The 144,179-nt window shown below is 39.2% G+C and overlaps 1 long non-coding RNA gene across 1 annotated transcript; it reads left to right on the top strand.

The window, feature by feature from the left end:
• The first annotated feature begins 29,775 nt into the window (after positions 1 to 29,775).
• Positions 29,776 to 32,808, top strand: LOC141633893 (uncharacterized). Its single transcript, XR_012538646.1, has 4 exons — positions 29,776 to 29,829; positions 30,909 to 30,994; positions 31,151 to 31,664; positions 32,545 to 32,808. It is a non-coding gene; the product is annotated as an uncharacterized LOC141633893 (long non-coding RNA).
• Positions 32,809 to 144,179: the final 111,371 nt, after the last annotated feature.

Below are 144,179 nucleotides of genomic sequence, written 5' to 3'. Positions count from 1 at the left end.
AGGTAGGGGAGGGGACGAGAAAAAAACTAGGAAGGGAAAGAGAGAGAGAGAGAGAGAGAGAGAGAGAGAAGAGGGAAGATTGCTTCTTAAACTTCTCTTTGTTAAAGGAGAAATAAATTGTCTTCGATAAGGGAGACGAGGATCCATATCATTTAGAGTAAATGATGCGTGTCTTTTATATAAGGTTTTTACCTCATTTTTACACGCATTTCTGTGCTTTTTATGTAGCATCTGGCTACAAATACCCCCGAATATTCTACTTTGGTCCGTTTATTGTATTTTGCAGGAATTGACCGAAGAGGAGCTAAAACGAGCCTTAATTGTCCCATTTGTATGCATTCATGGGAAATATGGAGCCGGAGCTTAGGAATTTCACACCTGGAGTGCGCATGAGCTGAGCAAGGGAGAAACACGAGTCCTGATGTGCCTATATAGCTCGATCGAGTGGTTGTACTGCTTGATCGAATGCTTTTTACATTGAAGTTGGTCGATCGACTGGTTAGTGGAGTCGATCGAGGAAGTTCATACAGCAGGGCTCGATCGAGTGGATGCACTAACTCGATCGAGTGACTTGGAGTTCGATCGAGTAATCATCTTACTCGATCGAGGGGTTCTCGCGTGTTTTTAGTTTAATTCCGCCTAATCTTTTATGGGCCTTTCATAATCAGTCCATGGATTAGGTTTAAGATGTTTTTACAGTATAAGACTGAGGAGAACATGACGTTACTCCCATCTCATTCACGACGAACATTTTCTACTGCCACTTTTATCACTATCCTTTGGATTCTTCACCCTACTTGTTATTCAATTCGGTATTATCAATTTATTTCTTAATCGTTTTTACTGTTCTTATTGTTCTTATTTCCTTTCCCCTCTTGATTTATATTTGTTCAATCATTTCTTTAGATTTTTCATCATGTTTAGTTCTAATTGTTCAGTTGTTATGATTGTTACCCCCATAATTATGAGTAGCTAATTTCCCATGCTAAGACTATAGGGGATCCATGATTTGAAGGGAGAGTAATCGAATTACTGGGTTAATGCTAGTATCGCCCATGTTGTTAAAATGCTACATATAATTGTAATTGCCTAATTGAGTCGACGCAATTAGACCCTTATTCTTAGTGGACCTTGACCTGGACCGAAAGGTTGGAAGGGGGAGACTAGTAGCAAACAATAGAGTATTGCAGCGAGGACGAAAGTTAAACTGTTTACACTTTAGGGTGAATTAAGGACCGAAAGGTGACGTTCGCTACCCCTTGGACTGTATTGCATTAACCTGGGACCTAGATTACTCGACCGGACGATTGTGGTGAACCGCTTGTCTTAGCTATTCCCCTTTATCCGTCAAATCCTCTTCCTTTATTTCTCTTTTCCTTACTCTCTTTAGTTTAGAAATCACAATTTATAAACCCCATTTTTGTTACTTTGACGAACTTGAGTTTAGCCGACAAATTCCTACCTCTCTGCGGATTCGACCCGACTTCCCTAGCTATATTAGTTAGTTGGCCAGTTGGTTATTTTTGACAGGTACGCGACAGCCGTGTCAAATTTTGGCGCCGTTGCCGGGGAGGTGGCGCATATTTGTTGCTTTAATTAAGTTTGTCTTTCGTCTCAAGGGATTCATTCCTTGAGACTGATCTCATTTTCGCGAAGCTTTGATTAGTTTTGCAGGATAGCAGTTTATTTGTCAAAGATGCCTACGATTACAGAACATACAGAGCCATGTGGTAGATGCGGCGAGGAAGGGCATGACCTTTATGAGTGCACGGCAGGTGTAGAGCGTGCCATTGCATACAAGAAGTTCAAGCAGGGAGTTCCTTTCTCCCAGTTATATGAGGAGATAAAGAGCGTTTCTACCCCTTCTACGCCAACATCACAGCCGGGCTCTCCTTCTTCAAGAGAAGCAATTGCCGAATGAAATCCATCATGTTGCAATCGGATTCGTTATATCGGAATTGAGAGAGCAAGTCGCGCAGCTAACACTCGCGGCAGACCAAGCCAAGACTCCTCCAATTCGCGATTCCGTCAGTGCAATGAACTTCCAAAGTGACTTTAATCATGAAGAAAATGAGGTGTCGACAGCTGATGAAGAAGACGATTTAGATGAGTTCCTGCAGGAAATGCTTGCTGCGTGTGCAGTAACCACTCGATCGAGCAACACATCCACTCGATCGAGTGGTTCTAATCACCCAGTCACTCGATCGAGTGACATTGACAGTCGATCGAGAATCACAGAGCCCCAGGTTGGTCGATCGAGTGAAGAGGCTGAAGAAGGCACTCGATCGAGTGACAGGATAGGTCGATCGAATGAATTTGAGGAAGAAACTGGTCGATCGACCAGTGAAGACGTTCGATCCAGTGCTGTAAATGGCGGGAATCCCAATTTGTTAATTAATACCGCCACCGTGTCATCTCCCCCTGCTGTGGAGACGTCACGAATTGATAAGGGTAAAGGAAAGGTCGCAGGACCACTCATCGCTACCAGGGTACCTTTTCCGAGTCGTCTGAAGGACGCAAGGATCGAGCAACAGTACGGTAAGTTCGTGGACATCGTGAAGAACCTTCGTGTAATCGTCCCTTTCTCGACCTTGTCACTCAGGTTCCTACTTACGCTAAGTTTATGAAGGATATTGTGACGCGTCAGAGGAACTTGAGCGAATTTGAGACGATTTCATTTATGGAAGAGTCTAGTAACCTGTTGTTGAATAAGGCCCCTCCAAAAATGAAAGACCCGGGCAGCTTTTCTATTACTTGTGTCATAGGCAATATGATTATTGATAAAGCCCTTTGCGACTTAGGTGCCAGTGTTAGTGTCATGCCCCTTCCTGTCTGCAAGAAATTGAAACTGAGTCACTTCAAAGTGACTAACATTACCCTACAGATGGCTGATAGATCTGTTAGGAGACCCTTAGGTGTCTTGGAGGATGTGCCTGTGAAAATAGGCAAGCTTTACATCCCAAAGAGATTTCATTGTTTTGGATATAGCCGAGGACACCCGGACCTGCATTATTTTAGGAAGACCGTTCCTTTGTACAGCTGGGGCCGTTATTGATGTTAGACAAGGGCGTCTGACTCTTGCAGTAGGGGATGACGCTATCACCTTTAGTTTGCCTAATACTTTAGCCCACCCAATGATAGAGGACACTTGTTATTCGGTCGATATCATTGATGAGTCTATTTATGACTTCTGGTCGGGTTCTTTTATGAAGGACCCACTGGAAGCTCTCATGCTTTTTGATGAGTGTGCAGATAGCCCAGAGGACGATGACGCTGCATTGGATTTGCTTGTTGACGATTTAGATGAGCGTGAGGGAGAGCAGGTGGAACAAATGATCAGCACTCTTTGCTCCATTGAGGTAAAGGTACCGGAACGTAAGCCTCTCCCATCTCATCTTAAATATGCTTTTCTTGACGATACAGAGCAGTATCCAGTTATTGTTAGTGCCAAGCTTAGTGATGATCAGCTGACTTCTTTGTTAGCTGTACTTAAGAAAAACAGGAAAGCAATGGGCTATTCACTGGATGATATCACGGGGATTAGTCCCGATATTTGTATGCACAGGATAGAGCTGGAGGAAGATCACAAACCTTGCAGTGGGGTGTCGGTGAACCGGAAGATGGAGGATGTTGTGACGGCCGAGGTAATGAAGTCTGCTGGATGCGGTATTATTTATTCTCGGTAATTCTAAATGGGTAAGTCCACATGTGGTCCCGAAAAAGGAGGGACAACTGTAGTTAAGAATGAGAAGAATGAATTAATACCTACTCGAATAGTAATCGGTTGGCGGATGTGCATAGACTACGAGGCATAACTGAATGCCGCCACCAAGAAAGATCACTTCCCCCTTCCTTTTATTGATCAAATGGTAGAAAGGTTAGCTTCTCATAAATTTTTCTGCTATTTAGACGGGTATTCAGGGTTCTTTCAGATCCCTATCCACCCAGATGATCAGGCCAAGACTACATTTACCTGTCCTAAGGGCGTTTTTGCGTACCGCAGAATGCCTTTTGGTTTGTGCAATGCCCCTGCCACCTTCCAAAGGTGTATGATGGGGATATTTTCAGAGTATATTGAGTCTATCATGGAAGTTTTTATGGATGACTTCAGTGTATACGGAAGTGATTTTTCTGATTGTCTGTCTAACCTTGAGAAAGTGTTGCAGCGCTGTATTGAGGTTAACCTTGTGCTGAACTGGGAGAAGTGCCACTTCATGGTCAACGAGGGAGTTGTCTTAGGGCACTTGGTTTCTGATAGGGGAATAGAAGTTGACAAAGCAAAGGTGGAAGTGATTCAGCAATTACCGCCTCCTGTTAATGTTAAGGGGGTGAGGAGCTTCCTTGGTCACGCCGGTTTTTATCGCCGGTTCATCAAGGATTTCTCCAAAATTGCTAAACCACTTACACATTTGTTGCTTAAAGATGCCCCTTTTGTGTTCACGATGCTTGTCTTTCTCGCTTTTAATGGTTAAAGAGGCCTTAGTCTCTCGCGCCGATCATACTGACCTCCCAACCGGGACTTGCCGTTTGAAATCATGTGTGACGCGAGTGACTACGCACTAGGAGCGGTGCTTGGCCAGAGGAAAGACAAGGCCTTGAGTGCTATTTACTATGCGAGCCGAACTCTGGATGAGGCTCAAGTGAAGTACACTACCACTGAGAAGGAGCTGTTAGCTGTAGTTTATGCCTTAGAAAAGTTTCGTACTTATTTAGTTGGGTCGAAGTTATCGTTTTTACCGACCATGCAGCTCGAGGCATCTCCTTGCTAAGAAGGAGGCAAAACCACGGCTCGAGGTGGATACTCCTCCTCCAGGAGTTTGATTTGCAGATCAAAGATAAGAAAGGAGCCGAGAACGTTGTAGGCGATCACTTGTCGCGGGCGATGCGACAAGAAGGGGAAGATTCTCTACCCATTGATGATTCTTTTCCGACGATAATCTTATTGCTTTTGTGTCGTCTATTGTTGACCAGGAACCTTGGTATGCAGATATAGCTAACTTCGTTGTCGTGGCAAGTGCCGCCCGATCTTTCTCATCAGCAAAAGAAGCGTTTTCTTTATAACGCTAAGCAGTACTTCTGGGACGACCCTTACTTGTTTAAGGAATGTGCAGACGGTCTCTACAGACGGTGTATTCCGCAGTGGGAGACCAAAATAGTCCTGGAAGGCTGTCACTCCTCTTCATATGGTGGTCACCACGGTCCATCGCGCACCGTGGCTAAGGTACTTCAGTCTGGTTTTTACTGGCCTTCCTTGTTTGCTGACGCCAAGTCTTTTGTTTCAGCTTGTGATGCTTGCCAACGATCTGGGAACATTTCGAAGAGACATGAGATGCCACAAAACGGCATCCTAGAGGTTGAGGTTTTCGATGTCTGGGGCATTGATTTCCAAGGACCGTTCCCATCCAGTAAAGGTAACAGGTACATCTTAGTAGCTGTAGACTATGTGTCGAAATGGGTTGAGGCAATTGCTTCACCCCATTGTGACGGTAAGACCGTGATAAAAATGTTCAAAAAGATCATATTCCCCCGTTTTGGTGTCCCTAGGGTCGTCATTAGTGATGGGGGAATGCATTTTAAAGAAAAGAAACTCACTTCCATACTGTCTAGAGTTGGTGTCCAACACCGGCGTGGTTTGGGGTATCATCCCCAAACTAGTGGTCAGGTAGAGGTCTCTAATCGCGAACTGAAAGAGATCTTGTCTAAAGTAGTTTCTAAATCACGGAAAGACTGGAGTCTTAAGCTAGATGACACGTTATGGGCTTATAGAACTGCCTTTAAGACACCAATTGGTGCATCACCTTATAGGTTAGTTTATGGGAAATCGTGTCACTTACCTGTTGAACTGGAATGTAAGGCCTGGTGGGCAATTCGTGAGCTTAATTATGATCCTAAACTGTGTGGTCAGAATCGTCTTTTGCAGCTAGATGAATTAGAAGAATTTAGGCTCAATGCCTATGACAGTTCGCGCATCTACAAGGAAAAGACGAAGAGATGGCACGACAAGAGAATCTTACCTCGGGAGTTCCATGTGGGGCAAAAGGTGTTGCTGTTCAATGCCCGGTTGAGACTATTTCCTGGCAAGCTGAAGTCCAGGTGGACTGGTCCATACACGGTGACGGGTGTTACCAAATTTGGATCCGTAGAGCTTGAAGACTCCGAGGGCCATAGATTCAAGGTGAATGGCCAATATGTGAAGCATTACTATGAGGCGAGTGAAGCAGACAAGCCCGTTGAAGTTTTGCACTTCGACGAGCTCGACACGCCGATTACTTGATACCGTAAAGGTCGTGCGGGACCTCTTAAACGGCCGCTCTCGGGAGGAGGCAAATGATTTTATTTTGAACTTTTGTTGAACTATTTGTTTTTCTTTAAGCTTTACGTTAAACTTTAGACGGAACAATTTTTGTGTTTTTCCTTGCTTTTATGCGTTTTTGGCAGATTAAAAGTACTCGATCGAAGGACTTTGTGCTCGATCGAGCACTTTCGACGCTTGCCGCTACTCGATCGAGGGATGATGTCCTCGATCGACAGATCCTTACTCGTGCCCGCTCGATCGAGTGGGTTGGTAGACGATCGAGCTCTTCTAATGCATAGGCTCACTCGATCGAGCTGTTCCAGGGGCTCGATCGAGCAATTGTGACCCCCAGCTGCTGTTTTACGTCCACACAACCGCTGTTTGACTTTCTTGGACCTCCCATTTTCATGGTCGGTTTGGGGAGGTCCCGCTAATGACGTTTTGTAAGTTCCCGACTCCACTTCTCGTTTTCCTTTCAGTTTGCATTTCTTTCCCTATTTTTGGTACAATGAGGGCATTGTACGGTTTGGTTTGGGGAGGTATGTATCCATCTCTGTGTCTGCATGTTTCTTGCATTTCTGCTTGCACGTTTATTTATTTCCGCATGCATTGTTTTTTTTATTAATTCCAAAAAAATCATAAAATTCAAAAAAAAAATTCCATATTTTCATGTTTTAAATTGAGTCGGAACGTTTGAACACTGACGCTACTTTGAATCCTTATTGGAGCCTGGCATATTCGTGACATTTAGCTGGCATGTTTGTATGCACAATCCACGAGTTTTTATTTCTCTCTTATCTGAACGAATAGACTTGATTCTTTATGTCGGCAAGCTACATTACATTCTGAGGTTAGAGCTTATTAAACTGGTGACATTCATGACCGGTTTCATTTAGAATGTGAGTAGTACTCTCTTTAAGACATGTAACATCAATTTGCATAAGCATGAGTCTAGTCTTCTTAATACATGTATGCATTCGGTCTGTGGATGGTGACACGTGTTAGGAGAGGCAGTCCCCCTTATTTCATTCTACCCATGAGCCTCACAAAGCCAAATTGCCTTTTTGTCCTATCAACTACTGTCTATAATACTTCCTACCCTAGCTGAGCTAGTAACGAGTAGTCTTTGGAATGTTTTTATTGCAATATGGTTATTTCAGCTGATTTCAAGAAAAGGTGGAAAGATTGAAGGGAAAGAAAAAGAAAAAGAAAAAAAAAAGGAAAAGGTGCGAGAAAAAGAGAAAAAAAAAGAGAGACAGAAAATTCAAAAGAAAAGAAGGAAAATCCAAATGAAAGAAAAAAATTGAGAATTGTGCATTGTTTCACACTCCCATGACTTATTTATATCCTATGGGGAGTTGACGAGTTTTGGTATTTTGTGAGGTTTAGTGCATAGTTTTGCACCGTTTAATCTTGTTGTAATGAGTACGAAGTTGGGATGCAGTCTATATTTGGATCCGTTGTTGCTAGCTTAGCTATTAACCCCACATATCCAAATTCATTTTAGCCCCTTCTTACCCATTACCTCACTAACCCAAATGTAAGTCCTCGGCACGTGTCTTGGTCATTAGTATGGTTGGAATGCTTATGTACGGTTGTAGAGACTTTATTCATGTTAATTGCATGCATGTTCTTATAGGTCGAGTTAGGTGAGTGTCTTGCTTCTTCCTATCTTTCACATATATACTCACCCTGTACCTGAATTTGAGTGACGAGCGACCCGTGAGAGTCCGACATCTTTGAATCTTGCAAGGTCGACGGTTCAGTAAGCTTGAAATATTAATTTAACTCGGTTGCACTTTTCGGCTGCCACTTTGTCATTTTGTTGCATTAAACTGGTTCTGATGGATGATTTGTAGCTGATGCGTTGGTCCCGTTCTATTGTTCACCCTTAGTTGCATTCATATTTGCTTGGGGACAAGCAAAGGTTTGGTTTGGGGAGATTTGATGCGTGTCTTTTATATAAGGTTTTTACCTCATTTTTACACGCATTTCGTGCTTTTATGTAGCATCCGGCTACAAATACCCCGAATATTCTACTTTGGTCCGTTTATTGTATTTTGCAGGAATTGACCGAAGAGGAGCTAAAACGAGCCTTAATTGTCCCATTTGTATGCATTCATGGGAAATATGGAGCCGGAGCTTAGGAATTTCACACCTGGAGTGCGCATGAGCTGAGCAAGGGAGAAACACGAGTCCTGATGTGCCTATATAGCTCGATCGAGTGGTTGTACTGCTTGATCGAATGCTTTTTACATTGAAGTTGGTCGATCGACTGGTTAGTGGAGTCGATCGAGGAAGTTCATACAGCAGGGCTCGATCGAGTGGATGCACTAACTCGATCGAGTGACTTGGAGTTCGATCGAGTAATCATCTTACTCGATCGAGGGGTTCTCGCGTGTTTTTAGTTTAATTCCGCCTAATCTTTTATGGGCCTTTCATAATCAGTCCATGGATTAGGTTTAAGATGTTTTTACAGTATAAGACTGAGGAGAACATGACGTTACTCCCATCTCATTCACGACGAACATTTTCTACTGCCACTTTTATCACCATCCTTTGGATTCTTCACCCTACTTGTTATTCAATTCGGTATTATCAATTTATTTCTTAATCGTTTTTACTGTTCTTATTGTTCTTATTTCCTTTCCCCTCTTGATTTATATTTGTTCAATCATTTCTTTAGATTTTTCATCATGTTTAGTTCTAATTGTTCAGTTGTTATGATTGTTACCCCCATAATTATGAGTAGCTAATTTCCCATGCTAAGACTATAGGGGATCCATGATTTGAAGGGAGAGTAATCGAATTACTGGGTTAATGCTAGTATCGCCCATGTTGTTAAAATGCTACATATAATTGTAATTGCCTAATTGAGTCGACGCAATTAGACCCTTATTCTTAGTGGACCTTGACCTGGACCGAAAGGTTGGAAGGGGGAGACTAGTAGCGAACAATAGAGTATTGCAGCGAGGACGAAAGTTAAACTGTTTACACTTTAGGGTGAATTAAGGACCGAAAGGTGACGTTCGCTACCCCTTGGACTGTATTGCATTAACCTGGGACCTAGATTACTCGACCGGACGATTGTGGTGAACCGCTTGTCTTAGCTATTCCCCTTTATCCGTCAAATCCTCTTCCTTTATTTCTCTTTTCCTTACTCTCTTTAGTTTAGAAATCACAATTTATAAACCCCATTTTGGTTACTTTGACGAACTTGAGTTTAGCCGACAAATTCCTACCTCTCTGCGGATTCGACCCGACTTCCCTAGCTATATTAGTTAGTTGGCCAGTTGGTTATTTTTGACAGGTACGCGACAGCCGTGTCAGTAAACATTGGTCTTTCATGGAGGTGAATGTGATTTATGACTTCTTAGATGAAAAACGTGGCATAAAGGTAGTGATAGTGGTAGTGGATTGGAGGTTGTTTCAAGTAGTAAGAACTAATCATAGTGGCTGATGTTTTCTTTTGCGGGTAAATTAGTGGGGTGGGGGGAGGGTGCATTTGTGGAGGGTGATGAGTTTAACGAGGATAGTGATAATAAATAAGGTTATTTATCAGCAAAATATCGCTTGCATTAAAACATATAGGTAACATGAATAATAACAAGAAACCTCAAAAGATCATACTGATAACCTTAATCTTGACCACATCAATCCAAATTAAAGTAAAATCTTAATTCTAACAATATTGTCGAGAGCAAGGGTTAGTTTCCATTGGATTGTGGATTTTTCTAGAAGTAAGGGTTTAGTTTTTCATTTGATTGGATAAATTTGAGAGAAGTTTCGAAGACAAGGATCGATTTTTCAAGGGATGAGATTATTTTAGATCATGTGTATGAATAGGGATGAAAAATAGGGGTCTGTGTGAAGGATTTTGTTTCAAATGAGAAGATGGGGGGCAAAACTATTGTTATAGGGGGGGTGTCATAAGCAGCCCCAACCATGTAGTATTGTGTTGGAATTTGGTTCACATTCAAAGGTACGTCTAAAGTTTGACCGGGATATATAACATTTAACTACTTGTAAATGTTTTTACGTAACTACCATTTGACCCAACAATGATTAAATTATGATTTTTATTCTAAAGAAGGAGATTTGTTGCATCATTGAGTTGATTATGCAAAGTAGATATTATTGTTTTCCTTGACCAATTGAAAAAAAACAGGTATTAATGAACAAAATCTAAAAACACTCAGTCTCAAGTATCATATATATAAAATGTAATACTACGATTTTATGAGTCTTTGGGTACTCTATCGAGTGGGCCTTACTCTATCGAGTAAGGGTGTTTTGGTTTTTAAAACAGTTTTCTGTCTGTAGGGTACTCGATCAAGTATCCTGGGTACTCGATCAAGTAAGTGGCACTCGATCGAGTACGTCAGTTACTCGATCGAGTAACTCGGTTTACGGGTAATGTTTTGTCGGGTTTTGTTAATAACACGGATTAATATATAAATATTTCCGTCATCTTTATAATACACTTTTACAAACCTAATCACATTGAAAAGAGATTCAAGTTACGTTCTTTGCATTCATCCGTGTTATTGACAAATCCCGGAGCTTGAGAGGTCGAATTTCTTCGTTCTTTGCATCCTTGTGATCCTTGCGTCGAGGGTAAGATCTACGTACCGATTTTATAGTATTTAGTCAAGTTTGTTTAAACCCTAATTTGGGGGATTGGGGATTTGTGTTAGTTTTTGTATGGTTAGTGATTATGTGATGATGTGTTAGGAGGAGGATTCGTAGAAGAGGCCTTTTGATACAACTGTTGAGATCGTCTGCGTGTGTTGCATTCTAGGTAGGGTTTCCCTACTCAGTATTAGTCACATAATGTGTTAGTTGTTGGTTGTGATTGTTGTATAGTATCATACTCGTATTGTGACGGTTGTTGGAATTGGTTACTGTTGATAGTTGTGAATGATTGTATCTGTTTGTGGTTTTCGGGGTGTGTCCCTGGCTGAGTGGGATCACTTGCGGGAGTGGCTTCACGCCCATTATTCGCCTTCTGTGGAACCCAATAGAGAAGGGATGTGCACATTAATGGATTTGGGTTATTCGCTCTACGGTATGAGCGTGGCTTAGGTTGGAACGGCTGCGGTCCCCCACTGGCGGAGTGGAGTTACCTGTTGCGATGGGTACTCTGGCAGGACTACACACTTTAGTGTGTAGTCAGTGATGAGGAGTTGATTGTGGAGTTTGGGTTATGTGACGATTGTGATGTGTTGGTTTCTGTTTTATAGTCTATATATGTCATTGTGTGATTAGTACTGACCCCGTTTAATGTTTTGAAAAATTGTGGTGATCCATTCGGGGATGGTGAGCAGTTGTTGAGTAGGTATGAGTCGAGACATATGGGCTAGCTGGGATGTGTCACCACGAGATGATAGAGTCTTCCGCTATAGTTTGAGTAGCTTATCAGACATTCTTGATTAGTTGTTAAACATTTGGTTTAAGAACATGTAACCGTATTTCATCAGTTGGTTTTGGATTGTATTCACTAAACTTTATACTATTTAAATGTTGTTTCTTTATTGTCTTTTGATTATCATTGCCTCGGGAAACCGAGATGGTGACATCTTTATACCTGAGTGGTTCTGGTAAGGCACTTGGAGTATGGGGGTGTCACAAAGTGGTATCAGAGCAACGATCCTGAAACCTGTAACTAATGAATCTAATGAACATAGGGAGTCAAATTAAAATTAATCCGGGGTAAAAGTTGTAGGAGCTAATGCAAAGGCTTGGGAGACGTCCTAAATTCGCGAACTCGCCCTGCAATTTTGAACCGGTCACATGGGGGGTATATGTCAAGGTCGTATGTGTTGCCTTTCGGTTCGTATGTGTATATATAACAGTATGTGTTGTGAAATGTTGGATGTTTGAAGTGGAGAATTGAAAGTATGGTTAAAGGTTGAAAAGATATGTTTTATATGTGAATTGAATGAAGAAGCATGTTAGGAGTTTATAATGTGGCATTTTGATAATATGAAATAGATTGCTTTAATGATCATATGAGAACTTGTGTAGATTTGCATGCGTACTAATAATTATAATGCCGAGTTTATAAAGATTGCGTATTATGTTGGGGTAAGTGAGATAACATACGGGTAGTGTATACGAGTCTGCATGACTCGATCGAGTGGGGAGCACTCGATCGAGTAGGTGAGATGCTCGATCGAGTGGGCTTAACTCGATCGAGTGGATAGTTTGACGTTTTTATGGCCAGAACCGTGTTTTTGGGTACTCGATCGAGTACGTATGGGCACTCGATCGAGTAGGGGGCACTCGATCGAGTGGCCTGTCAGCTCGGTCGAGTATGTTAGAGATCAGAAGGTCTGTTTGGGGTCTGGAGTCGGGGTACTCGATCGAGTATGTTGGGCACTCGATCGAGTGGGTTTTGGCACTCGATCGAGTGGGGTCTGTGTAGGCTGTTTTCGTGTTTTGGGTTATAGTATGTATGTTTATATCTACCTTTTCTTATACAGTTTCAAGATGCGGCCAATGAAAACTGCCTTGTATGCGAGAGCTGAGAGCATGAACGTTGATGATATAGGTAAGATGTTGGAGCATCAAGATGCTCTTACGGAAGCGCTAAAGAGAGTGGGAAAGGATAAGGAGGTGGATCATTCTAAGATCAGTCTCTACATAGCTAGGTTTAACCCGAAAGAGTAGAAGGGAACCGGGGAGCCAATTATTCTTGATAATTGGCATCGTGAGATGGAGAACATTCTGTATTTGGTACATTGTCCGGATGAGATGAGGGTAGAACAAGCTGCATTCTACTTGAGGGAGGCAATAGGAGAGTGGTGGGATAAGGTAAAGGTGAGCGCTAGAGATATGTATGAGAAGCAGGGGCTGCCTGCTATTCCTTGGGAAGAGTTTATATAACAACCCGAACCACCACGGTCGTAACACAACCCAATAAGATGGGATACGTACCTTTGGGCCCATTACTTGTCCTCAATTAAGCCCAAAAGCGCAAGGCCTTATTACTAAGTGGTGGGTGGAATCCCTTATAAACATATCACAACCTCCTCAATTTCCCGATGTGGGACAACCTTACTCTCAATAACTGGGGCACTACAGTTTAGGAAAGCCATGAAGAGGGAGTTCGTGCCGGAGCATGTGAGGAGTAAGCTGAGGGAGGAGTTTGATGGGTTCAAGATGACCTCTAAGATGTCTGTGGTTGAGTACTACAAACAGTTCAATAAGAAGTCTAGGTATGCTGAGGATATGGGATTGAGTGAGGAGAACCTAGCTCTGAGGTTTGAGAAGGGGTTGACCCCCAAGATAATGGATAAGTTACCCGTGGGAGTCCTTACTGATATTAAGGAAGCTTATGAGAGGGCTGGGAGAGCTGAGAGGTTGGTAGAGATGGCCCGGGAGAGAGGTGCTGAGAAAAGAAAGGCTGAGAGCGAGGGTGGTGGCCAATCTAGCTACAAGAAGGGCAACCACACTCAGGCTAGAGTATATTCATCTGGCTCGGGGTTTAGTACATGGGCTTCTTATGGGCGTGGTCGTGGGAACAGTAGCGGCAGCTGAGGGCTGACCTATTTTAACTGTGGCGGTGTAGGCCACAAGAGACATGAGTGCACCAGCGCGGTGAGAGGGCGTTACCAGAGGCCGGGACAGGGGAGCTTTTCTCAGGGGGCGGCACAGAGTTTTGCGAGTAACAGAACAGCTGGGTCATGGAACAACCGGGGAGGTCAGAGCAACAATGGGGGAGGTAACCGCAATGGCGGTAGTTCATATCAGAAGCCAGCTATGAACACCAACAACAACCAGGGTTCGGGTGCTAAGCCGACTACCTCTGCCAGTACTGTCCAGGGAGGTGAGCAGAAGACCAGTGGAAAGCTCTTTATGATGGAGAAACAAGCATTTGAGGACGACGCACATGTTATCACTGGTACTTTTCTTGTTAATGGTGTTTACACCTTTGTTTTGTTTGATTCGGGGGCGTCTCAGTCGTTTGTATCTTCGAGTCATGTTAAACAGTTGGGTTTGAGAGAGTATGAGTCTGTAAGTATGAAAGTTTTTATACCTTCGGGAGAGTCTGTAACATGTGGGAGGTTGTTTAGGGATGTATCTTTGATAGTTGCGCAAGTTGATCTACCTGTAGACCTGCTAGAGTTTCCTTTAGACGGTTTTGAGATGATATCCGGGATGGATTGGTCAGGGAAGTACAAAACTAAGATAGACTGTCATCAAAAGAAAGTGTCTCTGAGAGGTCCTAAGGGCATTTGTGTGTCTTATCGTGGGTTTGTTGTCAAACCCAAAGTTAAGTTGATTGCAGCCGTGACCTTGAAGTCCTATTTGAGGAAGGGGTGCCCGATGATCTTGTGCCATGTGAGAGATGACCGGATAGAGAGTCCGATAGTTGATCAGATACCAGTTGTGGGGGAGTTTCCAGATGTCTTCCCAGAGGAGATTCTGAGGTTGCCACCGAAGAGGGAGATAGATTTCAGTGTTGAGCTGAAACCGGGGACGGGGCCAATCTCTAAGGCACCGTACCAGATGGGTCCTAAGGAGTTGGAGGAGCTCAGGAAGCAGTTAGATGATCTGATAGAGAAGGGATATATTAGACCTAGTGTATCACCGTGGGGAGCACCAGTTCTTTTCGTGAAAAAGAAAGATGGGAGTTTGAGGTTGTGCATATATTACAGGGAGCTGAACCGAGTGACGGTGAAGAACAAGTATCCTTTGCAAAGGATAGATGACCTATTTGATCAGTTGAGTGGTGCAGCAGTCTTTTCCAAGATTGATCTGAGATCAGGGTACCATCAGGTGAAGATTAGAGATGAGGACATACCAAAGACCTCTTTTACGTCGAGGTATGGCCATTGTGAGTATGTGGTGATGCCGTTTGGGTTATCTAATGCATCGGCTGTGTTTATAGATTTGATGAACAGAGTCTTCAGTAAGTTTTTGGACAAGTTTGTGATGGTTTTCATCGATGACATCTTAGTCTACTCCAAGACTAAGGAGGAACATGAGGAACATCTAAGGATTGTGTTTCAGACCTTGAGGGAGCATGAGTTGTATGCTAAGTTGTCCAAGTGTGAATTCTGGTTAGAGAAAGTTGCTTTTCTGGGGTATGTGATCTCTAAGGATGGGGTAGCTATGGATCCTACAAAGATTGAGGCACTTACCAAGTGGGAAGCACCAAAGAACGTAGCTGAGATCAGGAGTTTCTTGGGTTTAGCTAGATACTACAGACGGTTCGTGAAGAATTTCTCCAAGATTGCTAGACCTATGACAACTTTGATGAGGAAAGAGAACAGGTTTCGTTGGGATGAGAGTTGTGAGATGGCGTTCCAAACATTAAAGGAGCGTTTGACCACAGCTCCAATCTTAGCATTGCCTGAAGGGAGTGAGAACTTTGAGGTTTATACAGATGCCTCAAAGAATGGGCTGGATGTGTGTTGATGCAGAACGGTAGAGTCATTGCCTATGCTTCTAGGCAATTGAAGCCTTATGAGGAGAATTATCCTACACATGATCTAGAGTTGGGTGCAGTGGTGTTTGCTCTCAATATTTGGAGGCATTACCTTTATGGGGCGACCTTTAAGGTATTTTCAGATCACAAGAGTTGATGCGGTCGTTTTCACACCAAAAATAAATTCCTAAGAACTACTAGCAGAAGCTAGCGGCAAGTAGGGTCGATCTCCTCAGGGAAGCAGAAAAGTGTATAGTCTAATCTAAGTCTGTTGGTTTAACGGGGGTTTGTTTGATGTTTTGTCACTAAACAACTAATAAGAGTAAGGAAAGAGAAATAATAGGAAAAGAATAAAGACGTAAACAATAGAGAAAGAGGTATGCTAGGACAGTCGGTCCACCATGGTACTTCTGCAATAAACTAAAGGTAAAGGTCGGTCAAATTACTGTGAGAAGGGTAGCAGTTATCTCCTTTCGGTCTCAAACTGCGAGTATCTCCTTTCGGTCTCAACTCACCCTAGATTACTTCTAGCTTGACTTTCGCCCTCACTAGGTTGATCCATTAATCATGACAGGTCCGCTCTTTCCAATCTTTTGATCTAGGTCGAAGCTTAACTAAATTAATTAACTCCTCGCATGCATTCAATTCGTTAATTATCGTCACAAATAGTCTGGGGTCAATTCTCACATTAATACTTTCTACCCTAATTATCGATTAATTGCAATATACCATGGCTTCCCTAAAATCCTAGCATAAGGGGAATTAGCTACTCATAATAACAATTGCGATAACAATAGAATACGAATAAACTGAATAAGAAAGCATAGCGATTGAATCAAATAGATCTAGAAGCATAAAGGGAATAATTAAAGCAATAACTAATAACAATAAATTGACAAGAGTGGAGAAAAGCAATTAATTAAAGAACAAGAGTTTAAGGGTAGAGATTACTAATTAATTGAAGAGAGGAAGAAGGAACGTTGTCACGCCGTTCCAAGCAATGTCAAGCGTAATGTAAAACTGAGAAATGTAAAATGATAGATGATCCTTTAGGTCTACTCGTGTCTCTTATTTATAATAAAAGATATTTATTATTTGCTAAAATATTTATAAAGATAAGACTAAACATAATAAATCTCGCGCAACATGATTCACGCAGCAGCTTATAGTCGATCGAGCAACAATGGCTCTCGATCGAGCACTATTCCAGCAACTCCCTCTTCGATCGAACAAGTATGGCCTTCGATCGAGTACTTTCTCAGCAGCACAGGTCGATCGAGAAAGGGTTCCATTCGATCGACCACATAGCATAACAAAATAATTCGATCAAGCATGACTAATCACTCGATCGAGCTGCAATCAGTTCGAAGCTCCACAATTGGCTTTGACGCTTATAAATACGACTTCGCGCTCTCCAATGTAGCGACATTTCCACTCCAAATCTACTCATCTCTTAAGTGCAAGCTTGTGGGACAGTTTTAGGCTCAAATATCGCTCCTTCGGTAATGCACGTACCGCAAATAACACAGAAATACCAAAGTACGCGCATCGGGACATTTTCATAGCAAATAACTACGAATAAAGTACGGAAATGCGTGCTAAAAGGGTCCTAAAACACTATATAAATAGCACGCATCAAACTTCCCCAAACCGAACCTTTGCTTGTCCTCAAGCAAACTAATGCAACTAATATGGACTAAAAAGAAAAGAGTAAAACATGGACAAGCCGTAAACCGTCAACTTAAACCATTTTAATGCAACAGAATCAACTACTAAAAGCTCAATGTCAAACAAACGAATTTATGCATATTTCAAAAAGATGTTGAACTTTCGACCTTGCAAGACTTTCAAAATCGGACTCTCACGGGTCGCTCAATCACACAATTAAGCACAAGGTGATATATAGTGTAAGGTAGAAGGAATAAAGAACACTCACCTAACTGTAACCTATAAGAACATGCATGCAATCTAACATGAATAAAGTCTCTACAACCGTACATATGCATTCTAACCAAACTGATGACCAAGACACATGCCGAGGACTTACATATGGGTAAGTGAGGTAATGGGTAAGAAGGGGCTAAAATGAATTTGGATATGTGGGGTTAATAGCCAGGCTAGCAACAACGAATCCAAATTATACAACTTCCCAACTTCGAACTCAACTAATCAAGACAAAACAGTGCAAATTGGATGCACACAACTCGCTAAACACCATAAAATTATCAACTCCCCATAAAGTATAGATAAAACATGGGAGTATAAATCATAACATAATTCTTTCATTTTCCGCATATGATTTTTCTTTCTTTCTCATATTTTTTCCTTTTTCTTTTTTCATTTTCCAATTCTTTTTTTTCATCTTTCTCCTTCATTCTTTCACCCATCCATCTTATAATAGGAATTAATAACCAAATGCAATCAACACATTCCCGGTATTGCTACCATTACTAGCTCGGCTAGGGTAGGAAAAATATGGATTGTAGCTAAATAAGGACAAAATAGGCAATTTGGCTATGTGGAGCTCATGGGTAAAACGAAATAAAGGGATTGCCTCTCCAAACATATGTCACCAACCACAGACCCGAATGCATACAGGTACTAAGTAGACAAAACTCATGCTTATGCAATTTGATGTTACACGCCTTATAAGGAGTAACTACTCACATCCTACATGAACTGGTCATGAATGACACCAGTTATAAACTCTAAACCTCAGAAAATGGTGTAGTTTGCCAAAATTACAAGTCAAGTCTACTAGTTCAACAAATTTTGAAACGAAATTCGAGAAATTGCACAAACTTTGGCTAAAAGAAGTGATAAAATGCAAGGCTTAAGCAAAAGACAATTTACAGCAATGAAAAACTCCAATCAGACTCAACCTAAAATGCATAAATAAACATGATTTTTTTTGAATTTTTGTGAAAATTTTGTAGTTTTTATGGATTTTAATTTTTTGAAATTAAATACAATGCATGCAGAAATGCAAGAAATATGAATGCAAAACAAATGCAAATGCAGACTCAAGGATGCATTACCCTCCCCAAACCAAATCGTACAATGTCCTCATTGTACACACAGCTAACAGCAGCAGAGAGGATGGTAAAAATGCAAACTCAAATGCAAACGAAATGAAACTAAACTAGAGGAGAGAAAAAGAGATGGAGTAGGAAACTCACAAGACATAACCTCCCCAAACCAGCTAGGAAGTCAGGGATAGAGTAGCAATCGTGATAACAAAGCGGGGATCACGAACATATATTGTCGCAACAATGCAGGGGCCACAACAAAAGAGGAGTAACAGCAGTGAGTCACGTCAATCAAGTTCTGCAAACAACTTGAGTTCTAATTAATAATTAAGCAGTGAACAAACCTCCCCAAACCAATTCCCAACAAAAGGGAATTGCAATAAAACAGAGATAAATAGGGGAGAAAGAACTCAGTGAAATTACCCAACAGAGAATAATTAAACCAAAATAAACAGCGTGATTTGGTTTAATTAAAACTTTGAAAAATATTTGGGTAATAAAATGGTAAATTTGTTTGCAAAAATTTGTGAAAAATAGGTAAGGGATGTAGCATAAATAAGTTAAAAAAAACAAAGGGAAAATAAGGAAGAAAAATAAACGAGAAAGAAAAGAAGAAAAACTCCCTCTAACTCGGATTATTCAGCAGCAAACACTCGATCGAAAGACATAGGTCTTCGATCGAGTGATTCTTCCCCAGTAGATAGGCTCGATCGAGAGAGTAGGTTTTGATGCGTGTTATTTATATGATGTTTTACATCCCATTTTACTCGCATTTCAGAGCTCATTCTTGTAGTTTGTGCTACATTTCTCCCTATTTCCGTCTACTTCCGTATTTTGTACATTATTGCAGAAATATGGAGAATTCAACGGGAAATCAAGCCAAATCCGTCCCCGAGTAATTTGCATTGCAAATGACGTAAAGGAATTACTTAAGGAACGAGCTTGGTGCGCAATTCAAGGCCCAAAAGACAAGTCCACATGTTTTGAGAAGTCAAGTAGCAGCTCTATTAGTCGATCGACCATCACCCTCAGTCGATCGACTAATGTTCGGGTTCCAGAAGCTACTGTTTGCTGAGGAGCAATCGATCGACCAGCCTTATCAGTCGATCGACCAGATTGCTATTCCAGACGAGAATTTGAAGACCGAGAAAGCGCAAGCCCATGATGCTAGGTTTAGGAAATAAGATGTTACGTTATTTGTTATATAACGTAACATAAAACATTCAGTTTATCATCGAAGTTTGGATCGAAGTTTTTATCTAAGTTTCATACAGTAACTTTCAGCTTTATTTATTCGGATAATTAGGGTTTGGAACATCGTTTTAGCATTGGAATTCTGTTCTTGTTCTTAATCTTTCCTCTGAAATCTCGGTATTCCTTCTGCCCTAATTCCAGTTTATTGTTTTACTTTCATCATTAGTATAGATTTGATAGTTAGTATCCCGAAAGCCAATTATCGTATTATCGCTGTTTGTTATTTACTTTAAGCATGAATTCAGTAATCGTTATTAGTTTTATTGTTGTTATCACTTTCATCATGAGTAGCTAATTCTATAGTGCTAGGATGTAGGCGATTTATGGCATAGGCGGCAATAGATTTTATACGGCTGTCTCGCGTGTTGGTCGATCGACTGACATTGTCGGTCGATCGACTGACCTCGTTGGGTTTTCCTTCGTTTTAATTGAATTTAATCTTGTGTTTAACGAATCGAATGCATGCGACCAGTTAGATACCTATTTTGTGACCGACCCATTAGATCGAAAGATAGGGAAAGTTATTTGACCATCAATTAAATCGACTAAACTGTGCTAAGATCGAAAGATAGGTATAGTTTAGACCGTTAGTCACTTTTCAGGACGAAAGTCAGTATTAGTGATATTAGGGACCTATAGCGAGATCGAAAGATGCTATTTGTTAAGAGTGGACCAAGAGGACCTCTTTATTTCCGCTTTACCGTGTTTGATTCAGACCGACTTAGTTTTGTCATTTCACCGAGGCTATAAAGAACCGACCATCCTAGTACCCTTCTTTTATCTGTTTAATTCGTTTATTTAGTTATTATCTTTGTTCACTCTTAGCTGTAGACCAATTCAATTCAACCCCGACAATAGTTACCTCAGACTGAACATAAATCAACTAAACTTTACAACTGCCTCCTTGTGGTTCGACCCTGTTACCACTAGCCTAGGTTAGTCTTAATAGAAGATTATAAATTTTATCTTTGGTACTCACAACGACGGGTATCAAATTTTGGCGCCGTTGCCGGGGAGGCAATAGTCCTAATTTTAGTTGTTTTTATTTTTAGTCTTTCTTAGTTTAAGGGACATCCGTTCCTTAAACTTTTCTTATATTCTTTTTGTAGTTTCTTCTTATGCGCAGGTCACAGGGTGGAGAATTAGTACCGTTGAACCTTGAGCTTGAAAGATCCTTGCGCGAGTTGAGACGAACACAAAGGATACTACCGACAGAGGAAGAGCTGAGTACTCTGTCAAGCTATCACGAAAACGAACGTTCAAGATAATCCACCATCTTCGCCCGTTTCCACTTCTTCACCGGAGACAGTTACTTCTCCGGAAATTCCAGTCATGGCCGAGGAAGCAAGTATAGCTAGTTATTCTGAGCCGACAGCCGATAACTTATATAAGGGGTTCGAGCTACCAGGTGATGCCAGGAAGTTCGAACCAAAGCCTGCCTACATCACTATGGTTGAGAGAAACCAGTTTGGGGGAGCTGCAAATGAAGATGCAGCTAAGCATATTGAGACCTTTATTGACTCTTCATTGTTCCATACCCCCACCACCGGTGGCGTGACCCAAGACCGGATCAAGGAGACTATGTTCATCTTCCGCCTTCGTGATCTTGCAAGGGAGTGGTATAGAGATCTGGACCGAGCCGTTCAAGGGATCACTGATTGGAATACATTGGCATTGGCATTCTACAAGAAGTACTTCTCTGCTTCAAGGACGATCGCTATTAGAGCTCAAATCACGGGCTTTAAACAAGGGCCAGATGAGAATTTCCACGAGGCATGGGTCCGATTCAAGAAGTTGGTGCGAACCATACCGCACCATGGGTTCAAAAAATGGAGTCTGTGCAATCATTTCTACAATGGGTTGTACGACGATCAGAGGGCCATTTTGGATCTTTGCAATGCCCAACGGGAGATTTCTTTGAAAATTTGGGAGCAACCAAGGGGTGGAAGATCATTGACGATCTAGCTACCCACAAGGCCGAGTATGGGAATTCTAGAGGGAACCAGAGGAGAGCTGCTGAATCCTCCTCTGTCGCTGCGCTTGAGGCTCTTACCGCGAGATTTGACAAGTATGAGCTAGGAGGAGCTTCCAAAGGTGGGATGTACCAAGTCAATCTTTGTGTCGACGGTCCCTTCTGCTCGTGAAAGGTGTGGAGGTGAGGGCCATGTCTCGAAAAACTGCCCTAGTCCCTTTGAATCTTGTGCTGCCTTTCAACACTATAGGCAGACCAACACCTACTATGAGCCGAACACCCATCCAAACTTGAGTTGGAGGAGCCAAAATGTCCTTAACCCAACTCAAGCTCCACCGCAGCAACAACCCTATATACCCCCTCATCAAAAGCAACAACAATATCAGAAACCTCCTTATGTGCCACAGCAGCAACAATCGCAGAATTCTGAATTTTCTGAGCTTAAGAACCTGTTGCTAAAGGAGTCCCAAGCAAGAGAGGCCGGGATGAAGTTACTAGAGAGCCAAATTGCTAAACTGGCTAGCAAAAGTAACACTCGAGCTCCCGGACACTTACCTACTCAACCGGAACAAAAGGAGACCCTAAATGCCATCACTTTGAAGAGCGGGTCCACCCTTGATGGTCCTGCCATGGTCAAGGACGCTGTTGAAAAAGATGAGCCGGAAACAAGTCAAGAGAAAGCTTCAACGAACAAATCAAAGGAAAAGACGTCTGCCAGGTATTTCAGTCGATCGACTGATATACCTAGTCGATCGACTGATATACCTAGTCGATCGACTGAAGCACGGGTTACATGAGCTTCTGGAACTGTACATCTCAGTCGATCGACTGAGGAGAGTGGTCGATCGACTGAGATCGCTGCTGATGCTGAAGAATTTCGTCCTTTAATGCCAAATAACCTACGAGACCACTTGTTTCGGGGTACCACGGTCCCGAAGATTTTAGGACAAGACCCGAGTCTTGATGGGTCGATCCCGGTCCCAAGTTCAACCCAATGACGGTTAATGGTTCTCATTTGAGACGGTCTGAGGAGGGGTCTAGCTTCAACAAAGAGAAGGTGACGGACTTTCAGCCTAAGTCCAAGGACGCCGGCGCGCGTGAATTGGAGGAGAGGGCTAAGGCACTCCTCACAGCCCCATATCCGGAGAGACTCGTGCCGACGAAGGAACAGGTATCTTTCAGTAAGTTTGAGAAAGTTATCCGTAGTCTGAATGTACAAGTCCCCTTCCTTGAGTTAGTTAACCAAGTGCCCGCTTATACTAAATTTATGAAACAACTGTTGTCCAAAAAGCGGTCACTTGAAACAGTGCACACTGTCGCACTCACCAAGGAGTCTTGCTCCTATCTGTCTCACACTGCGCCCCATAAGTTAGAGGATCCGGGTAGCTTTTCTGTTCCTTGCAAAATAGGTACCTTCTCAATTGAGAAGGCATTGTGTGACCTAGGGGCTAGTATAAGCGTCATTCCCTTGAGTTTAGCTAGGAGGCTTAAGTTGACCCGGTTTGCTATCACAGACATGACAGTTCAGATGGCTGACCGATCTGCGGTCGAGCCTATAGGAGTCCTAGAGGACATACCCGTCCAAATAGGGAAGTTTTTCTTCCCTGTTGACTTTGTTGTCCTTGACATGCCTGAGGATGCCCATATACCGATCATCCTAGGACGGCCGTTTTCGCACACCGCTGTGCGATTATTGACGTAGGCTCGGAACTTTGACCTTCAAAGTTGGGAAACATTCTATCATCTTTGCCCAACCTGCTAAAAAGAAGGATCCCATGTGGCCTGTTACTTGTAACACGGTTTCTGAAAAGAAATCGTACTTTGTGCTTCCTGAATTGCCTGTTCCTATCACTACTGCTGTGTTAACCCCTCCGCCCCAGATTGGGAGCAAGAAGGAGGAAGAATCTGTTGTTTTAAATAATGCAGGAGCTGGTTTGGGGAAGGAAGCGCTACAAGTTGTGCCAGCCGTAAAGAAGCCTATCATTCAAAGAGGAGGCCTTGGATGCCTAAGCTATGGGACTGATGAGGAAGTGGAAGATGAGCCAACCAAGGTGAGATGGTCTGACTTGGATTCCGTTGAACCCAAGGAAATCCTTGATGGGGAGCCGACAAAGTTGATCCGTTGAGCCCTCCAACCGTCGAAGCTAAGAAGGGTGCGGTGATGAGATGAGCACCATTGAGGCTACCTCCGAGCGAAGCCGACGAAGTGGGCCATACGTGGTCCTTCTTGATCGACTATTAGTTGATCGATCTCGTTATAAACTTCATTTTATTTGCTTTGTTAAGACATTTTTATTGTTTTTTTTGTGTGCGCGAAAACTTCGCTTTTATTTTGTTTGCTTAGGATTTTCAAGTACTTTAGACTTTTTTCTGGATTTTGCGCAATTTTGGGCGCGTATTATTGTGTACTTGCAGGTATTTAGAGCTTGTTAGCTCAAATCATTGAGCCAACACGAAGAAATAAGACGTTGCAAAGAAGCGGTGTTTTGATCGATCGATGGTCTTTATGGTCGATCGACGATCTGCAGTTTACAGGAGCTACTGTTCACGCTCACTTGGTCGATCGATCGATCTCGGTGGTCGTCGATCGACGCCGCTTCTTCAGTATTTGTTCATGATCTCTCTCCTGCTATGTTTGGACGATATGCGGACTTAAGGGAGTTTTTTACTCCTCTTTACTTTCCGTCATATTACTTATTTCTTCTGTTCTCTCATTTACGCACAATTTTACCGCTTCCAAATTGTTTTCTCAGCCTTATGCGTGGTATTTTTGCATCTTACTTGTGTACTTATTGGTAGCATCGCTAGCCTCTGAAACCTCCTAGCTCACGCCTGGTTTGGGGAGGTTTTCTCTCACGCGCTTAAAGTCTTGTGAGTTCCATATCTTTCCTTTGTGTCTTGCTTTTTTATTTTCTCGCAAATTCCCATTTCTCTTTTCTTCACTATATGATTTTGCACAATGGGGACATTGTGCGATTTGGTTTGGGGAAGGGTTTTGCGTCGCATATTTGCTTGCATTCACATTTACATTCTGTTTTGCATTGCTTTTTCATGTCATATACAAAAATTCAAAAAAAAAAAAATTGAAAAATTTCAAAAAAAAAAATTCCATAAAATGCACGTTTATTTTAGCATATAGGTCGAGTCGGAACGGTAGTATTTCTATGATGATTTTGCATTTGCACCTATTTTGCCCGAGCCTTGCTAGATTAACATGTTATTAGTAGAATCGTAAATGCATATCTACGAGTTTTCGTTAAAATTATTTTTGAACTTGAGACTTGACTTTAATAATTGGCAAACTACTTATACTTTCCGAGATTTAGAGCCCATAATGGTGTCATTCATGACCGGTTTATTTAGGAATGTGAGTAGTACTCCTTATGAGACATGTTTCCTTAATTTGCATGAATATGAATTTGATCTACTTAATACCTGTATGCATTCGGTTTGTGGTTTGTTGACACATGTGGTAGAGGTTGCCTTTTCTCATTTTACCCATAAGCTCCACACTGCCAAAAATAGCCTTTTTGTCCCATTACTACATCCTACATTTAGCCTGTCCCTCGTCAAGCTAGTAGTCTGTGTTCTTGGGATTGTTACTCGTTTTGGTGGCTTTTGCTCTGTTGAGATGATGATTGGAAAATGAAAAAAGGAAAGAAAGAAACAAAAGAAAAAGAAAGAAAAAATGAAAAAAAATGATTCGAAAAAGAAATGAAAAAAGAGGTTCTCAGATTGTTTATGCGATCGATCGCCAAATATGGTCGATCGACTGAGATTCGAGGAAGAAGTCAATTCGCATAATTTAATCCTTATCTTTTGGCGATTTTTGCTCCTATGTTTCATTGATATCCTATGGGGAGTTTATTGATTTGATAGTTTGGAGATTGTGAGTTTTGTGCTTGCTATAGCACCGTTTCGCTTGATTATGAGCAAGAAGCTGGATGTTGCCACTTGGTTCCGTTTTGGTACTAGCTTGATCACCTGTACCTCCACTTTACCATAAAATGTTTTGCCTCTTCTTACCCATACCTCACATATCCCATATATACCTTGGCATGTGTCATTGGTCATCTGTTTGGTTGGAATGCGTATGCACGGTCGTAGAGGTCATTTTCATATTTTATTGCTGGCATGTTTTCATAGGTCGTAGTTAGGTGAGAGTCTTTACAAAAATTAATTCTTTCTATCTTACATATATATCACCTGTGCTTATTGAGTGATTTGAGCGACCCGCGAGAGTCCAATTTGATAAGTCTCTACAGTTGACGGCTCAGCAGTCTTTAACGACCTCATAACTCGTTTGCATGATTCACATTACTAATTGATTGTTGGTTGTGCATTAAATTGGTTTAGGCTTAACAGTTTGCATTTCGCTCTGAGATTGAACTCGTTCCATTAGGTCATTAGATCGAGTCTAGTTCTTGCTTGGGGACAAGCAAGGGTTTGGTTTGGGGAAGTTTGATGCGTGTTATTTATATGATGTTTTACATCCCATTTTACACGCATTTCAGAGCTCATTCTTGTAGTTTGTGCTACATTTCTCCCTATTTCCGTCTACTTCCGTATTTTGTACATTATTGCAGAAATATGGAGAATTCAACGGGAAATCAAGCCAAATCCGTCCCCGAGTAATTTGCATTGCAAATGACGTAAAGGAATTACTTAAGGAACGAGCTTGGTGCGCAATTCAAGGCCCAAAAGACAAGTCCACATGTTTTGAGAAGTCAAGTAGCAGCTCCATTAGTCGATCGACCATCACCCTCTACCGATCGACCAATGTTCGGGTTCCGAAGCTATTGTTTTTCGAGGAGCGATCGATCGACCAGCCTTTATCGATCGATCGACGATTGCTATTCCGACGAGAATTTGAAGACCGAGAAAGCGCAAGCCCATGATGCTAGGTTTAGGAAATAAGATGTTACGTTATTTGCTATATAACGTAACATAAAACATTCAGTTTATCATCGAAGTTTGATCAAGTTTTTATCTAAGTTTCATACAAGAACTTTCAGCTTTATTCATTCGAGTAATTAGGGTTTGGAACATCGTTTTAGCATTGGAATTCTGTTCTTGTTCTTAATCTTTCCTCTGAAATCTCGGTATTCCTTCTGCCCTAATTCCAGTTTATTGTTTTACTTTCATCATTAGTATAGATTTGATAGTTAGTATCCCGAAAGCCAATTATCGTATTATCATTTTGTTTGTTATTTACTTTAAGCATGAATTCAGTGAATCGTTATTAGTTTTATTGTTGTTATCACTTTCATCATGAGTAGCTAATTCTATAGTGCTAGGATGTAGGCGATTTATGGCATAGGCGGCAATAGATTTTATACGGCTGTCTCGCGTGTTGGTCGATCGATCGACATTGTCGGTCGATCGATCGACCTCGTTGGGTTTTCCTTCGTTTTAATTGAATTTAATCTTGTGTTTAACGAATCGAATGCATGCGACCAGTTAGATACCTATTTTGTGACCGACCCATTAGATCGAAAGATAGGGAAAGTTATTTGACCATCAATTAAATCGACTAAACTGTGCTAAGATCGAAAGATAGGTATAGTTTAGACCGTTAGTCACTTTTCAGGACGAAAGTCAATATTAGTGATATTAGGGACCTATAGCGAGATCGAAAGATGCTATTTTTTAAGAGTGGACCGAGAGGACCTCTTTATTTCCCGCCTTACCTGTGTTTGATTCAGACCGACTTAGTTTGCTGCCGCCGAAGCTATAAAGAACCGACCATCCTAGTACCCTTCTTTTATCTGTTTAATTCGTTTATTTAGTTTATTATCTTTGTTCACTCTTAGCTGTAGACCAATTCAATTCAACCCCCACAATAGTTACCTCAGACTGAACATAAATCAACTAAACTTTACAACTGCCTCCTTGTGGTTCGACCCTGTTACCACTAGCCTAGGTTAGTCTTAATAGGAGATTATAAATTTTATCTTTGGTACTCACAACGACGGGTATCAGGTTTCTCGATCGAGTGGCTCCTTGCGCGTGCCCAGCTAGTTGCTCGATCGAGAATCAGCAGGGCTCGATCGAGTGGTTCTTCCATCTGGCGTACTCGATCGACTGATAAACAATTTGATCGAGTGCATGTTCTTTTGCACGCATTCCTATGCTCTATCAACTCCGCATTTACCTGAATTTTTTTTTTTCACAAATATGCAAAACAAAAATACCAATACCAAAAACTTGTCCATAGTCATATTAACTAAACTAAACTAAACGAAATCTAATCGTCCTAATAAAACAGTAAATAGTCTAACAAAATCCGAAATTACAAAAAAAATACAAGCCGAATAGCGCTACGGCTTCAAGTTCCAAAACAAGCAAGCAAACCCGCAAAGGGCTCCTGGCTCATGGAAATGCCCTCCACGTCCTTCGTCGTGGATGTCGGTCTCCAAATCGTCTTCATGGGAGACTTCTTCTTTTTCGGCTCAGCTCCAGTTTCCGTCTTCATCTCGGCCTTCTTCCTTTTCGGCTGCCCATGAACATCAGCTCTGTCATCCACCTCGGATTCCTCATCCGTATCACTACTCCCAATGACATCTCCCGTATCCGCTATACTCAAACCTGCAACAACAGAAACAGCAGAGTGGTCCTCCATTTTGCTCCCAAGCCGGGGCAGAGGTGTAAGAGCTATAACAGATACGTCATGTAAAGGAGGTATAGACTCAGTAACAGCAGGAATAGCATGGCATGGTAGAACTCGCATAGGCCCTTTATGAGTAGCAGCCTTAGCGAAAACTAGTTCCTCCCCCCTACCTGAAACGTGAGGGTCCTTAACCCGACATCAATAACCGCTTGCGCAGTATGCAAGAACGGTCTTCCCAAAATCATGGGAGTATGTGAGTCTTCTGGAATGTCCAACACTACGAAATCAACAGGGATAAAGAACTTCCCTATTTGCACAGGGATGTCCTCTAAGACTCCTAAAGGTCGAGACAAGGTCCTATCAGCCATCTGGACCGTCATGTTGGTACATTGGAACTTATTAAGTCCTAACCGTTTGGCCAATGACAGGGGTAAGACACTAACGCTGGCCCCTACACTAGTAGAAAAAACCCCTATTGCGTCAATTGAATTACGTCGGTTCTAAAAAACACGACGCAAAAAGTACTCAGATTTGGCGGGATTGCAATTTTGCCCTATAGTTAAGCTTAATGCGTCGGTTTGTGGAAAAAACTGAAGTATATAATGCGTCGGTTCTCATTAAAACTGATGTATTTGATCAAATACATCAGTTATATTACGAAACCGACTTAATTGATATAACCTTTTTGCATCAGTTACAACTGAAGCCGATGTAAATACACCGTTCACATATTAAGGCAACACATGGTCCCTTTCCCCCATTCATACCTTCGAAAAAAAAAATTACACTCCCTTCCTCCATTCCCTCATACAACCGACACCACACCACCGCCGACCCACCGACGGACTCGCCGCCGACTCATCGAGGACTCGCCGCCGACCCGAGTGCTGCCGTCTCACTCTCTTCTAATTACAAATTTAATATTGGTATGATTTTTACTTAAACTTTTTGTTGTAAGTTCTTTTAATAGGGTTTATTATTGTTGTTTACATACAATTTTGTGTAGTAATTGATTTGGTAGTATGAATTGAATGTAAATCTAGAATTGTTTTAGGGTTAGGGTTAGGTGAAATTGGGGGTTTTCTATTTGGATTAGTTGGTTTGGATGGGTTAATTTCTGCTACATTAATGTGTTGTGTTTTTCCTTTCTGTTTAATTGACGATCCACCAGACGGACTCAGCCGACGATCAAGACACCACTACTCACATTCGCTTTCACCGTAGTCGACTATGGTATTTTCGAATCAAATTACTTCGATCTTTTATAATTTTTGCTTGATTTGATTTAGGGTTATGTTTATTTGAAATTAGGGTTAAGATAATTTAACAATTGCAAACTTAGGTTCTCTAATTTGAAAATTGGGGCCATTTATGTACTCCTTTGTATATCCAATAAAGAGTAGTACAACACAAATATTGACTATATTGTCTTTGTGTTTTTCCTTTAATTTGTTTAGAACAATTGAATTTTATTTGAAGGGTATAAATGTGTACTTAAATGGTCAGCTATTGATTTTTACGGTCCTAATCTGTTGCTAAGCATCTCTTGTTGCGCTCTCTTTTCTCTGCCAGCTCGCGATCACGGTTCAAGTGGGGGAATGTATAAGCGCGGTGACTTTCGCCGTAGACTCAGACCACTCGTAGTAGTTAGTTAACTTAATTGTTTCTTTTTCTCTGTCTATTGATGCGTAACCTAAACTTGGATGATGAATACGTATTTCATGACTCATGATACCGATTTTTGTAGTTTCCTAGTTTTTACCATAGCTATGGATATTGAAGTCGGTATAGTTATTTTTTGTATTCTCCCTACCTTTGTTTAGCGACTAACCCTTGTATACCGTGATATATATTGGTCAACTTTACTCAGACGGTCCAACTTTCTGAAAATTTGATATTTCACATTGTAGAACATTTGAATTTTACGCTACTAATCCTAGTCCCAATTATCTGTATAAACTTTATGTTAATCATCCTGACAAGTTTACTAATTGTCTTATCGACTCTGTGGTCTTATGAATGTGTCTTTGGATTTCCCTAAAAACTATTGAATCAAATTTAACAAGTTTCTATAGCTGTACCTTTTGTTTGTCACCCCCGAAAAGAAAATGGCAACTCTTGTTCCTATTGTTAATTTGTTTAGAAGTCTCCAACTGAGCTGTGTTGTTGGAGTAAAAATGTTGTTGTCAGTTTGTTTAGAAGTCTCTAACAGAAAATGGTTACTGTCGATTCTATTGTTAGTTTGCTAATAGCCTTTATAAGTTCTGAAATGCAAACTTTGCTGACTTAAACTTTGCTGGCACTTTTCTCAGGATACCTAGACAGAGTAATTGCTTCAACAACCTTGCATATGCCAAATTCCCTACGAATGTATTATAAACATGAATTTCCCTGAAAGGTACCACAAATTTGCTGACTTAAACCCATAGAATCGCTTCTCTATATTAGCTCAATAAACATTTCGCTTGATATGGACATGTATAGATGATGGCCATTATTAACCCTCATCTGATCAGGACTGTAATTTAAAATGTTATATTCTTGTCTTTTTCAGGTGAGGAACCATGTTAACTTGGGGTATCAATGTCTTCCATTGTTGAGTAAGGGTTAGGTGTTGGTGATGTTATTTCGAACCGAGTTCTGGCACAATCTTCCTCATTATTGTACACGTTCATTGAGGTTAGCATTATATAGTATGTGATGATTACTTTCGTATTGTACATAGTGTGTGTGGAGTAACAAATATTTGAAAGCGCTTACCACGAAAGACGCTGAGTTGGTTTCTATCACCTATTAAAATGCAGCGCTATTTGAAAGCGCCGTCTAATAGTAGTTTGTTTTGGCCTTTAATCCGTCATCTTTACTTTTCCTTTCTTTAACTGACTTTAATCCGGAAAACTCCCGAAGCCGGGAGTGTCAAGTAATACTAGCAGCCTTTTGTTTTTTCCTTTGGTATATTTGATGATTCAGTATGAATTTTTCCTCTTTATGTCGTATGCAGGAAAGTTGCTTCACCAAACAACCACCACTCAGAAGAAATAGTTGTTCGTTGTTGGCCTTTAAACCAAGTAATCTCTCACTCAGCTTTGTATGATGATGTACTTTATTATAAATCTTTGGTTATAAAAAATTATGTTGTTCATTTTTATGTTGGATAGTATGATGATGGTGGAATTGGTGAGTTGTTACTCATATATTTCAGCTTAGTTCAGAAACTTGTATACTTGTATTACAATGGCAGCTAAGCATTGTTCAGTAACTCATTCATTAAGGAACATCTCTACAAGCTAGTGGTTGTAGCGAGTACTTTAGATGCTTTTAATTTATGTTATACTCCATGTTTGTTTGGTGACTGTAAGCCTTGAAATATATTTACTTTGGATACTCTGTGAAATGAATTATTAACCTTAGACTGCTAAGAAATCTTTGTTTTCGTGAATTTTTTGATAGTATTAGAAGCATCATAAGGATTACATCTTTCGTAAACCCATCCTTGAATAAAATTTAATGTATTGATTTTCGTTTTACTCAAAAACATGTTTGTGAGGGTCTTATTTGTACGGCAGAATTTTTTAAGGCATAAAATTGCTAGAAATGTGTGGTTCTATGCCTTGAATAATCGTCTACTCCATCTATGACCAAGCTAAGTAGCTCGTAATAACAATGGTTTTAGCTCAAGTGATCTTAACTCTAGCGATTATAGTTCCGACGAAGGTAGCTTTAATGAAGATTTTGATAATGCCAATAATGAGGTACTTATATTTAATCCTTCAGAGTTTTCCCTCTTCCCTCTTTAGGTAGCGTCTCTAATCATTATTTTGCAAGTTTTCTGTTGGAGGTTAACTTCATTCATCTATTTGATAATATTCTATAATTGTGGTTTGTAACTTTTTTGGTAATTTTGTAATTATTTGATTTATTTACAAGGGTTTTGGATTTTTTTGACAGGGAAGATGTTAAGGAGGCGGAATTTGAAGGTTCAGCAGCTATTGTTGTAAGCTTATTGTTGTAAACTGTGGGATTATTTACACATGGATTGTATTTGGAACGTCCTTGGGGGTGATTGAGATGTAATCTTGTTTTACATGTGATGTATTAGTGGTTGGTTAGATTTCTTGTTGCAGAGTTGTAATCGGATTGTCAATTTTATGGGGTGGTGATGCCGAAATTTCGGTAGCAAATTTTTGTATATAAAAAAGAAGCATTAATCAATTGCGGTGGTTCTTGAATGAAATGACGCAGATGAAGGAAATAAAAATGAAATGTCAAATGCATTAGTTCTAAATTCAAATGACGAATGAAATGACGCAGATAAGGGAAATAAAAATGAAATGTCAAATGCATTAGTTCTAAATTCAAATGATGCGAAAAGTAGAGCAAAAGTATCAGTTATGGAAAGAAACAATGCAAATAGTTAAATTAATTGGCGCTAAAAAAAATATCAATTGCATCAGTTTTTGACAAAACAGACGCAAAAAAATAAAGCAAATGCATCGGTTATGTGTAGAACTGATGCAAATAATAAGTATTTGCGTCAGTTGTAACAACTTTTTGCGTCCATTTTATTGTAGGAACTGACGCAAATACTATACTATTTGCGTCGGTTTTTAAAACAGAACTGACGCAAATGTTGAATTTTTGCGTCGGTTTCACAACTGACGCAAAGCAAATACGACCCCTCGATATACGTCAGTCCAAAACCGACGCAAAAGGCACTTTACAACTGACGCAATAGGGGTTTTTTCCATTAGTGCTAGGTCACACAATGCATTATCAATTAAGTGCGTGCCTATATGACAAGGTATCGAGAAACTACCTGGGTCGGATAATTTGGTCAGACTCCTATTCTGGAGGAATGCAGAGCACTCCTCTGTCACGGCTACAGTTTCAACAACATCGACCGACCTCTTACTCATTAATATTTCGCGCATAAATTTTAAATACGAAGGTACCTTTTTCAGCAGCTCGATAAATGGAACATTGACATTCAATCCTCGTACAATCTCACCGAAACGCGCGAACTCAGGTTCCGTCTTCTTGACCCTCTTCAAGCGTCCTGGATATGGAGCATATTCAATGGGAACTCCTTTATGCATGTCACGAATCAAAGCGTATTTAATCATCCGCTTGCTCAATGGCTTTTGAAGCATTGCACTGTCCACAGGGGTCGATCGAGGAGTATTAGAACTCGATCGAACGGTTTCAGCCTCCATTCCATTCGATCGAATGGTATTAGGGGGTCGATCGAATGAATTCTCAGCAACAGTACTCGATCGAAAGGTACTTGGTGTTCGATCGAGTACATCTTCAGCAAAAGTGCTCGATCGAATGGAACAAGGTGTTCGATCGAGCTCGCACAAAGATAAGACGTTGTTTTCAGATCGTTCAGCGTGAACGTATCAGGAGCTTCCAAGACGTCGTTTCGGCATTTTCTTCACCAAATCGGGTCCGCCATAAAACAAACCGCTCCGCAAATTAATCGCATTGACTGGGTCTTTATCGAAGAGTAGTGACCCACATCTATCTACCATTTGACGGAAGACTTCAATGCTAGATTGTTGCTCGAGTTGTTGCGCATGAATTGTAGCTTTAAGGTCATCATACTCGGCTTGGGTAATGCGTACTTGACCTTGCTCTATGGGATTACGAGGTTCCGCAGTCAAATCGGCATACAACTCGTAAACTGAACTTCCTTGCTTAAATTTCCTATAAGCTAGCACTCTCTTGGAATCCGCCATACAAGAAATTGGGTCATGCCCTTCCTCGCCGCATCTACCACAAATTTCTTCTTGAATATTCAAAGAAAAAACTTGCTGCACATTTTCTTTCACTTCCGTTCTAGCACTTGTTGGACTCCCATAGTCGGTTTGTATAGATGGCCATATTCTCAATCAATGACCAACCCTTATCACTTGCAACATTAGCTTGGAATCTCCCTTGTGCATGGCATCTAATACGGCTCTTTGCTCGTAAAGCAACCCATTGTAAAACTGGTTGCACAAGTACCATTGCTCAAGTCCGTGATGTGGAACCGAGCGAACCAGCCTTCTTGAATCTTGCCCATGCTTCACTCAAATCTTCACAAGCAGATTGAGTGAAATTGGTAATTTGACTCCTCAGCGCATTGGTTCGCTGAGGAGGAAAATACCGCCTATAAAATGCTAGAGCCAACAAACTCCAATCCTTTACCCCAGCAGCCTCCTTATCTAAATCCCTCCACCAGTCCTTAGCATCATCAATCAAAGTAAAGGAGAAAAGGAATTCCTTCACCTTATCTTACGTCACACCAGCAGCTAAAGGAATGGCTGAGCAATAATCAGTAAAAAGCTCAACATGTTTGACTGGATCCTCATCTACCACCCCTTTGAACAAATTCCGCTCCACCAAATCAAGGAAGGACGGATGGATACCAAAAGTACCCACATTAGTCGTGGGTAGTAAGAATCCCTTAGGCAAATCATCAGCACGAGGCTCGGAATGACTAGCAATGCTAGGCATTCTGAAAGTAGAACTGCAGCAACATCAGGTTCAAGTGGTCCTCTCCTAGGATATATACCTGCAAACTTCACAACACTAGAGCAAATATGAGAACTGTCTCAAGGAATGAATTCCTTGAGACTAAAAACAGACCTAAATAAAACAAATAAACACAGTTGCTTCCCCGGCAATGGCGCCAAAATTTGATGCGGTCGTTTTCACACCAAAAATAAATTCCTAAGAACTACTAGCAGAAGCTAGCGGCAAGTAGGGTCGATCTCCTCAGGGAAGCAGAAAAGTGTATAGTCTAATCTAAGTCTGTTGGTTTAACGGGGGTTTGTTTGATGTTTTGTCACTAAACAACTAATAAGAGTAAGGAAAGAGAAATAATAGAAAAAGAATAAAGACGTAAACAATAGAGAAAGAGGTATGCTAGGACAGTCGGTCCACCATGGTACTTCTGCAATAAACTAAAGGTAAAGGTCGGTCAAATTACTGTGAGAAGGGTAGCAGTTATCTCCTTTCGGTCTCAAACTGTGAGTATCTCCTTTCGGTCTCAACTCACCCTAGATTACTTGTAGCTTGACTTTCGCCCTCACTAGGTTGATCCATTAATCATGACAGGTCCGCTCTTTCCAATCTTTCGATCTAGGTCGAAGCTTAACTAAATTAATTAACTCCTCGCATGCATTCAATTCGTTAATTATCGTCACAAATTGTCTGGGGTCAATTCTCACATTAATCCTTTCTACCCTAATTATCGATTAATTGCAATATACCATGGCTTCCCTAAAATCCTAGCATAAAGGGAATTAGCTAATCATAATAACAATTGTGATAACAATAGAATACGAATAAACTGAATAAGAAAGCATAGCCATTGAATCAAATAGATCTAGAAGCATAAAGGGAATAATTAAAGCAATAACTAATAACAATAAATTGACAAGAGTGGAGAAAAGCAATTAATTAAAGAACAAGAGTTTAAGGGTAGAGATTACTAATTAATTGAAGAGAGGAAGAAGGAACGTTGTCACGCCGTTCCAAGCAATGTCAAGCGTAATGTAAAACTGAGAAATGTAAAATGGTAGATGATCCTTTAGGTCTACTCGTGTCTCTTATTTATAATAAGAGATATTTATTATTTCCTAAAATAATTATAAAGATAAGACTAAACATAATAAATCTCGCGCAACATGATTCACGCAGTAGCTCATAGTCGATCGAGCAACAATGGCTCTCGATCGAGCACTATTCCAGCAACTCCCTCTTCGATCGAACAAGTATGGCCTTCGATCGAGTACTTTCTCAGCCGCACAGGTCGATCGAGAAAGGGTTCCATTCGATCGACCACATAGCATAACAAAATAATTTGATCGAGCATGACTAATAACTCGATCGAGCTGCAATCAGTTCGAACCTCCACAATTGGCTTTGACGCTTATAAATACGACTTCACGCTCTCCAATGTAGCGACATTTCCACTCCAAATCTACTCATCTCTTAAGTGCAAGCTTGTGGGACGGTTTTAGGCTCAAATATCGCTCCTTCGGGTACGTACCTGCAAATAACACAAGAAATACCAAAGTACGCATACCGGGACATTTTCATAGCAAATAACTAAGAATAAAGTACGGAAATGCGTGCTAAAAAGGTCCTAAAACACTATATAAATAGCACGCATCAAGAGTCTCAAGTACATCTTCACTCAAAAGAAGTTGAACATGAGACAGAGGAGGTGGATGGAGTTAATTGGAGATTATGACATGGATATTATCTACCATGAAGGGAAAGCCAATGTAGTTGTAGATGCCTTGAGCAGGAAGAGTGTACATGCTTTGTGCACATCTATATCTTTAATGAGGTTGAGATATGAGGTTGGGAAGTTTGGGATACATATGATCCAGAAAGGGGATACCATGGGGGATTTGACAGTGCAGCCTGATCTTTATGATGATATTCGAGGTAAACAGATGTTGGATCCTAAGATAGTGGAGTGGAGAGCTGGAGTAGAGAAAGGGACAGTGTCTAGATTCTCTATTCATACCGATGGTAGTTTGAGGTTTGATGGGAGGTGGTGTGTCCCTAATGATGAGGAGCTAAAAAAGACAATTATGACAGAGGCACATTGTACACCATATTTGGTACATCCAGGTGGTGACAAGCTGTACAAGGATTTAAAGAAGACGTTCTGGTGGCCTGGGATGAAGAAAGAAACAGCTGAGTTTGTGGCCCGTTGTTTGACATGTTAGAGAGTTAAAGGGGAACAGCGACGACCACAAGGTAAGATTCAGTCTCTTGAGGTACCTGAGTGGAAGTGGGAATCCATTTCTATGGATTTTATCGTGGGTTTGCCAAAGAGTCAACAGGGTAACAACATGATATAGGTTATAGTGGATCGACTGACCAAGTCAGCTCATTTTGTGCCAATGAAAGATACATGGACTAAGGCACAATTAGCTACGGCCTATCGGAAGAATGTGCTAAGGTTACATGGGGTGCCTAAAGACATTTTATCTGACAGAGATGTGAGGTTTATCTCAAGGTTTTGGAAAGAGTTGCAGGAATCTTTGGGAACGACATTGAAGATGAGTACAACATTTCATCCTGCAACAGATGGTCAGATAGAGAGAACAATCAAAACTCTTGAGGATATGTTACGAGCTTGTTTGATGGATTTTGGTGGTAGCTGGGAGCAGAGGTTAGATTTGATTGAGTTTTATTACAACAACAGCTATCACACTAGTATTGGCATGGCGTTATTTAAGGCTTTATATGGGAGGAGATGTAGGAGCCTGATTTGTTGGGACGACAGTGCTGAGGCAGTGGTTTTAGGATCAGAGATGGTACATAAGATGGTTGAGCAGATTAAGATGATCAGAGAGAGGATGATAGTAGCTCAGGATAGGCAAAAGAGTTATGCAGATCTACATCGCCAGGATATAGAGTTTCAGGTTGGGGATAAGGTTCTTCTTAAAGTGTCTCTTATGCGTGGGGTTATGAAATTTGGGAAGAAACACAAGCTGAGTCAGAAGTTCATAGGACCATATGAGATCCTATACCGGGTGGGAGAGGTTGCTTATCGTTTGGCTTTACCGTCTTCTTTGGATAGGGTACATAACGTGTTTCATGTATCTCAGCTGCGCAAGTATGTGAGTGATCCGTCACATGTGTTAGAGGCAGAGAGCATAGAGCTAGTTGAGTCCTTGTCTTACCTTGAGGTGCCTAAGAAGATTCTTGACCGGAAGGTTAGGAAGACTAGACATGGTGAGACAGTTTTGCTTAAGATCCTTTGGTCTAATCATGAGGTTGAGGAAGCTACATGGGAGGCAGAGGAGGCCATGAGAGAGCGTTACCCTTTCCTTTTTGATCAGGTATGTATGGTTACGGGGACGTAACCTTGTTTCTTTTAGGGGGGTAGGAGATGATCGCGCAGAGTTTTTACACCTTTTTGTGTTATGTCGGTAGATTTAGTAGTGGTTTGAGTCGGGTTGAGTTGGTCGGTAGCATGTTTTTATGTTGAGTTTTGTTTTGGTTGTTGTGTCGGGAGTGTGGTAGTATGTTTTCTTTATTGTGGTTTGAACTTCGGGGATGAAGTTCTTTTTAAGGAGGGAAGACTGTAATACTACGGTTTTATGAGTCTCTGGGTACTCTATCGAGTGGGCCTTACTCTGTCGAGTAAGGGTGTTTTGGTTTTTAAAACAGTATTATGTTTGTAGGGTATTCGATCGAGTATCCTGGGTACTCGATCGAGTAAGTGGCACTCGATCGAGTACGTCAGTTACTCGATCGACTAGCTCGATTTACGGGTAATGTTTTGTCGGGTTTTGTTAATAACACGGATTAATATATAAATCTTTCCGTCATCTTTATAATACACTTTTACAAACCTAATCACATTGAAAAGAGATTCAAGTTACGTTCTTCGCATTCATCCGCGTTATTGAGAAATCCCGGAGCTTGAGAGGTTGGATTTCTTCGTTCTTTGCATCCTTGTGATCCTTGCGTCGAGGGTAAGATCTACGTACCGATTTTATAGTATTTAGTCAAGTTTGTTTAAACCCTAATTTGAGGGATTGGGGATTTGTGTTAGTTTTTGTATGGTTAGTGATTATTTGATAATGTGTTAGGAGGAAGATTCGTAGAAGAGGCCTTTTGATACAGCTATTGAGATCGTCTGCGTGTGTTGCATTCCAGGTAGGGTTTCCCTACTCAGTATTAGTCACATAATGTGTTGGTTATTAGTTGTGATTGTTGTATAGTATCATACTCGTATTGTGACGGTTGTTGGAATTGGTTACTGTTGATAGTTGTGATTGATTGTATCTGTCTGTGCTTTTCGAGGTGCATCCCTGGCTGAGTGGGGTCACTTGGGGGAGTGGCTTCACGCCCATTATTCGCCTTCTGTGGAACCCGCCACAGAAGGGATGTGCACATTAATGAATTTGGGTTATTCGCTCTACGGTATGAGCGGGGCTTAGGTGGGAACGACTGCGGTCCCCCACTGGCGGAGTGGAGTTACCTGTTGCGATGGGTACTCTGGCAGGACTACACACTTTAGTGTTTAGTCAGTGATGAGGAGTTGATTGTGGAGTTTGGGCTGTGTGACGATTGTGATGTGTTGGTTTCTGTTTTATAATAAATATATATGATTGTGTGATTAGTACTGACCCCGTTTAATGTTTTGAAAAACTGTGGTGATCCATTCGGGGATGGTGAGCAGTTGTTGAGCAGGTATGAGTCGAGACATATGTGCTAGCTGGGATGTTTCACCACGAGATGATAGAGTCTTCCGCTGTAGTTTGAGTAGCTTATCAGACATTCTTGATTAGTTGTTAAACATTTGGTTTAAGAACATGTAACCGTATTTCATCAGTTGGTTTTGGATTGTATTCACTAAACTTTATACTATTTAAATGTTGTTTCTTTATTGTCTTTTGATTATCATTGCCTCGGGAAACCGAGATGGTGACATCTTTATACCTGAGTGGTCCTCGTAAGGCAGTTGGAGTATGGGGGTGTCATATATAAACTTCATATTGGTTTTATTTTCCTAAAAAAACAACATTGTCGAGAGCAAGGGTTAGTTTCGATTGGATGGTGGATTTTTCTAGAAGTCGAGGTTTAGTTTTTCACTTGGTTGGATAAATTTGAGATAAGTTTCGGAGACAAGGATCGATCTTTCAAGGGATGAGATTGTTTTAGATCATGTGTCTGAATAGGGGAGAAAAATAGGGGTCTGCGCTGCGTGAAAGATTTTGTTTCAAATGAGAAGATGGGGGCCAAGACTATTGCTATAGACAGGGGGGGGGGGGGGGGTCATAAGCAGCTCTAGCTATGTAGTATTGTGTCGGAATTTGGTTAACATTCAAACGTACTTCTATAGTTTGACCGGGAGATATAACATTCTAACTACTTCTAAATGTTTGTACATAATTACAATTTGATCCAGCAATGATTAAATTATGGTTGTTATTCGAAAGAAGAAGATTTGTTTCATCATTGAATTGATTATGCATAGTTGATATTATTGTTTCCTTGACCAATTGAAAAACAAACAGATATTAATGAACAAATTCTAAAAATTATCAATCCAAGTATCATATATATAAACTTCATTTTGGTGTTATTTTCCAAAAAAATACTCTTTTATTCTTAAGTCAATATTATGTTAACGGGAATTATTTGTTGGTCATACGGCATACATAAAGTCTTAGACATGAACGATGTACTATATGTCTATATTCTATTTTATTGTGAAATTTATCACACATTATTTTAATATCCATGCAACGCACGGGAAAGAAAACTAGTATGTACTAGATAAAAAAATTTTGTCGGTTGCTTGAGTCCGGCCAAGATTAATTAGGACTCCTTAGACCAAACAAACACGTAATCTATATATAAATCAATCCATGCCAAACAAACTACTTCATCTTTAGCTATATAAACTTCATATCGCATGCATTGTATCCTACACCAAACATTCCCACGTTTGATTTTGCATTATTGATCATTAGAGAATTTTTTTTCTATATATAATTATGATTGATGAAGTTATTTAAGTTTTAATCCTTAGATGTTTATATTAATGGTTGTGTTTTTTTTTTTCAAGATTATATATACATGCCCGAGGTTACATCTTATGGAGCAAAATATCATGGTATATATCATCTTATGGAGCAATATATATTAGGTTTTCCTTTGTTTATTACTCTGTATATAAAATTATTTTGGGTTAGCAATTTTTTATCTGTTGTTTTCATTCCACGCATTATTTATTAAATTGTTCGGTAGATAAGTGAAATCGTGATCGTGATTCTTGATATAAATAGAAGTGAATAAGCCTATGATATAACTCATACTTACCAATCACCTTTATTTCTTTATTAAAAAATAGGGGGTGATAGAGTCTACCCATTAAACATAATAAATTTAGAAAAGGACAATTATTAATTGAATAAATTTCAAGAAAAATGGAACATAGCTGTTATAAGTTCATCACATATTCACATGTTGTACGACTTAGAGACTTAACGGACGATTCCATATCACAATTATAATTTGGACAATCGGACAATATAAACGAAGGTACAATGGTACATATGAATGCAGTTTTAAGTTAAATGTATGGTTAGCATCCTATGATTTCAATGTGAAACCGTTAATAACTCGAGCTGTAAATTTGATGGCGTAGAACAAATTCTACCTCATGGTTGAGCAAGATGAATTTTATACTAACCCAAATTGTGGATAAAATAAGTCGTTTTTAATTATTTATATTGAGTACAATATAAAATAAAGATCTTATTATTGTAAAGATAGATACAATATAAGATCTTATATTCATTCTCATTTTGAAAACGACAACCGTTTAAAGATGGATGAAAAATAATATTTGAGATTAATAGACGAAATTATTATTTCTATTTACACTTTTTTTTAGATCTTATCATGGCTAAATAAATAGAACCCTCAAAAAATTACAGAGGACAGCTATTGTTTATATGCGACTATTCAAATCTCAAATTATATATGTAATTGATAATACTCCCTCCATTCAACTCCACATTACAAGTTTGCTTTTTTACGTTTGCCAACGCATGTTTTACGCGCTAAATATCTTTAGTTATGTATTTGCAAAAATTATAAAAGTTTGATATTCTTAATGTGCTCCTAAAAACGAATTAAATAAGATCTCATATGAATATATTTTCACTTATATATCGAGAGAAAATCGATATTGAATGTTCACTAGTGAACAATGTACAAAAGAAAAACTTGTAATGTGAAGTTGAATGGAGGGAGTAGTATCTAATAGATCAGTCTTACAAAACACTAATTTAGAATTAAAGACTAATTGAACTTAAATTTTTCACAAGTTTGTCACATATTAGGTGGTATTTGGTCAGAGTTTTGAATAATTTGGAGTGAATCAATTCATTCTAATATTTGACTGGATCATTTTTGGAATAGGGTTTTAAAAGTGAATAGATTCTAATACATTAAAACTTCATGGAATTTCTTACCCTAAATTTCTATTATTATTATGTAATTTATGTTCCATCTCACGATCTAACCAAACAAATACAAACAATGGCGTTATTCTAACTCTACACAATACACATATATGGTATTAAACCCCATTTTAATCCATTTCGATTACTTGAACTAAGTAACCCTAAAGTCAATAGTTATTCTACGAAAAAATACATATTTTTAAGATGCAAAAAGTTCCATTATTTACCAACTCACTTAAAAATAAAACACTATTTAGTTACCCGTGCAACGCACGGGCATGAAATCTAGTTTACTACTATTTGAATCCCTCATTTCAATCTTTTCATTCTCACGTTCCATAAACTTACATCACTCCTTGCTCATATACACTTACCTTTACCTTACATACTCAAATTCGCAATTATATCACTCACCACGTCTCACAAAACTTACACCATGCCTCAATAATCCTTACCAATCTTCCTCTTCCTCTTCCACTATCTATCACAACCACCTATTACTCATGTCCTCCCCACCGAACTCATACCCACCATAAGGTGCCACTCCTTACATCATAAGATTGGGTAACTTACGCATCAGGACCAGTACATACGTAAAATAATGCATAAAGAAGCAAAAGAACACCTTTGAATCAAACATAATATGCGACGAAGTCAAAAGATAAGCATATGACCCAAAACATAGGTCACTAGATCGAGTACAACCTACTCGATCGAGTAGGTGAACGTCAGAAGCACGTATAATAAATTACCAGGGCTACTCGATCGAGTAAGGGTTACTCGATCAAGTAACAAGAGGTGCACTCGATCGAGCAAGGGCCACTCGATCGGGTACCCTACGCATTTCTCAACACTGTCCAATTTTCGTAAAACGGTCATATCTCACTCGTTTCTTGGTAATTACGAGCGTGTGACCTATCGTTAGAATCGTAAAAGGATAAGCTATCACCTCCAATTGTAATCACATCAAAATCATATATATATCTCAAGTTATAATATTTTAAAGACCACTTCGCTGTAATGGGACAACATAACTATTTGATTTTTACTTCCAAACAACTTAAATAACAACAAGTAAACAAAAACAACTTAATGCGCATAAAACCAGTATCCCTAACCACATGTAACTATCTTCAAAAGCCAAGCAACAACATCCATCATGCACATATATTATTCAACTTGTCAATCATGTATTACTCACATGCTTTTATTCGAACTTTTCGCAACAATATATATATATATATATATATATATATATATATATATATATATATATATATATATATATATATATATATATATATATATATATATATATGAATACATCAAACACCAATATTATATTCACATGTTACTTAACATGACAACACCCCATACACCAAGTGCCTTACCAGGACCACCTAATGCATGGGAATTCTACCATCTCGGTTACCCGAAGCAATACATATCAAATAGACAATAAAGAAACATACTTTATTAAATACGTTTAAAGTGATACAAGTCCAAAAACCAAAACTAATAAGTAAATACAACTGTTTCTCAAAACTGTCAAACCAACTAAAACAATATAAAAGAATGTTTATGACACGGCGGAAGACTTCTAAACAGCTCGTGGCGACTCAACCCAGCTATCTCATGCGCATCAACTCATACCTGCTCAATAACTGCTCACCATCCCCGAATGGATCACCACAGTTTTCAAAACATTTAAACGAGGTCAGTACTGACTACACAAACAATACAACAAAAGCAATACAACAATCCAATCCAACCAAACCAATCTCCATCATATCACCACACACCTGACTACACATTGAAGTGTGTAGTCCTGCCAGAAAACTCATCGCAACAAGTATTCGACACCGCCAGTGGGGGACCGCGGCCGTTCCCACCTAAACCCCGCTCATCTCATCCGAGCGATAACCCAAGTTCCTTAATGTGCACATCCCTTCTGAGCCGGGTTCCACAGAAGGCGAATCAAGGGCGTGAAGCCACTCCCGTAAGTGACTCCAGTCAGCCGAGGACGCACTTCGCAAACCACAGACAGTTATACAACAACCACATTATACTATCAACAATCACCAACTCCAAATCCAATACCGATATGATATACAACAACAACAACAACAAAAATTAATTATCAACAATGCCATGTAAAAAATACTGAGTAGGGAAACCCTGCCTGGAAAAGTAATCACCAAGATTGTCACAATCAGCTAATCATAATCGTTCTTCAACGAAATCGCCTTCTATAAACACACAATCATACAATCACAATCTAACATCAACAATACTCTCAAAAACTCCCAATTTACCCAATTAGGGTTTCAACTAAATCAATGAAATGATATAAAAATCATACTAGAAGCTTACCCACAATGCGACAGTCTCAACGGCGTAAAAAACTCAACGATCCGACGACTCTAGCCCTTAGGATTTGATAGCAATGCGAAAGAGGAGAGTAACGTAACTTGTTTTTATTTCTTATGAAACTTAGAATAGGGTAAAATGACAAGAAACTGACGAAAGATGCTTTTATATCCTTCTCGCGTTACTATCAAAACCCGGCAAAATAACCTGTAAGACTCACTTACTCAATCAAGTAAGTGACTTACAGGATCGAGTGCCCCCTACTCGATCGAGTGTCACACGTACTCGATCGAGTACCCAACAGGCAGACTACTGTTTTGCGTAAAAACATACTTACTCGACAGAGTAAGCCCCACTCGATACAGTATCCATAGACATAGAAAACCGTAGTATTACATAGATGTCCAAACCAAAACTGTCAAATAAAAATACAACTGTTCCAAAAAGCTAAACCAACTAAAGTAAATAAAGTTTTAAGACACAGCGGAAGACTTCTAGACATCTCGTGGTGACCCAACCCAGCTATGCCATGCGCGTCCATCTTATACCTGCTCAATAACTACTCACCATCCCCGAATGGATCACCATAATTTTCAAAACATTTAAACGGGGTCAGTTACTGATTACACAAAACATAATATATAAGATACAACATACGCATTACCCAAACTCCGTCACAACTCCATACACATGACTACACACTAAAGTGTGTAGTCCTGCCAGAATACCCATCGCAACAGATATTCCTCGCCGCCAGTGGGGGACCGCAGCCGTTCCCACCTAAGCCCCGCTCATATCTTTCGAGCGATAACCCATGTTCCTTAATGTGCACATCCCCTCTGTGGCGGGTTCCACAGAGGGTGAATCAAGGGCGTGAAGCTACTCCCGCAGGTGACTCCACTCAGCCAAGGACGAACCTCGAGAACCACAGACAGTTATACAATCAATTATGCAACAACTCCAACATCAAAGCAACATGTTATAGATCAATAATAAACACAATCACCATCACAAATATGTAACCAATAACCGAGTAGGGAAACCCTACCTGAAATAAGCAATCACGAGATCCTCACAAAGCAGCTAATCAGTATTGCTCCTCTACCAAACCTCCTCCTATAATCACATAACATACAATTACCATCTGATACAACATTATACTCCCAAAACCCCCAATCTACCCAATTAGGGTTTTAAACAAAATCAACGAAATAATATAAAAACTATACAAGGATCTTACCCTCGACACGACGAACTCAACGGCGTAAAGAACACGACGATCTGACAACCTTAGCCTTCGGGATTTGATAGCAACGCGACGAATGAAAGCAACGTAACTTGTTTTCTCTTTGAAAGGTTTTAGAAAAGGTGAAAATTGATAAAGAAAGTGACGGAAGGCTTTATATATTAATCACGCGTTACTAACAAAACCCAGTTAAAACAACCCGCATAACCAACTTAATCGATTGAGTAAGTAACTTACTCGATCGAGTAAGTAACTTACTCGATCGAGTGACCCTTACTCGATCGAGTCCCCAACTTACCCGATCGAGTACCCTTCAGCAGAACACTGTTTCGTAAACCAAACATACCTACTCGATAAAGTAAGCCCCACTCAATAGAGTACCCATAGACATATAAAACCGTAGTATTACACATCTGCTCCCCTCTAAACCCTAAAGATGGAGTTGTATTTATAGTAAAGTGGCTGGGAGGGCAAGACGGCATATTCTAGAATATTTTAAGATATTATCACATTATTTTCTGATAATTATCTCTAAAATACAAAAGATATTATAAAATAAATAGATACCAAAATATAAAATTTCGGTGTCTACACTTACTCTTTCCTATCTTAAATAAAATAGCGCGCAATATTCGTCATCGCAAAAACTGCCCCTGCAGTTTCGGTTTCACAGCATCCTGTTCGTGTGCGTAGTTCTCTTTACTCGGGTTGACCCATTTGAAACCGAGATATCCGGGTCACAGCCCTTGATGTGTAGAACCTTATTATGGTGGTCGTTTCTAAGATTATGGGTGTTTAATCGATTGAAATCAAGTACTTCGAACCTGTCGTGGGTTTGACCTTACTTCGGGTACTCAATTTCAAATCCCTATATCTCCCTCATTTCTTAACAGAATTAGGTGATTCTTGCGTCGTTTTCTTCGTCTCTCTGTACTCTTTGAAATAGGGTAAGTGGTTTCTTGCACTTAGTTCAGTAATTTCCCCCTAGCCTTGCAAATGTGACGGTTGTTCATATGGTTTGTCGTTTGTTTCGCAAGATATGAATTTGGACGTTTCGGGAGCCTTTTCTTTGGCGTAAAGGATCAAATGATGAGTATTATTTCTAAGGTAACGTCGATGGATGTTCTCGGTATTACGTCGTAGTAGTATAGCTTTGTATGTTTAGGTAGAGCGAATTGTACTTATGAATGGTGCTTCTTTGCTCTTTGTTTTGTTGCGTGGTTGGCGTACCCTGGTTGTGCTTTCTAGCTATCATGATTGTTGATATGTTAGTGGTTTTTGGGGTTGTAATGCCACCTCTGTTTCATGAGAACGGGGTTGGAAATAGGCTATGTGCGAGTTGTGTGGTGCCTAGGTTGGTGCGTGCTTGCTTGGCAATTTCGTGGCCATCATTGGGTTTGATCCATTATTTTTATCATAAGTTTTTGGTGTTGATTGTTGCATGACGGTCTTTAATAATATGGGTTTGTTCTCAAACTATTACTATAGTTTATTAATTAATACCGTATAGGTTTACTTTGTAAACTACTACTATTGTTTATTAACATGAATTTGTTTTATAAAGTTTGATATTTTGTTAATTGAGGTATGTTTTATAAACTACTATATTTTACTAATGTTAATGTTATGGGTCATGATGATTTGATTCATTATAGTATGACCATAGTGGAATATGTCATCTTCACAAGTAATTTACAGAGTTTTGTTATCGAGTAAGTTGTTTGATTTCTAATGTTTAATTTTTCTCTTAATATGGTTTTTTTAATATGTTGAGTTAACTACCGTAACTTTGAAATTTGGTTTGTGCTTATCAATTAGCTACATGTTTTGGTAAGTCTTGGAAACGTTATTTTGTTATATACTTCACTTGTATCCTAGTATCCGTGGTTATGGGCGGTCTAGGCATGTACTGTTGTATATCCACTTCGCTTGTATCCTAGTATCTGTGGCTATGGGCAGTCTAGGCAGGTTGGAGTCCTCCGATTAGCCCGTTGTAACACCCCGGCCCAAACTGGGTCGAGAGCGGTTACTTATGATTGCTCACCAGGCTGTGTACATGGCCCACAGATCAACACGGGTCCTTTATAGCGCATTTTGTCCTCACTCATGCGCATCTCGGGAACCTTCCCAGGAGGTCACCCATCCTAAGACTACTCCCAGCCAAAACCTGGTTCCAAAATAGCAGTGGGACCAGTCATAGCCCACCAACGATCAGCTTCCTTCTCGAGAAAATATGCAGCAATGTTAACTTATCGGCCTCTGCAACACGGTAGAGAATGAAATGCTTCTCCATGTCCCTGGTCCACTCTAACATCAGTACAAGATCAACTGTTCCATCATAAATCTTTGCGTTACTCCTGGCAATCCGGCTTGCAATATTAGTATACTAGTAGTAGTAGTAGTAGTAGTAGTAGTAGTAGTAGTAGTAGTAGTAGTAGTAGGTTGTTGTTGTTGTTATTCTGATTCTGGAGCAATTGAGTAAGAGCTTAGAGAATTGCATTGTTCACGTTACCAGGTCTTCCTGCCATCTTGACTAAAAATAACAGAAGGTAAGAAGCTAACAATGGTGCTAATCACCCAAACAAACACACACATTCAGACTACCACCTTAGGTCCTTAACTGTCTACCCATCTCTCACTTTACTCATTAAGGTTAAGCTTAACATTTAATATTTTATTTGGGTTTACTGAGTGTAAGCGTCGGGAGCAACCATGCTCTGATACCAACTGTAACAACCACGGTAAAACAAGAATATAAATTAAATTCAAGGTGACGGAAACACCCTGAAACTGCGGTAGCTACTGAATAAAAACTGAGTACTCAAATTGAAATACAAGGTCTACGGGGAATAAATACCCCTATAACCGAAATGAAATAAAATTTTAAACAAGAGTCGAATAAAACTAATAGAGTGCGCTAAAAAAAGGCGCTCGGTAGCTCCCTCGATGCAACCCCAGACAAAAATAAGCAACCATCATCCACCTGTCAGTCATAAGAATGACAGCCACCGTCAGTGGGGAGTAACTCGGATGTCCTCCCAGCCATATTACATCACGATAAAGCAACCAAGTAATTAAGACAGATCAATAATTTACAAATCACTTACCTATTAACTTGTCACACAATTAAAACATTAGCTCATTATAAAATTATTAACACTTTTGTTAGGGTACAAACCCTTGTCCTATATCAGTAAAATAAAGATGGAAGATCATCTTTATAAGTGTCCAGAAAATATAATAGTACGAGGCCTTTTGGAAAGGGCCCAAGAGTAAATCCGTGAGGGCTTGGCCCAAAGCGGACAATATCGTACTATTATGGGTTGTGGACATAGATGCAGCAGAGGCCCAACACGGGATATTCACGCTTCCGCACAACAACTTTAAACTAAATAAATCAAATGACTCATTTAATAAACGTAAACTTATTAAATCAAACATATTAAATCAGTAACCACTGAGTAAGGCGAAACGTCAAGGCAACCCATCACTGTTACCCTATCCCTATGGTAATACGACGATAAATATACGGTCCTAGTCTAAATATGGCCAAACTCTCGGGATAAACACCCCGATTCGACAATCACCAAGCCTATAAACATCCCGGCTGATGACCCCATAGACGCCCAACAATTAGCCTATAAAAAATCAGGCTAACGGAACGACCCCAACCTGTCTAGACCGGCTACACCCCGGCTAATAGAATATAACTAAAGCGGATATCGAAAGAACATTTCTTTTAACTCAAGTTGGTTAACTAATTAATATGAATACAATATGTGGGTTATGAGTGTTAAGCCACAATACCGATCACAAGCTATAATTAACAAATACAAAGCACAGTCATGACTCATGATCTACTAACCGATACGAAACTCATGTACCAAAGAATGATCAATGATGTAAAATTATGTACGTAAGCTTAAATAAAGCATATGCAAATTTTTCAACCAATTAGGAAGCATAACTCACAGGGCATTCTCTGTACACCACCATTAGTTACTACTACGAATATTAATATATGATGATAAAGATAAAAAGGAATATTTTGTATTAAGAATGGAAAGTTCTGTACCCAAACACATGCTCTCTGTCAAAGTGTGATATTTTGAGAGTATACGTTAACTAATACTTACACTTACCATTACCTATTCTCCACCAGGTCTATTACTCAAGCCACAGAGAAGCCATGTTCCACACACAAAATCAAGCACATATACAAGCAGCCTCAATAATCATACGACGAGCCATCACAAGTAATCAATTCACAACTTACAACAATTCCCAACGAGACAAATAATTCATTTGAGCAATTATCGATCAATCTAGCATACAAGACCGCAAAATCGCGACATAATATCGAGGACAGTCGTTTAAGTTACCTTTTAGCGCTTAATCTTCAATTGAATCGTTAACAACGTAAGAGTCGGCGTCCGGGTCGTCCGAGTTTGAACCTATAAAGGAATTACGGTACCGAAACGGTGTGAAACATACACGTTTTAAAGCTTAAGGGAAACGTACAGTATGAGGCGAAGTGAAACGAAAATGATACGTCTAGAAAGCTTACCGTGAGATGAAGAGAATGGCGCAAGAATTACTAAAATCCGTTAAGAAATGAGAGAGAACGGTGTTGCCGAAGATGAGGGTTTGAAGAAGAATGAATGCCTTGAATGGAGGCTAACGACTTGCTGCGCATTTAACATGCACGATGAGTTTGTTTAGCTGCTAGTATTAGATTTTTAGCCTAGGATTGAGGTTTATCCACTAAAAAAGTGGGAGTGGTTACTAGTCCACTAACAACCAAACTTACGGAGTGGACTCTATGGTTACCAATCATGTGTTAATTATTATTTCGACAATTCTCTAAATTAAATTCCGAGCAATTCCGATTTTATGTAAATATCAACTATAATTGTTTTATACTTACAATTTCCCCGTAATTGTATTATGCCAGAAATTTATATATTTAAGTTGTATTTATCGTAATTTGAATTGCTACTATTGTAATTGCATTACTAATTCAAGCTGATGTAAACTTGTATTATAATTGAACAATTTTGAGTGAGAAACATTGAAGTCATCTAATTAGATTGATAGCATGAACGTGCTTTCTGAAATTTAGGAAGTGTAAAAGACCTTTGAATAGTCAACATTCAACCACAGGCTGACAACTCAGCTTTGTGGTTGTTTGTTTAATAAAGAGGATTACGGGTCCGACAATAAAATTAAATAACGGTTAATATCCGTTAAGAGATTAGCACAATCAATATAATACTAGAAATACTTGGGTCAAAATAATAAGTGTGTGTTTGGGCTAGTTTGTAAAAGTGTTTTTGGACTCAAAAACACTTTTTGGCCAAATACATAGTTTTCTAAAAGTTAAACAAAATTTTTCAAAAGTTAAAATCCATATTTTTGCCCATAGAAAAAGAAGCAACTATTTCTTGTTTCTGCTTTTCAAAAACGCTTTTGGAAAATTAAGCTTGAAAAACAAAAACTCATTTTTGAGAATCGAGGCCAAACATGCTCTAATATAGTTTACCTTATAAAAATACAAATCATACTAAAAAAGTTATTTAAAATATTCACTACTAAACTTATCGACTTTAATAAAGTAACCACCTTGAATAAATATCATTACTATAAATATTATAAAAATAATAGGTCGGAATATTATTTACCCAAACTCGAGTTTTTAAATAAACAATTCACCTTGTAAAAAAATAAAATAAAGGGTGTTACAATCTTCCCTCCTTTTAAAAAGTTTCGTCTCGAAATTCGAAATTAGAAAACAGAAACCGTAAGAAAGAAACCTTACCAAATTGTCAAACAAAAGACAAATAAAAATTGGAGAAGTCTCCAATTTGGGGGAAAAAATCGGAGAGGTTTAAAAGAACTTTGAGACAGTAATAGTCTCATGCAATGGAGCGTAACAATTCTTGCTGCAGTTAAGAATACTAACAGTCCGCCTTAAAGACAAAACCAAAAAATTAAAACCTGCGTTAGTATGAGCAGAATTGGTAATTAGATGTCTCCAACTCTAAGTTTAAGCGTCATACCATACACAAATATAAAAGAGAGTAAATCTATTTTTCAAAGTTATAGTAAATTTTTAAATTATAAAAGCGTCAATAGATGAATTTTCGTAAGATATAACAATAAATACCAATGTACTTACAAACTCCCGAAATAAGAAATATCAAGCACCAAACACTCCAACGTTCGCCAAGAACACATGTATAAGCTTGATGGATAGAAGAGAGGAAAATCAACCTCCGAATAAATAATCAAATGAATTTGAAAAAAAAATTGAGAAAATCACGAAAGAGTGTCCTTGTAAAGATGGAAATATATTTTAAACGAAAAGTTTATCAAGAGAAGGTGAGGAATAACAAGGGTGAACAGATAAAAGAATCATAACTAAAAGATCGGAACTCATAATGAATAGAAATATTGCGCACTCTGTTTCCCTAAAGAGTATAAACCAACCGAAGTAAACTCGAATACTTCCATATATAACACTCCCCGAGAGAAATACTTTAGTGAACTTCCTCAAAATTTAACAAACCCAAAAATAGTATACTAATTTACCATCAAGATTGTAACACCCCCATATACCGAGGAGCCTTAACCAGACCTTCCTTAACATATAAAGGCATTACCATCTCGGTTGCCCGAGGTAAGTAATCATCAAAAGTCGATAAAAGAACCATTACAGTTATATTACAAGTGTTACAACCAACTAATAAAATAAAGGTACAACTCGTCAGCTACACACCATCTCAATCAGAACTCGTGACGATACACCCCTGCCAGGACTCCAACTATCAACCACATCAACACCTGCTAAGACTGACTGCTCACCATAAGGGATCACGACAGACACATAAACAAACAAGACAACCACACAAGGTCAGTAACTGAGACAAGACACAACATTAACCAACAACAACCGTCAACACAATACAAACACAACCAGTCTCACACAATCATACCCACTCCAATCAATCTCCGTCACCGACTGTCCACTAGACCAGCCCTGCCAGTGGGGGACCAAAGCCGTTCCCACCTAAGCCCCGCTCATCATACCGAGCGATAACCCTGTCCCATTAATGTGCACATCCCCTCCCGTGGCGGGTTCCACGGAGGGCGAAACTAGGGCGTGAAGCCACTCCCGCAGGTGACTCCACTCAGCCGAGGACGCACCTCGAGAACCAGAGACAAACAATCACAGACAACTGCAATACAACAACAATCGACATCCAGTATACACCAATCAACTACCACGTATACTCAACTATACGGTCACAACAACAATACAACATCACACAACAACCGACACTCTAGACATTCAATAGAAACTGAGTAGGCGAACCTACCTTTAAGCGACTGCGACGATTCCATGTCCATACACGCAAAACCGAGCAAACAAGCAACACCTATACACACAATATAATCATCTATCACTACCATTCTAACCCTAACTGAAAAGACAAAGATACGGATGATGATGACGACATACCAACATGAGGAAATCTGGCAAAGGACCGCTACCCGACTCAAGCCATGCACTCCTAGGGCACAAGGACCTTCAAAGGCTCCCTTGGAAGGCATATGGTGAAGGGAAGAGGAAGGGACGACATCTAGGTTTAGAAGAAAGAGGCGGAAATGATTTGCGGTTTTAGGAAGACACGATTATAAACCCTCGCTGAAAAGACGCTACTCGATCGAGTAACTAACATACTCGATCGAGTAACCCCTAGTCGATCGAGTATCCAAGCTACTCGACAATCTGTCTGTCTGGTTTTTTATTTTTCTTATAAGATTTTCTAAAGGCTTTTCTTTCAACCTTTTTATCCAGCTTGTCCTTAGAGTAATATTTCTTTTTTCTTTTTTTATAAGTATTATAAGAATTATTAAAATATTTGTTCTTCTTATGGGAAGAAGCTGGCACAACCATGCCAAATTGGTTACAAAATTCACCTAGTTGGTTTCTTTCAACCAAATTCTGGCGTTTTAATTGTTGATTTAATTTGATCTCATTACAGAGATTCAAGCCTTCTTGGGTACAAGTGCCTATAAGTTTACCATAAGTATAACTATCATAAGGAATAGAGGTCATATTACCTCAGAGGGATTTTTTAACTTTTTCAGCAAATAAATTGGGTAAATCATCCACAAATTTGGCTTTCCAATGAGTACTATTAGATTCAGGGAGTTCCATAACCCTGCTAAGGAAAGTATCTTTATACCACCTAAAGCCAGTAAGTGTTTTACACCTAAGATTCTGTAATAAAGTTCTGATATTCTTATGATTATCAGAATATCTTCCAGTAAAGTGTTCAACAATATTTATGGCTAATGTATAAACTGCGTTTTCTTTATCTTTACCATCAACATTGGTTGTAGTGCTAAGAATAGCATTCCTTCCTGTGGTTGATAAATAATTGTCCCACCAACCTTTAAGTTGGCCTGTGAATCCTGCAGCTATCATTTTAGCTATATTGACATCGATATTACCAGAACTTTTAAAAATAGTCGAATACATGAGCATTCTATGAATTTGATTATAAATTTGTTTCTCAGTATAACCATCGATATTCCATTCATAGATACATTTACCACTGTAACTATTATTTAACTGGTATTCTTGTTCTTCATGAAGAACATCTATGGGGGAAGGACGATTATAGTAATACAATCTCTGAGTAGGTTTATCGGCCCACGTTATATCAAGTTTATTAAACTCATCCTTTATGACCTCCTTGTGGTCAGGGTTGTTATAAAAACGACTATTAAAATCGTCACTTAGAGTTTTTAAAGATAGGCTTTCCATTTTTTCTTTAAGGAAATTTTGAACTTGTTCGCACAGTTTTACTTGTTCTGTTAATTTGGTCTCCCATTCTGGCTTTTGTTTTGACACGAAGTCCTTGATTTCAGGAGGACCTTGGATACTAACAGCTGAAGAAGATGAATAAAAAGTTGACGAAGAAGTATCTCCTTCAGACGTAGTTCAGTAATTGTAGAAACATCTCTTCATTATTAAGTGAGACTACTTCTTCTGTAGTTAATATCCCTACTAAGTGTAACACCCCCATACTCCAAGTGCCTTACCAGGACCACTCAGGTATGAAGACATTACCATCTCGGTTACCCGAGGCAATGATAATCAAACAACAATAAAGAACCAACGTTTATTATAATTAGTTTAGTGAATAAATACAATCCTCAAAACCAAACCAAAGTACGATACATCATTCCAACTGACTGTCTAACTGAAATGTAAATAAACTAAAGGCTATGATGACGACTCCTATCATCATGTCGTGGCATCCCAGCCTATCCCAAAGACTCATATCAATACCGCTCAATATCCGCTCACCATCCCCGAATGGATCACCGCAGTTTACAAAACAACACCGGGTCGTACTAATCACACAATCAATATAGATAACAACAATAAGATAAAAGACATTTGAATCATCACACACACACACACACACACCACCAACCAACTCCCATCATCTCAATATCGACCGTCCCTTTGGACCACCACGCTGATGGGGACCGCAGCCGTTCCCACCTAAGCCCCGCTCATCATACCGAGCGATAACCCTGTCCATTAATGTGCACATCCCCTTCCGTGGCGGGTTCCACGAAGGGCAAAACTAGGGCGTGAGGTCACTCCCGCAAGTGACCCCACTCAGCCGAGAACGCATCTCGAGAACCATCAACAGCAATCACAACCACAAACACAGTACAATCATTATATCAAACAACCAAGTACAACACATCACCAATATCCCATTATGGGACTAATACTGAGTAGGAAATCCTACCTGGAAAGCACAACAGTCAGACGGTATCAACAACTGAGTCAAAAAGCCTCTTCTACGAACCCTCCTCCTATCATATAACACATAGAGGCTACACATCACATACTACACACAAAACCCCCAATCTCTAAATTAGGGTTTAACCAAACTTAACAAAACATTATAAAAATTACATTAAAAGCTTACCCTCGATGCAAGGAACTCAATGACACGAATAACGACAAGAACCGACCGTCTGAATTCCGGGAATTGCTAAGAATGCGATTAGGAAGATGAACTGGTTGTTTTCTCTCTTAAACAGGATTTTAGGTTTTGTAAAAGTGATTTAAAACAATGACGACAATGTTTAAATACCTTAATCGCATAATTAACAAAACCCGAGAAAACTCCCCGTAAAACCGGACACTCGATCGAGTACCCCCTTACTCGATCGAGTACCCCAGCTACTCGATCGAGTACCCAACAGGTCAGAAACTATTTTATTTCGCAACTTACCCTTACTCGACAGAGTAAGGGCTACTCGATAGAGTACCCCAAGACTTATAAATACGGAGTATTACAGTCTTTCCTCCTTAAAAGGAACTTCGTCCCCGAAGTTCAAACCACTATTAAACAAAGGTACTCCCATAAGCTTCCCGACTCGAAGGTCAAACAAAATTCAACGTAAAACATGATACTAACCCAACTCATCCCGACAAACATACCGACACAACATATAAAAGGGGTATAAAACTCGTAAAAAACTGCTCGCGATCATCTCCTACCCCCCTAAAAGAAACAAGGTTACGTCCTCGTAACCATACCTACCTGATCAAAGAGGAAAGGGTAACGCTCTTTCATAGCTTCCTCTGGCTCCCATGTAGCTTCCTCGGTCTCGTGGTTAGACCAAAGGATCTTAAGCAAAACTGTCTCACCACTTCTAGTCTTTCTAACCTTTCGGTCTAGAATCTGCTTAGGCACCTCAAGGTATGATAAGGACTCATCTAGCTCTAAGCTCTCTGCCTCCAACACATGTGACGGGTCACTCACATATTTCAGTGCGATACATGAAACACATTATGCACTCTCTCTAACGCACTGGTAAAGCCGGACGATAAGCAACTTCCCCAACTCGCTCTAAGATCTCATAAGGCCCTATAAACTTCTGACTTAACTTGCCTTTCTTCCCAAATCTCATAACCCCACGCATAGGAGACACTTTCAGAAGAACCTTGTCCCCAACTTGAAACTCTATGTCCCGACGATGTAGATCGGCATAACTCTTTTGTCGATCCGGGTTTGCTCTCATCCGTTCCCCGATCATCTTAATCTGTTCCACCATCTCATGCACCATCTCTGGTCCTAAAACCACTTTGCCTCAAAGATTGTCGTCCCAACAGATTGGACTCCTACATCTCCTCCCCTACAAAGCCTCAAACGGTGCCATACCAATACGGTGTGATAACATTTGTTGTAAGAAAACTCTATCAAGTCCAACCTCTGCTCCCGGCTACCACCAAAATCCATCACACAAGCTCGCAACATATCCTCAAGAGTCTTGATTGTTCTCTCGATCCGCCGTCTGTCGCAGGATGAAATGTGTACTCATCTTCAAAGTTGTTCCCAAAGATTCCCGCAACTCTTTCCAAAACCTTGATATAAACCTCGCATCTCTGTCGGACACTATGTCCTTAGGGACTCCATGTAACTTAAGCACGTTCTTTCGATAGGCCATAGCCAATTGTGCCTTAGTCCATGTATCTTTCATTGGAACAAAGTGAGCGACTTGGTCGACGATCCACTATCACCCAAATCATGTTGTTACCTTGTTGACTCTTAGGCAAACCCATAATGAAATCCATGGAAATGGATTCCCACTTCCACTCAGGCACCTCTAAAGACTGAATCTTACCTTGTGGTCTTCTCTGTTCCCCTTTAACTCTATGGCATGTCAAACAACGGGACACAAACTCAGCTGTCTCTTTCTTCATCCCAGGCCACCAAAACGTTTTCTTCAAATCCTTGTATAGCTTGTCTCCACCTGGATGAACTGAATATGGTGTGCAATGCGCCTCTGTCATGATTGTCTTTTTCAACTCCCCGTCATTAGGAAACACACCACCGCCATCAAACCTCAAACTACCATCTCGTATGAATAGAAAAGCGGGTCTTGTCCCTTTCTCTACTCAGCTCTCCACTCCACTATCTTAGGATCCAAAGCGCTTATCCCGAATATCATCATAAAACTCCGGATGTCTTTGTCATATCACCCATGGCATCTCCTTTCTGCATCATATGTATCCCAAAGCTCGCTACCTCATCCCTCAGCCTCATCAAAGATAGAGCTGTACACAAGGAATGTACACTCTTCCTACTCAAAGCATCAGCAACAACATTGGCCTTCCCTTCATGGTAGATGATTTCCATGTCGTAATCGCCAATCAACTCCATCCACCTCCTCTGTCTCATGTTCAATTCCTTCTGCGTGAAGATGTACTTAAGACTCTTGTGATCAGAAAATACCATAAAGATTGCTCCTTAAAGGTAATGTCTCCAAATCTTGAGAGCAAACACCACTGCACCCAACTCCAGATCATGAGTAGGGTAGTTCTCCTCATAAGGCTTCAACTGCCTAGAAGCATAGGCAATCACTTTACCATTCTGCATTAACACACATCCCAGCCCATTCTTCGAGGCATCTGTATAAACCTCGAAATTCTCGCTCCCTTCAGGCAATGCGAGGACAGGAGCTGTGGTCAAACGCTCCTTTAATGTTTGGAACGCCGTCTCACAACTCTCATCCCAACGAAACCTGTTCTCTTTCCTCATCAACGCTGTCATCGGTCTAGTTATCTTGGAGAAATCTTTCACGAACCGTCTGTAGTATCCAGCTAAACCCAAGAAACTTCTAACCTCAGCAACATTCTTTGGTGCTTCCCACTTTGTCCTTTGCTTCAATCTTGCTGGATCCTGACTACCCCATCTTTAGAGATTACATGCCCAGAAAAAGCAACTTTCTCTAACCAGAACTCACACTTGGACAGCTTAGCATACAACTCATGATCCCTCAAAGTCTGCAACACGATCCTCAAATGCTCCTCATGCTCCTCCTTAGTCTTAGAGTAGACTAAGATATCATCGATAAACACCACTACAAACTGGTCCAAGAACGTCAAGATTCTATTCATCAAATCCATAAACACCGCCGGCGCATTAGACAACCCAAACGGCATCACCACATACTCATAATGGCCATACCTTGACGTGAAAGCTGTCTTTGGTATGTCCACCTCTCTAATCTTCACCTGATGGTACCCCGACCTCAAATCAATCTTAGAAAAGACTGTTGCACCGCTCAACTGATCAAACAGGTCATCTATCCTTGGCAAAGGATACTTGTTCTTTATCGTCACACGGTTCAGCTCCCTGTAATCTATGCATAGCCTCAAACTCCCATCTTTCTTCTTCACGAAAAGAACTGGTGCTCCCCAAGGCGATACACTTGGTCTAATGTATCCCTTCTCTATCAAATCATCCAACTGCTTCCTAAGTTCCTCCATCTCCTTAGGACCCATACGGTACGGTGCCTTAGAGATTGGCCCCGTCCCTGGCTTCAACTCTACGGTGAAATCTATCTCCCTCTTCGGTGGCAACCCCGGAATCTCTTCTGGAAAAACATCTGCAAACTCTCCCACCACTGGTATCTCATCAACTGTTGGGCTCTCTATCCGGTCATCTCTCACATGGCACAAGATCAGAAGACATCCCTTCCTCAGATAAGACTTCAAGGTAACAGCTGCAATCAACTTAACTTTGGGTTTGACGAGAAACCCACGATAAGACACACTAACACCCTTTGGACCTCTTAAGGACACTTTCTTTTGATGACAGTCTATCTTAGCTTTATACTTTCCAAACCAATCCATCCCAACTATCATCTCAAAACCGTTAAAAGGAAACTCTAGCAAGTCTACAGGGAAATCAACTTGCCCAACTATCAAAGATACATCTCTAAACAATCTCCCACACGATACAGACTCACCCGAAGGTATGAAAACTTGCTCACTAACAGACTCATATACTCTCAAACCCAACTGTTTAACATGACTCGAAGACACAAACGACTGAGAAGCCCCCGAATCGAACAAAACAAAGGTAGGAACACCATTAACAAGGAATGTACCGGTGATAACGTGCGCATCTTCTCTGTTTGCCTTCTTTTCCATCATGAATAACTTGCCATCGGTCTTCTTGTCCACCTCCCTGGACAAGATCTTGGTGATGCGGTCGGCTTAGCACCCGACCCTTGATTGTTGTTGTTGTTCGTCGGTGTTTTTTGATAAGAATTACCGCCGTTGCGGTTGCCTCCACTGGTAACTCGACTTCCCGGTTTGGCCATGATCCAGCCGGTCCGTTGCTCGCGAAGCTGTGCGGAGTCTCCGAAAAGATCCGGTGCACTCGTACACTCATGTCTCTTGTGGCCTACACCACCACAACCAAAGCAGGTCACTCCCCAACTATTACTCACACTTCCACGACCACGCCCAAAGGAAGTCCCAAAGACTAAACCAGGACCCGGAAGAAAATCCTTTAGGCGATTGTGGTTGCCTTTCTTGTGATTCGATTGGCCACCACCCTCGCTCTCAGACTTCCTCTTCTCACCACCTGACCTCTCCTGAGCCATCTCCACCAACCTCTCCGCTCTCCCAGCCCTCTCATAAGCTTCCTTAACATCAGTAGGATCCCCACGGGTAACTTATCCATAATCTTGGTGGTCAACCTCCTCTCGAACCTCAATGCCAAATTCTCCTCACTCAAACCCATGTCCTCAGCATACCTAGACTTCTCGTTGAATAGCCTGTAGTACTCAGCCACAAACATCTCAGCAGTCATCTTAAAACCATCAAACTCCTCTCTCATCTTACTCCTCACATGCTCCGGTACAAACTCCTTCCTCACAGCCTTACGAAACTCCTCCCAAGGTATAGCAGGTAAGCCTTGGCTTGCATATATCTCCCTATTACTCACTTTCACTGAATCCCACCACTTGCCTGCTGCCTCCCTCAGATAGAACGCGGCCTGTTCCACTCTCATCTCATCAGGACAATGAACCAAGCCTAATATGTTCTCCATCTCTCTCAGCCAACTATCAAGAAGGTTAGGTTCCCCAACCCCCTTGTATTCCTTCGGGTTAAACCTCGCAATGTAAAGGCTGATTTTTGATTGATCAACCTCCTTCTCCTTATCCTTATTCTTGTCCTCATTCACTTTCTTTAGGGTCTCAGTAAGAGCATCCTGGTGCTCTAACATCTTAACGATGTCATCCACGGTCATAAGCTCAGCTCTCGCGTACAAAGCAGTTCTCTTGGGCGGCATCTTGAAACTATACATATATAAGAAAAGGGGTAGATATGAACATACGTACTAAACTTCAAAACACGAAGACGCGACCCCCAGAACCTACTCGATCGAGTTCCCAAACCCACTCGATCGAGTAACGGGCTACTCGATCGAGTGCCCCACGTACTCGATCGAGTACCCAAACCCAGCACCCAAACAGACCTTCGATCTCTTACCTACTCGATCGAGTATCTAGGCTACTCGATCGAGTGACCCCCTAGTCGATCGAGTACCCCTAGTTACTCGATCGAGTGCCCCAAAACTCGATTCTGGACTCAAAATCGCCAAAAACCCACCCGATCGAGTCAGTCCCACTCGATCGAGTAACACTAATTCGTAAGAGCTACCCGCATGTTACGTCATATGCTAACATGTTAAACTTTATAAATCACATATTATATCATAACAATCATGCTACACATCTTTTCTATATCTACGAGATTATTTCATCATGCTATTAATTACCACGTTGTAAAACATTCAACATGTTATCATTTCATAAACAGTTTCTATATATCATCACTTTTCTTTCACCTTCTCAACTTCCAACTTCGAACATCCAACAATCAACACATTCCATCACATTTGTAAACAAGTTAACCAAACACACATACAACTCGACAAACACTTCCCCCATGTGACCGGTTCAAAGTTGTAGGGCGACCCCTGCGACTTTAGGACGTCTCCCAAGCCTTTGCACTAGCTCCTACAACTTTTACCCCGGGTTCATTTTAATTGACTCCCTATGTTCATTAAGTTCATTGGTTACAGGTTTCAGGATCGTCGCTCTGATACCATTTGTAACACCCCCATACTCCAAGTGCCTTACCAGGACCACTCAGGTATGAAGACATTACCATCTCGGTTACCCGAGGCAATGATAATCAAACAACAATAAAGAACCAACGTTTATTATAATTAGTTTAGTGAATAAATACAATCCTCAAAACCAAACCAAAGTACGATACATCATTCCAACTGACTGTCTAACTGAAATGTAAATAAACTAAAGGCTACAGCGGAAGACTCCTATCATCATGTCGTGGCATCCCAGCTATCCCAGTACTCATCTCAATACCTGCTCAATATCTGCTCACCATCCCCGAATGGATCACCGCAGGTTTACAAAACAACACCGGGTCGATACTAATCACACAATCAATATAGATAACAACAATAAGATAAACAGAGAATTGAATTGAATCACACACACACACACACACCACCAACCAACTCCCATCATCTCAATATCGATTGTCCATGGACCACCACGCGTGGGGGACCGCAGCCGTTCCCACCTAAGCCCCGCTCATCATACCGAGCGATAACCCTGTCCATTAATGTGCACATCCCCTTCCGTGGCGGGTTCCACGAAGGGCGAAACTAGGGCGTGAGGTCACTCCCGCAAGTGACTCCACTCAGCCGAGAACGCATCTCGAGAACCATCAACAGCAATCACAACCACAAACACAGTACAATCATTATATCAAACAACCAAGTACAACACATCACCAATATCCCATTATGGGACTAATACTGAGTAGGAAATCCTACTCGAAAGCACAACAAATGACGGTATCAACAAATTTGAGTCAAAAAGCCTCTTCTACGAACCCTCCTCCTATCATATAACACATAGAGGCTACACATCACATACTACACACAAAACCCCCAATCTCTAAATTAGGGTTTAACCAAACTTAACAAAACATTATAAAAATTACATTAAAAGCTTACCCTCGACGCAAGGAACTCAACGACACGAATAACGACAAGAACCACCGGCCGTCGAACTCCGGAATTGCTAAGAATGCGATTAGGAAGATGAACTGGTTGCTTTCTCTCTTAAACAGGGTTTTAGGTTTTGTAAAAGTGATTTAAAACAATGACGACTATGTTTAAATACCTTAATCGCATAATTAACAAAACCCGAGAAAACTCCCCGTAAAACCGGACACTCGATCGAGTACCCAAGGTACTCGATCGAGTACCCCCTTACTCGATCGAGTACCCCAGCTACTCGATCGAGTACCCAACAGGTCAGAAACTATTTTATTTCGCAACTTACCCTTACTCGACAGAGTAAGGGCTACTCGATAGAGTACCCAAAGACTAATAAATACGGAGTATTACACTAAGGCTAGACCATGTCAAATGAATTAAGAGTATTTAATTCTCTGTAAGAATTAGATAGCTTCTTTGTTAGAGAAAAAATTAATTGGGCCATCAAAATCTCCATGGCCATGTACTGCTTTTTATGTTAATAAACATTCTCAACGGGAACAAGGAGTTCCTAGACTTATGATCAATTACAAACCCTTGAATAAAGTTTTAAAATGGATTAGATATCCAATACCTAACAAAAAAGATCTTTTAGATAGATTATTTGATTCTATCATATTCTCTAAATTTGATTTAAAATATGGTTATTGGCAGATTCAGTTTGATTCTGCTGATCGTTATAAAACAGCTTTTAATGTCCCTTTTGGACAATATGAATGGCATGTTATGCCTTTTGGGCTTAAAAATGCTCCATCAGAATTTATGAAAATTATGAATGAGATATTCAACAGTTACAGTGACTTTATTATAGTCTATATTGATGATATCTTGGTTTTCTCAAAGACTATTGAAATGCATTTTAGACATTTCGATATCTTTAAAATAATTGTTATAAATAACGGGTTAGTAATATCCAAACCAAAAATGATTTTATTTCAAACAAAAACCAGGTTTCTTGGTCATAATATTAAAAAAGGAAATATAATCCCTGTCAATCGTAGTATAGAATTCGGGTCAAAATTTACTGACGAAATAATTGATAAAACTCAGTTACAAAGATTTTTAGGAAGTTTAAATTATATTTCCCCCTACTACAAGAACATTACCCAGGACACAACAATTCTATATGAAAGGCTAAAGAAGAATGCCTAGTGTTGGACTGAAGAGCATTCTAATGTGGGCATTTTTATAATGCTATAGTGTTATTACACTCTTGTATAATAATGTAGCTTGTAACGTAAGCGCTTACGTTTGCGTTTTTGTTTGTTTGTACCCTACTTTTCTATATAAGAGGGCTCTTGTTCACTTACAGAGACAGGTTCTTCTAACCCCCCTCTCTAGCTCTCTCTCTCTCTCTCTCTCTCTCTCTCTCTCTCTCTCTCTCTCTCTCTCTCTCTCTCTCTCTCTCTCTCTCTCTCTTTCTATCTCTTGTAAAAACCGTCCCTGTTAATCAATAAAATCTTATTCTGAGCACAACCTTTGAATTTGTAAGTACTTTTAATTCTGTACTTTTATTTTTTTTATTCATCTTTTACATCTTAAGGATGAGCCTTATAGTCTAAATCCTTTGTGTTGCAATATGTCTTACAACGATTAATTAAAGGCACCATGGTAATAATATTACAAGTGGTGTTGGTGCTTTGATACTCTGATATGGTCCAGCTGATAGTTTAAACTTTTGTTACTATCAGTTATTATATTCTCTTAGGTCCGTTCTGTTTTCTCGCTATGCCAAAAGATAGGCGATTGGGGTGTTGTGAAGTGGACATTGAGTTATAATAAATGATAGTATACTCTTTGTTTAGTAAAAACCTTCTTAATCTGGTTGTATATATATATATATATATATATATATATATATATATATATATATATATATATATATATATATATATATATATATAGGAATGGGATCATATGAGTATAACTCATATATTTAAGGATTGAGGATTAATTCAGACTGTTAGATCTAAGATATCCAACGACTTAAGACTCGCGTGCGTCATTAAGGGCCAGATAGTCATTTGTCTGATCATATAATCTCTAATACAGACTTCCCCTTTCATTTTTTAATTATTAATTTTCTCTCTCTTACTCCTCTCATTCCAAAACCTCTCTAATATTCCCTCAATCACTAGCGATGTACATGATCGACATTCGGTTCGTTGTTGTTTTCGTCATCTCATTCTATTTTCCATCAATAAACATTCTTCCTTGTTTTTAATTAACTTCCTTTTTCAAATCATTGTTTAATTCTTTTTTCATAATTGTTCTTGATAGATTCTGAATTTTGTTGCTACTCATCTTGATTTCCATGCTTTATTTGTCATTCTCCCTATATTAGGTGTAATTTGGATCTCATATGATTTATTTCTCTTCTTTCTCATACATCTATGTTTAATTCGGATCTGCTAAGAATTTGTTATATATCTATGTTTAATTTGGTTCTCATGTGATTTATTGGTCGTCTCGCTTATAAATCTAGGTTTAATTTGAATATGTTATGAATCTGTTATAACTTTACTATTTTTTGCCTGATTTATGTTCAATTGAACCTGTTTCTATGAATTTTTCGTTTTCGATTCATGTTTTCGATTAGAATGTTTCATATTGTCCTGTTGTTATTTGATTGTTGTTTATCTTCAATCAGTTCTTATCTTCAATTGAACCTGTGTTACTTGATTATTGTTTATCTTCAATCAGTGCTGATGAATTTTATAGTTGATCATCGTTATTTCGTGAATTTAGAGTCATTGATAAAGATTACATCGATGATGTGGTAGAAGTATCGAGAAAGTGTGATAGGATTATGAGCATTAAGCTTGTAGTCGGGAATGAGGTGGTGACTGTTATAGGTGCTTACAAACCTCAAGTAGGTTTGGATGCTTCTTTTCGACGAGCCTTATGGGAATATTTGGAAGAGGTTGTAGAACGAGTCCCTATTGGAGAGAAATTTATCATTGGTGGTGACCTCAATGGGCATGTGGGTACTAGTCGAGTTGGCTTCGAGAACATTCATAAGGGTTTTGGGTTTGGGGAGAGAAATGAAGCAGGAAGTGACATATTAGATTTTGCTTTGGCATATGACTTGGGTGTAATGAACACTTGGTTTGAGAAAATACATTCTCATTTGGTGACTTATAGAAGTGGGGGAAATGCTAGTCAAATTGACTTCCTTTTGGTAAGGAATGTGTGGAGGAAAGAGTACACCGATTGCAAGGTCATACTCGGAAAAAGTGCCGCAACACAACATAGACTAGTGGTGCTTGATTTTCGGGGTAAGAGAGACTTGAGGAAGAGAAAGATAATCGGTGAGGCACGGATCAAGTGGTGGAAGCTACAAGGGGGAAACCAACAAGCGTTTTTGGATAAGGTTGGAAGTAGCGATATTTGGTCGGATTGCGAGGAGAAGATATTGATGCAACGTGGGATAAATTGGAGCATGTTGTAAAGGATTTGGCGAGGTAGGTGTTAGGGAAATCTAAAGGGAATAGACCATCAAGTAAGGACACATCTTGGTGGAACGATGTGGTGAGACAAGCGATAAAGACTAAACGTGAATGCTATAATGTTTTGGGGAAATGCATGAGTGATGAGAACTTTGAAAAGTACAAGGAGGCTAGACGAGCCGCTAAAAAGGCCGTACGGGATGCGAGGGAAAAGGTTAACCAAGAAGTGTATGCCAGGTTGGAAACGAGAGAAGGAGAGAAGGATATCTATAAACTGGCTCGGATAAGAGACCGAAAGACGAGAGATATTGGGAGAGGTAGGTTTGTGAAAGATAAGGACGACAAGGTTCTGGTTCAGGATAACTAAATAAAGGCTAGATGGAGTTCTTACTTTGATACTTTATTCAATGGACATCAGGAACATGGTTTTGGGGATATAGAGGTAACACCAAGCATGGTTAATCGGGAATTTGTGCGTAGAATACAAAAGAGTGAAGTTAGAAAGCCGTTAAGGAAGATGGGGTCAAAGAAAGCAGAGGGACCGGATGGTATACCCATAGAAGTTTGGAGGTGCTTCGGGGAGAAAGGGATCGAATGGGTAACCATGCTCTTCAACAAGATTTGGAGGAGCAACAAGATGTCATCGGCTTGGAGGAGAAGCACTCTTGTCCCTTTGTACAAGAACAAAGGTGATGTTCAAGAGTGTTCCAATTATCGGGGAATTAAACTTATGAGTCATACGATGAAGTTATGGGAGCGGGTAATCGAGCAAAGGCTTAGGAGATGTGTAGACATCTCGGATAACCAATTTGGATTTATGCCCGGGAGATCGACTATGGATGCGATTTTTATCATGAGACAGTTGATGGAACACCATCGGGATAAGAAGAAGGACTTTCATATGGTTTTTATTGACTTGGAAAAGGCATATGATAGGGTACCAAGAGAAGTACTTTGGTGGGATTTGGCGTAAAAGGGTGTGTCGCGAAAATATATTGACTTCATAAAGGACATATATGAGGGGGCTAGTGCAAGTGTTCGCACTAATGTTGGGAAAACGGAAGAATTTCCCATTACCATCGGGGTGCATCAAGGTTCCGCACTTAGTCCTTTTCTCTGTGCTATAGTTATGGATGAGTTGACAAGGGATATTCAGGACGACATCCCTTGGTGTATGACGTTTGCTGATGATATTGTGTTGATTGATGAGACAAAAGAGGAGGTGGAGAGAAAGTTGGAATTGTGGAGGCAGATTTTAGAGACTCGTGGGTTTAGGCTGAGCAGGAGTAAGACTGAGTATTTGAGGTGTCATTTCACTAAGGTGGCGGGGTTGAGATCGACAGAGGCGGGAGTATTATTTTCGATGGGAATGTTGTTGAGGGGTCTGATTTCTTCAGATATCTAGGATCTATTATTTAAAGAGATGGGGAGTTAGACGGAGATGTGGCTCACAGAATTAAAGCGGGATGGTTGAAATGGAAGAGTGCTTCAGGGTTTCTATGCGATAAAGATATGCCTCAAAGATTAAAGGGAAAATTTTATCGCACGACTGTAACACCCTTGATTTTCGGCTAAATTAAAACTTACTTTTACATACAAAACTGGCCGAAATACAAGGATATTATAATTAATATACAAAGTCTCTTAATACAAATCTCTTTTAAATATAAAATAATACAAATGGAACCAAAATTTTACAAAGCTTTAATAAAAATCTTCCCTTAAAATAAAAATCTTTTTGAACTGCAGCGGAAGTAACCTGAAATAAAACCAGAAGACAGAACGGAACAACCCCATGACGAGTAGCCCCGAAGGGAGAAAACACGTCAGCCGGAAAGCTGATTAACAGATAATACCTCAATATAAGCAGAATAGTTTTTGGTCATGGCGTGGAAACACAGACAGGTAAAAATAAAAATAAACAGAGAGAATAATAAAACACTCCCCGTTAACTAACTAGTAACTCAAACCAACTCCGTTCTATTTCCATAAAATAACACGCTCTCTTATCTCAATAATTAGCTCAATCTCAACTCAATACTCATCTCACTTAATAATCCATCTTACTCATTACTCCGTCTCATAATATAGTATAATACCCCAAAGTAACCAAGTATCGTATTCTCATCGTCGAACCTAAGACAAGGACAAGGGGTTAGTGAACTGGCGGATAAGACCACTAAACAATATTTCCATCTCAATGTCAATTCCAATCTCATAATATAACTCAATAACCAGGGTCACTCTGGACCGTAAACACAATATGCCACAACGGCCTCATAACTCAATATCAGTAACCAATCTCAATCTCAATTTCAATATCGTCAAGGTTCAAAGAACCGTGCTCAACACTTAGAGTATAAACGCCAAGCTACTCACCCACGAGTCAAGGTCAAAGGAAAAGACGATTTAAACACAATACTAACCAAATTCCAGAGTAATAACATTGCCAACTCAAATAAAGATTTCATAATACAGAATGGTCAAATCTTCATTCATGTGCACACTTATCCCAAATTTGACGTAAGCATGTTACTAGGCTGCTCTAATTACCAAATTTGATGCAGCAACACAACTCTTACAAAGACATTACCAATCGCACCTTAATCCGAACTAATCCTATTTAGTACCATCATACAAATCTCGAACAATTAAATAACTTAAAGTTTACACACCTCATTATTCAACCCATCTCACAATAATAAAATTAAGAGTAGGAAACATAGAATTACTGGTACGCATAATATTACACCACATCAATTAATCACTATTATCATCTATTGACAAATAATTGCACGTATATATACAACCCTAAACAATATTAATAATAATAGGATCGGTAGAATCGTATTATCTTATATTTGTCAAGAGTCACTCTAAACAATTACCCATAAACTAATCTCAATAGATAAAGGAGCAGATAAAACGTTGGCCACGAAGGACTTGGGTGTTAGTCATGAAAAGGAGTTGATCATATGTGTTGTTAATGTTGGATGGAGATGGAGGCAGATTAGCTACGAAGAAACAAAGAAAGACTAACCTAAATAAACTAATAAGAGGCAGGATTTTATATCTAGTAATAGGAAATAAGTACAATTAGCCTACAAATAGGAAAGTAATACGGTCCAACTAAAACAAGGATGAACAAACTTGTTTCCAACCTTTTTTCTTTTTTTAATTATAATAATTTAAAAAGAATAAAACAATAATTAGTTTCTTAAAATATTTGAGGTATTACAATCTTCCCCCTTAAAAGGAACTTCGTCCCGAAGTTCGAGTTTAGAAAATATTGATACAATAAAATTTGAGTGGTATTACACTCCACCCACCTTAAAAATAAAGTTCGTCCTCGAACGTAAAATTTGCAAAATAAATAAGAACTTAATTTTGTTTTTTTTTTTTTTGAAAAGTTTAAAATGTTAAAACAGTCGGTGCTAAGATGTGACGATCTAAACACCTAACCAAGAAAGAACCCGCTCTGATACCAATTGTAACACCCCTGATTTTCGGCTAAATTAAAACTTACTTTTACATACAAAACTGGCCGAAATACAAGGATATTATAATTAATATACAAAGTCTCTTAATACAAATCTCTTTTAAATATAAAATAATACAAATGGAACCAAAATTTTACAAAGCTTTAATAAAAATCTTCTCTTGAAATAAAAATCCTTTTGAACTGCAGCGGAAGTAACCTGAAATAAAACCAAAAGACAGAAAGGAACTACCCCCATGACGAGTAGCCCCGAAGGGATAAAACACGTCAGCCGGAAAGCTGAGTAACAGATAATACCTCAATATAAGCAGAATAGTTTTTGGTCATGGCGTGGAAACACAGACAGGTAAAAATAAAAATAAACAGAGAGAATAATAAAACACTCCCCGTTAACTAACTAGTAACTCAAACCAACTCCGTTCTATTTCCATAAAATAACACGCTCTCTTTTCTCAATAATTAGCTCAATCTCAACTCAATACTCATCTCACTTAATAATCCATCTTACTCATTACTCCGTCTCATAATATAGTATAATACCCCAAAGTAAACAAGTATCGTATTCTCATCGTCGAACCTAAGACAAGGACAAGGGGTGAGTGAACTGGCGGATAAGACCGCTAAACAATATATCCATCTCAATGTCAATTCCAATCTCATAATATAACTCAATAACCAGGGTCACTCTGGACCGTAAACACAATATGCTACAACGGCCTCATAACTCAATATCAGTAACCAATCTCAATCTCAATTTCAATATCGTCAAGGTTCAAAGAACCGTGCTCAACACTTAGAGTATAAACTCCAAGCTACTCACCCACGAGTCAAGGTCAAAGGAAAAGACGATTTAAACACAATACTAACCAAATTCCAGAGTAATATTACTGCCAACTCAAATAAAGATTTCATAATACAGAATGGTCAAATCTTCATTCATGTGCACACTTATCCCAAATTTGACGTAAGCATGTTACTAGGCTGCTCTAATTACCAAATTTGATGCAGCAACACAACTCTTACAAAGACATTACCAATCGCACCTTAATCCGAACTAATCCTATTTAGTACCATCATACAAATCTCGAACAATTCAATAACTTAAAGTTTACACACCTCATTATTCAACCCATCTCACAATAATAAAATTAAGAGTAGAAAACATAGAATTACTGGTACGCATAATATTACACCACATCAATTAATCACTATTATCATCTATTGACAAATAATTGCACGTATATATACAACCCTAAACAATATTAATAATAATAGGATCGGTAGAATCGTATTACCTTATATTTGTCCCGAGTCACTCTAAACAATTACCCATAAACTAATCTCAATAGATAAAGGAGCAGATAAAACGTTGTCCACGAAGGACTTGGGTGTTAGTCACGAAAAGGAGTTGATCATATGTGTTGTTAATGTTGGATGGAGATGGAGGCAGATTAGCTACGAAGAAACAAAGAAAGACTAACCTAAATAAACTAATAAGAGGTAGGATTTTATATCTAGTAATAGGAAATAAGTACAATTAGCCTACAAATAGGAAAGTAATACGGTCCAACTAAAACAAGAATGAACAAACTTGTTTCCAACCTTTTTTCTTTTTTTAATAATAATCATATAAAAAGAATAAAACAATAATTAGTTTCTTAAAATATTTGAGGTATTACAATCTTCCCCCCTTAAAAGGAACTTCGTCCCGAAGTTCGAGTTTAGAAAATATTGATACAATAAAATTTGAGTGGTATACAACGACAATTAGGCCTGCCTTACTTTACGGTTCCGAGTGTTGGGCCGTGAAACATTGTCACATACAAAAGATGAGTGTGGCGGAGATGCGCATGTTGAGGTGGATGTGCGGACATACAAGGAAATATCGGTTAAAGAATGAGGTGATTAGGGAAAAGGTAAAAGTGGCGCCAATAGAGGATAAGATGATGGAAAATCGACTAAGATGGTTTGGCCATGTGAGAAGGAGACCTATGGACGCACCAGTTAGGAGGCTGGAGACTTGGAGAACAGAAAAGGTCCCTAGAGGTAAAGGAAGACCGAGATAGACATGGTTGAGAGTGATAGAGCACGATATGAGATTTCTAGGGCTTGAGAATAGTATGGTGACGGAAAGGGCACAATAGAGGGAAAAGATACATGTGGATTTTTAGTATTTGATGTTTTTTTTACATATTTAGTGTTTTTTTATTTAATTTTAAGAAATTAAATTATTTATTTTTTTCTCCTTTATTACACTTTTTTACCAGCCACTTTCTTATAGATTTTACTTGGTTCATTCCGGATCCTTAGTTCTATTTCGGTTTTTAAAAATCGTTTTAATCTTTTCTCTCGATTTAAATTTTAGGTTTTTATAAAAGAAATCCGGAATTCGATTTTAAAACCCCTAAGTTTACCTTGACTTTCCATTACATTTTCGTTTTTCCTTTTTGTTTTTCATTTTCCCTTTTTTTATTCGCATTTTGAGGCGTGCGTTCACTCATGGACGGTTCGAAAGGGTGATTCATGTCAGCCGACCCCAAATCATTTTGGGATTAAGGCTTTGATGTTGTGTTGTTGTTGTTGTTGTTGTTGTTGATCTGGTGAGTCTATCTATATATTTGAGTATGTGAGTCCAGTAAAAATATCACAAGTTGTACAAAACAGTATCACGAGGAATACTAAATAATATCATGAAAATTAAGCACAAAAATGGCTGAAAGTGTTTTATGTGACCCATTGGCGTCCACGCCGACCACCTACCCTGGTATTAGTATATTAACATTTTTAAGATAATTTAAATAAGGTAGAAAATGCACATAACCACTTAGAGGCCAAAAGTTGTCAATAACTGAAAAAAGGTTCAAAACAAATAGAGTACACGAGTATTATTGTTGTAGTAGCATTATACAAATAATAGTATAATTACACCTAAAATCTTCTGACTACCTAACTAAGTTTTGTATGTACAAAGGAAACATATGATTCAAGTAGAAAAGGTGTAGCATCTTTAAATGAAGATAAGGATTGTTCATCACTTCATACCCATTTTGAATCCGTCTTTGAATGCTTTTCTGAGCACTCAATCTGGAATTAGATTATGGTGATTGCCGGAGCTTCATCCGGTACTAGAATCGATTTGTGTGAATATAAGTATGAGATAAAGAAGTTAGTAATAGCGGGCAAAAATGGTCCAGTAGTGTGATATTGTTCAGTATAACCCGTGATATTGTTTAGTATAACCTGTGATATTGTATCACGGACTCACAGACTCAAAACGATAGGGCGGACTCACATAATTGCGCTACTTAAGTAAACTGTGTTATGTTGATGGTATAGTAATGCTATTTTGAAAACGAGAATGTGTTATTTTAATACTGTAACTTTTTTATTCTAGTTGTACATAATATTATACTAATGGTATAAGTTTGTTTCATACTCTAATTACATAGTTAGGGTTTAATTACAAAATTTAAGGCTATTAGCTCAATGGTAGAGCGACTTGCAAACTTGGATGAAGATGTGGGTTCAAATCCCATATAGCCTAATACTTGACTTTGTTGCTGCCTCTTTATTATATTTTGGTCATTTTTCTTGGAGTTTATGACTAGCAAAAAAAATTTGATGGGAAGGCAGACATATTTAGCAATTTGTTCGCCTATTCACTTCTTTATGTACTGCTCATTCTTTTCTAGTGGGGTTCATATTCTATCAACAAATTTTCATTTGTGACGAAAAACCCATCACAAGCTTGTGGCAACATAGATGCCCTTTCTCGAAGGACAATTCCATCTTTATCAAACTGTTAACCTGTCAGTGCAAGTCAGGCAACGTAGATGTAGCATACGATGTGTTGAAGGAAATGATTGAGTTTAACATTCCAACTGAAGCTAGACATTATGAGAAACAATATCACACTTTTTAATAAACAATATATCTTTATAACTTTCACAATTTGTTAGAAACAATGTCACACGTTCTGAGAAACAATATCACACGATTTACTTAACAATATCACACGTTGGGATTAACAATATCACCCTCTGATAGTGAAGTATCACAACTATTACCAAAGAATATCACACTTCACCCAAAATAATATCACAGTTATAGAGATTGTTTTCAAACCTCAACTTTTGTGATATTAAGAAACAATATCACACTTCACCCAAAACAATATCACTGATACAAAAATGTTTACATCCTTCCAATTTTTGTGATATTAAGAAACAATATCACCACCATTAACAGAGAATACCACCACCACCACCACCACACACCTCTGACTAATACCTCCCACCGACGGCAAGCATTCCGGCGCAACTCTGACGTCCCCAACTACTTCACGGCGCATAACCAGCTACCGGGCCAAATGTCAAAGTAACTTCGGCAAAAAAACATTCATAGTTGAACCAAGCACACAAAATCAACTTGCAATTGAATCGAGATACCAATGGCTCGTCGCCCCACCTCAATCCGACTAAATAGGTTAAATAAATTATGAGGAAGAAAATAAAGTCAAAATCATCACCAAGAATGACTTAGGCTATATATCATTTGAACCTACATCTATATACAATATTGCACATTGCTCTACCGTTGAGCTAATAGCCTTTAAAGAACCGTTTTAGCAAATATTGCAAATTACTCCAAAACCATGTTCATCTAGAGAAAAAAACAGAGATAAGGCTAAAAAAATCACTTTGTTACACTATGTGCGCTTACAAACGACTCGAACCCATACCTCTACGCTGACTATTGGCTTATTACACATCACTTGAACATTCATCTAGTAGTCTTTCTTTCATGTAAAAGCTTCTCACAAAGATAATTAATTCACAGAGGACATTGCCTTCAAGTAACAGAAATACTTGTATTTGACTTACTACTCATCATCCAACTAAATTCAGTAAAGTATTGATGATACACACCTAAAATTAATCATGCTACAAATGTTAAGAGATCATGCTCGACTTTGATAGAAGGAACCATATGCCAAACTCGAATCGGTTTCACTGAAATATGTACACAGTAGTGAGAGAATTAGATTAAATCCTCATAAATATTTCCATATTCATGAGAGTTTTCACTAACAATATTATGATAATCTATTTCACTAGCCATAATATGACACTCAAGTTAATTAAGACAACGAAACTGAGCTACTCAGTAATCAATCACAAGAATATGCTAGTCTAAATCGTTTAAAGTAACACATATCTCATAAAGAATCAACACTCAGTATATAACACTCCGTAGATCGAAATTAAGGAATTCGTTAAATCTAAGCTTAAATACAATGAAGAAGACGAAATATAGCAAAATAAAGAAATTCATCCAATCTAAACCTAAATAGAACGAACACCACAAAAATATCAAAACATAGAAACTCTTTCAATCCAAGCCTAAATACTAAAAATTCTTTCAATTTAACTCTAAATGTAAGGAACAATAACACATAATCAAAGTTATCCATCATTTAATTCCACAGTTTGGGGATTATTAACAAAAGATTATTAAAATCTAACTTGTGTTTAGCATTTGAAGTTTTACAGTAATTTGTTTTTGTAAAAGATGTGCTTTTACTAGTATACTGAACTATTATTAGATGGAATTCTAATTCTAATTCTAATCCTAATTCTAATCTATCACTGAGCATCAAAAAAATGCTAGTTTCATTTTTCATTAAATAATGCGTTTGAAAAGGAAGTTGATGTAGCAAAAGAAACTACAAAAGTAGCGCAAGCCAAGGATGATTTGCGTAGTTATTGCATAGCATCAGCTCCAGGTAAGTCGAGATAAGCGCAGGAGAACCTATACTTGTATTTTACTCTACATACAGTTATGAGTGGAACATAGCTAAAGAACGTAGGAGTGGTACTTAATGGTAGATAATCTTAGTTTTCTTGGCAAGCCATACCCGAAAATCGAATCGGTTCCACTGAAATGAGTACACGACATTTAGAGAACCATATTAAATCATCACAAATGTTTCAATAATCATGATTCTACACTAACCATAATATGTTAGTTTCACTAATTACAATATGACATTCAAGTTAACTAAAACAATGACACTAAAATACTCTGACAAGGTATCGATGATCACCAAAGACGGCAACAACCTCCCTAAATTTCACAATCGAACAATTATAAACACTAATTTTCAGGACTGAAAAAAAAACATCTAATTAACACCTACAACTGCAATTGATGATAATAATTGGTTCAATTATATGAAAAAAAAATGAAAATTAATGAATTTTAGCAATAATTTTTATACTTAATTTCTAATTATGATGCTTAGTGAGCAAAAACGAATCAAAATCTGAAAATAATTGCACAGTTTCACATAATTATACCTAGTTTCTGATTATATCGTAGATTCAAAACAATAATACAATATTTGTTTCATATTTACTCGATTTTAACAATTTAATATACCTAAATTCAAAAATTCGAAAGCATTAGGGTAAAAATTGTACCTGAATTCTGATCAAAACACAATTATATTGAAGAATGATCGGTATTGCTTCGTAATTTTGAGTGATTCGCGAATCTAATCTCTTGTTTCCTTCGTTTTTGATTCAGTTTTAGAGAAATAAAGTGTAGAGTAAAAATAAATGTTACGCATTATGTTTTTTTATCAAGGTTGAGTGTTTTTTTTTCACTTTATGTGCGAGTGATACTATTAAGAATAACAAGTGATATTTCATTCGTTACTCAATCCTCAATTATTTAGGAGTTCTCACCGGATCCCGACTCTCTCTCTCTCTCTCTAAAATATATATATATATATATATATATATATATATATATATATATATATATATATATATATATATATATATATATATATATACACACATATGCGATTGGGGTGTTGTGAAGTGGACATTGAGTTATAATAAATGATAGTATACACATTGTTTAGTAAAAACCTTGATCTATCTGGCTGGATATTGGTGTATGCTGAGCTCCCTTTGTGGTATCAGAGTCATGGTGGTGATAATTAATTGGAATAGTTATATATAGTTCAACACAATGTTTCTCGAACCTTTATGAGTATAGTTAAACATTTTCTTGGCAATAAAACCACTGTTAAAAACAGTATTAGTCACGAGGTTGATATACCTCAAGATCTAGATTTACTTAATAAATGGACTATTCCTAGAGTAAGTGCTAAAACAATTTATAAACTAGGCACCTTTGAAAAATTGGGTTTAAAACATGTAGACAAAACTACAGAAGAAGCAGTCTCACTTAATAATACAGAGATGTTTCTACAATTACTGAACAACCATGATTTAGAACCTTAATAAAAAATCAGACCACAAATTTATTCATAGTGGCTTGGTTCAAGTGGCTTTTAAACCACTAACCTTAGAAGATCTACCTGAGAGCTTTATAGCAGCCCTAAGAGATGGAAGAAATTTGGATTGGAAAAAATCAATCATGGGTGTCATAAAATCAAGTCTGGCTCATGGACGAGTTTATTTTGATGTCTATCCAAATTTAACACTGTATTTAAATGATGATAATATATTAGATGTGTTAGCATTAAACGTTAAAACATATGGTTATAACTATGCTCAAGGATCTGAAATTATTTGTATATGTTATAGAATATACTTTAAACCATTATATACTCTGAATCCTTGTTGTAAATTGGCTGATAAACCAATTAATGAAACCATTGTCATAGAGACTAATTTTCATAAGTCTAATATAATGACTAGAAGAAGGATTAAATGGGAAGAAATATAGTTCCCTGAAAATTGGAAAATTGGAAAATTGAAAGGGCTATGACACCTAAACCTGTTATTTACACAGATCTGTTAGATGTAACACAGACAGGTGATGGATCTGTTACTTTAAACTTTGGTAATAATCAAACTAATAGACTGCTAAGAAGAACTAGTAACAGCCCTTCTAGACTTACTAGATAAAATTCTGCGAGATCTTATATATCTCCATGTGACTATATACTAGATCACCCGAGTACATCTAGACACTCAACTTCTCATATAAGAGAAGAAATTAGAGATGATGATTCATCTCTTGATGAACCTAAGGAACCTAGAATGGATGAATTTAAACTCCATAGAGATAACATATTAAGGGGACATACTAATGAAGAGAATGTTGAGACTATGTCTCAAATGAGTTTTAGTTTTGGTAATGGATAGAAAAACTTCTATAATAGATTTTAGTTTCGGATCTGAAGCTAGATATGAGATTAAAGAAGAATTTAAACTACCCAGATAGGAGATTTTCAGGACATGTTCCTAAAATTTTTTGATGATAATAAAAAAGCAACAATACAAAAGGAATTTTATGACTTGTGTACTTTTCATAACCATATTACATATTTTGTACCTTGGTTTTGTGCTACGTATGTAGAACAATACATTTCTGTTTTAGAAAGAAATTATATTTTATCTAATGGAGACGAGTTAAATGATATTTACCATCCTTTACAATCTTTTAGGATGGAAAACTGTAATTTTATTGCCCTGGCAAAATTATTTGACAATAAAGATACTGTTATGACAGCATTTCATCTAAATGTTTTGATACAACAACAAAACTATTCAAATATATATTTAAAAATAGTAGGAGAACAAATTGGTTCTTTACACGAAAAAATAGATAATATCATTTCTCTTTTAAATAAAAGAACTACGTCTGAAGGAGATACTTCTTCGTCAACTTCTTATTCATGTTCTTCAGCTGTTAGTATCCAAGGTCCTCCTGAAACCAAGGACTTCGTGTTAAAACAAAAGCCAGAATGGGAGACCAAATTAACAGAACAAGTAAAAATGAGCGAACAAGTTGATACAAAGTGGGCCGCTAAACCTACTCAGAGATTGTATTACTATAATCGTCCTTCCCCCATAGATGTTCTTCATGAAGAACAAGAATACCAGTTAAATAATAGTTATAGTGGCAAATATATCTATGAATGGAATATCTATGGTTATACTGATAAACAAATTTATAATCAAATTCATAGAATGCTCATGTATTCGACTATTTGCAAAAGTTCTGGTAATACCAATGTCAATATAGCTAAAATGATAGCTGCAGGATTCACTGGCCAACTTAAAGGTTGGTGGGACAATTATTTATCTACAACAGGAAGGAATGCTATTCTTAGCACTACAACCAATGTTGATGGTAAACAAAAAGAAAACGCAGTTTATACACTAGCCATAAATATTGTTGAACACTTTACTGGAAGATATTCTGATAATCATGAGAATATCATAACTTTATTACAGAATCTTAGGTGTAAAACACTTACTGACTTTAGGTGGTATAAAGATACTTTCCTTAGCAGGGTTATGGAACTCCCCGAATCTAATAGTACTCATTGGAAAGCCAAATTTGTGAATGGTTTACCCAATTTATTTGCTGAAAAAGTGAAAAAATCCCTCAGAAGTAATATGACCTCTATTCCTTATGATAGTTATACTTATGGTAAACTCATAGGCACTTGTACCCAAGAAGGCTTGAATCTCTGTAATGAGATCAAATTAAATCAACAATTAAAACGCCAGAATTTGGTTGAAAGAAACCAACTAGGTGAATTTTGTAACCAATTTGGCATGGATGTGCCAGCTTCTTCCCATAAGAAGAACAAACATTTTAATAATTCTTATAATACTTATAAAAAAAGAAAAAAGAAATATTAATCTAAGGACAAGCTGGATAAAAAGGTTGAAAGAAAAGCCTATAGGAAATCTTATAAGAAAAATAAAAAACCAGACAAACAGATTGTCTGTTATAAATGCAAACAACAACAACAATAACAACTATAATAATTATAATCATAATAATAACAACAATAACAAAAACAATAGAAAGAACAGTAATAACAACAACAACAACAACAACAACAACAACAACAACAACAACAACAACAACAACAACAACAACAACAACAACAACTATAATAACTATAATAATTATAACAACAACAATAACAACAACAATAGAAAGAACAGTAATAACAACAGTAATAACAACAGTAATAACAGTAATAATAACAGTAATAATAATAATAATAATAATAATAATAATAATAATAATAATAATAATAATAATAATAATAATAATAATAATAATAATAAAAATAAAAATAATAATAATAATAAAAATAATAATATTAATAATATTAATATTAATAATAATAATAATAATAATAATAATAATAATAATAATAATAATAATAATAATAATAATAATAATAATAATACTAATAATAATAAAATTTCTAAAGACTGTTGGACCAAAAATAAAATTGCTAGTCTTGATATTGATAATGAAATAAAAGACAAGTTATACAAACTTTTTCTAGTTTCTGATGAGGAATTTGAAGAATCTAGTTCCAGCTCTGATAATGAGGTTAAGATTATGGATAATGATTCTTATCTCTCTGAATCCGAAAGCTCAGAATGTGAACCTTGTTTAAAGGGTAAATCTTGTGACAAAAATAACATTAATAATCATGATTATTATAATCTAGTATCTCAGTTTCAAGAAAATCAGATAAATTTTCTCGATAATAATCAATGGGTTGAATTACTTAGAACTATCAAAGACCCTGAAATGAGGTCTAAGATAATAGATCAAATAGGTAATGAACCTAGTACTTCTAATACTGAAATTAGTTTTCGTACGGAAACAGATTACAAAGAACCTTATACTATGTCTGAAGTTTATAATCTTCTAAAAACACGACAGATAAATTATCATCCTACTTCTTTAAAAGATATTTTATCTGAAATTGAAAATCTTAAACTAGAAATAAAAAATTTAAAGAATGAGACTAAAAGTCAAGATATCAGAATATCTAATCTTGAAATTCTTAGTCTTCTAGACCAAGCTCCCAAGAATAAAGAGACTCAAGAAAGTCAGATAAATTCTGAAAGCGCTAATAAGAATCCAGACATACCTGACAAAATTTTTGGAAGTAAAGAGACTGTGAACTCTCTAAATCTTAATAATGAATTTCTTCAAACCCTTGAGACTGTTGTTAGTCAAAAATGGTATATTAAAATTATCCTAAAAATTGATAATTATTTTTCAAAAGAATTTATTGCTCGTATAGATAGCGGTGCAGATTTAAATGTTATTCAACAAGGATTAATTCCTACAAGGTATTTTGAAAAAACCACTCATACTCTTTCTCATGCAGGAGGAGAAAAATTGAATATTAAATTTAAACTTCCTAGAGCTTCTATTTGTGTTTATGGGAAATGTATTCCATTAAGTTTTCTATAAGTCAAAAACAAATTATCTACCCAAGTTATTCTTGGAACACCATTTCTTAATAAGATTTATCCTTTTACTTGTGTGGACAAGGAAAAAATTGTTGCAACTTATGACGATGCTTCAATAACTTTTAAATTTATAACAAAACCTTGTCTAAAGATTTTGCATCAGATGTATGATCATTTGGTTTTAAAAGAAAGCCAATTGGGGTTTTTAAAACAAGAAGTTAATTTATTAACCATTGAAGAACGTCTTCAAAATCCTAAATTAAAGGAAAAGATTAAAATTTTGTCTGATTCTTTTTCCACGGATATTTGTGGAGAACACCCTAATGCTTTATGGATTAGAAAGAAACATGTAGTGAATCTACCTTATGAGGATGATTTTAAAGAAAATAATATCCCTACTAAGGCTAGACCATGTCAGATGAATTCACAGTATTTAATACTCTGTAAGAATGAGATAGCCTCTTTATTAGAGAAAAAATTAATTGGGCCATCAAAATCTCCATGGTCATGTACTGCTTTTTATGTAAATAAACATTCTGAACAGGAACGAGGAGTTCCTAGACTTGTGATCAATTACAAACCCTTGAACAAAGTTTTAAAATGGATTAGATATCCAATACCTAACAAAAAAGATCTTTTAGATAGATTATATGATTCTATCATATTCTCTAAATTTGATTTAAAAATCGGTTATTCGCGATTGATTGATCCCTGGCGATCGTTATAAAACAGCTTTTAATGCCCCTTTTGGACAATATGAATGGCATGTTATGCCTTTTGGGCTTAAAAATGCTCCGTCAGAATTTATGAAAATTATGAATGATATATTGAACATTTACAGTGACTTTATTATAGTCTATATTGATGATATCTTGGTTTTCTCAAAGACTATTGAGATGCATTTTAGGCATTTAGATATCTTTAAAAAAATTGTTATAAATAACGGGTTAGTAATATCCAAACCAAAAATGATTTTATTTCAAACAAAAATCAGGTTTCTTGGTCATAATATTGAAAAGGGAAATATAATCCCTATCAATCGTAGTATAGAATTCGGGTCAAAATTTCCTGACGAAATAGATGATATAACTCAGTTACAAAGATTTTTAGGAAGCCTAAATTATATTTCCCCCTACTACAAGAACATTGCCCAGGACACAGCAATTCTATATGAAAGGCTAAAGAAGAATGCCCAGCCTTGGACTGAAGAGCATTCTAATGCTGTCAGGTTAATTAAAAGAAAAGTTGTTTCTTTACCATGCTTATCTCTTGCAAATCCCCATTGGGATAAAATAATTGAAACAGATGCCTCTGATATAGGTTATGGTGGTATTTTAAAACAGGTTGATCCCATCAGCAAACAAGAATTTCTAGTCAGATTTTATTCTGGCAAATGGAATAATGCTAAAAAAAAAAAAATGCTACTATAGCAAAAGAAATTCTTGCTATAGTCAAATGTGTTTTAAAATTTCAAGATGACTTATATAATAAACATTTTATTATTAAAACTGACTGCAAAGCAGCCAAGTTTATGTTTCTAAAAGACTTTAAACATGATGTTTCTAAACAAATGTATGCTAGATGGCAGGCCCATTTAGCCCCTTTTGATTTTACAATTATTTACAAGAAAGGTGAAGATAATCACCTCCCTGAATTTTTGATAAGAGAATATTTATAATATTCTTTTCTTTTCGGTAGTGCTTATGTAACACCCCGTAAATTTGAAGACCTTTATTATATTTTAAAAGTAATATTTTGATCCATTTTAATTTAATATTAATTTATTTGAAATAATAATAATTTGATAAAATATAATTTTATTTTAGTTTGAAGTAATGTAATCACTTTTGATAGTTTAGAAATGTTTAAAAGTAATTTAAACTATATTTAAACCTTTTACTTTGATAAAATAGAATTCTGATAAAAGTCGTAATATTGGGATTTTCCCATTTCTTACGGTCGTTGGGTAAACGAGTTTGGATATTGGGCATATGAGTACTTAATCTTTTAGTAAAATTGTGTTTAAGAACTTTAATATTCTCGGAAATCGCGTTCGACGAATATTTCTAATTACGCAAACCCAAAACGTAAACAATTCACCACCCTCCCCATGCCATTTGGACCGAAAAATCACCCTCCATTTGTCTCCTCTTTCAATTTTCATTTCCTCCATTCTCAATCTATCTCCTCCTTCTCTCAAACACCAAAAATCTACCAAAAATCCTCCTTACAATCCCTAAAACCACCATAAATCCTTCATTTCTCCACCAATTTGCATAAAACTTATATATTTGGAATCCTCTCTTCAATCCTCATCTACTAGTAAGCTTTATTTTCATTTCCCCCAATTTTGTTTTAAGGCTCATCTTTTAGGGTTTCGAATTTAAGCTTAATAATTGTGTTTTTTGTTGTTTTTATAGGTGAAGAATTTGAAGATGAGTTAGGTGACTCATATGTGGTTGAAGATGAAGAGTAATTTTGGGTTTTAGAAGCTTTCTCAAGTTATTACTTGTCTCTTTGCTAGCTTAAGGTAACTATTCCGAGTTACTCGGCGATTTAATGTCACATAGATGTTGTGTTTGTTGTTTGTTAAGTGTTTAGGTGTTTGATAATGTGTTAGGTTCATTTTTCACATGACTTGTGTTGTTAAAATTTTACTAATTTGTGGTTATTTCATATACTTGAGTATTGAAACGAAATGGGTATTGTTGATTGTTGCTTGAGACAGTAGTAAATTGAGCTTGAAATGGATTTTGGTAGGAAAAAGGGCGGAAAAACCGCCCAAAACAGCCCGCAAAGGGGCGCGGGATGACCCGGCAAGCCCGGTGGGTCCGGCCCGGATTTTGACCCGTCACTTTGGGTCGGGTCTTGGGTCTTTTGTTTGCGTATTTATGTATTTTGGTATTTTTGGCATGTGGGTAATCATTATTATGCGAGAATTTAATTGAATTGGATATTTTGTAAGTTGGAATATATTTCCTTATGTTGATAGGTTTTTTCACATGATAGAAATTGGAAATGGCATGAGAATGATATTGTGATGAATTTTGTGATTTGGGCCAAAGTAGGCCAAGACTCTGAGCTGGACCAATTTGACCAAATGAGTTTGGTCAAGCTAGGTTTAAACCGGTCAGCCTCGATTTGATCGATGACCCGTCGCGGGACTAGGGTCGAGGATTTGTCTTTGAGTATGATTGTCTTTTCATATGTTGGTTGTTGGATGAATTGGTTGCCTTATACTTGAATCTTCTTGCCTTGTTGCCATTTTAGCTTGTTCTCATGAATTATGAGATTAACGGTTCGCTGAGTTTTGGATTACTAATGAAATTGTGGATATTGTTGGATTGTCAGCTGAATTTACATTTTTGTAGTCTTTCACAAGGAAGGATGTTATCCTAGAGTCCTTGATTTGAGTATAAGTATTTATGTTGCCAGTTTGGACTAGTTGCCCCTCTTATGGTTAAGTGGGTGTCCTACTTGTCTTGTGTGGTGTTGGTATCTTAGACCATCGTCATAGATAGGCCCATATAGTCTTTGACGAGTGTATGTTCACCGGTTAATAGCCTTTGTGTCTTAGCTTGGTGGGTTTATATCCAAGTTAGGGTATGACTTCCTGACGTACTCTTAGAAGTATGTAGTCAGCTTAAGTACTAGCCAACCCTTTGGTGGACTCCTTAGGGGTACTCATGTGTTGTTATCATGGGTCTTGGATGCGGTAGTATTTCGCATGTCGCTAGGTATGCGGAGGTTTAGGACTAGGGTGTTTACCTTACCTCGTGGTATAGACTCGAGTTACAGAGTGACTATTGACTGTACTAGGAACTTATGCCTGTCTCTAGATATATTATCCTTTCTTGTTTGATGATTCTATGAATCATAGAAGGTGAGATGCAAGCCGGCTATGGTTGATAGAGTTTGGATTCCTGGATGTTATGTGATTCACATGATAGTGTAGTATGAGTCGGTCTAGTATTCACATGCTAGGACTATGTGTTGTTATATTGTTGTTGACATGATAAGCACGATTGTCTAGCATCTATATGCTAAGGCTATGTGTTATTCATATTCATATTCTTATGTTTACATGTTATATTAATTATGACATTTCGTGGTTGGGAGAACTCGGAGTTACTCCCCACTGACTGTGGCTTTCGTATTTGTATAAAATGCGATCGACAGATATGGTGATGCTTATATGGGGTTCATGGATGAGCTAGCGAGCAAAGTAACCTTGGGACTTACTTAGATTTGGTTTTATTTGTAGAGACTCTTATACGAGTTTTTATGTCACATACATTTTAGGGACATATATCTCCCTCTTTACATTTGGTTGTATAACTTTGCTATTCGCGACTTTAGCGATGGTTATGTTATGAAACTTCTATTTAGACCTTGTATGTTTTGACACCTTTCAATTTGGATATCTTTATAATAGGTTCAGATTTTAAAAATTACAGGTTTTTACCCAAATGAACCTATTACAAACATATCCATGCAGTTTTATTCTAGAATTACGTGTTTATTTTTCCGCAATGAATGAGGGTGTCACAGTTGGTATAAGAGCATATTTGCTCCCGACGCACGTTTGTGCACCCCCAATATAAATAACTTGACCTTAAAATAATAAACTTGAGAGATGGGTAGGATGGGTAGACTTAGGACCTTATGTTGTAGTCTCTTTGTGATTGCTATTTGTTAGGTACTAACCAATGTTCTCTTTTACAAGATGGCTCCTCCAAGATCCGTAGATAATGCAATCTTGCAAGCTCTTACTCAGATTCTTCAGAATCAGCAAAACCAACCAGCTCCTCCTCCCCCTCCTCAGTTTCCAGAAGGTGATATACCCGGTTCTTACACTTGGGTGGCAAGTCAATTGACTCGAAACAAGACTCAAACTTATGATGGTGAAGTAGACCCGGTGGCACTCACCGAATGGTTTCGGGAGTTGGAGAAGAGCTTTGTCTTGTATGATGTTCGTGAAGAGGACAAGGTGAAACTAGCTTCTCACTTCCTTGTGAAAGAAGCTGATAGATGGTGGACCATGACTAGTCCTACTTCCACTCTTGAACCTGGTTTTGGTTGGGATCGCTTTAAGGATCTAGTTGAGACTAGGTTCTATCCAAAAGAGCTGAAACAACAAAGGCTTAAAGAGTTTATGAATTTGAAGCAAGGAAGTCTTTCTGTCCAAGCCTTTACCGACAAGTTCAATGAACTTGCTCACTATGCTTCTAGACTTGTCAAAAATGAAGAAGAAAAGGCTTTCTTGTACCTTGAAAAGCTTACTCCAAAGCTTAAGAGCTTGATCCGTAGGGATTCTACTTCCTTTGTCTCAATCTATGATGATGCATTATGGGCCGAGAGCTCTATTCGGGCTATTGATGAAGAGGCTCGTGCTTCTCGTACTTCCCTTGGCAAGAGGCCACTCTACTCCACTTCTAGGCCTTATGTTGCTCCTTTTAGACCCTTTGTGCCTACTTCTTCCCCCTCTTATCCTAACAAGAAGAGGGTTGTTCCGAGTGGACAAGCAAATCAAGGTGCTCGTGTTTTATCTCCTAGCAACGACAAAAATCTTAAGGGTCGTATGTGCTATCATTGTAAGAAGCCTTTGCATCCCGGAATTGGTTGCTTTGATAAGCAAATTGTGTGTTTCTCCTGCAACAAGCCTGGACACAACGCTAATAAGTATCCTGAGAAGAAGACTACTACTACTCCTGTTGTTCCTGAGAGGCCGAGAGGTCGCATCTTTGTGATGAGCCGTGCTAAGGCTGAGGCACACCCAGACATAGTCACTGGTACGTTCTTAATATTTGATGTCCCTTGTTTGGTTTTATTTGATACCGGTGCTTCTTTGTCATTTATATCGATGAAATTCTCCGACAAGCTACCTCTTGAACCTTCACTTGGAGATAGTACATCAATATCTTTACCCTCCGGCGACATCTTCTCTTGTTCTTATTTTTATTCGGATGTCCCTATATCGATAGCGGAATCTATTTTCCCGGCTAATCTCCTTCGATTTCCACTTGAGGAGTTTGATGTTATTTTGGGCATGGATTGGTTATCTACCTATCATGCTCGATTTGAATGTCGAGATCAAAAGATCGTTCTTAAAAGCCCTTTGGGTACTCGCGTATCTTATCAAGGGGTTAGAAAGCAAACAGGTGTGAAGTTGATCTCAGCTATGAAGATGGTGAATGCTTTGAAGAAGGGTCATCAAGCATTCCTATGTGTAGTGACTACTTCTAATTCTCCTTCTCTTCCTCCCTTGAAGAATGTTCTTATTGTTTGTGAATTTCCGGATGTATTTCCCGATGAATTACCCGGGATTCCTCTTGAAAGAGATGTTGAATTTTCTATTGACCTAGTTCCCGGAACCGGTCCTATTGCTAAAGCTCCTTATCGTATGACACCTTTTGAATTGAAGGAGTTGAGAGTTCAACTTGATGACTTGATTGAGAAAGGCTTTATTAGGCCTAGTGCTTCTCCTTGGGGTTCCCCCGTCCTCTTTGTGAAGAAGAAGGATGGATCTATGCGACTTTGCATTGATTATCGTGAACTCAATCGTGTGACAATCAAGAACAAGTATCCTCTTCCACGAATTGATGATCTCTGTGACCAATTACGTGGTGCTTCTACTTTTTCCAAGATTGACCTCCGATCGGGTTATCATCAAATTCCGGTGCGTGAGTCCGATATTCCTAAGACTTCTTTCAGCACGAGATATGGTCATTTCGAATTTAAAGTGATGCCTTTCGGATTGATTAATGCTCCGGCTATCTTCATAGATTAAATGAATCGTACCTTTAGTGAGTACCTCGATAAGTGTGTGGTGGTGTTCATTGATGATATCTTGATTTTCTCAAAGAATGATGAAGAACATGCCCTACACCTCCGTATCATCTTAGACATTCTAAATCGTCAAAAGTGGTATGCTAAGTTCTCGAAATGTGAATTTTAGTTGCATTAAGTAACTTTTCTTGGACATGTCATATCCAAAGATGGTGTTATGGTAGATCCTTCTAAGATTGAGGTCGTTGTTGATTGGAAGAGTCCGAAAAATGTGACTGAGATTCGAAGCTTTCTCGGTTTGGCGGGTTATTATCGTCGATTCGTGAAAGAGTTCTCTTAGTTAGCTAGACCTATGACTCAATTGTTGAAGAAGGAGTCTAAGTATGTGTGGACCGATGAGTGTGAGAATGCATTCTTAGAGTTGAAGACTAGGTTGACTACCGCTCCGGTGTTGACCTTACCTGAGGATGGTGTGTACTACGATGTTTATTGTGATGCTTCAAAGCATGGCTTAGGTTGTGTCTTGATGCAAAACCGAAGGGTTATTGCTTATGCTTCTCGACAACTGAGGGTTCACGAGGTGAACTATCCGACTCATGATCTTGAATTAGCCGCCGTGGTACATGCCTTGAAGACATGGAAGCATTACCTTATTGGAGTTCATTGCCGCATTTATACCGATCATAAGAGTTTGAGGTGTATCTTTACCCAGAAAGAATTGAATATGAGGAAAAGAAGATGGCTAGAGTTGGTGAATGATTATGATGTCGAGTTGATTTATCATGAAGGGAAAGCAAATGTGGTGGCCGATGCTTTGAGTAGGAAGACTAGTCACTCTGTGAGCACTATCCGTGTGTTACCTGATGAACTTACCACGGAATTTCAAAAGTTAGGGATAAGCCTTGTTGGGAAGGGCTTTGACTATCTTAGTGCCTTGAGTGCAGAACCCGACTTTTACCGTGAGATCCGTACTTGCCTACCTGAGGATGCTACTTTCAAGTCCATTCAAGAAAAAATCCAACTTGGGCAAGCTAAGGATTGTGTGGTGGATAGTGATGGATACCTTCGTTACCAAGGTAGGATGTATGTTCCGAGAGTAGCCGAGTTGAGGAAGAAGATCCTTGATGAAGCTCACCTTTCTCCTTACTCTATTCATCCTGGTGGTGACAAGATGTATAAAGACTTGAGATTACAGTTTTGGTGGCCTAGGATGAAGATTGATGTCCTAGAGTATGTTAGCAAGTGTCTTACATGTCAGAAAGTGAAGATTGAGCATCAGAAACCCGAGGGTTTGCTACAACCTTTGGATGTTCCCCTTTGGAAATGCGAGTCCATCTTCATGGACTTTGTGATGGCTTTACCTAAGACTGCTAGCGGAAAAGATGCGGTTTGGGTGGTTGTAGATCGATTGACCAAATGTGCTAGGTTTATACCTATCAAGGAGACATGGAGATTAGATATCCTAGCTGGTGCCTACGTGAAGGAGATAGTACGCTACCATGGAGTGCCTAAGGATATAGTTTCAGATCGTGACCCGAGATTCTGTTCCCATTTCTGGACTGCTTTGCAAGAAGCCATGGGTAGTAAGCTACTGATGAGTACCGCTTTTCATGCCGCCGCTGGATGGACAGACTGAGAGGACTATCCAGACTTTAGAGGACCTCCTCCGTGCTTGTGCTTTAGACTTCCACACTTCTTGGGATTAGTGCTTACCTCTTGTTGAATTCTCCAACAACAATAGCTATCATACTTCTATCAAGATGTCACCTTATGAAGCTTTGTATGGTAGGAAGTGCTGTAGTCCGGTCTGTTGGGATCAAGTCTAGGATGCTCATGTGTTGGGTCCCGATTTGGTGACTGAGACCATCAATTAGGTTCAGATCATTCGAGAGCGTATGAAACCCCCTCAAGACCGACATAAATTGTATGCTGATGCCCGTCGTCGACCACTTGCCTTTGAGGTTGATGATCGAGTATTCCTTAAGGTGTCACCTATGAAAGGGGTGAAACGTTTTGGTGTGAAAGGAAAGCTGAGTCCCAAATACATTGGACCTTTCCGTGTGCTTGAGAAGATTGGTCCCGTTGCTTACTGATGAGCTCCTATTTCTACTACATTTTGGTATCATTTTGAGCTCATTTGGTAGCATTTGGTAGCGGTTTGTGACGTTTTTGACGTTATTTAGCCAATTCCATATGTTTCACCATTTAGCGTAGTTTCAAGTGAAGATTAGGAAGCCGAAAGATCAAGAGAAATGTCCAAGTAAGAGCCAAGAACAAGCTTGAAGAAGTGCACCAAGAAAGCCTTCCAAAGGATCAAAGGAAGAACGAAAGGAAGACGGACTCCAGCAGAGAAACCGCACGGTGCGAGTTTCCAGACTCCATAACTCGCACCGTGCGAGTTTTCTGGGTTTGACGGTTTTTGTTAGCGTTTTGTATTACGGGCATGTCTTTTGTTAAGCCCATAAGTGTTAGGTTACGGGGTATTATAAATAGGAAGTTTGCAATTAGGTTAAACATCTTTTGTCACTTTAATTAATCAAGGTTGTAATTGGGGAATATTGTCATCTTTTGAATTGGGTATTAGATCTAATTATGGAGAACTAATCTCCTATCTTAATCCGGCTCAAGGCTTAAACTTTGGTTGTAAGATCCTTGAATCCTTCTTTAATTTTAATTATCATTGTTAATCCTTTTGTGTTTATTGTTGAATTTTGGAATCGTTGTTTATATTGAGTAATTAAGTGTGATTTCCTTGTTGCTTAATTAATCAAGCTCCTTAATTTATTATTGTTGAGATTATTAAGTGTGATTTCCTTGTAATCTCATCTTTGCAACACCTTGTTATTATGCTAATGAATGTGATTTCTTCTTGGCTTAATTAGCAAGTAAAGGATTAACTTGTAATTGGGCATTAATTGTGATTTCATTGTATCTAATTACCCCTATTGAATCTCTTGTGCTCATATCTTCTTATTAATTTGTCCAATGTATGTGATTTCTACTTGGTAGAATTGATAAGTTGGGTTATTTGATTAAGTGTGATTTCCTTGTCATTTGGCCATTATTAAGGAGATTTAGAAGATTTATCTTCACAATAGGGTGATAATATATAATTGAAGGATTGATTGAAGGGTTTGTCAACTAAAGTGTCATGCTTTGAGTCGAGTTAAGTCTTTCTTAATATTGATTAATTTCCATCTTAAACTCTTGATTGTTTACTTGCTTTGCACTCTTGTTTGATTTTGCCTTGCTTTTGTTACAATTAAAACTCAACCCAAAACCCCTCTTTTATTTACTTGTTGTTATTGTTATCACAACTGTTCTAATTACTCTTTTAATTTCACTATCGCAAAACCCATCTTCTCTTAGGTTCGACCCCTTGCTTGCTATTTTACTAGTTTATAATTAGTGCTAATTAGTGTATTTAGTGGTATATAAATTGTTAATTTGGCCGTCTTTTAGAGCGACATTTTAGGCGTGTCAAATTTTGGCGCCGTTGCCGGGGAAGGTAACGGTTTTGCTAGTGTTTGTTATTTGTGTTTTTAGGATAGTTGTGTTAGTTAGTCTTTGTTTCTTGTTGATAGTGTCTTGTTCTTTACTTGTGTGAACCTTTTGATTGTGTGCACTTGTGTAGAATTGTTTATGGTCAATACTAGGAATTCAAGAGAACCACTTTTTCCTTTCGATCAGGAGATTCAAAGATCACTTGCTTGGATAGGAGGAGGTATTAGAAGAAACAACCCGGTTATTGAAGAAATTGACCCCGATTTTCAACAAGACCAAAGAGAAGATAACAACATCCCTTTTGAACAACCCATACGCATTCAAATCATCATGGGTGATCGTGAGGACGGACAACCACTTGGGCATGGTGAAAGAGAGAACCCACCACGGCCTAGAACTATTAAGGAACTTACCGCCCCGGATCTCACACAAGTACCATTGTGTATCTCCTTTCCGGCCTTGGCGGAAAATGCCAACTTTGAGTTAAAGTCCGGGCTCATTCACCAATTGCCCCAATTTCATGGTCTTAGCACGGAAGATCCCAACAAGCATCTCAACAAATTTCATGTTGTTTGCTCAAGCATGAAGCCTAATGGGGTTACCGATGAGCAACTTCAACTAAGGGCCTTTCCTTTCTCACTCAAGGACGCGGCCAATGATTGGCTTTATTATCTCCCTACCGGGAGCATCACCACTTGGAATCAAATGAAGAGGGCTTTCTTAGAAAAGTATTTTCCCGCTAGTCTCTCATCTCAATTGAAGAAAGAAATAAGTAATGTTGAGCAATTGGATGGGAAGAACTTGTATGAGTATTGGGAGAGGTTTAAACAACTTCTTGCTAGTTGCCCATACCATGGGTATACCGACCACGACCTTCTCTTGAACTTTTGTGGTGGTTTACTTGAGGATGATGCTAGGATGATTAAAGCCGCCACCCAAGGTGGGATTGAATACATGTCGGTCCAAGAAGCAAATGAGTTGATTGAAAGGTTGGTAGGATGCTCTAGGAATTTTGGGAGGAGAATTAAGAAGTCAAGTGGAACATTCTCCTCAAGGCAAGGTTCCAACCATATGGAGGAGAAAGTTTACTTTCTCACTAATTTGGTGAAGGAACTTACAAAAGGTGGTGGGATTACTTCTCATGTGAAATTTTGTGGTCTTTGTAATGACCCAACTCATCCCACCGATGGGTGTCCATCTTTGCAAACGGAGGAGGCAATTGAAGCGGTGAAGGCTATTGGTTTTAGGAAGTTTGACCCCTATTCTAACACTTACAATGAAGGTTGGAAATCTCATCCAAATATGGGGTGGGGTGGAAACCAAAATCATAACCAAAATCATAACCAAAATCAAAATCAAAAAGGGGCTTCAAACTCTTCATTTCAAAAGCCAAATCAAAACCAAAACCAATCACAAAATTCCTTGGAAGAAATGATGAAGACTCTTACCATGAATCAAATGGCAATGCAACAACAAACCAAGGAATTACAAACCGCCGTGTACCAACAAAACCGACTCACCGACTCTAGGTTTGTCAACCTTGAGACCCAAGTTGGTCAAATCCTCACTACACTCAATTCTCAACCCAACCAAGGAGGGAGTCTCCCTTCTCACACCATTCCTCCACCGAACAAGGAACAAGCAAAAGCGGTCTCTTTGAGGCATGGTAGAGAGTTGGAAGAGGCACCCAAAGCTACTAAGAAGACAAGACCACTTCCTATTGTTCATGAAGTGGAGGATGTGGTTGAAGATGAAATTGAAGTGGTAGTGGAACAAGGGGAAGCATCTTCACCTCAACAAGTAAGGATACATGAACCTCTTCCGGAATATGAGCCACAAGCTCTATTTCCAAGTGCTTTGAATGATACAAGGATAGTTGACAAGAAGACTTCAAGCCTTTATGATATCTTTCGTAAAGTGGAGCTAAACATTCCTCTTCTTGATCTTCTTAGTAGTGTACCCAAGCATGCAAAATTTTTGAAAGAGTTGTGCACTACTAAGAGGACCAACAAGGCTAAGAGCATGAAAAAGGTAAGGGCTAGTGAACATGTGTCGGCAATGTTTCAAAAACGGTTGCCACAAAAATGTAGTGACCCGGGCATGTTCACCATCCCTTGTAAAATTGGTGATTTGGATTGTCAACATGCTATGCTTGATTTAGGTGCATCCATTAATGTCTTGCCCAACTACCTTTATGAGTCACTTAAGTTAGGACCTTTGAAACCGACCCGTACGGTCATTTCTTTGGCCGATAGGTCCAATATCTATCCTAAAGGGGTTGTGGAGGATGTCTTGGTGAAGGTGGGGGGAATGCTTTTCCCCGCCGACTTCTATGTGATTGAAATGGAACCCGAGAAAGGCTCCACTCCCATTTTGTTGGGAAGGCCTTTCATGAGAACTTCTAACACCAAGATTGATGTATCTAGTGGCCGCCTCACAATGGAATTTGAGGGGGAAAAGATTGAGTATAGCATACATGAGGCTATGAAATACCCATCCGAGACTTCATCTTTGTGTTTTCTTGAAATTTTTGAGCCAATTGTGCAAACCGTGTATGAATTGTGCAAAGTTGATTCATTAAATGTTGTTTTGACTAATGGATTGGTTGGAGAGGATACGGGGTATGCCTTGTCTTGTGATTTGCAGGAAACAATCAAGGACCTAGAGGAAAATCCCCCAATGGAAGAATGGGAAGAAAAGGAAGAAATCCGGAAAACAGCACAGAACTCGCACCGTGCGAGTTCTGGGGAGGGGAAACTCGCACCGTGCGAGTTTGGTCCTGTCCAGGAACTTTTCTTCCTTTCTTCCAAATTGTTAGAAGAGCTACCAAAGGAGAAACCCGTTCCCTCTATTGTCAAGCCTCCTACTGTTGAATTGAAGCCCTTACCAAGCCACTTGAAGTATGCATTTCTAGGAAATAAAGAAACTTTACCGGTGATTATTTCAAGCAAGCTTACTAAGGATCAAGAAGAGGCTCTCATCCAGGTTCTTAAGCAACACAAGGAAGCAATTGGGTGGACAATGGCCGACATCAAAGGCATTAGTCCCACCTTATGCATTCACCGAATTCTTCTTGAAGATGAAGCAAAGCCCGTCCGACAACCACAAAGGCGTTTGAATCCTCCAATGATGGATGTTGTGAAGAAAGAGGTACTCAAACTCCTTCATGTAGGTATGATCTATCCTATCTCCGATAGTCAATGGGTTAGTCCAACCCAAGTTGTCCCAAAGAAATCCGGGCTAACGGTAGTCGAGAATCATGAAGGTGTTTTGACCCCCACTCGAGTTCAAAATGGGTGGAGGGTATGTATCGACTACCGTAGGCTCAATGCCGTGACCCGAAACGATCATTTCCCGCTTCCCTTCATGGATCAAATGTTAGAGAGGTTAGCGGGAAAGGCTTTTTATTGCTTTTTGGATGGCTACTCGGGATATTTCCAAATCCCAATCGCACCCGAGGACCAAACAAAAACAACCTTCACATGCCCCTTTGGAACGTTTGCCTATAGAAAGATGCCCTTTGGTCTTTGCAATGCCTCGGGGACGTTCCAAAGGTGTATGATGAGTGTTAGAATAGGGGTCAAACTTCATTGTAAGTGTTAGAATAGGGGTCAAACTTCCTAAAACCTTCATTGTAAGTGTTAGAATAGGGGTTAAACTTCCTAAAACCAATAGCCTTCACCGCTTCAATTGCCTCCTCCGTTTGCAAAGATGGACACCCATCGGTGGGATGAGTTGGGTCATTACAAAGACCACAAAATTTCACATGAGAAGTACTCCCACCACCTTTTGTAAGTTCCTTCACCAAATTAGTGAGAAAGTCAACTTTCTCCTCCATATGGTTGGAACCTTGCCTTGAGGAGAATGTTCCACTTGACTTCTTAATTCTCCTCCCAAAATTCCTAGAGCTTCCTACCAACCTTTCAATCAACTCATTTGCTTCTTGGACCGACATGTATTCAATCCCACCTTGGGTGGCGGCTTTAATCATCCTAGCATCATCCTCAAGTAAACCACCACAAAAGTTCAAGAGAAGGTCGTGGTCGGTATACCCATGGTATGGGCAACTAGCAAGAAGTTGTTTAAACCTCTCCCAATACTCATACAAGTTCTCCCCATCCAATTGCTCAACATTACTTATTTCTTTCTTCAATTGAGATGAGAGACTAGCGGGAAAATACTTTTCTATGAAAGCCCTCTTCATTTTATTCCAAGTGGTGATGCTCCCGGTAGGGAGATAATAAAGCCAATCATTGGCCGCGTCCTTGAGTGAGAAAGGAAAGGCCCTTAGTTGAAGTTGCTCATCGGTAACCCCATTAGGCTTCATGCTTGAGCAAACAACATGAAATTTGTTGAGATGCTTTTTGGGATCTTCCGTGCTAAGACCATAAAATTGGGGCAATTGGTGAATGAGCCCGGACTTCAACTCAAAGGTGGCATTTTCCGCCAAGGCCGGAAAGGAGATACACAAGGGTACTTGTGTGAGATCCGGGGCGGTAAGTTCCTTAATAGTTCTAGGCCGTGGTGGGTTCTCTCTTTCACCATGCCCAAGTGGTTGTCCGTCCTCACGATCACCCATGATGATTTGAATGGGTATGGGTTGTTCAAAAGGGATGTTGTTATCTTCTCTTTGGTCTTGTTGAAAACCGGGGTCAATTTCTTCAATAACCGGGTTGTTTCTTCTAATACCTCCTCCTATCCAAGCAAGTGATCTTTGAATCTCCGGATCGAAAGGAAAAAGTGGTTCTCTTGAATTCCTAGTATTGACCATAAACAATTCTACACAAGTGCACACAATCAAAAGGTTCACACAAGTAAAGAACAAGACACTATCAACAAGAAACAAAGACTAACTAACACAACTATCCTAAAAACACAAATAACAAACACTAGCAAAACCGTTACCTTCCCCGGCAACGGCGCCAAAATTTGACACGCCTAAAATGTCGCTCTAAAAGACGGCCAAATTAACAATTTATATATCACTAAACACACTAATTAGCACTAATTATAAACTAGTAAAATAGCAAGCAAGGGGTCGAACCCAAGAGAAGATGGGTTTTGCGATAGTGAAATTAAAAGAGTAATTAGAACAGTTGTGATAACAATAACAACAAGTAAATAAAAGGGGGGTTTTGGGTTGAGTTTTAATTGTAACAAAAGCAAGGCAAAATCAAACAAGAGTGCAAAGCAAGTAAACAATCAAGAGTTTAAGATGGAAATTAATCAATATTAAGAAAGACTTAACCCGACTCAAAGCATGACACTTTAGTTGACAAACCCTTCAATCAATCCTTCAATTATATATTATCACCCTATTGTGAAGATAAATCTTCTAAATCTCCTTAATAATGGCCAAATGACAAGGAAATCACACTTAATCAAATAACCCAACTTATCAATTCTACCAAGTAGAAATCACATACATTGGACAAATTAATAAGAAGATATGAGCACAAGAGATTCAATAGGGGTAATTAGACACAATGAAACCACAATTAATGCCCAATTACAAGTTAATCCTTTACTTGCTAATTAAGCCAAGAAGAAATCACATTCATTAGCATAATAACAAGGTGTTGCAAAGATGAGATTACAAGGAAATCACACTTAATAATCTCAACAACAATAAATTAAGGAGCTTGATTAATTAAGCAATAAGGAAATCACACTTAATTACTCAATATAAACAAGGATTCAAAAATTCAACAATAAACACAAAAGGATTAACAATGATAATTAAAATTAAAGAAGGATTCAAGGATCTTACAACCAAAGTTTAAGCCTTGAGCCGGATTAAGATAGGAGATTAGTTCTCCATAGTTAGATCTAATACCCAATTCAAAAGATGAAAATATTCCCCAATTACAACCTTGATTAATTAAAGTGACAAAAGATGGTTAACCTAATTGCAAACTTCCTATTTATAATATCCCGTAACCTAACACTTATGGGCTTAACAAAAGACAGGCCCGTAATACAAAACGCTAACAAAAACCGTCAAACCCAGAAAACTCGCACGGTGCGAGTTATGGAGTCTGGAAACTCGCACCGTGCGGTTTCTCTACTGGAGTCCGTCTTCCTTTCGTTCTTCCTTTGATCCTTTGGAAGGCTTTCTTGGTGCATTTCTTCAAGCTTGTTCTTGGCTCTTCCTTGGACATTTCTCTTGATCTTCCGGCTTCCTAATCTTCACTTGAAACTACGCTAAATGGTGAAACATATGGAATTGGCTAAATAACGTCAAAAACGTCACAAACCGCTACAAAATGCTACCAAATGAGCTCAAAATGATACCAAAATGTAGTAGAAATAGGAGCTCATCAAACTTGACACGCCTAAAATGTCGCTCTAAAAGACGACCAAATTAACAATTTATATACCACTAAACACACTAATTAGCACTAATTATAAACTAGTAAAATAGCAAGCAAGGGGTCGAACCCAAGAGAAGATGGGTTTTGCGATAGTGAAATTAAAAGAGTAATTAGAACAATTGTGATAAGAATAACAACAAGTAAATAAAAGGGGGGTTTTGGGTTGAGTTTTAATTGTAACAAAAGCAAGGCAAAATCAAACAAGAGTGCAAAGCAAGTAAACAATCAAGAGTTTAAGATGGAAATTAATCAACATTAAGAAAGACTTAACCCGACTCAAAGCATGACACTTTAGTTGACAAACCCTTCAATCAATCCTTCAATTATATATTATCACCCTATTGTGAAGATAAATCTTCTAAATCTCCTTAATAATGGCCAAATGACAAGGAAATCACACTTAATCAAATAACCCAACTTATCAATTCTACCAAGTCGAAATCACATACATTGGACAAATTAATAAGAAGATATAAGCACAAGAGATTCAATAGGGGTAATTAGACACAATGAAATCACAATTAATGCCCAATTACAAGTTAATCCTTTACTTGCTAATTAGGCCAAGAAGAAATCACATTCATTAGCATAATAACAAGGTGTTGCAAAGATGAGATTACAAGGAAATCACACTTAATAATCTCAACAACAATAAATTAAGGAGCTTGATTAATTAAGCAACAAGGAAATCACACTTAATTACTCAATATAAACAAGGATTCCAAAATTCAACAATAAACACAAAAGGATTAACAATGATAATTAAAATTAAAGAAGGATTCAAGGATCTTACAACCAAAGTTTAAGCCTTGAGCCGGATTAAGATAGGAGATTAGTTCTCCATAATTAGATCTAATACCCAATTCAAAAGATGAAAATATTCCCCAATTACAACCTTGATTAATTAAAGTAATAAAAGATGGTTAACCTAATTGCAAACTTCCTATTTATAATATCCCGTAACCTAACACTTATGGGCTTAACAAAAGACAGGCCCGTAATACAAAACGCTAACAAAAATCGTCAAACCCAGAAAACTCGCACGGTGCGAGTTATGGAGTCTGGAAACTCGCACCGTGCGGTTTCTCTACTGGAGTCCGTCTTCCTTTCGTTCTTCCTTTGATCCTTTGGAAGGCTTTCTTGGTGCATTTCTTCAAGCTTGTTCTTGGCTCTTCCTTGGACATTTCTCTTGATCTTTCGGCTTCCTAATCTTCACTTGAAACTACGCTAAATGGTGAAACATATGGAATTGGCTAAATAACGTCAAAAACGTCACAAACCGCTACCAAATGCTACCAAATGAGCTCAAAATGATACCAAAATGTAGTAGAAATAGGAGCTCATCAAACTTGACACGCCTAAAATGTCGCTCTAAAAGACGGCCAAATTAACAATTTATATACCACTAAACACACTAATTAGCACTAATTATAAACTAGTAAAATAGCAAGCAAGGGGTCGAACCCAAGAGAAGATGGGTTTTGCGATAGTGAAATTAAAAGAGTAATTAGAACAATTGTGATAACAATAACAACAAGTAAATAAAAGGGGGGTTTTGGGTTGAGTTTTAATTGTAACAAAAGCAAGGCAAACTCAAACAAGAATGCAAAGCAAGTAAACAATCAAGAGTTTAAGATGGAAATTAATCAATATTAAGAAAGACTTAACCCGACTCAAAGCATGACACTTTAGTTGACAAACCCTTCAATCAATCCTTCAATTATATATTATCACCCTATTGTGAAGATAAATCTTCTAAATCTCCTTAATAATGGCCAAATGACAAGGAAATCACACTTAATCAAATAACCCAACTTATCAATTCTACCAAGTAGAAATCACATACATTGGACAAATTAATAAGAAGATATGAGCACAAGAGATTCAATAGGGGTAATTAGACACAATGAAATCACAATTAATGCCCAATTACAAGTTAATCCTTTACTTGCTAATTAAGCCAAGAAGAAATCACATTCATTAGCATAATAACAAGGTGTTGCAAAGATGAGATTACAAGGAAATCACACTTAATAATCTCAACAACAATAAATTAAGGAGCTTGATTAATTAAGCAACAAGGAAATCACACTTAATTACTCAATATAAACAAGGATTCCAAAATTCAACAATAAACACAATAGGATTAACAATGATAATTAAAATTAAAGAAGGATTCAAGGATCTTACAACCAAAGTTTAAGCCTTGAGCCGGATTAAGATAGGAGATTAGTTCTCCATAATTAGATCTAATACCCAATTCAAAAGATGAAAATATTCCCCAATTACAACCTTGATTAATTAAAGTGACAAAAGATGGTTAACCTAATTGCAAACTTCCTATTTATAATACCCCGTAACCTAACACTTATGAGCTTAACAAAAGACAGGCCCGTAATACAAAACGCTAACAAAAACCGTCAAACCCAGAAAACTCGCACGGTGCGAGTTATGGAGTCTGGAAACTCGCACCGTGCGGTTTCTCTGCTGGAGTCCGTCTTCCTTTCGTTCTTCCTTTGATCCTTTGGAAGGCTTTCTTGGTGCATTTCTTCAAGCTTGTTCTTGGCTCTTCCTTGGACATTTCTCTTGATCTTTCGGCTTCCTAATCTTCACATGAAAATACGTTAAATGGTGAAACATATGGAATTGGCTAAATAACGTCAAAAACGTCACAAACCGCTACCAAATGCTACCAAATGAGCTCAAAATGATACCAAAATGTAGTAGAAATAGGAGCTCATCAAACACCCCACACTTAGCCCTTTGCTCGTCCTGAGCAAACTAGAATAAGTCTAATCACCACCTAGGCCAAGAAGTATGGGCACTCCTAATTCCCCTCTCTTCACCTCACTTCTTCCTTCTTATGTCATCCCTCAACTAAGCTCATGGTCACTTTCCTTCATAGCTCCAATAAGTGACTAAGTGACCCAAATTCCGCCTATTCGAACCTCTCTTCACCTCACTCCCCCTCCTTGTGTCATCCCTCAACTAAGATGGTCCTAAGTCCACCAATTCATCCATACATCCTTCCCAAAACTCAACACTTCCTCCTTATTACTCCCCCTTATCACTCCACTTGGTAATACAAGGCTACCATGGTCACTAAAGCCTCTCCTTTCAATCAATTTGGCAACCTCAAACACCTCCATTCTTCAACAATTCACAACAACTCAACAACTCATCAATCAAAACACAACTTTCCAACAAAGTACAATACAAGTCAACACAATCCCATGCTTCAAGTATGCCAAGCACTAGTAACAAAGTAAGCTTCCAAATCCCCCTCCTAGTCTTGGCATATCACTATCCTACCCTTCCGGCCTTCTAGAGCTCCACCACTTATGTCACCAACTTCAATGGAAATAGTCAAGTATGTGACATGATTTCAAGGCTTCAAAGAGGTCACATGATTTTTTAATTTTTCCTAATTCTCTCATTTTGCCTAAACCGCCCTTTCGGGTTTTCGGTTTAGCTCTTTTCCTCACCTCTACTCTCGTGGCTCGCACTCTTTTCTTCATTTTGCCCGGAGCGCCCTTTCGGGTTTTCACTCCGACCTCGGCCACTTTCCCATTTTTGCCTAGGATGCCCTTTCGGGTTTTCATCCTAGCCGGGTTTTTTTCTTTTCTTTCTTTTTCTTTTTCGTTTTTCTGCTTTTTTTTTTTTTTTTTTTTTTTTTTTTGAATTGAAATACAATGCATGGAATTGAAATATATCACAATATATACATGATATCAACTCATGCCCACCCCACACTTTAATCTTCACTTTGTCCCCAAAGTGTGAGGTGAACACCCTAAACTCACTCAAGAGTGTGAGCTTGAGGCACCTTCAAAGTCCGGAGGTCCTCCTCTTCTTCTTGCTTCTCTTCTACTTCTCATTCTAGCCCTTTCGGCTCTTGTTTCCTCAACCTTAGCCTCATTGTACCCTTCGTATTGGGTGGGGAATTGTTGCATGAATTGAGCATTCATCGCGACCACCATATCAAAAGTTGCATTTGAAGTATAACGCAACTCTTCCAAATCTTCTTGATAATGGTGGTAGCGGTTTTCGGTGATTCCCCACCGAGCATTCTCCGTTAGTTGTATTTGGGAGAGGGTAGATTCAATGTTTGACACACGGTTGGTAATGTTGGTTTGCCATGTGTTGAAAGCCGGGTAGTCGAATTGAGGACCCGAAAAAGGATATTGTGGTTGTTGTTGTGGCATATGGGGAGGAGTGAAATGTGGGTCATCAAAGGGGGCATTAGGCATGGGTTCATCAAATGGTGCATCATGAGGCATGTCACCAAAAGTCAAAGCCCCCCCCCCCCACTTGTGGTTGCTCTCCTCCCTGATCCTCTTCCGGCTCAACTACTTGGGCTCTATCAACCCAAAGGTACACAAAAGCATCATCGGGGGGCATGTAGAAATCTTTCGCACTCCCCCAACCCAAGGGTGGTAAGTCGGAGGAACGGGGTAAATACATGTAATGCTTGGAATGTTGCCCACCCATGCACCAAATGACCAAGGGAGAGACTTTGTCAACCACCTCAATCACTTTAGAGTGCTTCAAGTAATGGTAGTCTATGAGACCACTACCATCAAGAGGGTAAGCATTGGGTGGAAATGGCACACCCGTCTTTTGCACGATCAAATCGATCATGCCCCCAATAAAAATGGTCCCTTTGGGATTCTTTTGCAATTCAAGGCACCCACTCACAAACAATTCCACCCAATCCGGCACTCCCCTCCCTTCCGGGGTTACTGACCAAAGAATTTGAATTTGTTGGTATTGCATTTTGGTTGGTTCGGTCATGACCAAGAAATTTGTATTTATGTGACGGATAAGGAGGCGTAAGACCGGGTTGGGGATGGTGGTGTTCTTTGAGTTCCCGTGACGTACGTCACCCGTAATATCGCTCCAAAAAGCACTCATCAATGGTTTATCAAGTTTCTCTTTGACGGGGGCTTGGATTCTTTCTTTGAGACAAGGTGCCTCAAAGCGGCATGATCCGTGAAGATGATGACCTCGGCTCCAAGGATATAAGATCGGAATTTCTCTAAGGCAAACACCACCGCAAGAAATTCTTTCTCGGTAGTTGTATAGTTCCTTTGAGCTTCATTCATCATTGTCGATGCATATTGAATAACATGAGGTGCTCTTCCCACCCTTTGGCCAAGTACCGCACCAAGGGCATAATTGCTTGCATCCGACATGATCTCAAACGGTTCATTCCAATTGGGAGGTTGAATTATAGGTGCCGAAATAAGCTTCTCCTTGAGCATATCAAAAGCTCCCTTGCATTCTTCACTCATGACAAATTCACAATCCTTTTGAAGTAGCTTGCATAGGGGAGCGGCAATCTTGGAGAAATCCTTAATGAAACGCCGGTAGAACCCGGCATGACCTAGGAAAGATCTTACTTCACGCACATTAGTAGGATAAGGTAAGGTGAGAATGGTATCGACCTTTGCCTTATCAACCTCAATTCCCCTAGAGGAAACAACATGTCCCAAGACTATTCCTTCATCAACCATGAAATGACATTTCTCATGGTTGAGAACGAGGTTGGTATCAATACATCTCTTCAAGACCCAAGTAAGATGACTCAAACAATCCTCAAAATATTGACCATGGACGGTGAAATCATCCATGAATACCTCAATAAAGTCCTCAACATGATCCGAAAAGATACTCATCATACACCTTTGTAATGTCCCCGGGGCATTGCAAAGACCAAAGGACATCTTTCTATAGGCAAACGTTCCAAAGGGGCATGTGAAGGTTGTTTTTGTTTGGTCCTCGGGTGCGATTGGGATTTGGAAATATCCCGAGTAGCCATCCAAAAAGCAATAAAAAGCCTTTCCCGCTAACCTCTCCAACATTTGATCCATGAAGGGAAGCGGGAAATGATCTTTTCGGGTCACGGCATTGAGCCTACGGTAGTCGATACATACCCTACACCCATTTTGAACTCGAGTGGGGGTCAAAACACCTTCATGATTCTCGACTACCGTTAGCCCGGATTTCTTTGGGACAACTTGGGTTCGACTAACCCATTGACTATCAGAGATAGGATAGATCATACCTACATGAAGGAGTTTGAGTACCTCTTTCTTCACAACATCCATCATTGGAGGATTCAAACGCCTTTGTGGTTGTCGGACGGGCTTTGCTTCATCTTCAAGAAGAATACGGTACATGCATAAGGTGGGACTAATGCCTTTGATGTCGGCCATTGTCCACCCAATTGCTTCCTTGTGTTGCTTAAGAACCCGGATGAGAGCCTCTTCTTGATCCTTAGTAAGCTTGCTTGAAATAATCACCGGTAAAGTTTCTTCATTTCCTAGAAATGCATACTTCAAGTGGCTTGGTAAGGGCTTCAATTCAACAGTAGGAGGCTTGACAATAGAGGGAACGGGTTTCTCCTTTGGTAGCTCTTCTAACAATTTGGAAGAAAGGAAGAAAATTTCCTGGACAGGACCAAACTCGCACGGTGCGAGTTTCCCCTCCCCAGAACTCGCACGGTGCGAGTTCTGTGCTGTTTTCCGGATTTCTTCCTTTTCTTCCCATTCTTCCATTGGGGGATTTTCCTCTAGGTCCTTGATTGTTTCCTGCAAATCACAAGACAAAGCATACCCCGTATCCTCTCCAACCAATCCATTAGTCAAAACAACATTTAATGAATCAACTTTGCACAATTCATACACGGTTTGCACAATTGCCTCAAAAATTTCAAGAAAACACAAAGATGAAGTCTCGGATGGGTATTTCATAGCCTCATGTATGCTATACTCAATGTTTTCCCCCTCAAATTCCATTGTGAGGCAGCCACTAGATACATCAATCTTGGTGTTAGAAGTTCTCATGAAAGGCCTTCCCAACAAAATGGGAGTGGAGCCTTTCTCGGGTTCCATTTCAATCACATAGAAGTCGGCGGGGAAAAGCATTCCCCCCACCTTCACCAAGACATCCTCCACAACCCCTTTAGGATAGATATTGGACTTATCGGCCAAAGAAATGACCGTACGGGTCGGTTTCAAAGGTCCTAACTTAAGTGACTCATAAAGGTAGTTGGGCAAGACATTAATGGATGCACCTAAATCAAGCATAGCATGTTGACAATCCAAATCACCAATTTTACAAGGGATGGTGAACATGCCCGGGTCACTACATTTTTGTGGCAACCGTTTTTGAAACATTGCCGACACATGTTCACTAGCCCTTACCTTTTTCATGCTCTTAGCCTTGTTGGTCCTCTTAGTAGTGCACAACTCTTTCAAAAATTTTGCATGCTTGGGTACACTACTAAGAAGATCAAGAAGAGGAATGTTTACCTCCACTTTACGAAAGATATCATAAAGGCTTGAAGTCTTCTTGTCAACTATCCTTGTATCATTCAAAGCACTTGGAAATGGAGCTTGTGGCTCATATTCCGGAAGAGGTTCATGTATCCTTACTTGTTGAGGTGAAGATGCTTCCCCTTGTTCCACTACCACTTCAATTTCATCTTCAACCACATCCTCCACTTCATGAACAATAGGAAGTGGTCTTGTCTTCTTAGTAGCTTTGGGTGCCTCTTCCAACTCTCTTTCATTCCTCAAAGAGACCGCTTTTGCTTGTTCCTTGTTCGGTGGAGGAATGGTGTGAGAAGGGAGACTCCCTCCTTGGTTGGGTTGAGAATTGAGTGTAGTGAGGATTTGACCAACTTGGGTCTCAAGGTTGACAAACCTAGAGTCGATGAGTCGGTTTTGTTGGTACACGGCGGTTTGAAATTCCTTGGTTTGTTGTTGCATTGCCATTTGATTCATGGTAAGAGTCTTCATCATTTCTTCCAAGGAATTTTGTGATTGGTTTTGGTTTTGATTTGGCTTTTGAAATGAAGAGTTTGAAGCCCCTTTTTGATTTTGATTTTGGTTTTGATTTTGGTTTCCACCCCACCCCATATTTGGATGAGATTTCCAACCTTCATTGTAAGTGTTAGAATAGGGGTCAAACTTCCTAAAACCAATAGCCTTCACCGCTTCAATTGCCTCCTCCGTTTGCAAAGATGGACACCCATCGGTGGGATGAGTTGCGTCATTACAAAGACCACAAAATTTCACATGAGAAGTACTCCCACCACCTTTTGTAAGTTCCTTCACCAAATTAGTGAGAAAGTCAACTTTCTCCTCCATATGGTTGGAACCTTGCCTTGAGGAGAATGTTCCACTTGACTTCTTAATTCTCCTCCCAAAATTCCTAGAGCTTCCTACCAACCTTTCAATCAACTCATTTGCTTCTTGGACCGACATGTATTCAATCCCACCTTGGGTGGCGGCTTTAATCATCCTAGCATCATCCTCAAGTAAACCACCACAAAAGTTCAAGAGAAGGTCGTGGTCGGTATACCCATGGTATGGCAACTAGCAAGAAGTTGTTTAAACCTCTCCCAATACTCATACAAGTTCTCCCCATCCAATTGCTCAACATTACTTATTTCTTTCTTCAATTGAGATGAGAGACTAGCGGGAAAATACTTTTCTAAGAAAGCCCTCTTCATTTTATTCCAAGTGGTGATGCTCCCGGTAGGGAGATAATAAAGCCAATCATTGGCCGCGTCCTTGAGTGAGAAAGGAAAGGCCCTTAGTTGAAGTTGCTCATCGGTAACCCCATTAGGCTTCATGCTTGAGCAAACAACATGAAATTTGTTGAGATGCTTTTTGGGATCTTCCGTGCTAAGACCATGAAATTGGGGCAATTGGTGAATGAGCCCGGACTTCAACTCAAAGGTGGCATTTTCCGCCAAGGCCGGAAAGGAGATACACAAGGGTACTTGTGTGAGATCCGGGGCGGTAAGTTCCTTAATAGTTCTAGGCCGTGGTGGGTTCTCTCTTTCACCATGCCCAAGTGGTTGTCCGTCCTCACGATCACCCATGATGATTTGAATGGGTATGGGTTGTTCAAAAGGGATGTTGTTATCTTCTCTTTGGTCTTGTTGAAAACCGGGGTCAATTTCTTCAATAACCGGGTTGTTTCTTCTAATACCTCCTCCTATCCAAGCAAGTGATCTTTGAATCTCCGGATCGAAAGGAAAAAGTGGTTCTCTTGAATTCCTAGTATTGACCATAAACAATTCTACACAAGTGCACACAATCAAAAGGTTCACACAAGTAAAGAACAAGACACTATCAACAAGAAACAAAGACTAACTAACACAACTATCCTAAAAACACAAATAACAAACACTAGCAAAACCGTTACCTTCCCCGGCAACGGCGCCAAAATTGACACGCCTAAAATGTCGCTCTAAAAGACGGCCAAATTAACAATTTATATACCACTAAACACACTAATTAGCACTAATTATAAACTAGTAAAATAGCAAGCAAGGGGTCGAACCCAAGAGAAGTTGGGTTTTACGATAGTGAAATTAAAAGAGTAATTAGAACAATTGTGATAACAATAACAACAAGTAAATAAAAGGGGGGTTTTGGGTTGAGTTTTAATTGTAACAAAAGCAAGGCAAAATCAAACAAGAGTGCAAAGCAAGTAAACAATCAAGAGTTTAAGATGGAAATTAATCAATATTAAGAAAGACTTAACCCGACTCAAAGCATGACACTTTAGTTGACAAACCCTTCAATCAATCCTTCAATTATATATTATCACCCTATTGTGAAGATAAATCTTCTAAATCTCCTTAATAATGGCCAAATGACAAGGAAATCACACTTAATCAAATAACCCAACTTATCAATTCTACCAAGTAGAAATCACATACATTGGACAAATTAATAAGAAGATATGAGCACAAGAGATTCAATAGGGGTAATAAGACACAATGAAATCACAATTAATGCCCAATTACAAGTTAATCCTTTACTTGCTAATTAAGCCAAGAAGAAATCACATTCATTAGCATAATAACAAGGTGTTGCAAAGATGAGATTACAAGGAAACCACACTTAATAATCTCAACAACAATAAATTAAGGAGCTTGATTAATTAAGCAACAAGGAAATCACACTTAATTACTCAATATAAACAAGGATTCCAAAATTCAACAATAAACACAATAGGATTAACAATGATAATTAAAATTAAAGAAGGATTCAAAGATCTTACAACCAAAGTTTAAGCCTTGAGCCGGATTAAGATAGGAGATTAGTTCTCCATAATTAGATCTAATACCCAATTCAAAAGATGAAAATATTCCCCAATTACAACCTTGATTAATTAAAGTGACAAAAGATGGTTAACCTAATTGCAAACTTCCTATTTATAATACCCCATAACCTAACACTTATAAGCTTAACAAAAGACAGGCCCGTAATACAAAACGCTAACAAAAACCGTCAAACCCAGAAAACTCGCACGGTACGAGTTATGGAGTCTGGAAACTCGCACCGTGCGGTTTCTCTGCTGGAGTCCGTCTTCCTTTCGTTCTTCCTTTGATCCTTTGGAAGGCTTTCTTGGTGCATTTCTTCAAGCTTGTTCTTGGCTGTTCCTTGGACATTTCTCTTGATCTTTCGGCTTCCTAATCTTCACTTGAAACTACGCTAAATGGTGAAACATATGGAATTGGCTAAATAACGTCAAAAACGTCACAAACCGCTACCAAATGCTAGCAAATGAGCTCAAAATGATACCAAAATGTAGTAGAAATAGGAGCTCATCAATATTGTCTAATGTTTTTGTCATATTAGAATGGTTTAATGTGTGTTTTAGTGTTAGGATATCAACTCAAGGGCATATGTGAAGAAAGGAAGGAAGAATGTTGGGTAAAAGAATTAGCTAAAGTGAAGAATTAAGCAACAAAAAATCAACATCCAGCAGCAAAGTCGCACGGTGCGACTTTTCTGAGGCCAAAACTCGCACCGTGCGAGTTTTTTGAGAATATCTGTAATTTCGACTCTAATTTCGCACGATAAGCTCACTTGTTCTTCCCCAATTCTTTTCACATTCTACCTCTCCCTTCACCATAACCCTAAACACCCAAATCACCAACCAAAATCCTTCTCAAATCATACAAATCAATCAATTTACCTTCAAGTTTCATCAACTTTCATCTCCCAACATCGATTTGGGTAAGGTAAATTGCATACAATCCGAGGAATCATCATCATTTCAAGTTAGGGTTTCGGGTCAATTGAAGAAGTTGAAGATTTGGGGTTGCAAATCGGTTTTAAGGGACGAATTTGAGCAATTTGGGTTAGCATTCTTCACCAAACAACCCAAGCAAGGATCAAAGGGAGGTATAACACCTTATTCTTCTCCTTGTCAATTCTATTTCACTAAAATTCGAATTTGTGTTCTTCAAATTCGAAATTTGGTTGTCTATTTGTGTTGTTATCGTCCTTAAAACAACCCTTTAACTAGTGAGGTGTTTCTCTCCTAGCAAATAGCTAATTAGCACAACATTTCTTGTAGTGCATATTAGGTGTTTGATCAATTGCCTCACCCAAAATTTTGTTCAAAAATTGTGTTTTTCTGAGATTCTAATTGTTCTATAATGGGAAAAGGAAAAGAAACCGCGGCTTCCTCCTCCAAAGGATCCAAGGGAGCCTCGGATTCTTATGCAAATGAGTATTCAGGTAAGGAGGGCCTCCGAGACACGGCCCTCTCAAATTGGAAAACCAAGTTCCTTGATGAAAACCTTCTTATCGAGTTGGGAATGCTTCCCATAACTCGTATGCTTTTAGAAAAGGTCGGACTTGAGGCCTTTATTCATGTTGCCGCACCCACCCGAAGGGGTGTCACCTTTGAGTTTTTGTCATCGTTGGAAAAGGTTAAATTGGGGAGGGACAAAGTTCCGGGAATCAAATTCCAGGCATGCCGCCTCACCCATACTTTGACTTATGATGAGGTGCGCGAGGCCCTCCATATCACCAAAGCCCCCGTCAAAGAGAAACTTGATAAACCATTGATGAGTGCTTTTTGGAGCGATATTACGGGTGACGTACGTCACGGGAACTCAAAGAACACCACCATCCCCAACCCGGTCTTACGCCTCCTTAGCCGTCACATAAATACAAATTTCTTGGTCATGACCGAACCAACCAAAATGCAATACCAACAAATTCAAATTCTTTGGTCAATGACCCCGGAAGGGAGGGGAGTGTCGGATTGGGTGGAATTGTTTGTGAGTGGGTGCCTTGAATTGCAAAAGAATCCCAAAGGGACCATTTTTATTGGGGGCATGATCGATTTGATCGTGCAAAAAACGGGTGTGCCATTTCCACCCAATGCTTACCCTCTTGATGGTAGTGGTCTCATAGACTACCATTACTTGAAGTACTCTAAAGTGATTGAGGTGGTTGACAAAGTCTCTCCCTTGGTCATTTGGTGCATGGGTGGGCAACATTCCAAGCATTACATGTATTTACCCCGTTCCTCCGACTTACCACCCTTGGGTTGGGGGAGTGCGAAATATTTCTACATGCCCCCCGATGATGCGTTTGTGTACCTTTGGGTTGATAGAGCCCAAGTAGTTGAGCCGGAAGAGGATGAGGGAGGAGAGCAACCACAAGTGGGGGGGGGGGGCTTTGACTTTTGGTGACATGCCTCATGATGCACCATTTGATGAACCCATGCCTAATGCCCCCTTTGATGAGCCACATTTCACTCCTCCCCATATGCCACAACAACAACCACAATATCCTTTTTCGGGTCCTCAATTCGACTACCCGGCTTTCAACACATGGCAAACCAACATTACCAACCGTGTGTCAAACATTGAATCTACCCTCTCCCAAATACAACTAACGGAGAATGCTCGGTGGGGAATCACCGAAAACCGCTACCACCATTATCAAGAAGATTTGGAAGAGTTGCGTTATACTTCAAATGCAACTTTTGATATGGTGGCCGCGATGAATGCTCAATTCATGCAACAATTCCCCACCCAATACGAAGGATACAATGAGGCTAAGGTTGAGGAAACAAGAGCCGAAAGGGCTAGAATGAGAAGTAGAAGAGAAGCAAGAAGAAGAGGAGGACCTCCAGACTTTGGAGGTGCCTCAAACTCACACTCTTGAGTGAGTTTAGGGTGTTCACCTCACACTTTGGGGACAAAGTGAAGATTAAAGTGTGGGGTGGGCATGAGTTGATATCATGTATATATTGTGATATATTTCAATTCCATGCATTGTATTTCAATTCAAAAAAAAAAAAAAAAAAAAAAAAGCAGAAAAACGAAAAAGAAAAAGAAAGAAAAGAAAAAAAACCCGGCTAGGATGAAAACTCGAAAGGGCATCCTAGGCAAAAATGGGAAAGTGGCCGAGGTCGGAGTGAAAACCCGAAAGGGCGCTCCGGGCAAAATGAAGAAAAGAGTGCGAGCCACGAGAGTAGAGGTGAGGAAAAGAGCTAAACCGAAAACCCGAAAGGGCGGTTTAGGCAAAATGAGATTATTAGGAAAAATTAAAAAATCATGTGACCTCTTTGAAGCCTTGAAATCATGTCACATACTTGACTATTTCCATAGAAGTTGGTGACATAAGTGGTGGAGCTCTAGAAGGCCGGAAGGGTAGGATAGTGATATGCCAAGACTAGGAGGGGGATTTGGAAGCTTACTTTGTTACTAGTGCTTGGCATACTTGAAGCATGGGATTGTGTTGACTTGTATTGTACTTTGTTGGAAAGTTGTGTTTTGATTGATGAGTTGTTGAGTTGTTGTGAATTGATGAAGAATGGAGGTGTTTGAGGTTGCCAAATTGATTGAAAGGAGAGGCTTTAGTGACCATGGTAGCCTTGTATTACCAAGTGGAGTGATAAGGGGGAGTAATAAGGAGGAAGTGTTGAGTTTTGGGAAGGATGTATAGATGAATTGGTGGACTTAGGACCATCTTAGTTGAGGGATGACACAAGGAGGGGGAGTGAGGTGAACAGAGGTTCGAATAGGTGGAATTTGGGTCACTTAGTCACTTATTAGAGCTATGAAGGAAAGTGACCATGAGCTTAGTTGAGGGATGACATAAGAAGGAAGAAGTGAGGTGAAGAGAGGGGAATTAGGAGTGCCCATACTTCTTGGCCTAGGTGGTGATTAGACTTATTCTAGTTTGCTCGGGACGAGCAAAGGGCTAAGTGTGGGGTGTTTGATGAGCTCCTATTTCTACTACATTTTGGTATCATTTTGAGCTCATTTGGTAGCATTTGGTAGCGGTTTGTGACGTTTTTGACGTTATTTAGCCAATTCCATATGTTTCACCATTTAGCGTAGTTTCAAGTGAAGATTAGGAAGCCGAAAGATCAAGAGAAATGTCCAAGGAAGAGCCAAGAACAAGTTTGAAGAAATGCACCAAGAAAGCCTTCCAAAGGATCAAAGGAAGAACGAAAGGAAGACGGACTCCAGCAGAGAAACCGCACGGTGCGAGTTTCCAGACTCCATAACTCGCACCGTGCGAGTTTTCTGGGTTTGACGGTTTTTGTTAGCGTTTTGTATTACGGGCCTGTCTTTTGTTAAGCCCATAAGTGTTAGGTTACGGGGTATTATAAATAGGAAGTTTGCAATTAGGTTAACCATCTTTTGTCACTTTAATTAATCAAGGTTGTAATTGGGGAATATTTTCATCTTTTGAATTGGGTATTAGATCTAATTATGGAGAACTAATCTCCTATCTTAATGTGGCTCAAGGCTTAAACTTTGGTTGTAAGATCCTTGAATCCTTCTTTAATTTTAATTATCATTGTTAATCCTTTTGTGTTTATTGTTGAATTTTGGAATCCTTGTTTATATTGAGTAATTAAGTGTGATTTCCTTGTTGCTTAATTAATCAAGCTCCTTAATTTATTGTTGTTGAGATTATTAAGTGTGATTTCCTTGTAATCTCATCTTTGCAACACCTTGTTATTATGCTAATGAATGTGATTTCTTCTTGGCTTAATTAGCAAGTAAAGGATTAACTTGTAATTGGGCATTAATTGTGATTTCATTGTGTCTAATTACCCTTATTGAATCTCTTGTGCTCATATCTTCTTATTAATTTGTCCAATGTATGTGATTTCTACTTGGTAGAATTGATAAGTTGGGTTATTTGATTAAGTGTGATTTCCTTGTCATTTGGCCATTATTAAGGAGATTTAGAATATTTATCTTCACAATAGGGTGATAATATATAATTGAAGGATTGATTGAAGGGTTTGTCAACTAAAGTGTCATGCTTTGAGTCGGGTTAAGTCTTTCTTAATATTGATTAATTTCCATCTTAAACTCTTGATTGTTTACTTGCTTTGCACTCTTGTTTGATTTTGCCTTACTTTTGTTACAATTAAAACTCAACCCAAAACCCCCCTTTTATTTACTTGTTATTGTTATCACAATTGTTCTAATTACTCTTTTAATTTCACTATCGCAAAACCCATCTTCTCTTGGGTTCGACCCCTTGCTTGCTATTTTACTAGTTTATAATTAGTGCTAATTAGTGTGTTTAGTGGTATATAAATTGTTAATTTGGCCGTCTTTTAGAGCGACATTTTAGGCGTGTCACTTACCGTTTAGAGTTGCCCCCGAATTTGAGCAAGGTTCATAATGTCTTCCATGTATCTCAGTTGAGGAAGTACATTAGTGATCCGAGCCATGTTATTCAAGAAGAAATCCCAGATTTGGAACCCAACTTGGCTTTGGAAGAAAGGCCGATCCGAATCCTCGAAAGGGCAAACAAGCAACTTAGAAACAAAGTGGTGCCCCTAGTTCGTATCCTTTGGCGTTGTGGAAATATCGAAGAAGAAACTTGGGAGCCTGAATCTACTATGTTAGCTAAATATCCCGAACTCTTCTCGTGAGGTACTTTTCATTCCTTTATCTAATTCTTGTGAGTTTTAGCTATCCTTTCGAGTGTTCCTCTCCTTCCCTGGAATATTCTCCGCGTTACTAGTCATTGCTTAGTTGTATAAGAGCCGTAGTTAGAGTTAAGTCATGATTAGTGGAGTCATTATCCTTATTGAAGAGTTTCGAACTAAAGGTTTTTGAAAATGTTTTAATGTTTTCCCACTGGTTTTAACGTCAATGAGTGTTAAGGCTCGTTATTGGAGACGTCCGATAATTAGTTTTCTCAGTTGTTGGCGTAAAAATGTATTTTTGTTCTGATTTGGAATATTGGTGTTCTCGGGCGACCGACGAGGATATTTCCGTTCCATTGAAAGCACACGTATATTTTCATAAGTTCATGTTTTGATGATGTTGATTAATTGATTTAAAGAGAAAGACCTACATATATACAATGTTCCTTATTCTATGTTTCGGGGACGAATCTTCTTAAAAGGAGGGATGATTGTAACACCCCGTAAATTTGAAGACCTTTATTATATTTTAAAAGTAATATTTTAATCCATTTTAATTTATTATTAATTTATTTGAAATAATAATAATTTGATAAAATATAATTTTAGTTTAGTTTGAAGTAATGTAATCACTTTTGATAGTTTAGAAAAGTTTAAAAGTAATTTAAACTATATTTAAACCTTTTACTTTGATAAAATAGATTTCTGATAAAAGTCGTAATATTGGGATTTTCCCATTTCTTACGGTCGTTGGGTAAACGAGTTTGGATATTGGGCATATGAGTACTTAATCTTTTAGTAAAATCGTGTTTAAGAACTTTAATATTCTCGAAAATCGTGTTCGAAGAATATTTCTAATTACCGTCGAAGCAAACCCAAAACGTAAACAATTGACCACCCTCCCCATGCCATTTGGACCGAAAAATCACCCTCCATTGTCTCCTCTTTCAGTTTTCATTTCCTCCATTCTCAATCTATCTCCTCCTTCTCTCAAACACCAAAAACCTACCAAAAATCCTCCTTACAATCCCTAAAACCACCATAAATCCTTCATTTCTCCACCAATTTGCATAAAACTTATATATTTGGAATCCTCTCTTCAATCCTCATCTACTAGTAAGCTTTATTTTCATTTCCCCCAATTTTGTTTTAAGGCTCATCTTTTAGGGTTTCGAATTTAAGCTTAATAATTGTGTTTTTTTGTTGTTTTTATAGGTGAAGAATTTGATGATGAGTTAGGTGACTCATATGTGGTTGAAGATGAAGAGTAATTTTGGGTTTTAGAAGCTTTCTCAAGTTATTACTTATCTCTTTGCTAGCTTAAGGTAACTATTCCGAGTTACTCGACGATTTAATGTCACATAGATGTTGTGTTTGTTGTTTGTTAAGTGTTTAGGTGATTGATAATGTGTTAGTTTCGTTTTTCACATGACTTGTGTTGTTAAACTTTACTAATTTGTGCTTATTTCATATACTTGAGTATTGAAACGATATGGGTATTGTTGATTGTTGCTTGAGACGGTATTAAATTGAGCTTGAAACGGATTTTGGTAGGAAAAAGGGAAAATGGCGGAAAAACCGCCCAAAACAGCCCGCAAAGGGGCGCGGCATGACCCGGCAGGCCCGGTGGGTCCGGCCCGGATTTTGACCCGTCACTTTGGGTCGGGTCTTGGGTCTTTTGTTTGCATATTTATGTATTTTGGTATTTTTGGCATGTGGGTGATCATTATTATGCGAGAATTTAATTGAATTGGATATTTTGTAAGTTGGAATATATTTCCTTATGTTGATAGGTTTTTTCACATTATAGAAATTGGAAATGGCATGAGAATGATATTGTGATGAATTTTGTGATTTGGGCCAAAGTAGGCCAAGACTCTGAGCTGGGCCAATTTGACGAAATGAGTTTGGTCAAGCTAGGTTTAAACCGGTCAGCCTCGATTTGACCTATGACCCGTCGCGGGACTAGGGTTGAGGATTTGTCTTTGAGTATGATTGTCTTTTCATATGTTGGTTGTTGGATGAATTGGTTGCCTTATACTTGAGTCTTCTTGCCTTGTTGCCATTTTACCTTGTTCTCATGAATTATGAGATTAACGGTTCGCTGAGTTTTGGATTACTAATGAAATTGTGGATATTGTTGGATTGTCAGCTGAATTTATATTTTTGTAGTCTTTCACAAAGAAGGATGTTATCCTAGAGTCCTTGATTTGAGTATAAGTATTTATGTTGCCAGTTTGGACTCTTTGCCCCTCTTATGGTTAAGTGGGTGTCCTACTTGTCTTGTGTGGTGTTGGTATCTTAGACCATCGTCATAGATAGGCCCATATAGTCTTTGACGAGTGTATGTTCACCGCTTAATAGCCTTTGTGTCTTAGCTTGGTGGGTTTATATCCAAGTTAGGGTATGACTTCCTGACGTATATGATCCATGGAATAGAGAATTCTATGAAAAATCTCATATTTTCAGGAACCATATTATTACCTTGTGCTGACGGTATTACCATCTTCCATTCATCAAAATATTCTTTTAGAACGGATGGTAGAATATACTATGAAGTGCCATTAAAGCGCCACCAATTAACCAACCATATTGGAAGGTCATGATTATAAATATCAGAATTAATTTTGATAAACCAAGTATGACTTCGTTTATCATTTTCATAAAGAAATACCTTATCAAAGGCCTTGATATAATCCCAATAGTTATATTAAACTGGTGTATTTTTTATCACAACCTTTTTTCTGTTAATGGAGATATTCCCCAGTCGTTCATGGATATTACCTGTCCAATAATTATTTTAGAGAAATTATAAATTTCATTATTTTTCCCAATAAAATGGGTAAAAGTTCAACCATTACTAGAGAGTGTTGTCTCATAGAAATGTCGAGGTTTGTATGTTTCCATGGTATAACCATGTCCTCCTAGATATCTGTCATAGAGTATCCATGGCTTGTCTTCCCATTTTTTATCAGATTCATTGAGTAAGAGTATCACTCTTTCATTTTCATTTTGAAGCATTTCATCTTCTTTTTGGATATTGTTTTGAACAGCTGAAGAAAATGAGGGGTTAGAAGAAGAGCTAGGAATATCAGTCCCTCTTTTTTGAAGCTGCCTCCATTTTGTGAACTCCTCGAGCTCAGTTTGACTTGCTCCAGATAAGTCTGCTGCTATTAGCTTTTTATTACCATATTGAGCTATGGTATAACTAGAACTATTTCCTCCTCCATATGAATAGTTACCACGACCTCTACCACCTCTATTAGAGGGGTCGCCTTTACTGTGGGTAAGCATTCCTGAAAAGAAAAGAATATTATAAATATTCTCTTGTCAAAAAATCAGGGAGCTGATTATCTTCACCTTTCTTGTAAATAATTGTAAAATTAGAAGGGGCTAAATGGGCCTGCCATCTGGCATACATTTGTTTAGAAACATCATGTTTAAAGTCTTTTAGAAACATAAACTTGGCTGCTTTGCAGTCAGTTTTAATAATAAAATGTTTATTATATAAGTCATCTTGAAATTTTAAAACACATTTGACTATAGCAAGAATTTCTTTTGCCATAGTAGCATAATTTTTTTGAGCATTATTCCATTTGGTGGAATAAAATCTGACTAGAAATTCTTGTTTGCTGGTGGTATAAACCTGTTTTAAAATACCACCATAACCTATATCAGAGGCATCTGTTTCAATTATTTTATCCCAATGGGGATTTGCAAGAGATAAGCAAGGTAAAGAAACAACTTTTCTTTTAATTAACCTGACAGCATTAGAATGCTCTTCAGTCCAAGGCTGGGCATTCTTCTTTAGCCTTTCCTATAGAATTGTTGTGTCCTGGGCAATGTTCTTGTAGTAGGGGGAAATATAATTTAGGCTTCCTAAAAATCTTTGTAACTGAGTTTTATCAGTTATTTCGTCAGGAAATTTTGACCCGAATTCTATACTACGATTGATAGGGATTATATTCCCTTTTCAATATAATGACCAAGAAACCTGATTTTTGTTTGAAATAAATTCATTTTTGGTTTGGATATTACTAATTCGTTATTTATAACAATTTTTTTAAAGATATCTAAATGCCTAAAATGCATCGTAATAGTCTTTGAGAAAACCAATATATTCAATATAGACTATAATAAAGTCACTGTAAATGTTGAATATCTCATTCATAATTTTCATAAATTCTGAAGGAGCATTTTTTAGCCCAAAAGGCATAACATGCCATTCATATTGTCCAAAAGGGACATTAAAAGCTTTTTTATAACGATCAGCAGGATCATTCTGAATCTGCCAATAACCAGATTTTACATCAAATTTATAGAATATGATAGAATCATATAATCTATCTAAAAGATCTTTTTTTTAGGTATTGGATATCTAATCCATTTTAAAACTTTGTTCAAGGGTTTGTAATTGATCACAAGTCTAGGAACTCCTCATTCCTGTTCAGAATGTTTATTAACATAAAAAGCAGTACATGACCATGGAGATTTTGATGGCCCAATTAATTTTTTCTCTAATAAAAAGGGTATCTCATTCTTATAGAGTATTAAATACTCTGAATTCATCTGACATGGTCTAGCCTTAGTAGGGATATTATCTTCTTTAAAATCATCCTCATAAGGTAGATTCACTACATGTTTCTTTCTATTCCAGAAAGCATTAGGGTGTTCTCCACAAATATCCGTGGAAAAAGAATCAGACAAAATTTTAATCTTTTCCTTTAATTTAGGATTTTGAAGACGTTCTTCAATGGTTAATACATTAACTTCTTGTTTTAAAAACCCCAATTGGCTTTTTTTTTAAAACCAAATGATCATACATCTGATGCAAAATCTTTAGACAAGGTTTTGTTATAAATTTAAAAGTTATTGAAGCATCGTCATAAGTTGCAATAATTTTTTCCTTGTCCACACAAGTAAAAGGATAAATCTTATTAAGAAATGGTGTTCCAAGAATAACTTGGGTAGATAATTTGTTTTTGACTAATAGAAAACTTAATGGAATACATTTCCCATCAACACAAATAGAAGCTCTAGGAAATTTAAATTTAATATTCAATTTTTCTCCTCCTGCATGAGAAAGAGTATGAGAGGTTTTTTCAAAATACCTTGTAGGAATTAATACTTCTTGAATAACATTTAAATCTGCATCGCTATCTATAAGAGCAATAAATTCTTTTGAAAAATAATTATCAATTTTTAGTATAATTTTAATATACCATTTTTGACTAACAACAGTCTCAAGGGTTTGAAGAAATTCATTATTAAGATTTAGAGAGTTCACAGTTTCTTTACTTCCAACAATTTTGTCAGGTATATCTGGATTCTTATTAGCGCTTTCGGAATTTATCTGATTTTCTTGAGTCTCTTTATTCTTGGGAGCTTGGTCTAGAAGACTGAGAATTTCAAGATTAGATATTCTGATATCTTGACTTTTAGTCTCATTCTTTAAATTTTTTATTTCTAGTTTAAGATTTTCAATTTCAGATAAAATATCTTTTAAAGAAGTAGGGTGAGAATTTATCTGTCGTGTTTTTAGAAGATTATAAACTTGGACATAGTATAAGGTTCTTTGTAACTGTTTTTTGCACGAAAACTAATTTCAGTTTTAGAAGTACTAGGTTCATTACCTATTTGATCTATTATCTTAGACCTCATTTCAGGGTCTTTGATAGTTCTAAGTAATTCAACCCATTGATTATTATCGAGAACATTTATCTGATTTTCTTGAAACTGAGATACTAGATTATAATAATCATGATTATTAATCTTATTTTTTTCACAAGATTTACCCTTTAAACAGGGTTCACATTCTGAGCTTTCGGATTCAGAGAGATAAGAATCATTATCCATAATCTTAACCTCATTATCAGAGCTGGAACTAGATTCTTCAAATTCCTCATCAGAAACTAGAAAAATTTTGTATAACTTGTCTTTTATTTCATTATCAATATCAAGACTAGCAATTTTATTTTTGGTCCAACAGTCTTTAGCAATATTATTATTATTATTATTATTATTATTATTATTATTATTATTATTATTATTATTATTATTATTATTATTATTATTATTATTATTATTATTATTATTATTATTATTATTATTATTATTATTATTATTATTATTATTATTATTATTATTATAATTATTATTATCATTATCATTATTATTATCATTATTATTATTATTATTACTGTTATTATTACTGTTGTTATTACTGTTCTTTCTATTGTTGTTGTTGTTATTGTTGTTATTGTTGTTATTGTTGTTATTGTTGTTATTATTATTATTATTATTGTAATTATTATAGTTGTTGTTGTTGTTGTTGTTGTTGTTGTTGTTGTTGTTGTTGTTGTTGTTGTTGTTGTTGTTGTTGTTGTTGTTGTTGTTGTTGTTGTTGTTGTTGTTATTACTGTTCTTTCTATTGTTGTTGTTATTGTTGATATTATTATTATTATTATAATTATTATAGTTGTTATTATAATTATTATAGTTGTAATTGTTGTTGTTTGCATTTATAACAAACAATCTGTCTGTCTGGTTTTTATTTTTCTTATAAGATTTTCTAAAAGCTTTTCTTTCAACCTTTTTATCCAGCTTGTCCTTAGAGTAATATTTCTTTTTTGTTTTTTTATAAGTATTATAAGAATTATTAAAATGTTTGTTCTTCTTATGGGAAGAAGCTGGCACATCCATGCCAAATTGGTTAAAAAATTCACCTAGTTGGTTTCTTTCAACCAAATTCCGGCGTTTTAATTGTTGATTTAATTTGATCTCATTACAGAGATTCAAGCCTTCTTGGGTACAAGTGCCTATGAGTTTACCATAAGTATAACTATCATAAGGAATAGAGGTCATATTGCCTCTGAGGGATTTTTTAACTTTTTCAGGAAATAAATTGGGTAAAGCATTCATAAATTTGGCTTTCCAATGAGTACTATTAGATTCGGGGAGTTCCATAACCCTGCTAAGGAAAGTATCTTTATACCACCTAAAGTCAGTAAGTGTTTTACACCTAAGATTCTGTAATAAAGTTCTGATATTCTCATGATTATCAGAATATCTTCCAGTAAAGTGTTCAACAATATTTATGGCTAGTGTATAAACTGCGTTTTCTTTTTCTTTACCATCAACATTGGTTGTAGTGCTAAGAATAGCATTCCTTCCTGTGGTAGATAAATAATTGTCCCACCAACCTTTAAGTTGGCCAGTGAATCCTGCAGTTATCATTTTAGCTATATTGACATCGGTATTACCAGAACTTTTGCAAATAGTCGAATACATGAGGATTCTATGAATTTGATTATAAATTTGTTTATCAGTATAACCATTGATATTCCATTCATAGATATATTTACCATTGTAACTATTATTTAACTGGTATTCTTGTTCTTCATGAAGAACATCTATGGGCGAAGGACGATTATAGTAATACAATCTCTGAGTAGGTTTATCGGCCCACTTTGTATCAAGTTTATTAAACTCATCCTTTATGACCTCCTTGTGGTCAGGTTTGTTATAAAAACGACTAGTAAAATCATCACTAAGAGTTTTTAAAGATAGGCTTTCCATTTTTTCTTTAAGAAAATTTTGAACTTGTTCACTCAATTTTACTTATTCTGTTAATTTGGTCTCCCATTCTGGCTTTTGTTTTAACACGAAGTCCTTGATTTCAGGAGGACCTTGGATGCTAACAGCTGAAGAACATGAATAAGAAGTTGACAAAGAAGTATCTCTTTCAGACGTAGTTCTTTTATTTAAAAGAGAAATTATATTATCTATTTTTTCGTGTAAAGAACCAATATGTTCTCCTACTATTTTTAAAAATAGATTTGAATAGTTTTGTTGTTGTATCAAAACATTTAGATGAAATGCTGTCATAACAGTATCTTTATTGTCAAATAATTTTGCCAGGACAATAAAATTACAGTTTTCCATCCTAAAAGATTGTGAAGGAGAGTAAATATCATTTAACTCGTCTCCATTAGATAAAATATAATTTCTTTCTAAAACAGAAATGTATTTTTCTACATACGTAGCACAAAACCAAGGTACAAAATATGTAATCTGGTTATGAAAAGTACACAAGTCATAAAATTCCTTTTGTATTGTTGCTTTTTTATTATCATCAAAAAATTTTAGGAACCATGTCTTGAAAATCTCCCATCTGGGTAGGTTAAATTCTTCTTTAATCTCATATCTAGCTTCAGATCCGAAAATAAAATCTATTATAGAAGTTTTTCTATCCATTACCAAAACTAAAACTCATTTGAGACATAGTCTCAACATTCTCTTCATTAGAATGTCCCCTTAATATGTTATCTTTATGGAGTTTAAATTCATCCATTCTAGGTTCCTTAGGTTCATCAAGAGATGAATCATCATCTCTAATTTCTTCTCTTATTTGAGAAGTTGAGTGTCTAGATGTACTCGGGTGATCTAGTATATAGTCACATGGAGATATATAAGATCTCGCAGAATTATATCTAGTAAGTCTAGAAGGGCTGTTACTAGTTCTTCTTAGCAGTCTATTAGTTTGATTATTACCAAAGTTTAAAGTAACAGATCCATCAATTGTCGTGTTACATCTAACAGATCGTGTAAATAAAGGTTTAGGTGTCATAGCCCTTTCAATTTTCCAATTTTCAGGGAACGATATTTCTTCCCATTTAATCCTTCTTCTAGTCGTTATATCAGACTTATGAAAATTAGTCTCTATGACAATGGTTTCATTAATTGGTTTATCAGCCAATTTACAACAAGGATTCAGAGTATATAATGGTTTAAAGTATATTCTATAACATATACAAATAATTTCAGATCCTTGAGCATAGTTATAACCATGTGTTTTAACGTTTAATGTTAACGCATCTAATATATTATCATCACTTAAAGACAGTGTTAAATTTGGATAGACATCAAAATAAACTGGTCCATGAGCCAGACTTGGTTTTATGACACCCATGATTGATTTTTTCCAATCCAAATTTCTTCCATCTCTTAGGGCTGCTATAAAGCTCTCAGGTAGACCTTCTAAGGTTAGTGGTTTAAAAGCCACTTGAACCAGGCCAATATGAATAAATTTCTGGTCTGACTCTTTATTAAGTTTCTAAATCATGGTTGTTCAGTAATTATAGAAACATCTCTTTATTATTAAGTGAGACTGCTTCTTCTGTAGTTTTGACTACTTGTTTTAAACCCAATTTTTCAAAGGTGCCTAGTTTATAAATTGTTTTAGCACTTACTCTAGGAATAATCCATTTATTAAGTAAATCTAGATCTTGAGGTATATCAACCTCGTGACTAATACTGTTTTTAACAGTGGTTTTATTGCCAAGAAAATATTTAATTATACTCATAAAGATTAGAGAAACATTGTGTTGAACTATATCTAACTATTCCAATTAATTATCACCACCATGGCTCTGATACCACAAAGGGAGCTCAGCATACACCAATATCCAGCCAGATAGATCAAGGTTTTTACTAAACAATGTGTATACTATCATTTATTATAACTCAATGTCCACTTCACAACACCTCAATCGCCTATCTTTTGGCATATATATATATGGACACTCTTCATGACTAGGTGCAACCACTCTTTATACTCATCATATCGTTCACATATCGTATCGAACCTCTATCGCTCGTACTAGCGTTAACTACTCGCCATGTGACATGTACTTGTCATTATTGTTTACTTATCCACTACTATTACGGAATGCATACATGTCCTCATATACTCTATGTTATCAAATAATCACTTGTAACTTGGCTATCCTCATATACTACTCAAACAAATGACAAGATCAAATGTAAGCAATTCATAAAAGTCCACCGTGTGGGGTTCCTATGGTCGTTCGACTCTTAGGAGGTCGGTATAGTCCAAAATCAAGGTCAAATACGTCATCGGCGGTCTAAAATTCCTAGAAATGGTCAAATTCCATAGTACTCGGTTGAATTTATGAGTTACTCGGTCGAGTAAAAGTCACTCAGTCGAGTGGGGGTGTCACTCGGTCGAGTGAGGGTCTTTAGAGGAGGTTTCCAGGGTCTTTAATCGGCCTACTCGATCTAGTGAAGGGGGTCACTCGGTCGAGTAAAAATGGCACTCGGTCGAGTGTCACTGGGTAGTCTAGATTTCGGCCATTAATGGCCTCCAAGTTCTCTTATGGTCGAACATACATGAAATAAAGTCCAAATGGTGATCACCACACCATCCTACCATACAAGGTCTACCAGTTTTGGCCTTATGGCTGTGTTTACAACACGAGAATAAATTGTTCAAAGTTGAAACGATAAAGAAATGTCTCAAGGAGTCCCGAATCATAAGGTCGCCACTACTCGGAGGGCTTCCTCTTCTTGCCAATGCCCGACATCCATTTTGCCCACCCGGAACAATTCTTCACTGTCTTGCTTCCTCCTTCCGGTTGCTCCTCCTCCTTGTCCTCCTCCTCTTTCTCATCTTCCTCCTCCCCTCCCTTTCCTCTACGTGCCGCCTCCTCCCATACATCATCAAGGTCCATGCCTTCCGCCATCGCGGATGTTTCCGCCTCACTTCCACCTTCTTGGTAGACATTGCCAAAATAGATCCCAGCATCACCCATATATGAGTCACACAAGTGTCCTACTCCGAAAGGGATGTTGCCCTCTCAATCCGATGGTTGGATACCATAGGCCTTAAAGACTCCGGTAGTGTCCCCGTCTCTGGACCAAAAACTAGGGCGGTGGGCGGGTCGTACTACTTGCTAATAAGCCGACTCGTGCATGTCTCTCAACACAAGGTCGGTGTTCAGTTGGTGGACGAGGTATGACATGGGATATTTGGAATTAAAGGTGGATTGGTTTTGGCCAAAGTTCTCGGCATAAGGTGGGGGCATCATCGATGTAGGCATAGAATGGGGAAAAGAGGTGGGAGCTTGCTCAACGGGATCACGAGGTGTGGAAGGTAGTGGAGGGGTCTCCCGTTCCATGGTAACATCCTCAAGGTCAAAAGTAAGGTTACTAGAAATGGTGTACTGTTGGTCCTTGGAGCGGGGTGATCCCTCCCTCTCCAAGGGGGAAGTCGGGGGTAGTCGTTCACCGGCGGGGAGCTTTATGTGCCAATGTTTATCAACTCTCCAAGAATAGGTATCCTCCTCTGCCCCATCCACAACCCAATACTTACCCTTGAACCACGCAGGGTGAAAATAAACAACTCCCTTAGAGATGGGTGCATCCACCGCCCTCGGTTCATAAGCTAGCAAGTTCTTGGTCAAACGAGTTACCAAGGCCCCACAATCTAAGGAGCACTGGTTCGACTTGGCCATCCTCCCAAGGGCAAGACACACCATAGATATGGCATTAAAGTAGAAACGATCTTCACTGCGGGGGTTAAGGTAAGAACTCAAGATCAACACCTCCGTGGAGTTGAGTTTGCTCGGGTCTTTCCTCCCATAGAGGATGTTGGTCAAGGAGCGCAAGAAAATCTTTAGGACGGGGTGTTCGATATTACTAGTCTTCATGTTACTCACACTAACCTTTCCTTTACCCGTGTAGAGATGAAAATCCCTTGAAGCTTTCATGTCCTTCTCAACCTTATCATGGTGACCTACGACTCGCTTACCCACTCCCAAATGATCGAAAAAGGCATCACTACCTAGGTTGAAGGTGGTATTCTTCAGCCTAAAACTCACATAATGGGTTTCCTTATCATAGGTGAAGGAGCTCAAAAACTCGAGGGTGAGGTTATGGTAGCTTATCTCCTCTAAGTTGTACAATCCCTCCAACCTAAGTACCGTATAGATGTCATGTACTTTCTTCTCTATTCCCAATGCCTCTAAGGTACTTAACGATTTGCACTTTGTTGGGGCCATCCTACTAGTGGCTAGGACCTCAAAATTACTTCGGTGCTCCTCACTCCCAAAGGCTAACCACAGGTAGCCCGGATGGGTGATACCGGGCGGTGCCTCTTGTTGTGGTTTGCGGGCATTCCTTCCACAGCCGGTTCTAGTGTTCCTTGACATGCTACAAGAGAGAATCACACACAAGATATGGAATGGGAAAGGTAAGAATTTGAAGTCAAACTTGAGCATGGAAAAAAAAATTCTGTACTTCTCAAATTGGTGGGTGACAAAAAAAGAAGTCCTAATATAATTCTCTTTGTATTTTAAACAACATTTCGAAATTTTTTAATGTCAAATTCTTTTCCAGAAGTTGAAATTATTGTGATATAATATGGTTTAAAACATTACTTTAATCACATGTACTACTCCTGTTTATCATCCAACTTGTCCAATTTGACTTATCCATGACATACTATTCTAGATTCTTACCATATTTGCCATTTGCTCAAACTTTGAAAATTTCAACACTTTAAAGTCGTAACTTAAGAGGTTACATGTTATTGAAATCAACTTAACTCGTTAAAAGCAATTAAAATAAAAAATTATCTTGGTAACATTTAAAAGAAGCCCAGGCAAGTGAAATGCTTCTTTTGCCATTTTAAAGTCCTTAAGTCGTATAAATTTTAAATGTAAGGCTACTTCAAGCATCATGGGTTTGAAGTTTTTGAGTTGTCATGAGTAAGCAACACAATTAGTAAGCATAAAAATTAAAATTTCGACATGGTTAGTGTCGGATTTTCAAGAATTTGACCACACTTTGAGACAAAATTTTCCTTAATTCATTCCATAATATAGTATCAACTATCAAATTTACAATCCAACAACATCGTAAAACCATCCTTAGGACACAAAAATACATTGTTCATGGGAGTTTTAAGAGATGTTGGGAAAGTTTTAAAACGAAATTTGTTTCATTTTGGGACCACATACTACATTATTGACCAAGATAGTAGCCTCATAAGGCGATTATGTCAAGTTTTACCTATAAAAATCGAAATTTGGGCATGACTCGCCTACAAATTCGAAATTTTGAGACGAGATTTTAAGACGAAATTTCACATATTAAACACGATTCATCCATAACAAAAATGGTGTGGACAGCGGGCCGCCCACGGGGGCGCTTGGTGAAGGTCGAAAAACAAGCGTTTGCATTTTGTATGGAGTCGCCACCAATTTTTATGGGAAATTGGAACCATTCGAATACCTCGTGTCATGTCAAGACACAAAGTAGTGACATGAACACTAAGCAATCGTTACCCTTAGCATTCTATGTCTAGAATGACTCTCGTGGATGCCAATGAACACGGGTGTTCACAGATATCTGGAGTAAGGGGTGAGGGTACGTATTAGGAAGCTCTTTTGATCGAACACCTAATCCCGCCCGCCTCGATAGCGGCCTCTACTAATGATTAGGGAAGTTATTCGTACTCGATATATCGTCGGCTATAATGCATGCAATGCAACATCCAAGTTTTAATCCTAGCATGTGAGAAATTAACTAAGTCGGTGGACAATTAATTAGCAAACAATTGGGTCAAAGTAGGATTTAATGTTGATTTACATGTGGAAACATACAAATGAAAGAAATACAATAATTACGAATACAATAATGAAAATTACATTAATTACATTGGGAAAGGCGATTTATGTCGAAAATACCTTTAAAACGGATAATTTGAGAAAAAGGAATAAAGGAATAAATTAAAGAAATAAGCGAACAGGAATTAGCGTGGTATTACGAATAATAGTTAATTAATACGTAGACTAATTAAACTAGGTCAAGGCAAAAACGGAGTTCAGGGACAGAACTCAGCCAGGAACAGGCGCAGCAGAGCTGCGTCCTTTGGAATAGGCGCAGCAGACACTGCGTCTGTTCCTTGGCTCAGTTCTGGCTGTGAAGCCGTAATTGCAAGCCGTTAATGTTAATTGGTGATTTAGTGATCAATTGGGATATGTACTCGGATGGAAGTGATTAGCATGTTATTTAACACATGAATGGGTCATAAGAACAGTAAAACATGGATGAGACGGATGCAAACAAATTAATTACAAGACGGAATAATGACAGAAGTGAAAAATATTAATGAGTGAACAAATTAATTAAATTAGGTTAGATGCGATGGATTAATGACGAATATGCGACGAACATGCGAGTAAACAGATGAAAGCTATATCAAAGACGAATTCCAGAAACCCAATATGAACAAATTGAATCTCTACAACCCGGAATTGAATTTAATGACGAAAACCCGCAAACATTGGATTACTTGGGATTTAAGTCGGATTTATGACAATTAAACATGTGAATGAATGATTATAATACATGTGGAATTATTATGATATTAAGACGAAGAATTAACAGACGAAACGAGCAAAAGGAAGATTTTGAATACGAATTACAGAGGACAACGAAGAAGAAAGGAAGCAGGAGGCTGCGGCGGCCCCTCACGAAGAGGCGGCAGAATGCGCTCCTTCAAGAGGCGCAGCGATTCTTTGCGTCCTTTCTCGACCGTTATCTCATCGGAAATCAAAAAATGGTTTTAACAAAGGGTTTTAGAAATCGATTTTAACGGTATTTTCGACGTAAACCTTACAATTGATGATACAAAAAGTAAAGTACAATAAATAAATAAGGATTGACACCCTCAGACTTACATGTTGACGGAACGAGAAGAACTAAGATATCGATTAGTGATGCTCGACGCGAATGCAAAGAGAGTGCCCTCGTAAGAGGAAAACGATTAATTAATTAAGTTGATTGATGTGGAGTTGGTGGTCGAAAGTTCAAGCACGTAGGCGCCAATAAGTAAGAACAAAGTCTAGAATGCAAAGGGAGAAGAGAAGGGCGGACACTCGCGTGAGAAATATGAGGAGCGAAGGCTCCTATTTATACTAATCACACGGAGGGAATTAGGGTTTCGGAGACTCTTTGGAAGTGAATCTCGGAAAGATATGAAAAAGATACGTAATACATTCAAAGAAGGGCCTGGGAAAAGGCGCAGCAGCCACTACGTCTCTTGGAAGAGGCGCAGCACCTGCTGCGTCTATTCCCAGGAGGTTTCCTCCTGCTGAAGAAAGATTTCCGCGTTTGAGTTATGGTAGGACGGAAATAATTCGATTATCTTATGAATATTACGGGATATTATTTGCCAAAAGATAAAATTTATGAAATATGGAATAGAAATATCCGGAACATTCCAGAATATTCTGACTCGGGATTTAACAGTTATCAGAAAATGGAGACGGTTTTTGACCCGGACTCCGAATGTACTCTAATTACTGCCAAAACGACCGTATCGGGACGCAGATGACAACTAAGAGGTTGACATTTAATATTTGAGCAATCACTTGACGACAATCTTACGAACTGTCACAAATCGTTCCGCGTATCAAACATGCGGCCCAATCATCAAGGGTGATTTGCGAGAGGTGCGAAACGAGGTGTCTCTGAGCCCCCACTTTGACCGAGGCTTGGACAAGGCGAAAGTCAAAGTATAGCCATCAGTTCAATCGAAGATTACAACCTGACGACTATGGCGACGCGAGGCGGCTCAAGGGGTCCGAGCCAAGGACTGTCGTTGGGAACATTTTAGAGTCCGTCGACTATCGGGGAGGGTCGTTTAAAGTCCATTAGACTATGTAAGGAAGCTCGCCACCATAAGAAGAGACCATACCCGAGATACCCCCGGGTGAAACGGATCAAGACGCTTCGGCAAAACTCTTTGGTCGAAGATAACTTGGTGTCCGAAGACATTAGGGGTCACAGGATATCAAGAAACTTCTTCCTCAAGATGCTTTAGGAGAATGACACCTTTGCCGAACTCCGTGAAGAATAAATATCGAAAGCGACAAGCCGTCGGTAGAAATCGCTGGGGAATCCGCTTGCGTCGGTCTCAAGCGAACTCTTGCAAAAACTTGAGGTTGAATCTGCTTGCGTCGGTATCAAGCGAACTCTTGTTGGGAAATATATTGACGATTAGGAACATCTTGATCGCCATGGAAGAAATCTTGAGTGAGCAATCGCAAAAATATCTTTGCATATTTGGGACAAATGTTTTGACGACTAGGAACATCTTGATCGTCATGGAAGAAATCTTGAGGGAGCAATATCGCAAAATATTTCATACTGGGACGAATATTTAATAATATGCAACAGTCTGCTGCTGGCTGATAAAATGCGGGCCGGAACGAAAGAAAATCGTCGAATGGGCCAAAAGAGTAAAAATAGCATCGAGGAAGAGGCGCACCAAGGATGGGCCCACAAATAACGAACTTATAACGAATTTTTGAAAATCCATGTGGAGGGAACAGAAGGAAGAGGCGCAGCAAGAGCTGCGTCTCTTGGAAGAGGCGTAGCGCCTGCTGCGTCTTTTCCCCAATTTGGCTTTCCTGCGTAAAAACGCGAAATCAGAGGGATTTGTGTCATTATTTCGAAACACAATTCACTCATTTCTCTCTCAAACCTTCACCATTTCCGCCAAGGTTTGATTCAAAAGCTTGCTTTAAATATGACTAATCGAGGTATGTGTCTTAATCTCGCATTAATCTTCTGTATTTGTCGAATTTTGAGCCGCGACAATTAGGGTTTTCGACCCTTTTGATCGAAAATTTGGGGCTTTTCCCCCAAATGGATTTGCCTTGCCAAATTGATGTTAGAAATGGATAGTAGGTGATGTTAGGAACATAACCATGCATTTGTTTCGAATTTTCATCGAGTTTTGAGCCTTTGAATGAATTGTGAGACGGTTTTACAGCTGAACCGTAATTTGCTTCGAAAATAGCCTTAGGATTGCCCATTGGCGATGAAATTTGATATTTAGGATCCTTGAATAATGGGTAAACTTCCTACCATCTCGGAATTTTGGTTTGTGACAACTTTTTCAGGACACCTTTCTAGGGCAAAATCGCCATTATAACGAAATGCTGCCGAATTTCCGACTCGAACCCAGAACTAGGTTTTGAACTGGACTTGACTCGACCCAATTTATCACATGAGTAATCGGGTTGGTGGTAACGTGGCCAAGGATGGCACGAGAGGAGCAGTTTAAGGGCTTTGAAGGCTCGAAACCCCTTAACAAAGGCTTGTCGTCGTATGATGCGGCCTGAATTTACTTTAATGTTGCAGGTGATGAGGCTTCTACTTCTGGGAGAGCTCCCATGGAGATAGACGCCGCTGTTATTGAGGAGGCTTTAGAGCAGGCCTTCACCGCTGCGGTGATGGCTGCTGGAGACGAGGCTCACGAGGAGGAGGCTGCCGAGGAGGAGGAGGCCCCGAGACGGGCCAACGTCGGGCGAGGAGGCCGTCACCGAGATGAGCTCTGCGCGTGGCCGAGACACGGGAGAGTAGGCACCTTGTGTGGGCTGCAGAGGGTCACCTGTCCTACAGGACAGTGAAGAGCTTGGTAAATAAGAATTCACTACTCATTATTCATCCTCTTCATTCTTTTTGTCCAAATTTCTTTCGAATTTCATTCAAAACTAAAGATAGCTTTGTTTCAAATCGTAATAGGAGGCCGGGAACATCAGGTCGTTCTCGGGTTACACGACAGCGATGGAGCACTACGAGCGGCTGTCGGTGGAGGAGAGGGCCATGATCGAGCGTGGAGCGTTCGGTCCTCTGGTTCAGGTCTGGAGGGATATCGTGAAGAGGAAGTTGCGGGCTAACCTTAGCTTGGTCCGCGCTTTCTTGGACCGATTTTGGGACACGACGTCCACGTTTCACCTACCTTTTGGTGAGGTGGGTGTCACTCTGGAGGATTACGGCATGATTTCTGGTCTGCCGTGTGGGACCGAGGAGATGGTGTGGCCGGAGACTGCTATGAGGGCGGACTCGGCCGAGGCGAGGAGATTGATCGGCTGGAACTTGTCGCCGAAGGTGTTGCGATGATCTGGGTTTGGTACCCAAGACTTACGTTCGAGACTACTTTGCGGGGAAGACCCCCCGCCGGTGACGATCGATGGGAGGGAGACAGCTCCTCCTCCTCTGTACGGTGAGCGGAGAGGGCTCGTCTGTGGCTTTGGTGGTTCCTGTCTTCGATTTACCTCGGAGACAAGGGCGAGAGGCTATCGACGAAGCTCCTTCCCTTTCTTTCTGACCCGAGTTCCCTAGGGCGTTGGGACTGGGTTAATGCTGGTTTTGCGGTCCTCATCCGCTTAATGAGGGCCATGGTTCGTCCGGAGTTGATGGAGAAGGGGACTTCTCCTGGCGCTGTCGGACCTAGGCTACTGTTGGAGGTATGGACTTTCCTTTAGACCTAAGTAAATTCCTTTCTTTATCAAATCACGAAAGATCGTCATTGATTATTCTGTTTTACAGGCGTGGGTGTACTCCTACTTTCCGAGTCTTGCGCCCAAGAGGACGGAGCCGTTGGAGAGGGCCTATCCTGTGGTGAGGGATTGGGTCATGTGCCGGACGAAGAGCAAGCGTTCTTCTCACAATGTCTACCGGCGGGACGTGAACGCTCTTCAGTTGAGCAGCGTGAGTATCCCATTCGTATTCACTTATTCTTCTTATACTTTGCTTTTAGTTGGTTATAGGGATGATCTGTGCTTTTATATTGTCGCAGTGGGTGCCCAGACCTTGGGCGGAGTACGCAGGAGCACCCCCTTTCGTCGCTGAGGTCCTTCGACCTAGGAGCCCGAGTCGGCTGCTGTTGAGGACGTCGATGGGTCCTGTGTGGAACTTGGGCGAGCGGTTGGCTCGTCAGTGCTCTCGGGACGCGTTGACGGTTCCCGTCGATCCTCCCATGACGATGTTTAGGGAGCCTTCTGAGGCTGAGAGGGAGGCGGACTTGGCTGGCGCCAGTGGCGACGACCTTCTTCTGCCTGGCGAGGACTACTCGGCATTCCTTTACGGGAGGTTGGCGTACTGGCCGGTAGTGGTGAGTATCTTTTACTTTTGCTTGGTTTGATTTCGAGAATTACGACGAAAGATCTTCGATTAACGAGAGCTATTTGTCTTTGTAGGAGGTTGAGGCGGCGGGAATCGAGCCCCCAGAGTACCCCGAGACCCTCGAGTACACTGACGCGACTGGGAGGACGACGATCTCCGAGTTGCGTGACTTCGACGTAGCTGTGACGGATGCTGGCTTAGATGACTGGCAGCATCTGATTCGGAGGGTAAGTCTCCGACTTGTATGACTTTTGTGTAAGAACACATTTGATTGAGTTTGCTCAATTTGCTGAGAATTTCTTTTGATAATGCAGGTCGCACCGTCCCGGTTCGTGGCACTATGGAGGGTGGCCAACCGGCTGCGAGCTACTGCCATCGAGGCACTCATCGGTGGTCGAGGTCGTCAGGTATGAACCTTATTTGATTTTTTTGATTTTGATTTTTTTTGGTTCTGATTTTCGGTCTTGCTTGAATTGATTGACATGAGTCAATTTGTTGCTGTTTACAGGGTGACCGCGAGCTAGAGCGAGAGTTGACCCAGTCTCGGGAGGAGACGACTCGCTTGTTGAGGGAGCTCGAGGTTCGGGACGCCGAGATCGCCGTTCTGGTGGCGAGAGTTGCCGAGTTGGAGGGCGCCCAGCAGTAGTTTTGTGTAGTTTTGTAGATTTGTACATTTTGGACATTTGATTTTGAAACATTTTTGGGCTCTGTTTGGGGCGCAAGCCCCCAGTTTGCTTGGACTTTTGTACTTTGTTCGGGGCGCAAGCCCCCAGTTTGCTTGTACATTTGCTCTGTTTGGTGTATATATGGTGGCCTGAGTGCCCTTGCGGCTGGGTTGTGTTGCTCGTACCTGCAGGTTAGTTCTTGAACAAATTTGGTAGACAACGGTTTGCACCGTCATGCTGCCGAAATTTACATGGAAATTACGCAAAACATACATTTTATATACATGAGGCCTTTAATCAGCGCAAAATGAGACTCAAAAGAGCACGAGCAAAAATTTGCCGGAAATGACCGGACGGTAGGGAGGGTTACCCCCTAAAAAAAAAGAAAAAAGAAATCTGTAAGTTAGAGATGTGGAAATAATAATAAAAAAAAGGTAAATGAATTATAATGGAAATTGTGTCCTAAAATGAGGAATTGGGATTATTTAAAAAAAAGTGAAATGTATTTCCTAAAATGAAAATGTGCACATGTGGTAAAATGGCGAACTGTCGATGTCGTCTCGAAATGCGTGCCCCCGAAAATATGAAACTTGAAACATGGTAAACTGCTCGTATTTACCAAAATAAAATCCCGTAGGAATAGGAAATTATTCGTTATAGAATTAGGAAAGATCCAAACGCGGAAATCACCGAAGTGAGACTGGGGAAGAGGCGCAGCATGAGTCGCGTCCCCTTCAAGAGGCGCAATGAGTCTTTGCGCCTGTTCCCAAGCAGGTCCGTTCTGGCGGATTTTTGGAAACAGCAATGAGTATAAATAGAAGCGTCGACGGGGCGTTAATTCACACAATTCTTCCGTCTCTTCCTCGTCTATTCACATAAAACTCTCAAAATAAATCTTCATGAGAAAATTGTCATTATGAATACTTTGGAGATCCGCTTGAAGGAATGGACCAACGAGTTTTCGAATATGGAGAAGCACGACATGGGTGCTTATAACCTTGGGTCTTTGTTGAGTTTGAAACTCATTAAGGTAGTAAAACCGTTCTTGGATGCTTGTCTTGACTATTGGGACCCGAATTATCATGTTTTCGCGTTCCCGGGAGGTGATATTTGCCCGTTTCCTGAAGAGATTGTTGCTATTGGCGGGTGGGACCCCGAACATTTACCTGCCATTCCTTCCACCTCACAAGGGTATAAGAGCAAATTCAGAGACTTGCTTGGACTGACTAGACTTGAGGTGGATCGCTTAGTTACCCCGAAAGGCGTGAGAATGTTGGACTTTGTAGACCGATTCATTAACGTGGCCGGCCCCCTCTTGTTTCCCATGTTGCCAGGAGGAGGGCATTTGGCTTTTGTTTGCTGCACGTGTATGTCTTCCAAGGACACGTTGATGAAGATTTGAGAGGTGATCCCCGTCTTTGGGGTCTTATTGAGCAAATGGAGCTGCGCAGGAGCCCAGCTTGTTTATGCCTCGGGGAGATTATCTTGGGTTTGGATAATAGGAAATCCAACCGCGATCTGCCGTTCTTGGGGAGTCCCGTCATTTTGCAGGTAAGAGACATCATTTTTCTTTTTTTTTTTTTTTTTCGTTTTTTTTTTTTTTTTTGTTTGTTTTTTTTTTTTTTTTTTTTTTTTTTTTTTTGTCTAATACCTGCTCTTGGTAGGTTTGGCTTATGGAACGGCTCCGATTGATCGAGCCCCCAGTTCATGCACTTTCCTATCATTCCCGTATGATTGCGATGAGGACGCGGTTGTATATGGTGGACTTCACCCGGGTCTGCGACTATTGGAAGAACAAGCTGAAGAATGATGATGGTCCGTTGATTAGGTGGGTTAGACGTGGTGGCACCTCAAGTCCGTCACCGGAGTATCTTCTTTGGATCCTACTAGGTCCGTGCGCATTCCCGGATTGGAGTTTATGGTATGCATCTTTCCGGAAAGATTGATGAGGCAAGTTGGGCTCAAGCAGACTATCCCTAGGCTTGACACCGTTCCGCATGATCGCTATGGCGCTTACTACAGAGAGTCAAGAGAGTGGGCCATTAAATGGGCCCAAAGAAACATGTGGTTCTTAGAGCTTCTACGCCAATGCTTTGTGGGTGTCGGATTCTTATCTGAGGTGGAGAAAGGCCGCAACTCCGGAAGAGCGCGAGAGACTGAGGAAACGCGAGCCTGTTGATTATAAGGTGCGCGAGGGAGAGAAAGAGAAGGAGAAGCATCTGACAGAGGGAGAAGAAGAAGCCGGATTTCAAGTCATTCATCCTTCAAAGAAATCAAAGACTACTCCTGTCGCAGAGCAGGTGGTTGGCAAGAACGGAAGAGTCAGGCCTCGAGAAAGACCGTTGGTGATTAGGTCTGAAGTGGTGCAAGAGCGCCCGGCTCGAGGTCGTGACGGGAAATATGACAAGAATGACAAGGGCAAGGGGAAGATGGAGGAATAGCCCGAGTCTTTATTTATTATTTGATTATTATTATTATTGTTGTTGAAATAAAAAGGAGGGATTTTTAGAATCCTAGCCTATTCTATTTTTATTATGTAACGTACTACTATTATTAGAGAGTGAATGAAATAAAAAAAGGTTAAATGGTTAGGAAACCGTTGAGATTTTCCACTTATTATTCTTGTCGAATTTCAAATGCAATGCAAATGTCCTTCTATTTACATTTTTAGATATAATGGGTTGAATCCCGTGAAGGATTGCCTACGTATTCACTTAAAAAGCGAAATCAAACCCTTGCGCGTAGTTCGAGTAAATGTAAAAGAATAATTGTTGGAAGCAAGAGCTTGTAATGAACATAGAAAATAAGCATGAGCTTTTGCTTACTCGGAAGGTGCGAATTTAGTTTATTTGATGATATGAGGATGACAATCTTGTCAAAATGCAAGAGCACAGTGACATTTAGCTTATTTCACTTGGCCTGGGGGGTCGTTTATTTAGTGTCACAAGAGCGACACATGGGTTTACGCGAGGCGCGTTTTTGTCCTATTCTAGGCATAGTACCGTTTCAATTGGTCGAGGTTTGTGGGGTTTGAAAACTCGTTCCCATCTAGGTCTGTGATTCTAACCGCACCCCCTGGGAGTATGGATTTGACTAGATATGGTCCGGCCCAGTTAGGTTTGAATTTTCCCGTGGGTCGACAGTAAAAAAGAGCTCTAACCGATTTGAGTACTAAGTCTCCTTCTTTGATGTTTCTTGGCCTAACCCTTTTGTTGAAAGCTCGTTAGATACGGGCTTGATATGTTTGGACATTATGTAAGGCGCGTAGCCTACGTTCATCCAGGAGGATGAGTTCTTCATACCTATCCTTCTTCCAATCGGCCTCCGGGATTTGACTTTCTAGTAGAATACGCAAGGATGGTATCTCTAGCTCGATTGGTTGTACGGCTTCCATGCCGTAGGTCAAATAGAAAGGAGTAGCCCGAGTGGGCGTCCCGACGATGATGTACGGTACCCCCATAAGGCAAAAGGTATCTTGCTTGGCCAATCTCTATAGTTGTCGGTCATGTTCTTGAGAATTGTGACAACGTTCTTGTTTTCTTTGCCTCTACCGCGCCGTTAGTCTGTGGTCTATAGGGCGAAGAGTGGTGATGCTTAATCTTGTATTTGGCTAGCAATTGCTCGGTTTCAGCTTGGAAATGTGACCCATTATCGCTAATGATCTCATGTGGGCAACCATATCGACAGATGATGTTGTTTTGTATGAATTTTGCCACATTTTTGGCCGTAAGACCAGTGTAGGAAGCCGCTTCTACCCATTTGGTGAAATAGTCAATCGCCACTAGGATGAAACAGTGACCTCCTGTTTACCGGGGTTATTTTCCCGATGATGTCGATTCCCCATGCGAGAGAATGGCCAAGGAGATGTCATCGTGTAGAAAACGAAGGAGGGACATGTTGTACATTCCCGAAGATTTGACAATTGTGGCAGTGTCTCACGTATTTGATGCAATCGGATTCCATTGTGGTCCAATAATACCCTAAACGTGTGATTTTCTTTGTCATCATGGGCCCACTCATGTGAGGACCGCATTCTCCGTTGTGGACTTCTTCCATCACCTTTCGTGCCTGTGAATGATCAAGGCATCGTAGGACTACACCAAGAGGTGTTCTTTTGTATAACTCTCATTGCATCAGGATGTATTGGGAAGCTAATAGGGGTATAGCACGTTGTCCCCTTTTGTCCATATCTGGTGGATAGGTACCATTAAGCTTGAAATTCAGGATTGCTTGGAACCAGGGTTCCTGTGCGATTTCCTCTTCATCGGTGATTTGATGGACATAAGCCGGCTCTGACCGTCGTTCGATGCACAAAGGCATTTCTATCATGTGATCTGGCATATTTATCAAAGATGCAAGTTTCGCAAGAGCGTCTGCAAATTGATTTTCCTCCCGAGGTAGGTGCAGGTATGTTACGTGATCATAGAATTGAGCGACTTGGTCTATCCTAGCCTGATAAGGTGCGAGGCTTTCACTTCGGATTTTCCAAGATCCTGTGACTTGGTTGATGATCAGTGATGAATCCCCATGTACTCGGAGGTTTTTAATGCCTAAGCTTAATGCCGCTTGTAGCCCAATGAGACAAGCTTCGTATTCTGCAGCATTGTTTGTCACCTCGAAGTCGAGTTTGACAGCAATCGGTGTATGCTCACCTTCAGGAGAAATGAGCAACACTCCTATTCCGAATCCTCTTAAGTTTGATGCTCCATCAAAGTATAGGTCCCAGGAGTCTACATCTGTTTGGAGTATATCCTCGTCGGGAAATGACCAAGTATCAATGGTTTGTGCGTCGTAGATGGGATTTTCTGCGAAGAATTCGGCGACGGCGCGACCTTTTATAACTTTCAGTGGCACATATTTAAGGTCGAATTCTGAGAGCATCAGAGTCCATCTTGTCAGACGTCCGTTGAGGACGGGTTTCTCGAAGAGGTATTTGACTGGGTCCATTTTGGAGTATATCTTGACGGAGTAGCTAAGCATGTAGTGACGTAGCTTCTTCGTTGCCCACACAAGAGCGAGGCATGTCTTTTCGAGTTGTGAGTATTTGCACTCATATTCCAGGAACTTCTTACTTAGATAGTAAATAGCTCTTTCTTCGCTTCCTACAGTTTGAGCCAACATGGCACCCATGGCGGTTTCCGTTACTGTGAGATATAAACCAAGAGGTTGATCTCGTTGTGGTGGCATGAGCACTGGTGGTTTAGCCAATATCTCCTTGATTCGGTCAAACGCCTTTTGACAGTCATCATCCCACATGGTGTGGTCTGTTTTCTTGAGTTTCTTGAAGATAGGCTCGCAAATCATCGTAAGTTTTGATATGAATCGACTTATGTATTGTACTTTTCCCGTGAATCCTCGACTTCTTTTTTCTGTTTGAGGTTGTGGCATTTCGATCGAGCTTTGATTTTGGAAGGATCTATTTCTATACCGCGTTGGCTAACGACATATCCCAGGAGTTTCCCGGATGTTACCCCAAATGTGCATTTACGGGGTTGAGTCTCATGTTGTACTTTCGTAGCCTTGCGAAGAATTTGCGAAGGTTTGCAATATGTCCCTCTCTTTCCTTGGATTTGACGATCATGTCATCTACATATACCTCTACTTCTTTGTGCATCATGTCATGTAGGAGTGTAGTTGCGGTGCGTTGGTATGTAGCTCCGGCGTTAATCAATCCGAATGGCATTACCGTATAGCAATATATTCCCCATTGGGTGACGAATGCGGTCTTGTGCATATCTTCCATGGCCATCTTGATTTGGTTATAACCCGCATATCCATCCATGAAGGATAGTAATGCGTGGTCTGCAGTATTGTCTACCAATATGTCAATGTGAGGTAGAGGGAAGTCATCTTTCGGACTCGCTTTGTTCAAGTCCCTAAAGTCAACACAAACACGGATTCTCCCATCCTTTTTGGGCACGGGTACTATGTTAGCTACCCAGTCAGAATACTTGGAAACTTTGATGAACCCGGCTTTGAATTGCTTGTCCACTTCTTCCTTAATCTTTAGAGCCCATTCTGTTCTCATTCGTCGAAGCTTCATTTTTCTGTGTTTGAAACCGGCTTAATCGGAATCCTATGTTCGGCAATATCCCTGTCGATCCCTGGCATGTCTTTGTAGGACCAAGCGAAAACGTCTTTGAATTCATTTAGGAGGTCTATGAAATCGGCCCTTTCGGTTGAGCTCAAGGTAGTCCCTATCCTAAGTTCTTTGGGTTCTAGTTCGGTTCCAACATTGATGGGTTCGGTGTCCTCTATTACAGGTCCCCCTTCCCCTTCCTGTAGTATTTCTTTGGCTACGTAGGGAGGTATTTAGGTCAAGTCTGGATCTTGGTCATCCTCAGTATCATCGTAAACAGAATTGCACTCAAGATAACGCAAAGAGTAAGCAGAACCTGATTTATTCATATTAAGATTTGAGTAAAGTTGAAACAAAGAAGCCAACTGATCCATGGTCGGTGGTGGCAAAGGGACGAGAATTGGGGCATTTCCGAATTCGTGACTACTCGAGGCTAAGCTAGGAGAAATGAAGGGAGTGGGGATGACAACAGGAATAGATTCTCTAATGACTTCTCTAGACTCCGACTCTGACTCCGACTCCGACTCCAACTCGAACTCGTCGTCTTCTGGTTCTCCTTTGAACATATCTCCTTCTCCAGTGGTCAGCTTGAAGAGTCTTCCTTGGTTGTTGGTCCATTTGATAGATTTCCTCCATCCTTTCTGCTGCTTTGTGTCGGTTTCTGTGATCAACGCGGTGGGGTTGAAGCGATCGTCTTGAAGTATCATAGTAATGATCTCATCTGCGCGCCCTAATGAATCGATCTTCTCCAAACAATAGGCTAACAGCTTGTTCGTCGAAGCAAGGTGCTTAACGGGTTTTGACGGTAGGAACCGTTTCTGGAGGAATGAAGTAGCAATCGTGAAAGATCTCGATTCCGGCTAACTTCCTCTCAAGATAATGCCAAGGTTCGGGAAATCCGTGAAAGAGTTCTGAACTTCCTTCTTGAACGAAGTACCCATTTAGAGTGGGGAGATATGGCCTCATTTGGACTCCCACGTGCTTGCGATTTTGGACTTGGGCGAGCATTTCGAGAACTTCTTCTTTTGTGGTTTTGTACCCTAGTCCAAGTGGTATCCTTGTCGAGTTGCCTTCCTTGTATGGTGCGAAGGTGTTCTTCCGAATTGGGTTCAAAGGCATTCCAGGGAAGTATCCCTGGGATTTGAGTATGTGGTTGACCACCAAGTTAGAGTAGGGATTATAGTATAAGGGTGCCAACTCACTTTCTATAACGCTTACGCTTTGGAAGCCTCCAAGTTCATATACGGGATCCGCAAGGACTTGATTGTTTGATTGCTTCTCGATTATTGCCTTGATGGGTGACGAAGTGATCGTCACAACTTTGCCATTTAGTGGGATCTTGATCATTTGATGAAGGTTGGACGTTACCGCTTTGGAAGCATGAATCCAAGGCCTTCCCAGAAGTATGTTGAATGAAGCTTCGATGTCCACTATTTGGAAGTTAACCTTTCGTTCAATCGGCCCCGTGGCTATGGTTAGTTTAACAAGTCCTACCACTTTTCGTCGCGTACCGCCATATGCACGAACACCTTGATTTGTAGGAGTCCAATCCGACTCTTTCATGCCTAGTTTGTATGCCGTTTTGAGGGGTATGACGTTGACCGCGGGGCCATCATCCACCAAGGTCATTGGCACATTTTTCTTTAGACATGATAGGATGTGATGATGTATAGAGCAAGGTTGTGACTAGCGCCAAAAGGTGGCAAGTCTTCATCCGAGAAAGTAATAGGATTACTTAGCTTAGGTGATTCTTGGAAGACCAAGTTGACTATATCTTTAGGAGTAGAGTTATGTGCTACATTCAATTTGGCCAAAGCTTGGCGATGTGGAAATGAGCTTACCACTAGTTACCAGACTGAAAGATCAGCCTTGGTTTTCTGTAATTGCTTGAGCAAATGATCAGTGGGGTCATCTTCGTTGTCATTTGGTTTGATGACGTTGGTTGGACCGTTTTGAGTAGTGCTTTGATATGGGCGACCCGAACGAGTTAGGTGATCCACATCTTGGTCTTCACCATTTTGGACTATTTCCTTGACTAGGGAGTTTTCAATGAGATACTCGTCCTCATCGTCATCGGCCCAAACCCCATTAATTGCGGCTAGTTCCTTCATTCTCATGATATCACTTTCTAGTCGTATGATTTGATCGACTAGTTTATCAACCACGGTGACTACTTCTTGCATAGTGGCATTCTGAGAGAAGATCAATGGTACGCGTTCTTTAGGTATTGCATTGGGATTGCGCAAAGCCGTTACCATGTTTTCTAGTTCCCACACTTGTCTATCTACATTCCTTGCCCATGTGATGAAGTCGGAAATGGTGGGGGAGATAGTAGAGTAGAGCCTTTCTTTCTCAATTGCATGAATTTCATTTTCGGTGGGAGAAATGAGGTGTGAGCAATCTAAGGTAGATTCGTCACTTGTAATCACTAGAACTCCAAGAGGATTAAGGTGTTGTTGGGCTTACCTCCTGGTGGAATTGGAAGTCGACCATCTTCAATCATATCTTGAAGCACGTGTTTCAACTTGTAGCATTTTTCTGTGTCGTGCCCTTTGCCCCTATGGTATTCACAGTACGAATTTTCATCCCAAAACTTGGACTTCCTTTCGTGTTCGGGAGTAGGTCCAATGGGTTGGAGTTTACCTTGCTTCATTAACCTTTTTAGAGCGTTGGAGTACGTATCCCCAAGGTTTGTGAATTTCCTTGGTGGAGTAGTTTTCTTAGATGGCTCGAGAAGGTTAACTTCGTCAGTCTTGCTAGTAGAGCCGTATGAACGACTTGTGGACCCTTGATATCCTCGACCTACCGTTTTGGACAAGAGTCCTTTACGGATGTCATCTTCAATTCGTGTCCCTAATACGGTTAAGTCCTTGAAAGTCTTGATGTTTTGATATCTCAAATGGTTGGCATATATGGGCTTGAGATTATCCACAAACTTTTCCACGAGAGTAGCCTCATCCGGGCGTTCAACTAGTTGAGTACTAGTCTTCCTCCACCTACTTAGGAAGTCGGTGAATCCTTCTTTGTCACTTTGGGTAAGAACCTCTAGAGTACGCATGTTGACTTGGATCTCGGCATTATCCGCATATTGTTTAGAGAACTCGATTGCGGCGTCTTCCCAAGTGGCGACCTTCTTGTGATCTAAAGTGTAGAACCATTGCTTCGGGATGGTGTCAAGAGATGAAGGAAAGATCCTTAAGAACATCTCGGGTTTGATGCCTTTGATAGACATGTAATCCTTGAAGGCACGGATGTGGTTCAAAGGGTTCTCATGTCCTTTAAACTTAGGGATATCCGTCATGCTAAAGTTAGTTGGCAATTTGGAATTGACGGCTTCATACTTGCGATTGTTTTCCCTATAAATGTCATCCCCCTTAAGGTACATCAATTGCTCCTCTAGGTATTGGAGTCTCTTCTCGGCTGCAGTTGTCCCTATGATAGGATTCTCATCCCTAGACTCGTCATCGGAGAAACGTAATACTTCACTTTTAAGGGGAGGCAACCTTCCCTCTACATCAAAGATACGGCCTTCGATGAGTTCAAGGAGGTCATAGGTTTGGTTTTGGGTAACTTGCATTTGGGCTAGCGCGGCTAGGATTCGATCATTACTATCTTGAATTTGTTGGAGATTCGTTTCATCACTTGATCCGGGCATCTTGGAAACTTGATAAGAGATCGGCGACGAATCAAAACACGATCGACCATTCTACCACACTTGCTAAAAGAGGAAAAGTTTTGACTCGTGAAGTGGGTGTGTGCCACTTGTGTTGAGTGAATTTTGAAGAAAGACAAGGTCTTTGAAAATGTGTGTCCTAGTCAACTGTAGTGTAGTTGTAGGAGTGGACTCGAAGTGAGGTTTGAAATGGGCTTGGGGCCCGAATTTTGACGTGACAAACGGACAGGGTTTTGACCGGATTTTGCGCTAATTGAAGGCCTTTTTTGAAATTTTCATTTAAAAAAAGGATTTTGATTTTTTGAAAATTCGTCATGATTTGTTTACAAATGGTGATCACGTAAGGTTTACACATTTATACAAGCATTATAACGGGATGCTGAGTGCATTTAAAAGGGTTTTGGTTTAAAGGGTGGGTTGCCATACCGAACCATCAAACCCGAAGTCTGTGGAGAGACTCGTGCCAAACAAGAGTAAGGCCGATTCCTAGTCCATTTCCTCAAGTAGTGAAGGCCCTTGATACAAACAAGAGTAAGCATCATGGTATGGATGACGTCAATCGCTATCCATCCTTAGGCCCAAATAAGAATTAGGACCGTTTAGACGGGACGATTGGTCGAATGGGTTGAGTTGGGCCTAGGAAGGCCGAATAAACGATCTAAGAAGACCGAGTTATGAAAACCGACAATTGTCTTGTACAAACTTATTCCCTAACCTTGTTCAAGTTTCACCCTTGGCTACACGTAAGTGTATTATCCCCAGTGGAGTCGCCAAACTGTGGACAGCGGGCCGCCCACGGGGGCGCTTGGTGAAGGTCGAAAAACAAGCGTTTGCATTTTGTATGGAGTCGCCACCAATTTTTATGGGAAATTGGAACCGTTCGAATACCTCGTGTCATGTCAAGACACAAAGTAGTGACATGAACACTAAGCAATCGTTACCCTTAGCATTCTATGTCTAGAATGACTCTCGTGGATGCCAATGAACACGGGTGTTCACAGATATCTGGAGTAAGGGGTGAGGGTACGTATTAGGAAGCTCTTTTGATCGAACACCTAATCCCGCCCGCCTCGATAGCGGCCTCTACTAATGATTAGGGAAGTTATTCGTACTCGATATATCGTCGGCTATAATG

This window comes from Silene latifolia, chromosome Y (genome assembly GCF_048544455.1).
Source record: "Silene latifolia isolate original U9 population chromosome Y, ASM4854445v1, whole genome shotgun sequence".
Taxonomy (NCBI): domain Eukaryota; kingdom Viridiplantae; phylum Streptophyta; class Magnoliopsida; order Caryophyllales; family Caryophyllaceae; genus Silene; species Silene latifolia.
This window is presented reverse-complemented; position numbering and strand designations above follow the sequence as displayed.